The sequence below is a fragment of the Manacus candei genome, unplaced genomic scaffold (genome assembly GCF_025592945.1).
Source record: "Manacus candei isolate 608988 ecotype Guabito, Panama unplaced genomic scaffold, ASM2559294v1 h1tg000020l, whole genome shotgun sequence".
In the NCBI taxonomy this organism is placed as follows: Eukaryota; Metazoa; Chordata; class Aves; order Passeriformes; family Pipridae; genus Manacus; species Manacus candei.
In genome coordinates this window covers 1714925-1835743 of record NW_026138068.1, presented here as the reverse complement: position 1 = coordinate 1835743, position 120819 = coordinate 1714925, and the positions used below count along the sequence as shown (strand labels likewise).

At 51.6% G+C, this 120819-nt stretch overlaps 8 protein-coding genes across 24 annotated transcripts; 3 read left to right on the top strand and 5 right to left on the bottom strand.

Annotated features, from left to right (window-relative positions):
• Positions 1-3627: 3627 nt before the first annotated feature.
• On the bottom strand, positions 3628-12565 carry TRPV4 (transient receptor potential cation channel subfamily V member 4). Of its 4 annotated transcripts, none has more exons than XM_051785465.1 (16): positions 12490-12565; positions 9688-10143; positions 8524-8693; positions 8132-8284; positions 7740-7880; positions 7350-7648; positions 6679-6858; positions 6436-6594; positions 6231-6332; positions 5989-6062; positions 5739-5904; positions 5470-5536; positions 4926-5239; positions 4659-4786; positions 4330-4451; positions 3628-4154 (listed from the first exon to the last, which is right to left on the bottom strand). In XM_051785465.1, the coding sequence occupies exons 2-16, from the start codon at positions 10062-10064 to the stop codon at positions 4012-4014; spliced, it is 2595 nt and encodes an 864-aa protein (XP_051641425.1). In that variant the 5' UTR covers positions 10065-10143; positions 12490-12565; the 3' UTR covers positions 3628-4011. The 4 variants fall into 4 exon arrangements, with proteins under 4 accessions (XP_051641425.1, XP_051641423.1, XP_051641424.1 ...); XM_051785463.1 differs by lacking the exon at positions 12490-12565 and adding an exon at positions 10904-12462; XM_051785464.1 differs by lacking the exon at positions 12490-12565 and adding an exon at positions 10904-12462 and having other exon boundaries at positions 6240-6332.
• A 645-nt stretch (positions 12566-13210) lies between these two features.
• GLTP (glycolipid transfer protein) lies at positions 13211-16208 on the bottom strand. 2 transcript variants are annotated; one of them, XM_051785468.1, is made up of 6 exons: positions 16023-16208; positions 15270-15331; positions 14882-15015; positions 14147-14297; positions 13784-13998; positions 13211-13640 (listed from the first exon to the last, which is right to left on the bottom strand). In XM_051785468.1, exons 1-5 carry the CDS (start codon positions 16123-16125, stop codon positions 13816-13818), a joined length of 633 nt encoding a protein of 210 aa, XP_051641428.1. In that variant the 5' UTR covers positions 16126-16208; the 3' UTR covers positions 13211-13640; positions 13784-13815. The 2 variants fall into 2 exon arrangements, with proteins under 2 accessions (XP_051641428.1, XP_051641429.1); XM_051785469.1 differs by having other exon boundaries at positions 13211-13604.
• An 870-nt stretch (positions 16209-17078) lies between these two features.
• Positions 17079-22886, top strand: TCHP (trichoplein keratin filament binding). Its single transcript, XM_051785575.1, has 12 exons — positions 17079-17516; positions 17587-17764; positions 17982-18038; positions 18567-18635; positions 18979-19152; positions 19790-19902; positions 20226-20292; positions 20554-20726; positions 20945-21026; positions 21209-21394; positions 21469-21582; positions 22124-22886. The coding sequence occupies exons 1-12, from the start codon at positions 17353-17355 to the stop codon at positions 22154-22156; spliced, it is 1410 nt and encodes a 469-aa protein (XP_051641535.1). The 5' UTR covers positions 17079-17352; the 3' UTR covers positions 22157-22886.
• Positions 22887-22924: 38 nt separating this feature from the next.
• On the bottom strand, positions 22925-50255 carry GIT2 (GIT ArfGAP 2). 7 transcript variants are annotated; one of them, XM_051785562.1, is made up of 21 exons: positions 50123-50255; positions 45199-45332; positions 44561-44673; positions 43753-43858; positions 43369-43455; positions 43137-43267; positions 42566-42660; positions 41861-41906; positions 40963-41014; positions 40415-40487; positions 39990-40087; positions 39597-39708; positions 38555-38697; positions 37633-37782; positions 35345-35593; positions 33882-33971; positions 31249-31331; positions 30974-31156; positions 29313-29438; positions 26046-26109; positions 22925-25202 (listed from the first exon to the last, which is right to left on the bottom strand). In XM_051785562.1, exons 1-21 carry the CDS (start codon positions 50241-50243, stop codon positions 24990-24992), a joined length of 2469 nt encoding a protein of 822 aa, XP_051641522.1. In that variant the 5' UTR covers positions 50244-50255; the 3' UTR covers positions 22925-24989. The 7 variants fall into 7 exon arrangements, with proteins under 7 accessions (XP_051641522.1, XP_051641517.1, XP_051641516.1 ...); XM_051785557.1 differs by lacking the exon at positions 29313-29438 and having other exon boundaries at positions 22925-24675; positions 24955-25202; XM_051785556.1 differs by lacking the exon at positions 29313-29438.
• Positions 50256-50798: 543 nt separating this feature from the next.
• On the top strand, positions 50799-64035 carry ANKRD13A (ankyrin repeat domain 13A). 2 transcript variants are annotated; one of them, XM_051785566.1, is made up of 16 exons: positions 50799-50813; positions 51308-51442; positions 53582-53714; positions 53843-53967; positions 54410-54455; positions 55066-55209; positions 55604-55799; positions 56367-56433; positions 57441-57522; positions 58216-58280; positions 59220-59356; positions 59647-59804; positions 60132-60245; positions 60927-61078; positions 61292-61356; positions 62118-64035. In XM_051785566.1, the coding sequence occupies exons 2-16, from the start codon at positions 51347-51349 to the stop codon at positions 62314-62316; spliced, it is 1779 nt and encodes a 592-aa protein (XP_051641526.1). In that variant the 5' UTR covers positions 50799-50813; positions 51308-51346; the 3' UTR covers positions 62317-64035. The 2 variants fall into 2 exon arrangements, with proteins under 2 accessions (XP_051641526.1, XP_051641527.1); XM_051785567.1 differs by lacking the exon at positions 50799-50813 and adding an exon at positions 52940-52993 and having other exon boundaries at positions 50843-51442.
• Positions 64036-65248: 1213 nt separating this feature from the next.
• On the bottom strand, positions 65249-67333 carry CUNH12orf76 (chromosome unknown C12orf76 homolog). The gene is made up of 2 exons (XM_051785588.1): positions 67024-67333; positions 65249-66932 (listed from the first exon to the last, which is right to left on the bottom strand). Exons 1-2 carry the CDS (start codon positions 67331-67333, stop codon positions 66847-66849), a joined length of 396 nt encoding a protein of 131 aa, XP_051641548.1. The 3' UTR covers positions 65249-66846.
• Positions 65249-75560, bottom strand: LOC127470200 (sodium-dependent serotonin transporter-like). Its single transcript, XM_051785432.1, has 14 exons — positions 75386-75560; positions 73613-73747; positions 73284-73503; positions 72964-73102; positions 72603-72737; positions 71869-71972; positions 71455-71582; positions 71250-71362; positions 70894-71025; positions 70696-70795; positions 70391-70491; positions 69098-69265; positions 67024-68420; positions 65249-66932 (listed from the first exon to the last, which is right to left on the bottom strand). Exons 1-13 carry the CDS (start codon positions 75558-75560, stop codon positions 68340-68342), a joined length of 1731 nt encoding a protein of 576 aa, XP_051641392.1. The 3' UTR covers positions 65249-66932; positions 67024-68339.
• Positions 75561-81501: 5941 nt separating this feature from the next.
• Positions 81502-120525, top strand: SGSM1 (small G protein signaling modulator 1). 6 transcript variants are annotated; one of them, XM_051785546.1, is made up of 26 exons: positions 81502-81550; positions 81636-81679; positions 92524-92599; positions 96305-96467; positions 97262-97414; positions 97968-98035; positions 98184-98329; positions 98772-98903; positions 99462-99586; positions 101445-101512; positions 101932-102095; positions 102568-102697; positions 103985-104185; positions 105079-105217; positions 105451-105515; positions 105861-106006; positions 106542-106670; positions 107114-107296; positions 109128-109199; positions 109736-110317; positions 111051-111175; positions 112358-112440; positions 112703-112812; positions 113096-113192; positions 113583-113750; positions 114199-120525. In XM_051785546.1, the coding sequence occupies exons 1-26, from the start codon at positions 81532-81534 to the stop codon at positions 114285-114287; spliced, it is 3477 nt and encodes a 1158-aa protein (XP_051641506.1). In that variant the 5' UTR covers positions 81502-81531; the 3' UTR covers positions 114288-120525. The 6 variants fall into 6 exon arrangements, with proteins under 6 accessions (XP_051641506.1, XP_051641507.1, XP_051641508.1 ...); XM_051785547.1 differs by having other exon boundaries at positions 81518-81550; positions 101935-102095; XM_051785548.1 differs by having other exon boundaries at positions 81518-81550; positions 103985-104164.
• The last annotated feature ends 294 nt before the right edge of the window (positions 120526-120819 follow it).

The following is a 120819-nucleotide window of genomic DNA, read 5'->3' as shown; positions in this document are numbered from 1 at the left end:
CTGGTGCCCAGGTGGGATGGGGGCTCTCCAAGAGCCCTGCTCTGGCTGGGGGGCTGCTCTCCTCTAAATCAGACCACCCCTGCTCTGCCTGTCAGCAGCTTTCCAGCCCCAACAGTGAGCCAGTTGCATTAGGATAACAGTATGAAGTCCCCAATAGCTCTGGGCTGTGGATGTGTCTCCCTGGCCCCATGACCTGTGGCAGTGACATGCAGCGTGTCCTTATCCCAGCCAGAGAGGGGGCTGAGGGTGGGAAGGGCTCAGTTATCTTCCTTGCATGGCTGGGAGGGCACAGGGATGGGATGGGACGGGACGGGATGGGATGGGACGGGATGGGATGGGATGGGATGGGATGGGATGGGATGGGATGGGATGGGATGGGATGGGATGGGAGAGATTGGGGTGGAATGGGGATGAGGGTGGGTACAGATACGGGGATGGAGATTAGGATGGAGATGGGATGGGGACAGAGATGGGAATGGAACATGGACAGGGATGGGGATGGGGTGGGATGAGTATGAGACAGGGATAGGGATGGGGATGGGACAGGGATATGGATGGGGTTGGGATGGAGACAGGGACAGGGATAGGATGGGATGGGAATGGGGAAGGGGATGAGGATGGGGACAGGGATGAGGACAGGGTGGGGATGGAGATAAGAGAGGAATAAGAATGGGATGGGATGGGGACAAGGACAGGGATGGTCACACAGCCATGCACTTGGAGCTACCCCGTGGCTGTGGCTGCAGCCGGGGACGGCGGCTCCATTTGTCTTGTTTGCTCACCCGCCGTAACGGCGGCGCCGATATTTATGGCGTGGCGGGAGGGGACCGCTCCGTCACCGGCTGCGAGCGGCTGACAGCCGATCCAGGGAACAAAGAGAAATTGGGACAAAAGGAAATTTTCACAGAGGTTAATGTTACTGATGGGGGGTGCCACTGCCTGCCTGCGTGTTAAAATTAGTCCGTCTGGAGGAAGATCTTCACTCAGATCTTTGTCATTAAAAAGATGCCACATCAAAGGAATGTGAGGCTGGAGCGCGGCGGGGCTGGCGGGTCCCTCTGTGCTGGGTAGCCCCTCCCTGGGGGTCCCCCAGCGCCGAAGGGGGGGCCCTCCTGGGACCGGGGTACACGGAGCTTCACTGGGGGCTCCGGGAGAAACTTTGCTCCACCAGCGGTGCCCGTGGGAGGGGGATTCATTAGCGCTGCCTCCATCAGATTTCCCAGCTCGCCATAAATCAGGGCGAGCGGCTGCGAGCGACGGCGCGATCCATCTTGCAGGTCTCCAAGTCATTACATTTCATTAGGAGGTGCGCGGGGTTTGTATTATTTAGCAGGTTAATTCTCCCCTCAGATCACTCCTTTGGAGGAGGATTTCGGTGTGTACCGGGAGACTTCAGCTGTGGAATGCAGAATAAATGGGTCCCTCCTTTGGTGGCTCCTGCCTCCAGCCAGGACTGCTGCAGTGCCGGCCCTGGCGGGCACAGGTGAGCACATGGGGACTTAAAATGTGACAGACGCTCCTGGGAGATGGGGCAGGGACCACCGAGGTGCACCCCAGCACCCAGGGCAAAGCCACCACAACCCATCACCCTCCCATTCCTGTGGGGCGCAGCTCCCCATGAGCGCTGTGGGAACGTGCCAAGGGAAACTATGCTCTTTCTGGTCTGCATACATCTTCCTATTCAAATAATAATAATAATTGCAATAATAATAATAAAAATTTCTAAGGCAGGTGTGCATGAGGCTGATATTAAACTTAGTGGTTGCCTTTGCTGTTTGGGATCGAGGAGGAGAGACAAGCAGTATAAATTGCACGGCTGCAAAAGGACTTAAAAAATCACATCTCTCATTTTGATTGATATTAGCTTCACAAATTAAGCTTTAGATTTATCTAAAAATAAATTTGCTTCCGCGCTCCGCATTCTGGATGACAAGTGCTTTTCTCTTCCCTTTGTTGGGTTTGTCATCCCTGGCAGGGCGGGGAGGGGAGGGGTGGGAGGGGGCCAGGGCCGAGCACCCCCAGTTCACCGGCCCCCAGGGTGCCCCTGCCCACCCCAGCTGAGGGTGCAACAGCTCAGGGCTTGGTGGGGCAGGGGGTAAAAGGGCCAAACTCGAGCCCTGCAGCCCTGAAGGTGGCAGAGGTGTCCTGTGCTGGGATGTCACTGTGGTGGCCACAGTGTCCCCATCCCCACCGAGCCACTGCAGGGTGATGGTTCAGGGTGCTGGGGCACAGTGACAGCCACCCTTCCCACATCCCAAATCCTTTTAAAGCACACTCACATGCAGCCCTTCAGCTTTGTGACATCAGGATTTGCACAGGAGGGGGAAAAATTGGTTTATATCTAATTTTACCGGAAAATCCCATGTCTGGTGCTGCAGCCTGGGGCAGCTGCAGTGGTGAGCCCATCTCCAGCACGCCAGATGGCTGAGTCCTCTTCCAGGGCTCCTTCAGCCACACCACATGGCCCAGCCGGGACTGGCCACTGGACCTGTAGCCACCCAGCCAGGTGAAAGCCAAGTTTATCATTTTTACCCAAGAACTGGTCTGGAAGGGGAGCAGCTCAGCTCCTCATTTGATTATGCAGCGGGAGCTGCCACCTCCGCCTCTCCCAGGGAGTGATAATGAAACATATTCATCCCTCACCCTGGGGAAATACTTAAACCACAATATGAGAGATGTATGTAAATCACATTTAAACGGAGACGGTGCCGTTAACGCTGACAGCGACTCATCACATTTGAAGATGAAGTGTCCCCATTGCTGCTAAAGCATTTGCTGAGCGAGCCGGGCTGCCCCCAAGGCCCTGGCCACGGTCTCTGCCACCGTGTCACTCTTTCCCACTTAAATCGCTCCTTCACAGCTGCACAACGTCCAGCTGTTAAAGGAAAGTGCACCCCCCGCTCCACGCGGGTATTAGATGAGAAGGAAAGGAGTTACAGAGGGGTGATGGACGGGATGGGGATTCACAGGGATGGGATAGGGTAGGGATGAGATGGGGAGGGGATGGGGAGCACCGGTTTGTTCCCGGTTCCACTCCCGCCCCCCCGGATACCCAGTTCCCCCGCCTGCCCGCCGGGTGCGGGTCGGGACCAGTCCGGGCTCCCCGCGCTGCCAGCGCGGCCGGTCCCGCATCGCGCGGTGTGTGGTGCCCTCCAGTGGAGCGGCGGCCGCGCAGCCCCGGCCCCGCACCGCAACCGTGAGCTGCATCTGCACATCCCATCCGTGCGCTCCACCTGTACATCCCATCCGTGCACTCCACCTGCACATCCCACCCGTGCACTCCACCTGTACATCCCATCCGTGCACTCCACCTGCACATCCCATCCGTGCACTCCACCTGTACATCCCATCCGTGCGCTCCACCTGCACATCCCATCCGTGCACTCCACCTGCACATCCCACCCGTGCGCTCCACCTGCACATCCCATCCGTGCACTGCACCTGCACACCAAGGCCCTGCAAATCCGTGTACAGCACCTGAGCTCAGTGTGATGGGTGGCCATTCACTGCCCATGGGTCGGCACAGCACAGGCTGCAGCCGACTCCTCCATCCCTCCCCAGGACGTGCCAGCAGCGCGGCTCTCCCAGCTGGAATCACTCAATGCCAGGAGGAGGCAGGCTGGCGGGTCAGTCTTTATTACTAAATAAATAGTCATATAAGTCCTGTGCAAAAAACTGTGGCAAAACCATTGGCCTTGGTGGGCGGTGGGGGCCGTGCTTCCCACACCCAGCCCGCGTCCGAGGCTGCCGGCATGGCACAGCCAATGGCGCCAGCGTGGTGAAGGGAAGCGGTGGCACTGGAGCTCATCGGTGAGAGCCGAGACCTCCAGCATGGCCAGGGAAGGGCCAGGACCCCCCATCCAGGCTGGACACCCACCGGGACAGCAGCTGCTTGAGGGACGGAGGCTGCACGAATCCCTGAGGAGCAGACAAGCACCATCCAGCCCAGTCGCAATTCCGGAACTGCTCCGGTGGCCCGGGCAGAGTCCATGAGCTCCCAGCACCACTGTGCTAGAGCAGGGAGCTCGGGGCCTGGCCGTGCCGCCGCTCCCGCGGCTCCGCCGTGCCCATGGTCCCCAGCGGCACCACCACCTCCTCCGGCTGGCAGCTCTTGTTGAGCTCCACCACGCGCGGCACCACGGTCGACCAGCGATCTGTGGGGAGGGTGGGAATTGGCAGAGCCAGGAGCCTGTGGCTGCCCCCAAATCTACTCTCAAGGCTCATCAGAGGCTGCAAACAGCATCCCAAGGGATGCTCCCAGCCCACAGCACCACGTTCACCTCCCCACAGATCCTGAGGAATGTTCCCAGCCCATGACATGGCGCTCACCTCTCCGTAGCCGGCCCATGGTGTGGGAGAAGCCGTAGTACTGGTATGTGTCATTCTTGCCCGGATCCTCACTGATGATGCCCAGATTCTGGTTCCAGTGAGACCAGTTCACCTCATCCACCCTGCGGGGAAGGTCAGATCCAGAGGGGCTGCAGAGAGCGCCTGGGAGCCAGGGCAGCAGCTCTGGCATCCACCAGCAATTCCACCTGCCTCCAGATGAGAACAAAGGGCCCTACAAAGGAGTGAATTGTGCTGGCTCCCCAAAACACCGCTGGCCATGGTGGGAGAGGCTTGGCTGCTCCCCAGCCCCCGAGGGCACCTGCCTTTACCTGAAGCACCAGCGGCGGTCCGGCGTCCCGTCCGTGCCCTTCCCCACGGTGACCATCTCCCCTGAGCGGAAGGCTTTCCGCAGGAACACTGGGAAGGAGCGCTCGATGTCCAGGATGGTGGTGGCCCACTGCCAGGGACACCAGGGACTGCTTGAGGATGGAGGCATGGAGGTGCCTTGCCCATGGAGCTTGGGGTGCTGCAGTGTTGCAGCCCCCTGGGCACAGGCAGCCCCTGGACTCCCTCCCCAGCAGCCCCTGGGGGGGTACCTGCAGCTTCCATATGTGCTTGCTCTCCTTGGAGACTTGGCCCACAGTCTCACCCATGAGGGCGATGAGCATGTTGAGGAGGAGCACGAAGGTGAGGATGATGTAGGTGACGAGGAGGATGATGAAGACACCGGGGTACTTGGCACTCTCAAGCATCTCCAGGTCACCCATGCCGATGGTGAGCTTGAAGAGGTCCAGCAGGAAGGTGCTGAAGGTCTGGCTGTCCCGGCAGGATGGGTAGGTGGGCACTGTGCAGTTGGACTTCTCACTGCAGGACTCGCTGCTGGGACACGGGTTCAGGAGGGACACCAGGGCTGGGGGGGAGAAGGGACAGAGAAGGTGAGTCCATGGGGCAGCAGCAAGTACAGGATCCACAATGGGCCCCAACGTGGCTCTGTGCCTGCTGAGACCGTCTCCACCATGGGAAGAGGCAAAGGCTGGGTGCACAGGTGGGTGGGATGAAGCGGGAGGTCTGCAGCCCCCTGCCCAGCTGTGCTACAGGGCTTGTTCTTCCCCCAGGTCCCTGCTCCCAGTCAGGCCCTACCTGATGCGTAGCCGATCATGAAGAGTAAGTAGACCAGAAGGAAGCGGAACAGGTCTTTGAAAAGGATCTGCAAGTGATGGAGAGCAGGGTGAGGTGTGCTGGACTGTGGCACCATCATTGAACTGGGTTGCCAGGAAGGCCAGGCTGGGAGCAGGGCAGTGCTGAGCCACAGGAACCCTACAGAAAGCCTGGAGGATCCTCTTTGGGCAGCACATCTATGGGAGGAGCAGCCCTGCTGAGGAAGGAGAAGACCCCTGATCCCACCAGACCTTCTGGATCATGATGCTGTAGGTCCCTGTCAGCTTGAGCCCACGGGTGAAGTACAGGGCGTTCATCCAGCCCAGGACCAGCGCGAAGACCATGACAGCCAGGTACGCCTCGATGCCACCCAGGTACAGCCCCGCCGTGACAATCACCAGCACCGAGTAGATGAAGCTGGAGGAGAGTCGGGGTCAGACCCTGCACCCAGAAGCCCTGGGGTGTGGCAGCTCATGGTAGTCCCAGGGGTTCCCTACATACTAGAGCAGCTGGAAGGAACCATCTATGAAGAAGGAGTTCACACCTGGGCACTTCTTCATGAACAGGTCTTTGATCTGCAGGAGAGAGGGACAGGTTGGAGGGGCCAGGGGGAGCGAGTCCTGTGTGGCAGGGTCCCCGTGTCTAGGGCCACCACAGCAGGGGTAGATGCCTCAGGACACAAGCCTGTCACCCCTGGAGACCCCGAGGGCTCAGTGGCCCCACAGGAGGACCCCCTGCCTCACCACACTGACGTTTGTGCAGAAGAAGAGGATTCCAGTGAGGAGGGTGATGATCTCCCCGGCCAGGCGCAGGTAGTCGGCAGTGGTGGTGTATGGGTAGGGGGGCTATGGGGAGAGGACAGAGCTGAGCTGCTGCCCCATTCCCAGTAGACCTCCCTGCCAGGCAGTGCTGGCCCGTGGGGCTGTGCCACGGCACCCTGGGACTCACAGGGCCTTCCATGGGGCGGTAGTAGGCGACGAGGGTGAAGATGATCATGGCACTGAGGTAGGAGACCACGCTGATGTAGAAGGAGACAGCCCCAAACTTGCGCCACTTGTCGCGCAGCAGCTCATTGATGGGCTCCACAGCCAACATCTCGTGGCGGTTCTGGTGGGAAGTGGATGCTGTCAGAGGGTATCTGCTCCCCCAGTGTCCCCCAGACCCCTCCCAGTCCCCCCAGTCCCTGCACACCTCAATCTTGCTGTTATAGACAAGGATCTCCAGCACAGACACCTCCTCCCCACAGGTGTCCAGCGAGGAGAGGTCATAGAGGGAGGAGTAGACGGGGCCGTACGCCCAGTCCTTGAACTTCCGTGAGAGGTGCCGGGCGTCCTCGTCCGTGATCTCCCGCCGGATGATGTGCTGGAAGATCTGCCAGTGGGAGAGGACTGCTCGCACACAGACCTGGCCCTGACCCGCTTGGGGTACCCTGCTTTCCTCCCACCCCATCCCAGGCACATCACCCAATCCACCCCTTGCACCGTGGTGGGCCCAGGGGGCTCCCAGGGTGCTCCTGGGGGGCTCCCAAGGTGCTGCAGAGGTGCAGGGACACTGCCACAGTGGGAAGTTCCCCAGGATGCTGCAGCTTTTGTATTTTTAATGACCCCCCCGCCCACCCCATCAGAGGCTGAGGACAGGCCACGGGAGAGGATGGACTGTGCCTAGGGCCTGGGGTTAATTAAGGAAGGGCTGGAATGCAGTGGGGCATTAATTAGCTGTGTTAATAGGCTGTGCATCCAGGTTTCCACCAGCATCTGCAAAGAAGCCGTGCTGCCAGCAGGGACATCCCCCAAGTGCGACAGGGCTCAGCCCGTGCCTTGGGCATGGCAAGAGATGTCTCCCCACGTTGGGGGTCACCGTACCCCGATCTTGCCGGTCTTGGCCGCCATCATGAGCGGGGACAGGCCGTCGTTGTTGAGCAGCGCCTCCAGATTGGTGTCGGGGAAGAGCTTGGCGCACTTGACGAGGAGCAGGTCGTACATCTTGGTGACGAACTTGGTGTTCTCGCGGGTGTTGTCGGCGATGGCCACCAGGGCGTGCAGCACCGTGTTGCCGCGGGAGTCCTGGCGCCGCAGGTCCGCCTGCTTGTGTCCGTTCTCCGTCAGGTAGTGCACGATGTGGGGCTGGTTGGTGCAGGCGGCCAGAGAGAGGGGCAGCTCGCCTGCAGGGACATCGGGGCTCCCGTCAGCCCTGCCCCGCTGCGGGGGCATCCTGAGGCACAGCAGTGACCCCTGGGCTCCCTCCCTGCTCACCGAAGTAGAAGTATCCGCCCTCATCCTTAGGCTGGAAGAAGCGGCCGCGGGCCTGGGCGTGGACGTCCGCTCCCTTCTCCACCAGCAGCTCCACGTAGTGCTTGCAGCGGCGCTCGATGGCGATGTGCAGGGCTGTCTGACCTGTGACACTGGTGACTCTCAGCTGCCACCTTGCCCCATAAGTTTCCCGGGTCCCCAGCCTTCCCAGGGTATCTGCTGCTCCAGTCCCAAATCCCCCTGGAGCCCCCCAGTCTCCCCAAGGTCCCCACTGCCCCAGTCCCCAACCTCCCCAGCATCCTCCATCCCCCAGGGTCCCTGCTGTGCTGCTCCCCGAATCACTGCAGTGTCCCCCATGCCCAGGCAGGGCCAGCAGTGGCCCCACGTTCCCCCACCTCGGTAATAGACGTCCCTGAAGGGCGAGTTGATGAACTCCCTCATGTTGCCCGTCTTCTCGGCGATGTCGAGGAGGAGGGGGATGGTGTCGTTCTTGCCCCCGCTCAGGTTGAGCAGCGCCTTGGGCAGGCAGGTCTTCCCCGTGGAGGGCTCTGCAATGGGAGGGTGCTGAGGAGGATTCGGGATCAGCCCCCCTGGCCATGGGGGTGCCCAGTCCCACACCCCTGCACTCCCTGGCCAAATCCCTGGCTTCTCCCAGGCTCTGCACGTCACAGCTTCCCGTGTCCGGGCTGTGCATCACCATTCCCACAGGAATACAGGGATCACCACTGGCATGGCACAGCCCCGGCACCACGCCCTGTCCCAGGGCAGGGAACCCCCCAGTCCTCACCTCGGAATTCCTCATCTGTGAGGCGCTTCTTGTGGGTGAGGAGGAAGGAGAGGAGCCCGTCCAGACCGGCCGGGGACCCCCGGGAAACGATGTCGAAGAGAATGGGTCTGTTGAAGACTTTGAGGACGGGGGGCGGGTTGGGAGCCGGTCCCTTTGCCGGCGCCTGCTTCCTGCGGGAGAAACCCCAGCGCTGGGAACCGGAGCCGCTGCCTCGGCTTCCCACCAGTGCAATGAGCTTAAGGGTGCTCAGCCGCTGGGCACCGGAGACGCACCGGGGACACCCCCTGGCTGGGGTCACCCACGGGGCCGGGACAGCCTCCCCACCCACAGCAGTCCAGTGCTCCCAGCATCGCCCACGGGGGTGGTGGGCGCCTCGCCGGCTCCCACCGGTGCTGCAGCGCTTTGGGCCCCCAGCTGCGCTCCCAGCAGGAACGGGCCGCGGGTTTGGTCACACTCCAGCACCACGGGCGAAGCTAAACCGGTCGGAGCAGTTGGCAGCAGCGGGATGGACTGGGGACAACCGGTCAGCTCCGGGCACCGGGAATGGGGGCAGGACGGACGGCGGCTGCCCCAGAGAGGCATCCCCAGACTGAGGGCTCACGGGGCGTCCCGGCCACCTCCACCCACTTCCACGGGAGGACACCCCGCTGTCCCTGCTGGCTGCATCCCTGGGTGGGGACTCTGGCGGGGGGCCACGGTGGCCGCCCCAGGTGCCCGGCACAGAGGGGCATTGTGCGTCCGGCTGCGGGCTGCCCCCCCCCCGCTCCGGTTTCCTGGCGCGGGCAGGGCGGAGGCCCTCCTGAAAAGCCCTTTCATGCCAGAGCCAGACGGCCGCACCGGCCAGGGGAGCGGCCGGGCGCACAGAGCCTCTTTCATGGCGCCGGTAAGGGGGAAGGGGGGCGCGCTCCCGCACTCCCGCGCTCCCGGCCCCCGGCCCCGGTGGTGAGGCTGCAGACCCTCACCACGACATGGCGCGGCATGGCACAGCCCAGCGCTGCCACTGGGACTCACTGGGAGCTGCTCCCTGTTCGTGGCATCCTTGCCCAAAGCATCCCGAAATGCCACTCGAAGGGCTATCCCCGTCCCCAGCTGCTGAGCATCCCCGTCCCCACCTGGGTGCCCCGACCCCAGCACCCCCCGCCGCACCGGGGGTCCCGTACTCACTCCGCGACCCTCCTGCGCCAGCGCTTGTTCTCGCTGGGGTGGTGGCGGTAGGTACCGTAGTCGAAGAGGGAGTCCATGGGGGCTTTCTTGGGCGCGGGGACCACGGGGGACTCGTAGATGGTGGCCTCCAGCAGCTCCATGGGCTTCGGGGCGCCTTTCCGAAAGGCCCCGTGGAATTTCATGCGGAGGTTTTGCTTTCCATCCCCGGCGCCGGGGGGTCCCCGCGCTGCCTCGGCGGGGGTCGGGGTGTCCTCGCTCTCGAACAAGTTGGCCAGCGAGGAGAGCGGGAAGGAGTCGTTCTGGAGGGAGCCGTCCTCCCCCGCGCCCTCCCCGCCATCGCCCACAACAACGCGCGGGGGGTCCTCGGGGTCTGCCATGGTCCCCGAACCGCGGGACGGGCACGAGTGACGTGCCTGGGTGGCTGTGACCCCCGGCTCCTTCAAGAGAGTAGGAGACCTGGCAACGGAAAACCAAGTGTCAGCCCCAAAAGACTGTCCCCATCCTCTCCCCGGGGCACGGAGCCCCGCGGTGGGACAGGTCCCACACCCACCCTGGCAGCCGCTGGGGCCGGCAGGACTCCCTGTAACTCAGTGTCCCGGCTGGTCCTCTCTGTCCCTGCTCTGCTCGGCACCCACCTACCCGGTTGCGGGGACCCCTCGCGTCTGTAGGGGCCCCTTCGGCTGCGGCGCTGCCGCGCTGGGCGAGGGCGAGCCCGGCCCCGCTGCGGTCAGCCGGGGTGCAGCCCAGGACAGGGCACAGAGCAGACCCTGTGCACTTCGATCTGCCGCCCAAGGAAAAAAAACATTCCTTGGGATACTCCCCACGTCAAGGGAAGTATCCAGGGAAGCGCCCAGACTCAGTGGGAGCTGCCACCGCAGCAGGGCTGGGAACGGGGCCAGGGCTGCTCGCGATGCTCCACAGCTCCCGCAGCCCTGGGGGGCTCGGTGGGACCCGGTTCTGGGCACTGGGAGGGGACAGGCGCGGCACGGGGGGGCTGCAGCCCGCGGGAGGGCCGGGACAGCGGTTGGGAGAAGAAATTACGGGTTTAGTTTGCCCAGAGGGACGTGGGGCTGAAGGAGAGCTGCACTACCAGCGCGGCCAGCGAAGTTCTGTGCTGTGCCACCGGCACGGCCGTGTCCTGCCCGCACATCCCTGCCCGCACGGACAGGTGACCGACCCCAGCGCTCCCCCAGCCCCGCTTTTCACCAAAACCCACCGGCAAATCCCAGGTGCGTTAGGGATCCGCACAGCTCCTGCCTCCGGCGAACTCAGCCCTCCCCGCGGGTCCCGGGACAGAAAAAGTAGCGGGAAACGTGTCATTTAGTGCTGGGCTGCAGCTCTGTGCAACAACCCGCAGGGACAGGCTGGGCCCTGCTAGGAGGGCAGTGCAGGCGGGGACGGGCTTGAATTCGGCAGCGGGTCCCACAGCCGCCCCGACAGCCCCGTGCTGCTCCCGTGGGCACGGGGGATGAGGGTGGCAAACGACCCCAAAACCCCGCAGCAACGGGGAGGGAGCTCAGACAGCGGCCCCTTCTTCCCACCGCCCTGGGGAACACTCAGCAGGGACAGTGCAGCCCTGGGGGACACCAAGCTGAGACGATACAGCCCTAGGGGGGGCCACGGGGTAAACCACAGTCACACGGTTTCTCCTCTTTGCTGCCTTTCCTGCCATCTCCAACTCTACAAGAAATTCCACAAGCACCTGCCAAAGTCCGCAGGTCTCACATTCCGACCCCACGCAAGCGGGGAGCCCTCGCATGGCCGGTTTGACCTGGGACAACGGAGAAGAGGGAATTGCCAAGCAACTGATCCTGCGGTCTGGGAATGGGGACGGAGCACCCGAGCCCTCCGGGCTGCGCTGCGACCCGGGAAAGCACAGCTTTAGGGAAAACCCACACACGGTCGGACTGTCACACCTGCTGTCACCGGCCGGGGCTGGAAGGTTGTGTGGGAAAAGAACGGTTCGGTGCCGGCACCGCCAGCCCGGGCACTCCCCTGGGCACGGCCGCTGCCAGGAAAGGTGCTGTCAGGGGGTTTGATTTGGCCCGTTAGTTATTTGGGCTTGGAGTTTTCAGACTTCCTCACCTCATGGAATAACTGAGTCAATGTGCAGCTCTTGTATCCAACACAAACCCCACCTGTGCTCCAACCTCTCCCCAGCTACCCACCAAGGTACCTCCCAGCCGGACCAGTATCCCCGGTGAATCCCCACTCCAGCCCACCACGGGGGCACGGACACTGTCGCCGACACCGGGATGTGAATGGACGTGCCCTGGGCGGGCGGCAGGGATGGTGTCCCATGACATTAAAGTGTCACTCAAACTGAAACCGGAAGGTCTCTGATGGGAGTGAATCACTGAAACCACAGGGGGGTCATGCTGGAAACGCTTATCCGGAGTGATCCAGACATTTCCTAAAGTCATCCACACCACTGGGGCCGTGCTCACCTGGGGGAGAGCCGGGAGCTCGGCGTGGGCAGCACGGGGGGTTTGGAGCCAGTGGGAACCCCCTCCTCAAAGCTTCCCCTGGGAACGCACCCGGCACCCCACCCTCAGAGCGTGAGCCCCCAAATTGCCTGGACACATCAGGACTCCGCGGGGCCAGGGGGCCTTGCCCAGCTCAGCCCACGACCCCCGCCTCACCTGGCGGCTCCATCCTGCCCTGGTCTCCGTGGCTGCCCCAGGGGCTGCATCCTGCCCTGTGTCCCCTCCCCGGGAGGTTTCATCCTGCCCTAGTCCCCGCGTCCCGGCCCGTCCCACCCCCGGCCGTGCCCCCCCTCTGCCCGCTCCCCCCGGTCCGTACCGCGAAGGGTCCCGCGGAGGGTCCCGTCGGCTCCGGCGCCGCCGAGTCTCCGCGGGGCCGGTCCCGGAGAGCGGCCCCTCCCCGGCTCCAGCGGCGGGGGCGGCACCGGGACCCGCCCGCGGGATCGGCCCCCGCCCGCCCCCCCCGCCCCTGCGGCACCGGGCACTGGCTCGGCCCGGAACGGTCCCCAGGGAACACCCTCTACAAAACAGCCTCTGGGAACAACCCCCCAGAACACTCTCCCTTAAATAAATTCCCCTGAAACAAGGAACAGCTCCAAAACATCCTCCCCAAAACAGCTCCCTCAAGAACAGCCCCAAGTCACCCTCCCCAAAACACCCTCGCTGACACAGTCTGCCCAGAACAGCCCCAAAACACCCTTCCAAAGCAGTGCCCCCCCAGAACAGCTACCCCAAACACCCTCCTCAAACACCTTTCTCTAAAACAGCCCCTCCAGGAACAATCCCCTGAAACAGCCCTCTGAAACACCCTCCTCAGAACAGCCCCCCAAAACACCCTCCCTGAAACAGCCCCCAAATTCTCCCACAAACAGCCCTTGCGAGGCACAGTCCCCCAAAAAACCCTTGAACCAAAACAGCTCCCTCCAGAACAGCCCCAAAACACCCTTAGCAAAACAGCCCCCCCCCAAAAACAGCCCCAAAGCACTCTCCCAAAACAAATTCCCCGGGGACAGCCCCAAATGAGCCTCCCAAGCCGTGGTACTGTCAGTTTTTATTAAGTGCTGCTCCCGCCCCGTGCAGGGGATCGGCAGCACAGAAGGTGAGGGGGCTCGTAAGGCACCGCAAACACCACCGGCACAGACCCGGCTGCCGCATCCCGGCAGAGGGAGTCGGTCCCACGCCGGCACCAGAGAAATCAGGGTCACCCGGGAAGTCATTGGCTCCTCCGCTCTGGGCATCATTCCGGATGATCCGGTGCCAATCGGCACAAGGTGCTGTCGGTGTGTGGCGGGATCCGGGCGCAGTCCCAGTGCCAGACAGGTCCAAGGTCGCATCAGCAGGACTCTGCCATCACCACACTTCATTCCCTGCCCAACCGGAGACAGGAATCCGGGAGCTGGGACTAGAAACATTTGGTTTTCCTCTTGGGAAATCCTACAGTGACACCCGCAATTGTTTTATTGCCGTGTTCTTAATAGAAAATTAATGATTATTATTTTTTGGTTAGAAAACAGGTTATCCACTGCAGATCCAGACAGGAATTGAAGTCACAGGAGAGCTGGGAGCTGCCCCGGCTGCCTCAGTGATGAAGACACAGGTAACACCCATCACACCTTATTTAATCCATGCCAGTCTCGTGCCAGCTTTAGGCTTTGTAGCTCAGCTCGGCGTTCATCTTCGTGTACATCTCATAAATTGCATCCAGGATTGGGGTGACCCTCGTGAGAAATTGATGGATTTTTTCTATGCTTTCCTCCTCCTTTACTTCTCTACCCTTCTCCAAGGCCTTCAGCAGATCGGATTTGTAGGGAAGAGCGTAGACTGAGCCCTATAAAACAGGGAGAAGGCATTAGACTCCCACACACCCAACGGAGACCATGGGTTGGGTTGTGCTGTGAGGTCTCTGGACGCTCATCAGCACATGGGAACGACCTCAGGGATGGCATTTGGATGACTGGAGAGGGGGGAGCGCTCACCGTGAAGAGCTTCTGCAGCATCCAGCCATGGTATTTCTTCAGTGCGATCTCATAAGCCTTCATGGCGTTCACTCGGATGAGGTTGGGATGCTCCTCATCCCGCTCGCCATCGGAGATGCTCTGCAGCAACACCAGCATGAATTTCAGGCCCCTGGGGGAAGAGCAGAGATGTTGGGGTGAGGAAAGGGGGTGCTGCTTCCCAGCTTCCAGCCCTGCGTGTCCAAGCACCCCAAAAATCCCAGTCTCAGCAGTGCATTCCCCCTGTAGGGCTGGTGCCTGTCTCTGTGGGTGCCTCCAGGGAAGAGAGAGAAGGGCAGGATTGAGCCCCCCAGGAAGGACAGGGACAGGATGACCCCTGGTGAAGCACATGGGGACCTGTGTAGGATGGAACGCTGTGGGGTAGCACATGGGTATTGGAGGAGGATGGAGCCCCTGGGGGAGATATGGGGAGCAGGGCAGGACGGAGCCCCCAGGTGAGGCTGGGCCCAAGGGCTGAGCTGGACAGGGCCAGGTGCAGACCCATGGGGTCCCCTGGCACTGCAGGGTCCTGGCCTGTCCAGACAATCTGAGGGCTCATACTCTGAGGTTGAGTTTCCACGTGCATTCCCAGGGGAGCTTTGAGGAGGCAGTTCCCAACAGCTCTGTTCTCCAAAATGGCCAGACCCAGCCCAAGGGAGCAGCCCAGCCTACACAGCCTCCAGCCAGTGTTCACCAGCTCCCGATGCCGTGAGTCACCTTTTCAACCACATCAGCGCCAGCGTCGCGCCTATCTTGGGCCAGGCTGAGCCGTGCAGCTCCTTCTCCACCTCCAGGATGTTCTGCAGCGTTTTGAACTTGGCAGGGTTGGAGTCATAAACAGCCCGGATTTTCTGAGGGCAGAGAAGGGGGTTGGCTCCCGGGAGCTGCCGGGCAGGGCGGCACCGGAGCGGGGAAACACGATGGCTGCTCACAGGGCTCTGGGCAGGAGCCCCGGGAGTAAACACGACACCGAATGAGCCACTGCTGAGCCCAGAAGGCTCCGTGGAAAGAAGAGCCCTTTGAAACACCTCTAGGTCCTGTCTCTCCAATCTCACAGCATCCCTGCCCAGGGGTTCTCCCTAAGCCCTCCTGAGCCCCTTCCTACCTTGATATTTCCAGTCAGGTCTGCTTTGACCGGCGAGTAGACGATGGGAGTCCCCAGGCAATCTGTAAAAATGTGGAAGGAGGACGCTTACACACTGGTGACACAGGAGACACACCAAGTCCCCTTAACCAACAGGTTTTACCTTAAGAACAGCCTGGATGCTGAGACACGAGCCAGTGGGACTGGGACAGGATCTTTGGGTTGCTGGCCTTTTGGACAGCCCTGCCACCCACTGCGGCCAAAGCAGCGACCTCCAGCCCCCCCCCGGCTCCGGGACACAGCCCTGGCAGAACGTCCTGGAACAGCCTGACAGGCTCCGGACACTGCCCGTCCCCAGCCCGGCAGCCCCATGTCCTGCCCTTCCGGGGCTGCCATGGAGCCGCCACACAATAGCCGACATTGTGGAGGGCAGCGGACACGCCGGGCCACGAGGGTGGCCACGCCGACACCCACTCAGGTCCGGACACGGGTGGGATCCATGGCTGGCATGGGAGAGCCCCTGCCGCGGGCGGTGCCTCTGGATGGGGTGTTCCAGGACGCTCCCCAACGGCGCTGCTCGGCGGGTTTGACGGGACTGTGATGCAACCTCGGCCCAGGCACAGCAGCCAAGTCCGGGCTGAGCCCCTCGGGGGGGCTGTGAACCAGGTAGGGGGGTCACGACCCAGGATTGTGGAGGGGGCACCGCGGAGCAGCTGAGCTCGCAGCAGGCCTATTCCAGCCCGTACCTCCCACCCCCGGCCAGCCCGGTCTCACCGAAGAAGGGCGGCAGGTGCGCCACGGCCTCCAGGAAGGGCAAGGTCTCGATCTGCTTGTCAGCCGGCAGCGGCTTGAACTCATGTTCCAGCAGAAGCGCCATGATCCGCCCTCTGAGCTTCCCCCTCACCACTCCCCGGCTGAGGGGGATCTGAAGCTAACGGGGGCCGACCCGGCAGCGCGCCCACACCACGCTCCGCCCCCCTCCGCTGCGGCCAATGGCCGTGCATCGCCCATACTAGCGGTGCCCGGCCATTGGCCGCAGTGGAGGGGGGCGGGACCTGCGGCGCGACGAGGAGGCCACGCCCCTAGAGCCCTCTCAGAGTCCCTCAGCCGCGGGGAGAGGGGGAACAGACGACCCCGCTCTGCCCTGCCTGCGCTCCGTGTACCAGGCGGGCCGCCCTGAATTATTTACGGGAGATGAATATTTCATAGGGAGCAGATGGAAAACAAACCTCGACGCGCGGGGGTGGTTAAACACCTCAGTGGAGGGGGTTGGGTGGGAAAATGACACCGAGCGGGGGACACGGAGAGGTGAAGGAGGGAGGCGTGGGAGCGCAGGGAGGCGCAGCCCGTGTGCAGCGCCGGGAGGCGATTTGCTGGCGACAGAGCCCCAAACCCGGTGTTTTTACCGGTTATTCTGGAAAAACAGGTCGTGGGACGATAGCGATCGGCAGTTCGAAGGGAGGGTGCGGATACAAGGCGGGTGCGGGGAGCTGCGGGTCACCGGCGGTGGCACCTGCGGGGGCTGCCGGCTGCTACCGCCGCTGTCCCCGATGCCACACAACCCCCGTGGTGGCTGGAACCCACCCCAGGATGCCCGGAGCTCATCCCGTGGTGCATTGACCCCCTCTCGGGATGCCCGGAGTCCACCCCACGGTGCCCAGCCCGTCCCAGGGTGCCCAGAGCCCCACCCGGGGTGCCCGGAGCCTGTTCCGCGGTGCCCATCCTGTCCCGGGTCACCCAGCCCGGTTGGGCGACGCGCTGGTGCCAAGGCGGGCAGAGAGAGAAACCTTTAACCCCTGGAATATTTACAGCGCCATAAACCCCGCGGGTCCGGGCGCTCCGACCCGGCACAGTGGCACCTCCCCGGAGGCCGCTTCTGCGCGTCCTGCGAGCGCTCGGGGCGCGGCGGCACCGCCGGGTCGGGTCACCGGGAGAACCCCCTCATGTCCCCGTTCTTCCACCCTCGCCTCCCTCCGTCCCCGCCTCTCTCTATCCCGAGTCCCTCCCTCCGTCCCCGCCTCCCTCCCGTTCCGCGGAGCCCGTCTCGCTGCGTCCCTCGGCGCTGCCCGTAGCGCCGGGCGCGTTGCCGAGGCAGCGGGCGGCGATGTGGCTGCTGAGGGGCCTCAGCCCGGAGCGCCGGGCGGAGCGGCGGGAGCTGGAGGAGCGGAACCGGCAGCAGTGGGAGCGCACCAGCCGCTCCTTCGCCCGCGCCGCCGTGTGCTGCTCCCGGCAGGCGCGCTGGAGCGAGCCCCGCGTTCCCCCGCGCAGGTACGGCCGGGGGGCCGGGCAGGGTCCCGGGGGGACCCCGGCGTCCCCCTGACACCCCGGTGTGCGGCAGCGCGGTGGCGGAGCGGCGGGAGCGGCTGGAGGAGCGGCGGGAGCGGCTGCGGCGGCTGCTGCGCGAGGAGCGGGAGGCGCTGTCGGCGGAGCTGCGGGAGCGGCGGCGGGGCGGGATGCGGAGCGAGGGGATGCGGAGCGAGGAGCCGCGGGACAGCCGCGAGGAGCGCGGGACGAAGGTGAGGGCGCGGCCCGACCGGGCTCGTCCCGCATCCCGGGGCTTGTCCCGCATCCCTCCCCGTGAAGGGCCGCTCCCTTGTTTTAGCTGTGCTAGCGGGACCTGCTGGGGGGCCCCAGGAGTTCCTCGCTGTTCAGCGCTTGGTGCTCTGAACCCTGGGGGGGTTTGGGATGCCGAGCCCTCCCCTGTCCTGACCTGACCCAGCTCTCTGTTCCCAGGTTGCTGAGCAGCTGCTTCAAGAGCACTGGAAGGAAAACAGCACAGAGCTCCAGGAGGTGATGTTACTTTCTATTTAGTCCGTGCTGTCTTGTACTTATTAAACCAGTTTTTAACTTGAAAGTCACTCACATATTGTTGTCACTCATATCACAGCAACTGCCCCAAGCTCTGATTAGTAAAAGGCAAAGTGAAATGGTTTAACTGTGTAAGAAGCCCTTTCAAAGCCAGTATTTTTAAAAAAGTCTGTTCACTCAGGACAGATTTTCATCCTCCACAAGTATCTCAGGTGCTTTTTACAGCAGTCCCTGCCATGCTGTGGTACTTCCTTATTCTTTATTCCACCCACCTGCTGCTCCAGCCCTGGTGTCACTGTCACACTGGCGTTTCCCATGTGAGACTGACCCTCAGCTTGGGACGTGGTGGGCACTGTGGACACCCAGACGAGCCCACCTCTGCAGAGGCACATCCTGCTGGGACTTCAGGGCTGTGGCTGGGCCAGATGGTGCTCCAGAGAGTCTGGAAGATCCCAGGGGACAGGAGAACCTCTGGCACTGATGGCCATGTCATGTCTGTTGTGTCTCCAGGCGGAGTCGCAGCTGCACAAGAAGCACGTGATAGAGGCCTGGGGTGATCAGCTAACAAATAAAAACAAGGTATGGAGGGGCAGCCCTGGTGTTTCTGTCACTGGGAGGACTCTGGTGGAGTGTGACACTTGTGCCTTTTGCCCTGGCTGGCAGACATCTTGTCTTCCCATATGGACTTGGCTCAGAGGTGGGAGGAGAACAGGAGTTGCTGTTTGTTTGTTTTCTTTCGGTCTTGAATCAAATAACAACCAAGGGCAGGGAGCTCATTCCCACAGCAGTAGGGAATTCTACAGGAAGGGCACTATTACCAAACCATCCAGCTTGCAGGAGGCTGATTTGTGGATCTGAGCCAGAGGGTGTTTGTTTGCATTAGCCTAACCTGAAATGCTGTGTTTTCTTTTGGCTGGGAAAGGAAGAGGTGACTGAACTTGAAGAGAAGAAACGTTATGAAAACAAGTACGAAATGGCACGAAGGGAAGAGCTGGCAAGGGTGAGACAAGAGGAAGAGAAGCATCAGCTGGAAAAGAAGAATCAAGCAGAGATGTTGCTGCAGCAGATAGAAGAACTGAAATTGCAGGAGGCAGAGGTAATCTTAAGTTTCTCCTCATTTGAGGAGAAACGTCACTTGGAAATACTGCTTCACTTGGAAATACAGCAAGCTGACCTCTTCCCTCTGGGTTTGCACTGGATGAAATGTGGGATGAAGATAGCTGTGACAGTTTCTGTTGGTATTGCAGACCTCTGCCTTGAATGCTGCCATATGGCTGAACCCTTGTAGCTTGTTTGCTCCTCTTGAAGGGTTCAGGGAAGTCCCTGGAAGCCTTCAAGGCCAGGTTGGACAGGGCTTGGAGCAACCTGGCATAGTGGGAGGTGTCCCTGCCCATGACAGGGTTGGAACTGGATCATATTTAAGGTCCTTTCCAACCCAAACCAGTCTGGGATTCTGTGAAGTGCAAGTGCTGTTTTGTGCTGCATCAGATGAGAAAAGCATTGTAGGAACTTCTAAGTGTGGCAGGTCCAGATCAAAGGCTTTGCCAGCAGGAGCTCCTCAGTGTCTCTGTGCTCTGAGCCATGAATTAAGTGAATGTGGAATACGACTGCAGGGGGATTTTCCATGCCTGCAGAGGAGCAGCATGGGGTAAAAACTCTGGTTCAAACAGGCTTTCTGGGATGTTGCAGCTCTCTGATGTACTCTGTCTTGGTGGTTGTTTTTTCCTTTTTAGACAAAAAAGCTGAAAAAAGAAAAAGAGAATTTATTAAAGCAGCAGTGGGAGCTGGAGAACTTGGAAGAAGAGAGGAAACGAATGGAAGAGCACCGAAGGCAGAAAGAGCTTGGGTATGACACCAAGTGGAGCTTGTTTTGGATAGAATCTGTTCCTGAGTCCACAGCAGCACTTGAGGCTTGAGGAGATATTCCAGCTAGCAGTAGTAGGATGTACATATTTGGATTTTGATGGACTCACCCACAACAGCCAAGGAGCAGATGCACTGGTGCCCTTTCTTCTTTTGGTTTGTTGCAGCAGGTTCTTCTGCTGCCTCTAAGTCATGTTGTTACAGATGTACCTCCTTGAGTGCTGGTGTACAGTAACAAGGGGCTTATAGAGTCAGTTTGAATGTTTGATTTTTTTTTAAAATTTTGCCATTTTTTTCCTCCTTCAGTCGCTTTTTGAGGCATCAGTGTGGTGCCCAGTTAAAGAGACGAGCGCAGCAGATACAGGAGGAGCTGGTAAGAGATTGATTCATACTTTACTGTGTGGTGAAAAGCCTTGCTCTGTGTGTTTTGTTTGTGTCTGCCTCTGATGCCTCCAGCATAATTAGTCAGGAGGCCCCTTCCAGCTTGTGCACAGGGCTGGGGCACAAAGCTCATGGGGAAGCAGCAGATGGAGCATCTTGCTGAGCACACCCTCGCCACTGTCACCAGGAGAGGAGCCCTGCACACAGGCTGGAAGCCTGTTGGACAGTTGTTAATCTTGTGGTTTATCTCCAGGAGACAGACAGGCAAATCTTATCAGCCCTCCTCGAGAGAGAAAATGAGAATCATCTCCGGCAGTTGGGGTGTCGGGAACAGGGGGTGGCAGACGTGGCCTGGATGAAACGTGTCATCGAGGAACAGCTCCAGTTGGAAAAGGAGAGGGAGGCAGAGCTAGAGACTCTTTTTACGTGAGTCTGCCCACCTCGGAACATCCTCTGAACACTGTGTGTGCTGAATGTTCCTGGTCAGAGGGTCTCAGAGGCACAGGCTGGTGGACACGCCACCTGCCTGGGAACAAACATGAAGAGAAACCTAAATGCTCCTCTAAAGCACGAGGTAGCTCCTCTGTGCCTGTGGAGCACACAGGGATTTTAACCTCAGAGATAACTCCTCCTCTCTCCTTCAGGGAAGAAGCTAAAAAAGTGTGGGAGATGATGAAAGAAGAATGGGAAAGGGAGAAGGTGGCCAGAGATCGCCTGATGAATGAGGTGATGACCCTTCTTGATGAGGTTTCTCCCTTGTCACGAAGAAATTGTTGTTCCAGTTGTAACCCTACACCCTCCAGAGGGTCACAGCCTTCTGTACCCAGGGCAGAATTTTTCTCCTTGTCTTATGTGTTTTCTGGGAACTGCTTAACCACGTTCTCCCTCCATCCTCTGCCTTCCCACAGGTCTTTGCAGGCAGACAGTGCCAGATCCAAGAGAAAATCAAGTTAAACAGACGTGCACAGGAAGAGACCCTGAAGTATCGAGAGCAGCTGATCAGAGAACTTGAAGAGGCAAAGGAACTCAGTCGGAGGGAGAAGGAGCAGGAGGAGGAACTGAAGACAGCCCACAGGCAGGAGCTGGAGGCACAGGTAGGCCAAGGTTCCCACAGACACACAGGAATGGTGAAGGTGCCAAATCTCATCCCCAATTTCTCCGTGCCCAGGGGACAGAGCGCCGCTGGCAAGAGGAGGAAGAGCAGTGGAGGGAGGAGGAAAAAGAGGAGAGATGGGCCCGGCAGCGCCACAAGGAGCTTGTGCAGCAGGAGGGCGAGCGCAGGGTACGGTCACCCAGGGGTCACCCCGACAACACAGGGGTCCCCCTGGCACAGGGGTCACCCCAACACACAGGCCACCCTGACACATGAGCCCATCACGGAGGGTGATGGCATTAGGCAACACAATTCTCATTGTGTCTGATCCCCACAGTGCTAGAGCAGATCACTGGGCTGTCCCGTCCTCTTAACAGAGCTCTGTAGTTTTCTCTTAGGAATTGCTTTTCTTTTTTGCTGATATTGATACTTTAGTCCCCAATTTTTAAAGAATGTTTGAGGCAGATGCACTGCTAGTGCCTCAGATGTTATTCAGTGCCGACAATACTTTATGGGCTGCATTAAGGCAGTTGGGACAGCGCATCTCCACTGCTCCATGTCTTTGGTGTCTGTCCTGCTTTGCCTGGCTCTAAAAACAAAGCTGAATTTGAGTAACCCTACCTAACCCCTCCTACCCAGCAGATTACCTCCTTTGCATGTTGAATAGTGTGTGTGTGGATTAATTTTAAAGCCCATAAACCAGTTCTGGTCTTTGTTCTGACCCTGTTAGGTCTACAGTTACCCAAAGGCACCATGGACCTGAGGAACGAGCACTAAATGCAGCTCCAGACTACAGAAAGAGAACTTTGAAGACTCAAGGAACTCCTGAAACAATGGTGGCTCTGGGACAGGCTACAGTAGATTTGTGAAAATATTTAGCTGTGGCCCAGCTGAACAAGAGCAAATTTCTACTGCCTTCAAGAATGTGGGGGTGTGAGCACCCTCAGAGAACTGGAGTTGTGCTGATATGTTTTAGTAAGAGCTGGGCTGTGGCAACACAGCAAATAACGGGGCCCTGTGGATCTCAGCCATGAAAGAATACAAGGAATGGGAGCTGCAAACCAGGATGTGCTCTGTCAGGCTCCTACCTCTGTGAATCAGGATTTGCCTGAGTGCCCAGCTGGCTTTTGGGAGATAATTCATTATGCACTTTGCACATCAGTCAGATAATGTGTGCTGTGGCACCAGTTCTTAATTTGTCCAATTCCTCTCCAGAAGGTGCTGAAGACTTCATTAAATGTTGTTTTTCACTTCTGTAATAAAGAATGAATGAAACCTGAACAAGGATTTGTTTCTTTTCATGAGCAAACTACTGAAACAATAGGAGGGGAGACTGAGTTGATTATTGCACTTGATTGCTGTTATCATTGGCAACTGCACCTTGAAATCAGTCCTGTCAAAGCACAAGGAGCTGATAAAGGGCTGTGACAAAGATGGAAGGCACCCCAGCACTTTACTCAACTAGAGAAACCTTTTCCAAGATATTTCCAGAAGCAGCAGTCAAATAAGCCCAAATTATTTCACACACCGAAAGGGTTTTAGCATTTTATAGTAATACTGTAAACAAAAGATTAGGTCAAAATATTGTACAGACAGAATGACACTGATAAATACAAGGATTTAAAAAAGGCAAAAAAGCTTTTCCTTTCCTCTGCAGCATTTTGTAAAGGAAGAGCAAGTTTGTTTACAGGGGAACAAGAGGAGATCTAGTAATAAAAGAAAAAAAACCACCTTTGTTGTTTCAGGTGCTATAAACTTTGTGACTGCAGTGCTGTGTGATGGGAGGGTTAATGAACTTGCTGCTCGTGGGTTCCCCCTGCTGGGTTTGAACCCCTCTGATTTCAGCATAGCTGGAGCAAGGGCTGGCAGTTACCAAAGTGTCCCTTGGGTTTGGATCAAAGGCAGGTTTAAATAAGAGATAAATAACACCATAACTCAGTGCCACCCTGCTTTGGAAAGCAGGTAAGATATGTTAAAGAACAGCACACAGAAGTGTCCTGAGACACTGAAAAAGACCAGCTGCTGCCTTTCAGTGATTCCAATTTAAGTTCCTAGAAGATTCTCACTATTTAATTGCCAGGAGCATGATTTTGAAGGAGGTTTCAAAAAGGTCTTTTGCAGTTCTAATCTCAGCCTGCCTGTGTTCCCATCAGGCTACAGATGCTTCTGGGAGCCAGAAGGGCAGAAAGGAAATAAAACCCCACAGTGAAGAACATTAATTTACTGAGTTGTCATCTCCTCTCTCCATTCCTTCCTCCCTCAGACTCTGGAAGCCAGTTACAGCATCAGGAATCCAGCAGTGTTATGGCACTTGTGTTTGGATATCCATGCAAACACACCATAATTTAAAAAGGAACCAACCCCTGCTGCAGCTCCTGGGCAGTAACAACACAAATGGGACACAGGCAGAGCAAAAATTAGTGATTTCCTCTCCCACCTGAAATTCAGATTCCCAAAATGTCTCATTTTTAAAATTATGGACTGACACAATTTTGTGAACTGTTAGGAATGAAGAAACCTGGAGCACACGAGGCTACTGGGGACCCACCCACCCTTGGGCTAGACAGCCTGGCAGGGGTTACTCAGTAAGTTGTCAAATTTTGAAGGATTTGCATAAAAAACTTCGGAGATATAAGAAATATTTTCACATTTGGATATGTTGAGGTACAGAGGTTATATACCATGGCAGACACAGCTGCTTTTGCACTGGCACTCTTCTAACTTCCTTTTTTTGTTAATTAGCACAGAAACCTTAAGTGAAATTGGATGTGGAGTTACTGAGCAAGGCTGCTGCAAACAAGACGGTGCCTTGAAGATGACAGGAAAATTCTGTAGGAAACTTAAGAAAGAATTACTAACTCAGAAACAAAGGATAATATTTTAACCACTAATGCCCTAAAAGTAACATCAAACATATATATTAATGGCATAGTGACAACTAAAAGAAATAACTATTAAGTTTCAAATTCCTTCCAAAACAGATAAAGTGACAAAGACCTTGTAGAGTTACACGTAACAAGCTTGGATGCCCACAACTACTATTGGTTTAGCAGACTAAAAACATATTGCACAACAGTTGATATGGGAAGAGAGAATATTCGGCTTGTACCCCGTTACCAGGATGACAAACCTCCTTCCTGCTGGTTGGCAGTGAGGGTCCCGGAGCCTTCGGAGCCTCATCCAGAGGGATCCTGGCAGGTGAGGCTCCAGGATGGACGGAGCGAGGCAGACACTGCCCTCCCATCCGTGCAGGTGGTTCCAGAGGAGTCCCACAAGCAGGATCTGAAAGCAGAATGTGGCCCCAAGGAAACATCTACAAGAGCTCGAGACAGCACTGGGACGTGGTATTGGCTCGACAGCTATTTGCAACATGCTATTATCCATAACTACACTGGCAACACAGGCACAAAATAAGGCAGTGGGTTAAATTAATCATAAGATTGTTAGAAAACATGCAAAAATAATACTGAGTTTAAAAAAAAAAAAAAAAAGTTTCTTGCCCCTTTAAGTTTTTCCTCGTAAAAATTCGAATAGTCCCACACCTAGGTGTCGAAATCCAACCTTTTAAAAAACAAGCCTAAGAAGCCCCGAGTGACTCAGTTGTTGTTCTCTTTGGTTGTGATGGTGACGAGCTGCTTGGCAGCCTTGGCGATGTCGTAGGCGCACTGGATGACCTGCTGTGTGACCAGCTGGATGTCCGTGCTGGGGCTGCTCTCCACGGGAAGGGCCTTCCTGCACTCCGACTGCAGCCGGTAGGCACTGGAGGTCAGCAGGCGCAAGGACGTCCTCACCAGCTCCGACTTGGGCTTCTGGGGAGGGAAAGCAGAAGCTGAACTAGGCAGAACAACAAACCCTTTTCAGCAGCTGGGAGTGCTCACAAGGGCTCTTTGATGGGGGACATCTGCTGCCAGGCCCTGTCCTTCTGCACAGGCCTCTCCGCGCGGCAGGAGACGCGATTTCTCCTCTCTCATCTCAGGGAGATTTCAAGCCCCTGCCAGGCAGTGCACAGGGAATGCTGCTTCACTCTCCCGTAGGAAGTTACTCATACACATTTTCTGGTGCCTGTTTCCTGCTCCCAGCCCATGTCCTGGCTGGCAGGAGGGGATGGCGTGTCCAGGACGATCAGTGCAGACGGGTACAACAGCCTTAGATCTTTGCTGGCAGTTTTAGAAAGGTAGGTAAGTTTAGGTAGTAAGGTAAGTTTAGAAAGGTAAGTAAGTTCACAAGAACTCAGTCATGGAGATGTCTCTCCCTAAACATGCTGTGAACAAACAGATCACTCTGGTGGATGGGTAACAGATCTAAACATGCCTGCAAGTAAGAAATCCAGGCACCAGCACTCAGATGGAAAAGGGGGTGATGAGTCTAGTGAAATTCCCATATAACCACACAATGCCTCAAGCTAGACCCAAGTAGCCTCCAGTTTTGGAGGAACTACGTGCAATTCTTAAAAATTTTAAGTTCAAGAGTACAATTAGAGGCCTGGATTCACACTTTAGCCCTTCCCAGTTGCCATGTTAATAAATGCAGAGGTGCAACGTGTAAAACACCTCATAATTTCTCCCTTCCTCTGGCTTTTGGTTTTTATTATGAAGGGAAATCTACACATGGGGAATGAGGCCAAAACCACTCTGATGCTGGCAGGTACTTACTTTTGGGAACAGAGCTGCCATTTCTGTTACTGCCACATGTATTCTCTCGGAGCACGGTATATAGCTGCAAAAAGATGCACTGGGTTATTCATTATGCAGAGACTCTCCTTCCTCTTCCAGTTCACTAGTCAGTGGCTATTACTTTAAAAACAACTATGTAACTCCAGAAAAAGCAAGAACTTAACAAACAGTGGAAAATTACTTCTTAAATTTTCATCGTTCTTCAGAGTGGGTTTGAGGCAATAACTCTTCACACCTGTTATACCAACTGTTGTCAGGAAAGTCTCCATTTGTATGTAATTATGGAAATGTGTCTGAATATTACAGAATCACAGACTGGTTTGGGTTGGAAAGGACCTGAAAGCCCATCCAGTCCCACCCCCTGTCATGGGCAGGGACATCTTCCACTAGATCACATTGCTCCAAGCCCTGTCCAACCTGACCTTGAACACTTCCAGGGATGGGGCAGCCACAGCTTCTCTGGGCAACCTGTGCCAGGGTCTCACCACCCTCACAGGGAAGAATTTCCTCTGTATATCTCACCTAAATTTCCCCTCTGTCAGTCTGAACCCATTCCCCCTTGTCCTGTCACTGCAGTTCCTGACGAACAGTCCCTCTCCAGTTCTCCTGGAGCCCCTTCAGACACTGGAAGGTGCTCTGAGATCTCCACACAACCCTCCCTTCTCCAGGCTGAACAGCCCCAACTCTACCAGCCTGTCTCCATAGGGAAGGTGCTCCAGTCCTCTTACCCACCTCATGGCCTCCTCTGGACTTGCTGCAACAGTTCATTAACTGCACATTAATTCATACTCACATTTCTTAAACCCACCCCCCTGCCCAACAGTTTAGATACTGGAATTCATCTCCAAAGTGTACAGAGAGTAGCTCAGCTCACTGTTTGGTGGATTACTGCTGTGTGCAGGACACTGTGCCCAACCAAACCGATCATGTCAGTCAGGCAGTCAGTGAGATTCTGCAGCTTGCAAATATTTAAACAAAATCTGGTGATACAGTGGTGCTTTGGGGGAAAAAAAAGGCAAATTTTTTTGCAGTCTTGACAAAAAAGCAGATAGAAAAAATAAAAATCACTTTGTATGTGTGACCTGAGTAAGTTTATTTCCACTCCTGTTTTCATGACCAGGTGAAGCCAGGAATGCAGTACCATGCAGGTATTTTCCCTTTCTCATTTTCCAAATGGAAAGGCCAGACCCCTACTGAGATGGGCTGTGCCCAACTTCCCATATGGAATTCCAACCTGACTTTTTGGGTGAAGTTTAACTAAAGGTAAAACATCACATGAAGGCAATTTCAGAACACCAAGATGCCTTCTTAGATTAACTAATACACAGTAAACAAACAACACACAATTCTCACACAGCAGTTTGCACACACATGCATCCCCAAACTACCAACTGCTTTCACCACATGTAAGTTTAAGGCTAAATATTTTGTAATTCTGGTGACTTAGCTCATAAAGCAAAGACAGGTTCCATTAGTCCTCACAGATTTTCCTTCTGATTTATACACCAAATGAAATTTGGTCTGTTCAAAATAGATCTTAAAACTATTTACCATAAACTGCTGTGAAACTTATGGTAAATAGTGAAGTGTTAGTGTGCTCTGTCACAAGTCTAATTTCAAAAGACTCGTTTTTATGCTTCAAAGACTCAGTTTTAGCATAAGACAGTTCACATGATTCAGTCTTAAACATGAGAATCTCAAAAATCACTACGTAAGAGCATTCAAGAAAACTATTCAGCATTTGTAGGTTATGGTAGGTCAGTGCCCTTTCAAGCAAAAAGAGCCCCAAAACCCACTCCCCAGTTGTTATTTATTCAGTCATCTTGCAACACCAAAGGTGCAAAAATCAGTCACTTGCAAATGCACTGAGAGAGAAGCAACACACTGGGGTCATTTCGGCAATGCAGGAAAATTGCTGTAAAAGGAGTATTTCCATGTGTCTGAAATCACATGAGTTCTTCCAAACTAAAAGCGGAGAGAGGTCTTTCAAGTTCACCATCATTCCCATTCTGCTGCTGAGTTAATGATTAATCTGCTCCCTGACCAGCCACATTGACCAGCACCCCACCTCATGAAAGGGAAATTTGCTGATTAAACCTTTTGCTAACAAGGCAGAGAAAGCCCTCAGAGTAACCTGAATGAAAGACCCAGGTTAATGATGTGTTTTATAGTATGTTCTCTAGGTCAGCTGCAGTGTCCTGGAGAAATGGCTTTAGTTTATCACCTAAACACTCACTGTGAGCTCATGAAATACTCTGACACGTGTGTTGGGTTTACACACATTGCAGTGAGACATCAGGAAGATATTCAAGTAGTGACAGCTTGGAAAAAGAATCCATCATTACCAGTAACTTGTGTTCATCTCCTCCTCTAATCCTGACATTTGTCAGCTGGGGTTTGAACCTGAGAAGTTCTTCTAAAGAGCGTCTCACTTAAACTTCACCTTTATTTGAGGCACTTATAAACAGCATTTTGGTCGGGTTGGAAGATCCTATATAAACACATTTTTTCACTGATTTGAGATACAAATGATCTCATCTGACCCCCAGATGCACAAACACTCAGCTATCAGGTGTGAATGTTCCGTGGTGGGGATGTGAAACTCCTGCTTCTTTTGCAATGGTGCACAGAAGCACCAACCACATGTTGTGCTGTTAGTTCATAAAATCACAGAACCGTTTGGGTTGGAAGGGAACATAAAACCTCAAAGATTTATTCCTAAAGGAAGAAATTGTTCCCTGTGACAGTGGTGAGGGACTGGCACAGGTTGCCCAGAGAAGCTGTGGCTGCCCCATCCCTGGAAGTGTCCAAGGCCAGGTTGGAGGGGGCTTGGAGAAACCTGGGATAGTGGAAGGTGTCCTTGCCCATGGCAGGGGCTGGAATGTGATGGTCTCTAGGTCCCTCCCAACCCCAAGCATTCTGTGATTCTATAGTTCTATGATCATCCAGTTCCAGCCAAGTTGTTGTAATTTAATTTACCTCAAAGGACAACAAACAGAACAGAGACAGGAGAATCATTTATACCAGAGCCAGCTCCAGTTCAGGCTGTGATTCTGTTCCCCACCAAATCAACACTGGGAGCTGCCACTGCAGGTGCTGTCCCAGGTCTGCAGGTCCCTGATCACCCAGAGCATTTCATGCATCGCCCTCCATGACCCCTGTGCAGACGGAGTGGGAGAGAAAGAGGCAGCAGAGAGAAAGAGAAAGGACACTGTGCCTGGGAGGCAGGGACAGAGGCCAGAGTACCAAGAGGCAGGGCTGGGCTGCTGCATGGTCAGAGGCTGCAGGGGAGCTCTCTCAGCCCAGGGGAGCCGTGTGCCGGAGCAGCCGAGGCTGTGTCTGAGCTGGAGTGTGCCCGCACGCTCCAAGGGTCTGCTCAGAGCATGGGAAAAGGGGTGGGAGAGAGCGAGGAAAGAAAGGAAGAATGTGTTTCATTAGTAGATGATATTCTTGCATCATTTTTTTACTCTCCAATTATCTACACAGCACATGATTTTTCCCTACAGTGTTCCCACCACCAGCTTGGAGGATGTATTATTACATCCCCAGTAACTCATTTTGGTAAGGAAGCATTCCCCTGTGTTAAGGACGCCAGGGAATAGTAAAATAAAGATCAGCAGCTTCATAGTTCAGTGTTTTGCAAGATGACACTCATCTAAGTACAGGCAAACACCCCACTCCACACGTGGTACAAGAAAACAAAAATAAACGTAACAGGTTGTTTAAACATCTGATCAGTTTAACAGTGAAAGCCAGGTGTGTTCTACTGTTTCTTTCAATGATTTTTTAAAAATTCAAATACTGTAAACTGTGATATACACATAAACTAAACTCGTTTAAAGCTTCTCTTACTGTTGCTTCTCTGTGAGAAACAAGTAATAAGGGATTGCAGTGGAAAAGGTTCTGGCCAAGGGCACTGAGCTCAGCACAAGCACATTAGAACTCACCATTCAGCGTCAGGGGGAGAGTCCACCCTGGCCCTTCTAAAAATAGAAAAGTACAAGGAGGAAAAAACACAGAACCAAAGTGGCCCCATTGTTGTGCACTTCTCTGAGCGAGGCAGGAAGTGAGGGCTCAATCCAAACCACTGCTGCTCCTCACAGAGGGCACAGGGGCTGGAGCAGAGCAGGACCCGCCCGCCTGCAGGGTCTGACTTCCTGGAGACCAAAGTGTTCCAGCCCTAAAATGCATTAACACCTGGGAATATGTAATTCTTATTTACAGCCTTCTAGAAGAGCTATGTGGGAGCACCACCTGATGATCAGCAAGGGCAGTATCACTTTTACTCACTCATATCTATGCTGGATATTAATTGTTCAGGTGGACCAGAAGTTCCCTGAGGGAGCTGAAGCTGCTGCAAGCTGACGTGCTGAGTCAGTGCCCCGCTTACTCAGCTGTGCCTAAACCCAACAGTTCAAAATACTTTTTGTTGGTACATTATCTGTACTAACACCTCAGAAGAAAGGCAATTTCTCCCTCCTTTGTAATTTTCTCCTAAAACAAGCCCTGGTGTAACTATCAAATTTGTGTGAGGTGTCCTTACCTACGGACACGGAAGTGTGAAGATCCCAGAGAAACTTGCAGCAAGTTCTTTGTAACACATTTGATTTTTATCTAAACCAACACTTGTTTTGCAGCAGAACTGCACAAGTTAAGGGCAGCAGCCAGGGCAGGGCAGGACAACCAGAACTGCAGCCAGAATCCACTCACAAGGGGGCTGTCACTGGTTTCCACTCACCCTGTGGTGCAGGGACTAGGACACCAGGAAACACCAGACCTACACATTTTATAGGTGTGAAATGGAGCGGCTGTACTTTTCACCTTCCTGTGTACTACAGGTGAAAACACCAGAAGAATTTTCCTTGTTTCTCACCAACTGCAGAGCTCTTCCAGCACTCACCCCTTACCTGTCATGCTTGTTCTCCTGTGCCGCTCGTAGCAGCTCCTGAATGTTCTTGGTGATCTGCTCAGTCTTCCGAATCACATCTTCTGTACTGGGCAAACTGGAGCTGGGGGCTGGGTCTGTGTCCTCAGGGATGGATCCCTCCCCCTGCCAGACAATGCTCCTCTGCCGGCCCTTCCTGCCCGACCTGCAGGGGAACGAGGCAGGGGTCAGCCTGGGGACACGCCTGGCTGGGGGCACACATGGAGCTGGGTGTCAGCCCAGTGTCACAGCACCTACCCTGGCTCCTCCAGCTCCACAGGGGTGGTGGGGTTGTCGTAGTCACTCTCGGACACGCTGCTCTGCTTCTCCAGCTTCGAGGCCTGCAAGGAACACAGACTGATTTCAGCCTGTGCAGGGAAGAGCAGCCCTGGGCTGTGCCCAGTGCTGTTCCCATGTATGTGGGCTTGCTCTGAGCACAACAGCTCCTGCACCAGCTGCTGTCCCCAGAGCCTGCTGTGCCCCCTCACCCCATGCCAGGCTCCTGCTGCAGCTTGTACCTGAGGCCCTGGGCACTGCCAGCACAGCACAGCCCCACCAGCCTGAGCGCCAGGCACCCAGCGAGGCAGGACAGACAGACAGACACAGCTCCTTCCCCTGCCACTGAAACTGCCCTGAGGGCACACAGGGAGAATCCCATCAGGAGGAGAGGCCGAATGGAGAGGGCAGGACCATGAAACAGGAGCTTGAACAGTGAGCATGAGCCCACTGGAGAGGGGCAGAACCCCAGGGAGAAAGAGGCCAGACCAAGAGCAGGAGGCCCACGGCAGAGCAGAGCCCACGTGGGAGGCTGAACACAGAGTGGAAATCAAACCCGGCGTGGGAGGGTGAAACAAGAACTGAAGCCCCACACAGGGCGTGAGGCTGAACCAAGTGAAGGAGGCCATGACAGAGGAGAGGCCAAATCAAGCACCGGGGTCTGACACCAGAGCAGAGGCTGTCCCTGGGAAGCCCACTGCAAAATGGAAGACCAAAATGAGGGTTAAGATGTGGCAATGGGAAAGTCAAAATAAAGACAGGAGACAGATGATGGCTGGAGGACAAACTGTGGGTGGAAAATCAAAGGGCACAGAATGGAGGAGACTTGGAGCCCATTACAGTTTGGAGGCTGACACAAGAACAGATAAGGCCCATTGCAGACTAAAGCCCAAAATGGTGTGGGGAGCCAAAATGTGAGGAGTTGAGGCCACTGAAGGCTTGATACTGATACAAGGCTGGGAGGTCAAATAAGTGAGAGATGTGGCCCAGAGCAGAGCACAGGATGCAACAAGGGTCAGAGGCCCAACCATCAGAACAGATGGCCATGGAAGAACGGTGTCAAAAGGGGAGCAGGGCAAATTCCAAAGTAGAAGTTGAAATGAGGGAAGGAGGGATGCAGGGAAGCAGAGACTGGACACTGGACAGAGCACTGTAGGCCCATTGCAAAGTGGGAGGCTGATCCCAGAGAGAAGGTGGAATGAAGAATGGAATACCAAAATGAGCTTGGAGGCCAAATCTGCAGCCAGGCCCCAGGATCACCACACATCCACCTACTGTAGTCTTTTAAAAACTGCACAGCCCATCAGAAGTTCCCACTACAGCTTGTCCATTTGCAAACATGTCACACCAGTGTCACTCTGCACAGAGATCAGCAGCTCAGGGTCCTCCACAGACCCTGCTGAACAACTAGCCTTGGGGCTCTCCAGAAACCCTGAAGTCATGAGGAGGGAATCTCAAGTGTTAGACTGCAAGGGACACCTCCAACCTGCATCCCTGATCCATACACTTAGGAATCTGCTTACAAAATAATACTTCTACCTCAAGAACAGAGCAAAAATGTGACTAGGAACTGGTTTTCATTGGCTGAGATCCAGTAGGTTTGTTAAACACTCATCCAATGTTAAACCCAGCAATTCTCACTGAAGTACCTGGAGTATGGACCCTTTAAAGTTACTCTGCACAGAAGGAAAAAACCCAGCATTTTTTGAACACTCCTTAGAGAACAGTTGGTAAAGCTCAACTGTAAAAGTGACACGTTTTGAAGATAAGAAACTATCACATGTAGGGTCTAACCTTTCCCCTCTCCCAGATGTAGAGACATCAATACAAATAGTGCAAAGCTCTACTATATGCTCAGAAAAACAAACCACAACAATGAATCACAAAGAATAGGATACTATGGAATCACTAATATAGAATCAGCATAGAATAAAAACAAAACAAACCCTCTGTAAGCTTCTAGTGCCACACAGCACTGCTATCATCTGGAGCCAAATCCAGATTTCCTTTTGACCAAGTAGGATATTTGATTGAAATTTTTATCATCCATCCCTACTTGCAAATCTAATATTTTCTGCTCTGATATGTTCAAACACTGTACAGCCAAAATAAAATGGGGAGAAGAAGAAATTAAAAAGGAGGTTCTGTGTCCTGGCAGGGAGAGGTCAGAGTATGGCCATTCAACATCTAAACCCCCAAACTTGTTATCCATAAGACAAACAGTCAGTCAGGCCCATCTGGATTGGTGCAAAGTGCAGCCCCCAGGAAAAGCAGCTTTGAAGCCAGGCCTCATGCAGTGCTTTTAGTCAGCAGGGAGAGTTGTACATTGGCTTAGAAATATCAGTGAGCGCCTGGAAAATCACTGTCCAAGCAGCAACCAACTTGTCTTCTGGTGTTGTGCAGCTGAACAAGTGATCTGAGAACTGTGTGTGGTGTTAAATGCCAGAGATTGTGAAGTTAGAGAGAGGCAAGTGCCCACAGTGTGTGGCAGAAGGAATGAAGGGATGAGTTCTGCTCCATGCAGAAGGCCAGGCAGCGAGAGAGGGGGAAGAGAGAGGCATCTGGCTCTGGGGAGATGTCACCTCCTCCAGGGGAAAGGTGGGAAGGTACTTAACCCTTCGTGTGCTCTCATCCCTTGACCAGGAAAGCGTGGAGGGGAAGGAAGGTAGAGATGAAGAGGAGGTCACAAACGCACTCCTCCCGATCTAAAAATGGGAAAGAGAAAAACACTCGGGAAAAACCACAAACAAAACACAAATAAACTCTTAACTTAAATAAAGGAACATTCTTAAAATCATGGAGATGACAAAGCAAGAATGATTTTGAGAGTTCGGCTCAGCCTGAGTGGACTTAATTCTTTCAAAATACAATTGATGTCACCCTAATATTGACACTCCAGAGGTGCCAAATTCCACAGAGAACAAAATATATTCACCACAATGCCAAATTAACTAACTCCACATAACAAATCAATGTTCGAACCAAGTGACCAAAGGACCTATACAGGGCACTGTCATGTTTTGCTAACACTATCACACATGAATGAATTTTGACATTTCTTGCTGCCAGAACTGCCTTTGTATCAACATGCCAATATAATTCAAAATGATCTAAATGTCATAGTTTAAATTAATTAACTGGAGGCGGGGAAAAACCCAGCAGACAAATTTCTGCACTGATTCCCTGGTGCATTCAATTGTCTTTTTGGAATGTGCATGGAACGTTTGCCCTCCCTCATGCCATAACTTCAAAATATATTTTAAAGGTCTTAATCATTCAACTGGAAAGAAATACAAGACAGTGCTAACAACAGGGAAAGATGCTGTAACAAATCCACAAATTTTAAATATGTGTCAAAAAAATACTGTCCGGGGTTTCTGCCCATGGGGAAACCTAAAAAGATAACAACAAAAAATTAACTGTACTAGTTAATTCAATGCAGTCATTAATTAAATGCACTGGTGTGTGCTGGGTCACTTATGCAAAGTGTGAACACCTCAGTACAAAATTTTTTTAGTAACAGGGAACTCCCTCTCCACTATTTGCACATCACACAGGAAAATACTAAACCAGAAGAATCTGACTGACAGATCTAAACCATCTCCAGCCTCCAGCTGCAAACTCAGAGAAAGAAACTGGTGGTCTGAGGAAAACTCAGCTTAAATTTTACTTTTTCAAGGTGGTTCTGAAGTTCCACAAATTGGCACCTGTCTGTATATCTGAACAAATCCATGAATTTTACCTGCCTTCTTCGAATACTACTTTCCCTCCTTCTTCATTTTCAAATAGTCGCATTTTGATATTTGGCATATATATTGTGGTTAAAAAAAACAGCTGAGCAGAAGCCAAAAGTTCCAGTTTACATGTTCCAGAACTGCTATAGCTTCTACTTTTCAAACCATCAGGCTCCTGCAGACATGTTAATACAGCAAACATGAACAATTCTCACAGTTCTTATTCCCTCTGGTTTTTTCCTCTCTGAGGCAGAGCTGAGCAGCGTCGGTGAACGAGCAGAGCTGGAAGAGCCAGGAAAGCTGAACATGAGAAGAAATGCAGAAGCAGCAGCAGTTTTACTCACGTGTGGAGGGAAGGGCTGCAGCCTTGGGCTGTTTTCCTCTGGGTAGGTGACCTCCCCCATGGGCAGGTAGGGCTTCTGCCCCGAGCCAGTCTCGTACATGGACATGGGCCTGCTGCCCCGGGCCGACGGGCGCCGCTTTAAGGAGGAATTGGTGGTGGGGTCTGGGTACTCAGAACCACTTTGGACCTGATAGATATTGGTTGTGGCCTGTCTTCTGAGGTTGGTATTTTCACTCTGTAGCGTTTGAAGCTGAAAGAAATGTTTAGCAGTGTTTGTTTCCTAACAGCAAGTGCCAAGAGCAAACTGCCCATGCAATACACGCTTGTCAGCTTTAATACCAAATCCAGTTACTGGTGGCTGGGGGTTCATTTCTTTTTCAAAATCTACTTGACTTGCTTGGTATAAGCACAGAAACATCTGTGTTCCAGATGTGGAAATATTTAGGTGCTGATTTCCAGCACTGCAAGCTAATTTAGATCTTAACTCTGGGTGCTGTAGTTCAAAACACATGATCCATTCTTTCCGTACTGGCACAGGAATTGTGGGATATAATGAGGTTGTGAGGGAAAGGATTGACAATACAACAGTTTTCCAAGCAAAGTGATCCATTTCAGCAGCCAATACAAGAATTTAGCAGACTTTAACATAAGGCCCATGAAATGTGACAATGCCAGAACTGCAGCACAGACACCAGAGGCAGCACAAAGGAACTCGAGCTTGCTTTGCAAAGCAAGGAGAAAATTTAGCTTATGAAAATTAAGCATCAGCTACTGCTTTCTAAGAAGCCAGGAAGAAAGCATTTTAAAGCTTTTGATTATTACTTGACTGATAGTAAAAATGCACCAATTCTGTTTTATTTGGTGGAGTTACTTGGAGTAAGTTTGCTATATTAACACATCAGAAAGAAAAGATTCAGTAAAGAACACTGCAGCACAGCAATGATTTCCCTCCTTCTACACCACATAAATATACTAAAGCCTCATTAATTTATAGGCTCTGAAGACTTTTTTTTTACCCTAAATACACTATATCTGTTTAAAGAAACTCAGTATAAGTGGAAAGTTAATTCAGTTGATGCAAGAGAAATGCTCAACCAGTACAAGCTGTTAAAAGACCAAGGAAACACCGTGAGATCCCCCAGTATTCACCATCCCAGCAGATCTGAACGCAACAGAAGAGAATGTTGGCCCTTAACAAACAAGGATATTCCAACCTGCTGAATTAGCTTGGCCTCAGGTACAAAGAGCTGAACAGTCTCACCACCCTCCAAAGCATCAACATCTGCCCAGAACAGCAGGTTCACCTGCACAAGTACAGCCTGAAAAACTTTCTCTACATGTCACTCTTGCAGGATTTTAATTATTTGGAAAATAGGATTTTAAACACTAATTAAAGGGATTAATCTGAGGAAGCACCCAGTCCTTTCTAGCTACCATGGCAGGCAGCAGACTGAACTCAGTACAGATATAAATTCTCCTTAACCCCACAAAAGCCTCTATTTGCAAAGCACACAACAAATTCTTGATTTGTTTATATAAGGAATTAGAGGCCTGGCTTCCAAACTCAGATTTTTTAGCTTTTAATTCAGGATTTTAGCATAAATGCTCAGTTTTCTCTTTGTATCAGACCATCTAGACATAGTAACTTGTGCTGTAAATGAGACACCTCTACTTTACCTTTGTCCAGACAAACCCACAGTGCAGGTTTAAGGCAGGAATTGAGTTTATCACTATGTCCTATAGGTGCTATTTCCCATGGATTCAAATACAGGCAAACAAATAAATCTTGGCCTCCTGGTATACAAGAACTTTATACTGTATTGTCACATTGCAGACTATTCTGTACAGCCAAACTAGGTTGGATTTTAATTTCTCTTCATTCCAGTTAGGCTTAATAACAGGAAAAACCCGCCAACATATTTACTGGGAAAGTCAGAAGTACATTATATAGATGGCACTTACTTCCTCGTTGTTTAAAGACAATAAAAACACACAACACTTGCAAAAACTGTCTTGTTACTTGGAAAACTTATGTCAAAGTTTTGACATAAGTCAAATCATCATCATGATTTGTTGGGTCAGATCAGCATCAGCTCCAGAAAAAACAACATTCAAAGCATGTGTTGCACATAAATATTTATAGTGTCATATCTGACCCCAGAGCAGCTCTTTAAAATGAGTTTTCTCACTATCCCAATATTGGGTTATTGCATCCTCAGCTCCAGCAGTTTTATTCTAATAACTTCAGACACCCCAAGAGCTGAGGGGTTACAGAGTTGTGCCTGTTACCTTTTTCTGCATGATCCTCAGCTCATCACTCAGGTTGATGTTCACTTTCATTAACTGCTGAATCTTCACCTCAGAAGCCACCAAAGCATTTTTAACTTGCATATATTCCTGGGCTGTCACTGGTCCATCTGACAAGTCTGAATCCAGGCTCTAGGAACAGGAACAGAAAAATACTTAAACCATTGAGAAAGAAGGAAACAAAACAATGACATTTCTACAGCTTTTCATGTATTTACTTCAAAAGAATCACAGTTCAATTTAAGTTAAATTAATAAGATCCATTAATTAGCATCATTTTAGCCCACTATAAAAGAAATCTGCTGTCAATCAACTCTTAGCTTCTCTAAAAACATTTGTTTCAGCATTTCAGTGACAAAATACTGTTTTCATAAGGATTTTTTAAAATATGCAATGAAGAATTGGAAAGTCATAAAAGATAGACTGCTAAACATCCAGTGTGCATATCATCAGGGGAAAATGAAGTAGAATTAATAGACCTACTGCCCCTTTTTCAACCACTCTGCATTATTTTCAGGAATGGTTTAAACCAGGTGTTCACATTGGTCTGCTGTAAATATTTCTTCAGTAGGAAGCAGTACCTTCATGAAATATCATGGAATCACTAATTGAGGATGTTTTGGTACATGCAATTATTTCATCTGTGCAATTAGGTCTCTATCTTATCTCCAGATATACACATTACTTTTCTAGAGATGCATTTTTTTTTACAGTAAAAATTCCTCAAGTCACAACACTTAATCTTATTAGAAAATTCATAGAGTGAGGCATGATTACAAAATCAATTTGAAAATTAATTTTAAAATCCATTTTCTGATCATTTATGCAAGTTAAATCCCTTCACAAGGGGAAGGATTCCCTTTATGAATAACATTCAGGGTGTGTATCACTACTTCAAGCCTACCTTCTGTCTGTTTGATTTAGCTGCATTTGTTTCCAGATCTGTGTCCTCATCTGAAGCAACACTGTCATAATCAGGCTGGTCGTTATCCTGACTCTCACTGCTGTGCTGATTGCTGATTGATTTGAGTATCAGTTCCACATTTTCTGCAGATCAACACATTAAAAAACATACAAGGGAGCTTGGAGAAGAAATGGAAGTGCACACTTTTAAAACATTAATTTAGATCCACCTAGCAGGTATGAATTACCATTGTCCAAAACTAGTTTGATGGTTTTGCCTTTTCATTTCTTCTAAGTGTTTAGTCAAGTTAAAATAAGTGATGAGAATCACACTTTAACAGCTCAATGAAATTCACACATATTAAAAAAACCCAACAGACTACCCTGGACAAATGGATGCCAGCATTCAAATGAAAAATACAGGGAAAAATTAAAAGTTAGAAAAGATTTTTTTTGTGTTTTCTCTCCAGAGGGAGAACTAGTGCTCCAATGTTATTTCATGCCATCATGGCTAGAACTGTGGCTCTGCCTTGTTGTTAACACAACTATTTGTGATCTTTGCTATCTGTCATGCTCAAGAAATACAGAAAATAAACATTTTTGTTAGGTGAATTAGCAATAAGATCTAAATTACAGCCACATCCTGCATGTAGGGAGCAGCCAGAAATTCCAACATCTAAACCCCTGCCATTATCCCAGATGCCAGTCAAGTGTCACTCTTGCACTGTTCAGGAGTATTCCAGAAAATATTATCAGATTATTATAAAAATCACAACCATCCCAAAAGAATGTTCCCAAATTGCACATATCCCCCTTGATTCTTGTTACAAATACCAAGTTTAACAGACTAATCTTCCGTATTTGGGCATTATTTTGGTGGCCTACTGCCTGTTGTCAGTAGCCTGATATCCACGAGTTAGTTTCCATTTATAAAAACAATCCCTCTCTCTCTCCATTGACACAGCACTGCTGAAAGGGTTCTGGGAATGACTGAACTACTGAGGAACTGCCTTCAGAGGAGCTGACAACAGAAGCTCACTCACCTTTGGAACCAGTGAGAGGATTCCCCTGTTGTCTTCGTTTGGCATCACTTAAAATATCTATGACCAGTGTAGCAAACTCATGGGCATTAAATCGAGCCAGTTTCTGTCTTCCCTAAATTACAGAATAATGCAGGGAAAATAAAAGTACATCCTGTGTTAGATGAACAGCAGAGTTCCCAGAAAAACTAAGACTATACACTCAGAGTGAGTCGACTATTCAATTACATTTATTGCAAAAAGTGTGACTTAAAAGGGAAATGTAAATTATTTTAACCTCTTTCCAAGTAGATGTAACTCTTCTACAGTAATGAAATATAGTAAAGCAAGATTCCTTAGGCCTATTAAATTACCTGGCCTATTAGACTATTTTTCAGCATTAAGAAGATTTCATACCTGATTCCTGGTTGAGGAATATTCAGGATTTACGGGAAGAAAAGGGACCACCGTGGTCTCTGTCACAAGTGTGCTGTGATTCTGAGTTGCAAGCCAAACTGCTCCAGAGGGAAAAAAACAAAAACAGGGAATAACCTTCCTGTACTATTCGACAGTGTTTCTTGTCAAAGAATAAAAGACAATTTCAAACACAAACACAATCAATTCAAAGGAAGGCTTTTTCCCCAGAGGGTTCCCTACTCTGTGAAAAACACAGCATTTTTTGAATTAACATCCCCTTCACACAATGCAAGACAAAGAAACTCCCATCAGCAGTAATTACTGAATACAGAAGCATTTCAACAGAACATGTGGCTGGATTAGCATCTTTTTTGTAATGTAACAATTCGGATTTATCTTATTTCATTCCAGAAAACCTCACTCACCTGCATCTGTTTCCCTCCTGTCAACTTCATCATACACATCCATGGCAAGTTCTTCAAATAAGTGGTTGCTTAGCTGAGGGTGGAAGAGAATAATTACAGCTTGAAAATAAATTAAACCCAATAAGATCTCTGTAACAGAGAAAATGTAAGAGCACAACTCTGCTCTCTTTTCTTCAGCCTACATAATTTATAGAAATGCTCCTTTCTCAGCCTGCCCAGTGAGGTAAATCCATGGAGCAGACTTGGATGATCACCCAGTTTCTGGTTACAAAGACAACAATTCTGTTCTACACTTCTTTACTGGTTAATGGATTTTTCTCTCCTATCTGACCACAAAAAGACCTCGTGTGTTTGGGTGAAGCAGAGCCACTGTGGGAATGAGGTACCAAACACCACTGCAGATTTGGGATTAACTGAACAGCAAAGGCCCACAAAATATTTTTGTTTCCAGCTGTTCCTGCAGTGGGTGATTCAAGAGATCCTTGTGTTAGGAAGCCTGAAAGATGAAGTGAGGAGTTTGCCATGTCTAGAAAAGGAGTTTTACTTACAGACTGAAGCTTCTTCTTGGCTGCTTTTGCCAGTTCTGATACATCCAGACTGCTATGAAAACAAGATGTGATCATTACATCTACAGCATGTCATGGCTTAAACACAAATTATACATTCCAATAACTCAGGGATTAAAATGTCACTTCTATTTGAAACCCCTTAATATTTTAGTATTTTTAGTATCACTTTTAACACACTGATGTTACTAATACAATATCACAATTAGCGTATTCAGAAGCTTTCAAACACAACAATCTTAAATTTAAAAATAAAAATAATCCCAAAATTCCTTTGGAATATGGATACCCACAATTTTTTACCCATATAATTTTAATTTTATTAAAGCTCTTCATAGAAATTTTGCAAGCAGTAGGTTGGACAGTAGTTTACTTACAGCCGTCTTATTTCCAATTGCACAGCAAGAAAAGAGAAACAGGGACTTGTAATTAATACTTGATATGTTTGGTACAAATATTATTTCATTGATTCACAACCAAAACTTAAAAACACTCAGATGATCAAAAGTATAAGATATTTTCAGAGCAAAACACAGCTTTCTTGTAAGTATTATTTTAAAAAATCAGGAAACCACCTCAATTGTTCCTTAAATTATTACACAATCTGTTTCTTAGGAATTCCCATGTGTGTTTCCTTAATAGAATTGTCTCACCTTCCCCCTGCATTTTAACAAACACAGCAAACTTCCATAATTTTCTGATTTTGTTTATATGAAAATATTCTTTCTAGAAAAAAAAGCTTCCAAGATTAATAAAGGCACACATAAAAAGTTGGAATGGCAACAGGCTTAAAAGGTGTTTCAGAAAGAAAATTAAATGTAATCATTAGGGTTTTTTTTATTTTGATGTTTTCAAACATTCCATGGAATCAGCAACTTACCTGTCTGCCATCTGAGGTATAACAAAGTGCTGCCCGTTTTTGTGCTCTAGAGTTGAAAACAAATTGCATTTTAATAGGTTGGTACTGGTCTATAATTTTCAAGAATATAAGGAAAAGGCAAACACAGAATAATTTATTTTGCATGCAATTACTCAATTTCCAATTACACAGAGTTAGCAAGTCTTAAAAGAAGACTCCTACCACAATTTCCTGGTATTATCAAAGATTCCATTTAAAGCTTATTAACTGTATTAAAATCATATTAAAAAAGAATATTAAGTTCTAAAATAGGTGACTTTATGGTAGCTAATGGCTAAAAACTTGTAAGTGTGCTTGTGTTCAGAAGGAACCTACTTAATTAACACTCCCCTGCTTTTGCATTTCAATTGCAAGAAACAGCTTGGAAGAGTTTCTACAGCTTATATATAGAACATGCATATGTGGCAAAAGAGAAAGGAGCTTAATTTTTAATCTAGGTATATTTAAAACCCTACAGTTTTATCTGAATTTTAAATGCATCATCACTAATCTTGCATCTTATACTTTCTTTGGTTCTCCCTGTATAATTTATACAGAATATAAATACTAGAATATCTGAAATGGATATAAAAAGTGCATTAACACTGACACAAACATCACATACCACAGTCTGAACTGTCCTGTAACTAAACAGACAGACCTCAGAGTGCAGTTTCTTGTGCTTACCTGGTTTCCTGCCACAGAGATAAAAAGCCAACCTGTCTGTGAGCTCGTACTGGATCTCCACCAGCCGCTCTGCCAGCTCGTGGTGCCCCCCTTGTCTGGGTCACACACAGAGGGGACATCAGTCAGTCATTGAGACACACAGAATTAAAAATGGTCACAGAAATTGATTTAGAACAACCCAGCACAGACCCACAACCTGGTTCCACCCTGTGCGCCCCAACCCATCTGTGCAGTTCAGCCCTTTCCCACAGCAATTCCTGAGTTACTCCACACCCCTGGAGCCTACTCAGCTGGCTGAGCTTGCAGACACTCTTCTCCTCAGATCCCTTTTCTGAGAGCTGCTAGCCTGGCACAGCACAGCCTGTGTCATTGGGATCACAACTGTCTCAAGCACCCAGAACACGAGCTATGAAATGATGAAAATGCCTATTTATACTCTTTATGCATCCACTCTTTCTAGAAAAAGTATAATTAGCATTTAACATTCAGATTATTTTCAGGACAGAAATGTATCTAAGCAGGTTCCTCACATGATTTATGAACATCAGGTAATGTATGTCAGAGCTTCTACCTTGCATAGTCAACTGGAGTTTTCCCATTGGAATCTTGTGTGCCAGGATCAGCACCATAAACCGTTAACAGTTCTGCCTGTAGAGTCTGTCCCGCCTTAGCGGCAACATGGAGAGGGGTGTTTCCTTTCTCCTACAAGGGATGAAGGAAAATATCTACTTAATCAACAGGCCTGAGCAGAAGATCGAGCTATAATTGATTGTTTAACAAAACAATGAAAAAAGTGTTCCTACAGGATGAAAGAAGTTGGCTTGAGCTCCTAAGGAAAGCAGCCGCAAACAGGTCTCCAGGTTCCCTGTCCTCACACTGGAATGGAGTTGCTGGAAAAGAAGCAGGATTATATTTAATACAACAGCAACAACTGTGAATCACCATTTGCTTTTCAGCAATCCTTTCAGAAAGTGGTGTGCAAGAGTTCTTCTCCAATTAACCTAAATTAATGCCTCTCAACCATCACTTCCAGTATCCATACATATTACCAAAAAAAAGTGGCTTCAGGGTGAAGCTAAACTCTGTTTATTTATGTAACAGTGCAGAAAAACTGCAGTAGCTGAATCAAAAGCAGCTAACTGAAGTGAGTCAGGTTTGCTGTGCTGTCCCTGCAGGTGCCCCCTCACCTTGCTGAGGTCTTTGGCAGTGACACTGTCGTCCTCCCGGCACGGCAGGCGATGCACAAATGCTAACATCTGATACTTAGCTCTAATGAACTCGGCTTTGTTGGGACTGCAAACAGAAATCCAGGCAACAGAAAGGAAAGGAAAGAAATATTAGTGCTTTCACAGTGATATAGATGCTCTAGAAAAAAAGGAAAATTCACAAGCGAAGATGGAATCAGATCTTTGCCAGTGGCAAAGTCAGACGTGGAAAAATATTTTCATTAAAAAACAACCCAGTGCTGATTGTCTGACTATGCAGAGCAAACTTCTGTTACTAATATCAAACTATCTGCAGACCACAGCATGTGGTGTGTATTTCTTAAAAGAAATTATGCCGACTACAGATCTATATTTACTATATGCAGTTATTTACATTTTAAAATGAAGCACCATAATCAGTGACAGAAATCTCCCAATTTTTGCTTAATTCATCAGCCAAACTCAGTTTTCTTGGCAGCATTCAGATAACTGAAGCACGTGGCATGAGAATTAAGTCTTTTGATTCAAAGGCTATTCACTATTTAAAGTGAGAAGTCAGGAGACAACAGTTCAGGGAATTCAAGCAATGAATTTTTGCAATAAATTTTTAAAAATTAATCCTTGAAAAGTAAAGAAAAAATAATAATGGGTGCACCAATAACTAATTTAGTCTTGTTCTCCTCCAGCAACAAAACACACACAGGTTCCCATGGATTCCTTGCTGCTCTGTCACTGCTGAATAAAATAATTACAGTTCTATAAAATAATAATTCTGCCATTTCCCACTTACTGCACTTTGTCCTGCGGGCTGGCCTTGCGCCGTCCACTCATGACAGAGGCAGGGTCCAGCAGAGAGTGTTCCCAGATGGAATTAGCACCATTGTTGTACAGCGTTTCAACCATCTGAAACCCAGGATACACACACAGGCATTGACACTGTGCTGCTGGCTGCACTAATCAAATATCTGTAATTATTTCCAAGCAGACATCAAGCCAACAGATCCCCATTCTGTGTGCCAGCATCCAGAACCTACTGGGATATCAGAACTGGGCACGTGCTGAGGAGGTTATGATGTGGAATGTAGTAAGAAGCTCCTTAAAATTCCCTTCTCTTCCCAACAGCAGTTCTACTGAAAAGAAAATCTTGCTATACATTGAAAATTTAGGCTGATGCAGATCTGTTGCAGAAGTGTGAAAGAAAACTGAGGTGACCTTCCAAAGCAAAGGTATCAGATCAAAAAGGCAGAGACAATTCTGATTTCAGCGGTCTGGTATTAGTGGTCCATCATAGAAAACAAGAGAAACGAGAGGAGACTAACTTAGAAAATGAAAGATTAAGAGGACCAGCCCCTCTCAAACAACAGTTTAATGATATAAAAAAATTTAATACATCCAGTTTTAACCAAGGAAGACAGCTTTCCTTCCTACCTGCAGCAGTGTTGGAGGCCACGGCGTGTGTTTGAGGTGCCTCACTTGGGAGATGTGGCGGCCCAGGCTCCGGTGGACACTGCAGCACTCGTCACAGATCAGAATCCCCCTGTTTATGGATGCCCAGCAAGGATCTGGAAAAGAACCCATTAATTACAACACAGGAGGCAACATGACCTTATATTTCAAACACAGACTCCAAAACAAGGAGCTCTGCCTTCTTCCCTGCTTAGCCACTCTGTGAGCCTGTAAACCCTACAGCCAGGAGTTCTGGGTGCTGGGAAAATGGGAAACACCAGCCCTTGCTCTCCTGGGGGATGTGGGATTCCCAGGATAGCAAGGAGACCCACTGTGGAAACTTGGGGAAAACCCCACTGCTTGCAGTTCTTCCTATGAAAATAGTTTCCTTTCCAAGCATAACAGGACACCGAATTTATCACCGCCTTGAAGTGCTTTACTTGGTATTTCATGGAGTCCCACATTCCTAACAACAGCACCTACCTATTCTTTGGAAGAACTCCAGTTGGTTTATTTTTGGGAAAAAACTCCAAACCTGCCACAAAAATCTTTATTGTTTTTTTTATTAAAAACACCCAGTCCATACACACAAAGTGGGAACAGCAGTCAGGCTTTTTCCCTGACTACTCAGTCTTCACTTCTATATTATTGCAATGTTCTTTCAACTTCTACTTTAAATAATAAAAACACTCAAGACTGTCATAATTAAAAAAAAAAAAAGTACATACATGTCAAGTCAAAGGCTCAGTAATATCCAAAAATGTCAAGCAAAATAACTTTATCTCTCATTAGATCCAAACTGAATCATCTTACAAGCAACACAGAAAGACAACTGATGGGAGGTGAAGTAGTAAATAATATATATGAGCAATTATGGAGCTTCAAACATCAGAAAGCATAAAATCGAGTAGGAATGGTACATCAGGTTGAAACAATAAATGCCCAACAGGACACCAAACAGGTCCCTCGGCTGCTCAGAGCTCAGCCTCCAGAAGAAACTCCAATTTCTGTCAGTGACACGTGAAACTCAACGTGCCAGAACCCTGCAGGAACTGAGCAGCCAGACAGAGCTCTTGACCTAGCACATCGCAGGAGAACAAAAAAGGAAATCAAGGAATTCTCTTTTATTTTGGAAAGATCTTAATTTCAAATGCAGAGATGAGTCTCAGGCCGAGTACAACGTGAGTCTGGTATCTGATGAGAGGCCTTCTGAGTGCTGTCAGAACACATCTGAGCAATGGTGCATCAGGGAAAAGGCTTCTCTGACCCATGCAACAAACTGGCTGAATCCTTGAACATGAGATCTGATCACAGCTGTGGTTTCTGAGCAGAGCTGATGTTGTCTGTGCTGAAGGCAATGCAGGCAAACCTGTTTGGACCCTGGGCCACAAGGGATGGGAGTCTATTCACCCACGATAACCATCACAGCCCAGAGTCCAATTAAAGAAGATGTTTTAAGGGAAACCCTAACTTAATTTAAAAAAACAAATTAATAACATGCATACAACCTCCTTGTTAAATCATTCCATTACTTTAACAGCTTTCACTTCCAAGAAGGAAAAAAATGGCAAGGAAGTGAGAGGTATCTGTTGTAACCCAAGGACACAAACTGAGGCAGCCTTCCAGATTAATGAGCCTGGTCCCTTCTCGTTAGAGCCCAGCTCATCACACACAGATCACATCCTTCGGGATCCTTCCCTTTCCTGTTCCTGTCACTGCTCCCAGGCTGCTCCTGAGCATCACTCACTGCACAACCAACAGTCAGCATTAGGGGTTTTCTTTACATCCACCCCAATACCCAAATCAACTGGCTCCAAACAACAGCAGCTCACCCCGATAAAATCAGCCACTGTTTATTTGGTCATTTCGTAGCAGAAAAAGGGGTTTAAAAACTCTGCTGAAGAATAAAAGCCAAGGCTTTGCTTGTAATTTCAGCTTGCACATTGTACCTAAGAGAAATCGCATCGCTGAAAGGGTTTGTGTTTAGGTAAAGTCCCTCAAAAAAGGGCACTGCTGGAAATGGGGACGGTGGGATGCAAATAAATGCAGTAAAAGGAAAACAAAAGGAAAGACAACAGATGGATTCAGCAGGGAAACTGAGCAGCTGAGCACACTGGGCCAAGAGAAGGCTCTTTGCTCCTGCAAAGGTTCCAGGAGCCCAAAGGACACAGAGCAGGATGGATTTGATGCCGTGCACAGGGGAGAGCACTGATCAAAAAGCAGGGGGAAGTGAAGCACTGCAGCCTGTTTTCTGCATCTGTGGCCCCTCACGTCAATCCATACCTGGCTTAGCACCATTTACTTGTTCCAAAGAACAGATGGGGATGGGAAAGGGAGAAGGAATGTGGTATTAGGGAGGCTGAAGAAGCAGAAAGTGCTCTCAGTTTATGGTAAAATGGATATTTTGGGTTTAAATTTAACAGAATGAAGCATCTGTGCTGGAAATTATTTGAGTCATTTTTAAGAGAGATCCAGTTATGGACTTGATCAGGATATGCTTAAGCCAGTACCAAAATACACAGAATCCTAGAATCATTTAGGTTGGAAAAGACCTCCCAGACCATCGAGTCTGTGACTGATCCCCACCTTGTCCCCCAGCCCAGAGCACTGAGTGCCATGTCCAGTCGTTCCTTGGACACCTCCAGGGATGGGGACTCCACCACTTCCCTGGGCAGCCCCTTCTAATGCCTGACCACCCCTTCCATGAAGAAATTCCTCCTGATGTCCAACCTGAACCTCTGCTAGCACAGCTTGAGGCCGTTTCCTCTCATTCTGTCCCTTGTTCCCTGGGAGCAGAGCCCGACCCCCCCTGGCTCCACCCTCCTGTCAGGGAGATGCAGAGAGCCAGAAGGTCCCCTCTGAGCCTCCTTTTCTCCAGGTTGAGCCCCCCCAGCTCCCTTAGCCACTCCTGGCGTTCCAGACCGTTCCCCAGCTCTGTTCCCTTCCAGCCCCTCAATGCCTCTCCTGCCGTGAGGGGCCAGAACCAGACACAGCACTCGCGGTGCCTCAGCAGTGCCCAGCACAGAGAGACAATCCCTGCCCTGGTCCTGTTGCCCACACTGGTTTTGATACAGAAGACAAGAGGGGAGAGGCTGCAGAGCCAGGGCCAAGCACTTTCAGGAACCTGCAGGGTGATTCAAAACAGGAAGCGTGAGATGACAAGCCCAGCCGTGGGTCTGAGAGTGAACTCCTGCCTGGGATAGGAAGTGCACCAGAAGGGCTCCGGTAAGATCAGCTCGTGTAACAGAAGCCTCTCCACATTCTGCCACAGAAACAAAGGGAGTATTGAGGAAGTCCCAGGGGAAGCACTCATTAATGCAGGTGTCAGGCACACCCGACCTGGTGCAGCCCCCAGGCTGTCCTGACACAGCCAACCCCCCGACAAACCCCTCTGCTTTAGGGAAAGGAAGAGTTTGATTTATTTTATTTAAGAAAGGATTAAATTAAGGTTTCTTTACATCTATGGATCAGACAGCAGATTTGTAATAAATAAATAAATACCAGACAATGCTGTAATGTCACGACACAATAAAGGGATGGGTTACAGGATTATCCCAACAGTGATTCTGATACCCTGACCAGCTTAAGGAAGACAAACAATCCCAGAGCTTTATCTGAGTCAAAACACCCTGATGTTTAAAAGCATAGATAGGCTCCCTTGTGTGATAGGGACAAGTACTTGCGTGAGAGATGTCAGATCTATTTACTGCAAAAACAGAATTCTGTGAAGATACAAGTAGAGTCACAGAATCCCAGACTAGTTTGGGCTGGAAGGGACCTGAAAGCTCATCCAGTCCCACACCCTGCCATGGGCAGGGACACCTTCCACTATCCTAGGTTGCTCCAGGCCTCCTCCAACCTGGCCTTGGACCCTTCCAGGGATAGGGCAGCCACAGCTTCTCCGGGCAACCTGTGCCACAGCCTCATCCCACTCACAAGGGAGAATTTCTTCTGTAAGAAGACTGGGAAATTTTTACTATTCTTTTTTTTTTAAACATAAGTCACATTTAATACAAGATGTTCTTCCCTCTCCCACATCTGTTCTTCTGGCTGTTCAAACGTTACCTATATTATAGTGTTTTAATTAATTTCAGTACATACATAATTAATTAATTATATTGGAAGAACCAGCTCAGAACACAAACAGCAAAAACTACAGAGAAGGAAAGACAACCTGATAAAAAACAAAAAAATCAACCAGGACAGTTTTAGATGTAAGAGCAGCAGAACTACAGATGGTCAGGAGATGGAACTGCCTTTCTAAAGACAAGATCTGTCTCCATAAGCTCCAAACCAATCTGCAGTGAGAGACGTGTCAACACACAGCAGACGCTGCTCTGAGCCTGTCCGACCCGCGTCTGTCAGAGCCCTCGGCACCACTTTCCTTGGCAGTCTGGGACACCAACACCCAGCCCCGGCCGTGGGACAAGGCTCAGCTTAACCCCCCCTGACCCTGGAACACGGGAAGGGCGGAATGTCCCCAAACCCTGCCCGGCTCCCACCTCTCCAGCTCCCCAGGACAGCCCGTCCCTCCCAGCGACACACTCCCAACCTGTCAGCCGTGTCTGCGAGGGGTACTTCGCTCAGCCCTCATCCCTGCCGAGCCGGGGAGCCCCAGATCTCCCCCTGCCCAGCCGGGTAACCACAGGACGTTCCCGGGGCTCTGCCCCTTCAGCCCCCCGGGCGCTCCAACACGGAATTTATCCCACCCCTGGAGCGCCCAGGGCCAGGCAGGACGGGGCTGGGAACGACCTGCTCCGAGGAAAGTGTCCCAGCCCGTGGCAGGGAGTGGGACGGAATTAGCTCGGAGGTCCCTTCCCACCCATCCCATCGCGGCCCCTCACGGGGGCGGTGACACCCCCGGCGCTCGGAGGGGCGGTGCCGCCGGGCCCGGCGCGGTGCTCACCCTGCGCGCTGCAGTCGGCGCACACCTCGCTGCTCCTCAGGCGCTTCGCCATCGCGGCCCCGCCGGGAGCGGGAGCGGGGCCGGTAACGGGCCCCGCCAGCCCCGCGCCGGCACCGCGCATGCGCACCGCCTCACCCGGCGCCGCGCCGCAGGCGCACGGCGCCCCGCGCCGCCATCTTTACTCCTGGCATCCCGCAGTGTCAGCCCCTGGCAGGGACCTGCTCCAGATCGAGCGCTGTTTCAGCGCGGCAGCGCCGAGCGCTCCCGCCACGTCCTCTCGGCGGGAGGATGGGAGAGACGGCGCTCTGCGAGCCTGGAGGGAGAGGCCGCTCTCCGGCAAGCCCTGCCCTCACCCGCCATGGCGGGCGGGCGAAACCAACGCCGGGGAGAGGCGGGGGTAGGTCTTCCAGCGCGGAGCGCCGCGTCTGCCCCAACGCCGCGCTGCCCGTCCACCCCCCTCCCGCGTGGGGAGCGGTGGGACAGCTGCGGGCGGGACGTTCCATCCACCCGCCCGTGGAGGGGGGGGGGGAGCAGCAGCTTCCGCTTTCTGTACGTTCGCCGGTAGCGACGAAGTGAGGGGGACTGCGGGGACCCCCCCCCTTCTCCCCCGCGCCGGCCGCGCTGTGGTTTCGTCCCGGCCTCCCTGGAGGGACGGGGGGGCGGCTGAGGGGGGAGAGCGGGGGGATCCCGGGTGAGGGGTGCGGGGCACCGGGGCAGGGGAGAGCCCGGGAGCGGGGAGTGTGAGGGTGCTCAGGGGGAGCAGAGACCCCCCCCAAGAGTTCGGGCTGGGGCGGTGTCTCCCCAGGGAAGACCCTCAGGCTGCAGGGGGGTGCTCAAGAGCAGGGGACCCCCGAGTTTGCAGGGCAGCGGGGACCCCAGGAGCGGGGGAGACCCTGGGGAGCGGGGGGCTGTGAGGAGGCGCTCAGGGGCAGGAGAGATCTTCAGGAATTCGGGCCCGGGGGTTGCCCAGGAGCAGGGGACCCCTAAGAGTGTGGGGATCAGCAGGATCACCGGGAGCAGGGGAGCCCCCCAGGCGTGCCGAGAGTGGGGTCTGGGGGGGTTTCCCAGGAGCAGGGCGTCCCCAGGGGTGGGGTTTTGCATGGGGTGAAGGGTTGACAGGGGCCGGGAGAGAGGAGGAGCTGCAGGGGTTTGGGGCTTGAGTAACTCGGGGTCTCCCGAATCCAGTGAGGGCCCCCGGCTCCCCCTGCCCACGTGTGAGCCGGGATGAGCTCCCCTGGCAGGGCCGACAGCGCCTTCCCCCTGCACGTCCTGGTCTGGAATAACGACTACAGGCGGCTGGAGCAGGAGCTGCAGGACAAGGTAAGGGCGGCCCGGGCACGGGGGGGTGCCCAGGGGGGGCCAGTGGTCCCAAAGAGCTCCTGCACAGTGCAGGGCTCGGTGCTCCCCACCCACTGCCGTGCCAGGGAGAAGCACCTTGGTGGTGCTGCCGGGTGTGTTGAGGGATCCCTGCACTGCTCTGCCTGTCTATTTGTGGTGTGGAATCGATGTAAGAAGGCTCAGGAATATACTTGACTTTAGATAGTAAACATTGGCTTTGCATCTGTGAAACTCTGCTTGGAGCATTCCAGTGCAGCTGCAGAGAAGCTCTTTAGAAGGAATTAGGAGTCTCTGAAACAGCTCAAGAAGAGCAGCTGTGATGGACATTAGTTTATTTATTAAAATAATAAATGCTGCTTATCCCAATGGGAAGTCAACCTTCAGCAAAGGTGCCGCTGCCAAAGATCAAACCAGCCCCTGGCTTGCTGAGCACCAGCAGTTCTCATAGATTTGTTTTTGTCCAAGACTGGTGGCAGAGTTTTTATACTGGCTGGAATGTTTTCAGCATCTCTGGTAAAAAAAAAAAAAAAATGGATCATTGTTCCATGCTGGAGAGTAGAAAACACAAAGCTGTCCCCTCTCTGGGACATAATGACGTAAGGAAACGGCCTGAAAAGCTGCAGCAGAGCTGGAGCAGCAAAAGTCCTCCTGCTGTGGGAAAGCTCTGACAGGGACTAGCGTGGGGTGCAGTTAATGAGCAGAGTTTGTTAATTAATTCTACCTGACACCACAAGTACATGAGCCCCAGACCAGCTGTGCCACCTCCTGGCTGTCCACCTGCAGCACTAACGTCCACCTGAGTTACTAATGCCTGCTTGGAGCATGTTCCTGCCCTGCATTGGGAGGATCTTTGGAATGCAGTCACTTTTTATCTAATCTTATGCCTTAACAAACTCTTTAACCTCACCTGAACGTCGCTCCTGTGTGGTTATTTCTGTTCACCAGCGTTCTCACCTGGGAGGGTTTGCCATTAAACACAGCAGCTCCCAGCTGGGGAGTGCTGCTTCTCCCTTCGTTCCCTGAGGAAGCCAGCAGCGTGTGGAGATGGGACGTGTCTGTCTCTTACATCCTTTATCTGCTTTTAAACACCTTTTTTTTTTTAAGTGTTCCAAAGATATGTTTCCTCCCGCTTCCTTGGGATAAACTTCCTGCTGCCAGAGGGGCGTGTGAGGGGATTGGAGCCACTCACCAGCTGCAAACGGGGGTCGGGCCTGTGGGGACCAGGAACAGCAGCAAAGACAGTGGGGTGGGCACCCTTAGGGCCCTTTCCCTGTTGGTGCTGCAGGTGTTGGAGCTGTAAGAGGTGGGAAAACAAATTAATTAACGTTCCACCACAGAAGTGAAGATGTTTTAAACTGAAGCTTTCCCCACTCTGTGTGTGATACTCATACTCTGACTTACTGCTGTCAGATAACCCTGTTAACGTGCATAATAACCTTCTTTTCTCATTCTGCTATTGACTTTCCCCTTTTCCTTTAGTTATAGATGCTCTTCTGTTTCAAATCTCTAAGCTAATAGTGAAAAATGTGTAAGGTATGAGTATGTTGTGCTTGCACGTTTTGGATGTTTGTGCCTATGTAGTTAATTTTTTGTTCTAGTGACTTGTAGAGAATGCCCTCACTCCTCATTGTGCTGTGTGTGCTTTGTGAAACACCATCTGCTTCTGTCCTCTCCTAGAGTGCTGTCCAAAATCCGTGTCGTATGCCCTGTTGCTTTTTTTTTTTTCCTCCCTTTTCCCCCATTTTGTTGTACAGTTTAAGCCCTCTGTGGGGTCTCAGGCTGTTGGCTGTCTGTGGGGTGATGGACACGGACTAGAACTCCCATCTCCTCCTGGAAACAACCCTTCTGGAGGGAGACAGGGGGGGAAATAATGACAGAAAAAGAAATGAGAAGCATCAACGAGAACACATGTCCCACAGTGATGTTTTTGTGCCCTTTATAGGCCCTGCTCTGCTTCTCGTCTTATTTCCGTGGGGAAGCGAGGTGGCCCTGCAGAAGGGCAGTGCAGGAGTGTTTGGGAACGGGTGCGTGGGAATGCCAGGGAATATTGACTCCTGGATTAGCACTGTGTCTGTGTAAGCCCTGATGAGCTGCATTACTCCTCTCTGGGACACCCAACAGGATGTTGACCAGCGGGATCCGCGGGGCCGGACCTTGTTGCACTTGGCTGTTTCCCTGGGTTACTTAGAGTCTGCCCGAGTCCTCCTGCAGCACAAGGCAGATGTGACCAAGGAGAACGCACAGGGATGGACAGGTGAGGCCAGCCTGGGCAGCAGGAGCCCGAGGTGATACTTCTCAGCAGCACATGCTGTATTTTTTGCTGTTATGCGGATCTTGGTCAGAAAGCGAAGTGAAACGAGGCAGTGTCTGTGTTTCTTTCAGTTTTGCACGAGGCTGTCAGCACAGGGGATCCAGAGATGGTCCAGATGGTCCTGCAGCATCGAGACTACCAGCAGGCCTTCATGACCCTTGGAGGAGTTCCTGAGTTACTCCAGAAAATTAATGAGGTAATTATTTCATGTAAACCTCTCACTCCAGACTGAATTCACCGCTAATCTCGTTCAAGTAGTTCAGTGAACTCCAGTCAGCTGGGTAACTGTGTTTTGTTCCAACCTGTGTATTCCATAGTGCTGAGGGAGATGGAGGCTTTTCCTTGACTTTACTTTGAAATCCTTAGTTATGAGGATTAAGGATTGCAACAGTGGAGGCTGAATCTGGAAGGTGTTGCTGCCTTTCTAGTATAATAAGGAAGAACAGCCCCCCAGAAAGCAGCAGGAGCAGCCAGTGGCTTTTGTGTTTGCCAGTTTCAATTTCAGTTTTAGCATTCACTTAGCATTTCTCCACTTCTGCTCTTTTTTTGTTTTCCTTTATCTAAAATGCTCACGAGAAACACTGCACTGAATGTCAAACTATTTCATGAAGTATTCATCAAGTGTTTTCCTTTTCCAGACTCCTGACTTTTATGTGGAAATGAAATGGGAGTTCACTAGCTGGGGTAAGAATAATCCTGCTCCTCATTACCTCTTACAAGCTGCAGAAATGAGCTACAAATGTCCCACGAAATACACAGGGAAATATCTGCTCCTCAGAATCCTCCTCTTTTCTCTCTCAAAATAACCTCTTGTATTTTTGTTGCACAATTATTCTTTGTTTCCTGTTTATTGGGTTGGTTGTTTTTTGGTTGAGAGTTTAGCTGTTGCAGTTGCTGAAGACTTTCCTTGGGGTTTGTTTACCTGTCCCTGGCCATCCATGACTAAGTGATAACATCTCATCTATGGGTGCACAAGGCACTTGTACCTTGGGAGGTACCTGCTTTTCTCTTCAAGGAATGAACACTGAGCCTCACAGATGATTAGATATCCCAAATATCAAACTATTAGACTGCTAGAGATGGGGTTTATGTCACTTCACATCTTCTAGTCTCAACAGGTGTTTGCTTGAGTTAGGTGGGTTTTGTCCCTGACCTGGTTGTTCCTGATCTTGCCCCCTCTGGAAAATTGATCCCAGGGCTGAGCAATCCTGTGTCAGGGATGTGGCTGCTGCTGGAGTCCTCTGTGCTGCACCTCTTGACTGTTTGTTTCCTTCTGTCTCCTGATTCCCTGCAGTGCCCCTGCTCTCCAGGGTGTGCCCGAGCGACGTGTGCCGGATCTGGAAGAGCGGGGCCAAGCTGCGCGTGGACATGACCTTGCTGGGCTTCGAGAACATGACGTGGGAGAGGGGCAGGAGGAGTGTCATCTTCAAGGGAGGGGGTAAATACTTCAGCCTCTCCAATCCCCAGGCACTGTGTGAGCACAATGAAGAATCTGATTTTGCACAAAAAGACCTCTTGAAGCTGAGTTTTGTAAGAGATTTATACGTATATTCACGAGAGTCTCACAGAGATACTGGTTTGTCATGGCTTGATTTCTTTCAGTAAATACGAGGTAAAAATTTGGTGATAGGGCTAAAATTTGACTTCAGTATTTTACTCAGGTTCCCCTCCAAATAAAAAATAATTTTAGCTCCAGCTCCAGTTTGATCCCAGCTGAGTGCAAATACAGTGAGGTGGCACCCACCCGGGTTTGATACACAACATATCCCCAGCTTTTCATTCTGGAACACTCCTGATGAGGTTTTTAACTTGAAACGTGGTGTTTCCAACAGATACAGGGGGCTGGGCAGAGGTCATCGTGATCAACCATGACGAGAAGTATGTTATGACAGAGAAGTTTGAGATTTCCCAGCACATGAAGCGTTTGATTTTGGGATCGATGACACCAAACAGAAAAGGTGTGGAAAGACGCCTCACATCTCCAATTATTAGCACGTGCCTTGATACCAAAAACATTGCTTTTGAGAGGTAAGGTATAAAGTTCCTCTTAACAAATTAAAATTTTGAGATTATGGATGGTCATAATAGAAAAAAAAGCTTTAAAAACAAACTCAAAAGCTTTTGGAATTAATTTTTTTATGGCTAGATTTGAAATCACTTTAAACTTCACATCCTGTTACATAAAGAAATTTGATTTGGTGAACCTGCCACTGTTGCTTGGCAGAAAGTTCCCAGTAATCATTTGCAGAAAGCTTCCAGTTTATCTTAGTAACAAGATAAAATCATTAAGGTTGGAAAATACCTCTAGGATCATTAACTCAATGTTAATGGCTCATTACAAATTTGCATTTCACCCAAATCCATGTGCCGAAACCAATGGACAAGAACTTGCATTTTGTGGCTAATAAGTCCAATCTCTCATGAATGCTTTAAATAAATATGTATAGCATGTCTTCCTTGATTACTACACGTTTATCCAGTTGTCTGGGGTTAATAATCTGTCAAATGTTGTTTAAAATCAATTTTAGAAGAACAGGCTGGGGATTGTATAGAAATGCAGCTGTTTAGACACTGATAGTGTTCACTTCTTGTCAGAACCACATCTGGATTCTGGGTCTGGAAGACAGAAAAAGCAGAAGGTGTCAGTGGTTATGAAGCCAAGGTAAAGCCTGTTCTGTTCTTCCAAGAGGTCTTACAGCAATCTGAAGTGGGGTTGTGTTTTGCCTGTATTTCCTGAATATGTCAGGTCTAAAAATTCCCATTGAGAGATGTATTGTGTTGCCAGCAGAACTGGGCAGGGGTGAGGAACTTCCAGGCTGCCAGGCTTGTGGGAGGCGTTGGAGCCTGTGTACAGGAATGTCAGCAGGGTATAGAGGAGAGGGGGGATTGAAGAGGGGAGAAGAGGGACAGAAGATCCAGCAGAGCTGCCAGCACTCCTTCCTTCCAAAAACTGACACTTAACTCATTCTTGAACATTGTCTTTGTTTCACTGTGTAAAACATGAGGAACCTCTTGAAGTGCCCTGAGCACTCTCTAATAACAGCACTGCAAGGCACCAGCAGCCTCCTGATGCCATGAGTTGCATCATGACTTCATGAATTAGCCCCTGCCCCTGAGTCACAGCTGTTTAGAATGGTTCCATCTGACACTGGTTTTGTCCTTGATTTCACCTCAGTGAAGTATTTCTGCAAATAGCTTTAGCAGCCTTACTGTGGTAGGAATTTGAGTTCAGAATCACAAAATTTAATTTTCCTGATTCACGAGTCTGTGTTTACTCCAGGTTTGGGAATTTGTGCAATGAATTACATTTTGTAATTTCACTTAGCAGAAGAATAAATGCTGAGTAGCTTTTACATTTGTGTGAAGGCTTTTCCTGATAAGAGTGCAGGACTGTTCAGTTGGACAGGGGGTTCATTGGTGTTCCTGCAGAACTAAACTCACTAAATATCATTTGGGAGGTCTTATAAGTGATCTAAGTGATCTCTGTTTGGAAAAAGCATCTGACTTTCTTTCTCCATTCCCTCTTAAAATCTCTTCTTTCCGGCAAGCTTGGAAATGCCTAGTTTTGAGGTTTGTTTAGTCAGTTTTGTGCACAGGGTGTTTTACTGCAGAAAACTCACTTGTTTAACCTGTGATGCTGCTTGGTTTTTGTCCCTGTGTTTTTTCAAGGTCTACATGGCAAACAATGTGAACGTGGTCACACGAATCCGCACGGAACATTTAACAGAGGAGGAGAAGAGGAGATATAAAGGTATTTTTCCCATAGGTCAACTGGAAACAAGTAGAACCTTTTGGCTCTCCAATACCTTCTCTGTGTGACTGCAGAACTGAGCAGACAGACAAGGGAAATTCTTTTCTTGATGACTTTGCTTTACTTTCCCGTGTTATATGTCTGAGAGAGCTCAATACTCAACCCCTAACCTACAAATGAAGCTGTATTTATCCCAGCTCTATTTAGAGGAAAGCAAAGCCCTTCAAACCTGCTGAAAGTTTATTGACAGTTTTAAAAGGCTGCACTTTTCTGCTCTGGAATGTATTCCTGCCTGTACTTTGCATTGGCAGCAGTTACAAAATTCACAGAGGCCTTGTTTGCTTGGAGTTTTTGTTTCATTTTGGTCCACTAATTTCTTCTGGTATTTAAATTAGAGTACAGGGTAACCAGCCAGTAACTGTATGGAAGTTCTCCTACCCTGGGGCCACTGTGAGACATTGGGAATCATACAGGTGTCTGCTAATCATAGAAACCACTAAAAAAATCTTTGCCTCTATTCTGTGTATTGTACCTATTTCATACTGACAGCTCTAGGTCCTGGGCTTGCCTGGCAAAACTCACAGGAAACAGGAACAACTTATTTGGGTTGGAGGCCTGGCTGTTAGCCTGGCCTGTATGCACATTTTGCTGCTAATTAATAGTAATAAGTGTGGTTTTTTTCCCTCTTGTTAGCTGAAGCTGACAGGAACCTCCTGGACTCATTCCTGGGGACAGTGGAGCATGAATATGGTGCTCAGGTGAGTGTCTGATGTCAGCACAGGTCACTGCAGCACAGAGATCCGTCCCAGTAGGAACTCCAGGTGTGTGGAATCACCTCTTGTTTCCTTAGTTTGGCAGCAATTTTGATTATGAGGTTTAAATTTCCCCTACGGATGTTTTTGTTCGGTTTAAGCGCTCAAATGTTCTGGATGAATAGCAGGTACCTCCTTCTTGGAGGAAAACCACGTAACCCCTGCTGCTCTGAAATGTCTGGATAATGATTCCAAACTGAAAGGGGAAATTTAGGCAAGATATATTGAAAAAAATATTCCCTATTAGGGTAGTGAGGCCCTGGCACAGGTTGCCCAGAGAAGCTGTGGCTGCCCCATCCCTGGAATTGTCCAAGGCCAGATGGGACAGGGCTTGGGGCAACCTGGTTAAGTGGAAGGTGTCCCTGCCCATGGCAGGGGATGGAATGGGTTGAGCTTTAAGGTCCCTTCCAAACCAAACCATCCCATGATTCTCTGTGGCTTTAGAAACTCCCCTGCATCTGTACATACTAAAGAACAGCAGATAATGGATTTGCTGTCTCTGTGTCAGGGTTGCACACTTACATGGATCTAGAGACTTTAGTTTCAAACACCCCATCAGAGTTTTGCCTTTAGTACAGGATTTGGGGTCTGGAAATGCTGTGGCTCCTGTGTGTGTTTCTGGTTGGTTTCCAGCTTCAAAATATTTAAGTAGATTCTTCCTGTTTCTAAAATACTTGGAGATTTTTACCCTCAGTAGAAACTAGTCTATTAACAGCTTATATTTATGGCTGGTGTCACTGGTGTAGAATATATAAATGTATAAAACAGAATGTATAAAATAAGGAGAGTTACTTCACAAGAGGTAACTTGGAAGTTTCCTGTAGTAGCCACTGTCTGTTTCTTTTATACTTTTTGAGTTGGTTTTTTTCCACTCTTTCCTTCCAGAGTACGACCAAGACAACAGAGTGTGCTGCAACTAACAATCCCACTGCTATTACTCTGGAGGAATACTTTGACCCAGACTTTGATTTGAAAGGCAGAGACATAGGAAGACCAAAGGAAGTCACCATTCGAACACAGAAGTGAGAAATACCATTTTAACTGTTTCTGGTTTGTCTTTTCCCAGTTATCTGGTCTCTGGAAACCACGTTTACAAATATCCAGTGTGGTTTTTCCCAGCTTTCACAATTAATCATAAGATCTTTAAGTGTTCAGCTGTAATCTATTTTTACTTCCACTGAGTCAAAGAAAACATTTGGACTAGTGCTGTAACTTGTTAGTAATCTCCTGTTACTGCCCAACTGCCTGTTTTGCTTTGCATATGTTCCTAAACTGTGAATTTAGGATGTTTTTATGCTACTTTCTCTCTCAGATTTAAAGCAACCTTGTGGATGAGTGAGAAGTTCCCCTTGTCCCTCACGGAACAAGTCACCCCAATCATCGACCTGATGGCCAGAACTAGTGCTCATTTTGCCAGACTTAGGGATTTCATCACTCTGGACTTTCCACCCGGATTTCCTGTCAAAATTGGTAATATTTAGCAATTTTTACTGTAGCATCTTCGTAAATTCTGAATGACCAGTACAGAAATATAATTTCAAAGACAGTGTCATTTCAGTGACAGTGAGCTGTTGCCAGCCCTTTCCTCTTAACTTTGATGCCTTAAATTTGCCAATCTTATTATTAAATATGAGATTTAGAGAGAGATTGAGAAGAACTAAGGGCAGCTTCTTGATGAAGTGAGTTACTGTGTGCTTTGTCATTACAAGAATATATCCCATGAACATGTAAGGGTCTGATGTAGGTGTGGAAGTGAGTGAGAGTTCTCTTTTTGGCAGAAATCTTGTTCTCTTACAGAAATTCCCCTGTTTCACGTGCTGAATGCCCGAATTACATTTGCAAATGTCAACAGCTGCAGGACAGCTGAGAAAAGCTCCTCACAGATGGCTGGAGGTGCACAGTGTGAAGCAGGTAAGGAGTGGAAAGGGGCAGTGATCTCACCTTTTACATCTCTGTCAGTGGAATGTACTGAGGGGAGAGATGAGGAACGGCAGGGAATAAAACATTGACAGGTGAGGGGGAGCTGCACTGTGTTAGTGTGTGACACTGATCCTGCTGACCCATCCTGCCCCTTCCATGCCTGCCAAACCCCGCTCCAGAAAGCTCTCCTGAGTATTTTGAGCTGTGAATTCTGGTGCAAGTTATTGCTGTGGGAAGTGGAACTCAAAATTGCTGTAAGTGACTTCAGAAAGAATTGGATTACATTTGAGTAAGATGTTCATAGCTGCGTATATCCAGTGATCCTCTGTCCTGTGAACTGCTGCAGGTCCATTCATGAGGAATAACTTCAGAAGAACCACTGCAGAATTTATCTTTTGCAGCTCCCCCCACCCCCATCTGGTTTTGTCAGAGTTCAGGCACCTCAGTGCTCTGCTGCACCCTGGGTTTATTAGGTGTATCACTTCACATCATCCAAAAAAAGGACTGCACTGTTTTGGTTTGCCACAGGCTTTCAAAACCTCTTGGTGTATTTAGCTAAGTGGTTTATCTGGATTTTTGCACTTAAGTGTGCATAAACATCAGAATTCTTTATGTCACAACTTGTAGAAATAATACTTCTGCCATGTTTGCAACTGTGTTTGGCTTCTGTAGGTGCTGGTTTTGAGGTGGACCAGTCGGTGTTTGAGATCCCAGAGTCCTACCACGTCCAGGATGACGGCAGGAACATACACGTGCCGGATGAAGAGTATGAGATCATGCAGTTTGCCATCCAGCAGAGTTTGTTGGAATCTGGAGGAAGTAAAGTAAGTGTGCTGGAATCTGGGCAGTGACAGGTTTGGCGAGGATGGTGCAGATATAGCTGAAGGAAACCAGTGTGGGACTTGTTTTTCCAAGACCTTAGAAGATGAAAATCATGTATTTCAAAGAAGAAATAAGAGTGATTTAAGGGTGGCTTTCAGTGAGTTGCTCTGCAGATCTGGTAACTGCTGTGGAATTGTGTCTTTCCCCGTCTGTAGGAATTGGGGGCAGATTCCAATGGAGCAGTTGCATATTCCCAGGACTTCGATATACAGTATCAGAGGTAACTAACTTTTTTCACATCAAGCCAAGCAGTGACAGAGTGAAAAAACCCTCCTCAGTAGCATGAAGCAGTATGGCAGGTTTTTTTATGTGGGTAGCAGATGCACAGAACCTGAGGTCTCTTATTGTGCTTCTTCCAGCTTTTACTTTTCCAGGAAGTAATGACTCCAAACTGGGCCTCCCTGGTTTCTGTAGTGTAGCTCTTCCCAGCTGTGGGACTGGTGTGGGCACACAACAGTTTCTTTACCCAACAAACAAACGCAGTCCTTCTGTTCTGCTCTGAATTTGATCGCTCTGGGTTGAATGTTTGACTGTTAGATGCTGCAATCCTCAGGGCAGCTCTTCTTTCTTTTCAGAATCTTCATGTAATCCTTAAAAACTCAACACGTGTTTCATGGACACATGAGAATATGCTCTAGTGTCTGTCAGGTTTTGCTGCAGACTTTGTGCACACCAGGAACTGAATCTTCTGGGTTCTTTTGTACATGGGAAGTCATGCTGCCTTTAAACCAGGCGAGGATGCTTTTAGAGGCCCATTGAAAATACAACTGTTTGTATCTATGAAGGCTTCAAAGAGCAGGTTTGACACTGGGAATTTGACAGATGTGAGAACAGCTGCTCTCTTATCCTCAAGCTGTTTTCTGTCTTCTGGGAGAGATTTTCAGCTTTGTGGGTCTAAAACAGTTGCCGGGAAGGATCAGTGCAGGAAATGTCACATTGGCTCTGTCTCTTTTACTTATCAGAGTTGTTCTTCTCCATCAGGGCACTGCAGGAGAGCCTTATGACAAGCTCGGGGAGCTCCCACTGCAGCAGCCCCAGTGAACCTTCCAGCTTTGAGAAAGACTTGCAGCTTGCCATGGAATTGTCTGTCCGGGAGCAGGAGGAGCAGGAGAAGCAGCGTCAGGAAAAGGAAGATGCAGAGCTTCAGCAAGTGCTACAGCTTTCTCTTGTGGAAAAATAACTCCTCAGTGACCTCCTGAAGTAAGGATGACCAAATCTGTGTAAAACTGAAGGTTTTTGGGGCTGTCAGTCTAAAGACCACTCCTGGATTGCTTAAGGAAACATTTCACCTGCCTTTTAAGTTGGCATCAGCAGCTACAAAAAGCTGACTTATTTTCATTTGAGGGAATTTCAGATCACAGGACTCTGCATTTGGCTCCTCAACGGTGCAGTCTTAGCTTTGAAGGAAATGCTTTTATCTAAACTTATTTATTGAAGAGCAGATGGAAGTTTTGCTTTAGCATCAGGATATAGGATTGCAGTAAAGCTTGAAAACCTGATTTTTGGGGAATTCAGGAGGGAAACTTCATTGCTTACCAAAGAAATACTCATCTGCTTCATTATTTCTCAGTAATTCAAAGCCATTGCCTGTTTCTTCCAGCTGTTACAGAGAGCATCTCCCTGCCTACACACACACACACACGGTAGTTCTTCATGCTGACAGATGTTTTCTGTTAGTTTTGTATATATATGTGGTTCTCTCTCCTCTAGTTACTGGGATTTGGGCACATGCTCCTGCTTAAGAGGAATAATTTTATACTTGAACAGCTCCAGATTAAAACTAGTGCTTTCTGAAAAAGGACAAAACAAATAGCCAGTAAAGTTTTAGATCCTCAAATGGGACCATCTGCCCAGTAAAGCAGCAGTTCCTGCAGTGATTCCAAACCAGCTCGTTCCCATGGTCAGAGGGCAGCAAGAAAATATGGGATAGATACAGGTGCTTCTTTGGGATCACTTGGTGTGTGCCTGAGTGTGGGTGCTAAATGCAACCAGGAAAAGAATCCAGGTGAGATTTTATTGTATCCTTATGGGAAGAGAAGTTTTAATTCTGTCAGCTGGAAGGGAAACGTGTGTTGCTTTTTAAAACCCCAGCGCTCATCCTTCATGTGAATACATCTATTTTTTTATCTGAATGTTTTTATTGATTTTAAACCAAGCCACTAGGCCTACGCTCCTAAGACTGGTCTCGTAACGATTCCCAGGTCAGTTTTAACCAGCTTTCCTCAGGTTTTTGGCCATACAGGATGTTTGTAGCTCTTTTATCTGCACTTCTGTCAGTGTTTACAGTACTCACACTGTGACTCTCAAGTGCACTCCACAAGTACACGATGAACAGCCACAGGAAAGCCTTACAGTTGTTAAATGTGAGCAATATTCCTCTGCTCTGGCTGGCAGGAGTGGAGGAACCTATGGTACCCCTGCTCTGAGCTTGCTCCTAACCCTGCTCCTGTTCCTCAGGCTAAACAGGGCAGTTCTGGGTGACCAGCTATTAATTAACCAGTATAAAATCACTATAAAATGGACTTGATCATAACCAGTGGGATAGTTGGTAACTTGGAACCCTATTTTAAACCAATAATCCGTTGTTTTACATAGGAAATTATTAAAATTCCTTCAGTGTGCACTAGGACTGGCCTCTCCACACTGGTGGTGTCCTCTGGTACAGCTTCATTCCCTAAAAACAGCTTCCTGGGTGCTGCAGGAGCGGGGACTGTCCTGCACAGGAGCAGTGGGCTGGGTTGGAATTGCACCTTTCTTTGAAAAGGGGATTACTGTGACTCTCACAGTTGGGGAAAAAGGGAATAATCCTTGTGTTGAGCTCCTGACAAGGTTGGAGGTAGGAGATGAAACCCTGGGTGTTTCCTCCAGTGGGAATAAAGAGTGCTGTTGCCTTTACACACCCAGCTGTCTGGCAGTGCCTGTCTTCTGTTAAGCATTTCACAGGCTACAGGAGGGGTAAAAATAATCATTTTTCAAGCTGACTTGTTCTGGGTTTGTATTTAAACTAAAGAACATTGAGCACTTTCAGTTGAAGTTTTGTTATGCTACTGCTTCTTAGTCCGGGACTGTAAAATAAATGGGATTTGCTTTTGGGTTTTTTGCTTTCTATCACATTTGTATCATTCCAGCTAAACTAGAATGCCCTGCTTCCCTCACCCAGGTGCTGCTTTTCTTAAAGCTTGACTTTCAACCCATACAGTGTAAGATGGATCCTCTGTGTGTGTTGGAAATAAAACCAAAAGTACAGCACATGTTACACCACACACAAGGATTTTTTCAAATGTGGTATCTGGAGTCTGTTTTAATAAGTATTTTGTGGCATTTTTGTACATTAAAGTGACATTATCATCTATGAAATTCTCAAAGGTAGTTCTGGTTTAGTCTGAATCAGGCACACAATCCCCAGAATCACTCTTGAGACATTTTCAGCCAAGTTTTGAGTCTTCCTGTCTTGAAAAAGGGGATCAGGTCAACACAGATCTAAGGCAGTGAAAGGCAGGGGGTTAAGCTTATTAATTTTTGTTTGCATCTTCTTGTGAGTAACAGAGATGAGGAGAGGGTTCAGATATGTTTAATACTGATGCCACTATTGCTGTGTAACAGCTGATTATAACTTCTCTTTCTGAGGAAGCTGGAGGCTGACGTAGCAAAGAGGAGCTCAGAGCTACAAACACTTAGAGCTTGTTCTAAAACTATAACCAGCTTTAAAAGTTCTTTAATCTCATGCTGCTTGTTTCTGAAAGCAGGACTGAGAATGTGCTTTTTCTGTACTTTTGACTTGTTGTTTCAAGGCTCTTTACAACAGTAATTCCTGATTTTCTTTATTTGGAAACCCTTCTTACACTGCTTTGGCTGAGCTTTGGTTTGTGACTGGACTGCTGGTAACTGCACGAGGCTTGCAGGATGAGCTTTCACTGCACTGTTAACAGCTCCTTGCTAACAAACATCCATGGAAACCTTTCCCCAGCACTGCCCTCCCATTCCCTCACTGCTGAAAGCAGGGTAGGAACTGTGAGGTGACCAGAGGTGAGAATAGGGGCAGCCTCCTCCCTCTGTACAGTACAGGCCAGTTAATAACAAACAGCACATCCATGAATAAATAAGAGTCTAGATTGTTTACTGAGCTCTTTATTTGTACAAAGAGGCATGGCAGGGAGTGAAGAATGAAAGCAAACAGGAATGCTGCTCCAGGGAACACGGAGTGTGGCTGGGAGCTTCACCATCCACCCCCATGAGCAGCACAGACTGCAGGCCAGGCTTTACAGCAGATGAAAGACTGAGAAAAATCAAGGATACAGGAATCAGTGAGCAAAAAAAGGAGCAGAAAGCAATAGAACAGTGCTGCCTTGCTTCCTCACTCTCGTTTCATTTGGATTAAGAACTCATTCTGTTCTAGGGGAGCTTCCTACTGTCATTTCACCAACTGAGCAGCAGCAAAGAAATTCCCCCCGTTCAATGCCAGTGGTTGGTGTCCTTCAAATGGAAGGGAAAACACCTCAGATGCAGCACAAGGGGTTAGACAAAAGCTCAACACAAATGTTCTGGAAGTTACATTTTAAGACACTAAATAAATTACTAACAAAACCACCTCTATGTTAAATACCAAAGTAATAATTAGTAAAATCCAGTTACTACTCGTAGCAGTGCAAAACAAAATAGCAGCATTCGTATGAGTGGGATTCAGTGTAAACACTTGGATTTGTTACTGAAAATGCATAAATGGGTCTGGCTGGAGCTCAAACACTTCCAGAGAGCCTGAGCCTGGCAGGTCCCAGCAGCTGCCTGGCTTGCAGACCTTTGAAGGCTCCTGTTTCCAGGAGGACAGTGATCAGCACATGCTGGAAACCCTCACCTGTACTCCAGTTCCAAACTGGTTCAGCAGGGCTGGTTTGGTATGAGGCTGTTTGGGGCTATTTAGCCAAGAGTTAAAGCAAATAACGTTGGGAATGACAAGCCTAGCCCTGAACAGCTACACCAGGATCGGGTGTTTCTGCTCAGAGGCAAGAACATGCCAGACCCCCTCCACCCCCCCACTGCTGTGGTGAGTCACTGAGCCTTTGCCTTTGGGCCATTTTTGATCGGTTTGGGTTGGGAGGGACCAGAAAGCTCATCCTGTTCCAACCCCCTGCCACGGACAGGGACACCTCCCACTCGACCAAGTTGCTCCAAGCCCTGTCCAACCCCCGAGACTCAGCGTTCAAACAAGGAACTGAAATAATGGGAAAACAAATGTGGCTGTGGTGTGATCGAGAGTGTGGACCTGCTCCTCGGACGATGTTCTTGTGCTGATCCAGGCCCCGCACGCCCACATGCACCAGGGATGCACATCCTGCAGGATCATCCTCGCTGAAACGCTGCAATTTGGGAGTAAGGGGCGTTGCTCCAGACCCTCCTCACAGCCAGCCGGGTTTGCTGCGAACACGCTGCCGGGAGCTCCAGGAGCCCGTTCGCTGAGGGCTGGGGTGTGATTTCCAGCCCCTGGACAGGCCCTCGCCGAAAGCAACGTCACGATGGAGCCACACGATGCAGCGCGGGACGAGACGGGCGAAAAGCCACCCCCGCATGGTCAGGGCATCGCCGGCGGCGGCGGGACAGCGGGTACCACATGGGAGAACCGGACGGGAGCAGAGCAGGGGTGGGACGGTGGGTACCAGACGGGAGAACAGGTGGGATGCAGCATTCCCTCGATGCCCCGGCAGGTCCCGCTCCGCTACCGCCGCCGCACGGGCCGGTACACGCAGATGGCCATGAGGATGATGGTGAGCAGGAGGGCGCTGAGGATGCTGCCCAGCAGCACTGCGGCGGGAAAAGAAACAGCGTTAATTAAACACCGACAACTGACTCCCGAGCCCCGGACGGGCTGTGCCCGGTGCCCCCCGCTCCTCACCCAGGTTCTGGTGCTGCAGCACCGCGTAGGGCCGGCTGCGCTCCGCCGGGCCCGGGGACAGCGCCCAGCCCCGCGCCGCCGACAGCCCCATCGCGACAGCCGCGACACAGCACGGCCCGAGCGGACCCAGCCCCGCCGCCCCCGGGCTTTGTGCGCCAGGCCCGGCCCTGCCCCTTCCTGCCGCCCGCCCCGCCCCGGCTCCGGCCTTCCGGGGACCGGCCGAGGGATCGGGAGCGGGGTCGGGACCGGGAATGGGATCGGCTGCGCCCCGCGTGTCCGCCCCGGCGCGTCCCTGAACCCCCGAGTGCATCTCCCCCAACCCCGTGTGTCCCCCCAGCTCCGTGTCCCTCCAAGCCCCGTGTGCCCCTCCAGCCTCCGCCGCGGGGAAAGTGAGTTTTGGAAGTGTTTAACTGGCCCCAGGGCGCTGAGGAACGTCGAGGCTGCACCGGGAACGATAGGACGCGACTGGGAAGCCGCGGCAGGTGGCTGGTTCACACCAGTCCAGGGCTGCTTTGCCTCGACCTGGAATTTGGTTTTAAAACGAGATATGTAAAGGTCTTTCGCTTTTCAAATGCCGGAGGCTGCCAATTCTCCGGATGCCCCCCGCTCAGCCGGGATGGGATGTCAGGAGGCACCGACCTGCCTGGCTGAGGTAGCAGCTGCCGAGACCCACCCCAGGAACCCATCCCGGGGCCAGGCAGTTCCTCCGCTGGGCCTTGGACCATTGTAGCAGAACAAGGTGTTGGTGTGTCAGGACAGCGGCAGCCCCCGTGTCCCCCAGCCCAGCCCTGAGCTCGGCGCTTCATGAACACAGAAAGGTGGGCTCCGGCTCCTCTCCCTCTGAGCATCGAGATCAGCTTTATTTTCCGTGTCACAGGACAGCTACAGACATGCACTGCTCCCACCCACGGGTCTGCACAGGCAGGCCATGGACATCTCCAGTGAGGAAATTCCTCCTCTGTCTGTGCTGGAAATCAGGGTTCTCCTCCAACCCGGGGAGTTTGGCCCCTTGGCCTCCAGCCCACAGGACACAGCGGTGGGTTCCATTCTCCCTGCAGTGAATCAGAGGATTCCCGGTGGTGGGTCCTGTCCTCCCTGCTGTGGATCACAGGTTTCCCTGACAGAAGTGAGAACAGGCTCCAGTCTGCCAGGACGTGCCAGCGGTGTCACTTCCACTGGGATGCTCAGGCACACCACGGAGCTGCTGCTGCTGGCACCGGGGCAGACAAAGAGGGGCAGTTTGTGGTGAGGAAGGCAGTGGCAGCTGCTCTCCTGCTGCCCCAGCAGTCCCTGTGTCCCCCGGCCACGCTGGTGCTCTACAGGATGGGTGCCAAGCCCACCACCTCTGCCCGGGGGGCTCGCGTGGTCTTCTCCGGCCGGATGCAGATGGCGAGGCGCTGAGGGAGAGAGCAGGAGAGGGAAAACCCAGTGGGTTTCTGTGGGGGGAAGCGGCAGGCCCGTTGAGCCCCTAGGAGTTGAACCCCTAGAAGAGTACAGTATGCTGGATGGCGTAAGACCGTTCCCGTGAGAAGCAGAGAAGCTAATTAACCATTCCCATGAACAGTATGGCCTTGAGAAGCAGGGAGTTAATTGGCAAGTTGATAAGTAGGTTTAGGGAGGATAGAGATGTGCAAGGACAAAAATGTTGGCTATGTTCATGATGCAGGTGCATGATAATGGTATTTTGTAGAAATTATATTATTTACAAAAAAGTGTGTGAAAAAATGTGGGCTAGCTTTCCTAATAAAGGATGCTGCTGTGCTGAGGCTGCAGACAGCACTTGTCTCAACTTCTTGTGCAGTGTGTGTATGTGTGTGTGCTTTTCTATATCGACCAAACCTAACAACTACAACAACTACACCGTGACAGGTTTCCTTCCTGCCACAAAGCCACGCTCCTCTGAGCACTTCCCAGGCAGCTCTCCCAGTGGGATTTAATTGCCATATGAACAAAGGTGCTGAGGACACAACCACCTGCCCAGCTCCCTGACCCTGGTCTCGGGCTGACCTGAGCAGGGGGCTCTGCCCACCCCAGCCCACCCAGGAGCCATGAGATTGCCCATCCTGCTCCTGACCTGCTTGAGAGACCCCGGTGTCCAGACGAGCTTGTACACCATGTAGAAGGGGATGCAGATGAAGGACGATGCTCCGATGAGGTGTCCCACTGAGGTGCTCCACTCAGGGTACTGGTAGTCAAAGAGGGTCAGGGGTGGCTGGTCCAGGAGGGAGCTGATGACTATGAACTGTAACGAGCGGAGCAGAGCTGTGAGGGACCTCAAATCCTGTGAGCAGGTTGGGCCCCTCACCCCAAGACAGACACTGAGGGGCTGGAGCATATCGAGAGAAGGGAATGGAGCTGGGGAGGGGGCTGGAGCACAAGTCTGATGAGGAGCAGCTGAGGGAGCTGGAGGGGCTCAACCTGGAGAAAAGGAGGCTCAGGGGGGACCTTTTCCCTCTCTACAACACCCTGACAGGAGGGTGGAGCCAGGTGGGGGTCGTGCTCTTCTCCAAGGTAAAGAGTGACAGGACAACAGGAAATGGCCTCAAGTTGTGCCAGGGGAGGTTTAGGACATTAGGGAAAATTTCCTCACTGAAAGGGTTGTCCAGTCCCGGCACAACTGCCCAGGGCAGTGGTGGAGTCCCCATCCCTGGAGGGATTTAGAAGCCATGTGGATGTGGCACTTGGGGACATGGGTTAGTGGTGGCCTTGGCAGTGCTGGGGAATGGTTGAACTTGATGATCTTAGAGGGCTTTCCCAACCCAATTGATTCCATGATCTCCCCAGCACTGATGGCAGCTCATCCCATGGGTTATCAGGTTAAGGGGGTGGAACAAGATGATCTTTAAGGTCCCTTCCAACCCAAACCAGCCTGTGATTCCATGATTCTATTAACACCATCCGTGTCCCACTGCTCCCCCTGCTCTCCCAGCCACGACAGGCCAGCGTGGACGTGTCAGTGCCATCTCCCAGGCTCCCCCCCTCGCTGGGTGAGGGCTGGGGGTCTTTGTCTAACGACCCCCCATGAGACAGTGGCCTGTGAAGGCTGAGTGTCCCCGTGCTGAAACAAGACCGTTTGCTGTCTGCTTTGATGATAATACTCCTCTCTTAATAACCAGGGCAGAGTGCTTAGAGTCATAATTAATCCTCACAAGGCCTCTTCTCCTGCAGATCCAGTGAGATTAGACCCCTCTGCCTCTTGCCAACAGCAGCCTTTGAAGTGCCGGGGGAGCTGGCATTTCAAAGGGGATGGATCCAGCCCTGTGCATGGAGATGGACCTGAGGCCGGCCCTGCCAGGGATGCCGTGGACCAGGAGGATGAAATGAGGCTGCACTTGACCTGTCTGTAGTTCTGGCCATGGATACTCACTGCTAGCAAGGCAGGGCTGACAGCAACCCAGCACAGCTTCCAGAACAGCCCTGGGGTGAAGCCCAGCATGGCTTTGACATCGTGGGAGAACCTCTGTATCCCTGCCAGAGGAGAGAGCTGTCACAGCCCCACTGGGCACATGGGTACAGGGACACTGGCAGCCACATGGACACATCATCCATCCCCTTTCCAGGAGTCACACACAAGCTTCTGCCCCTCAGTCCCTGGATTTACTCACCTGTGTAGGGTTGCACACCTGTGTAGGTGCCCACGGGATGTTTTCCGTGACAGAGGCAGTTTCTTACCGTAAAACCAGGACACAGCTATGGTTTCCAGGAGCACCACTGCCAGGATGGAGCAGCCAGCACCGAACTCCTCCAGCAGCTTCACCACGTAGGCTCCCCCCTGGAGTAGCATGAGGAGGGAGGGTGGCTGCAGACCCCATGGGGGCGAAGGAGTGGGAGTGTGGGGGTCAGGGATGGGGCTGTTTCAGTGGTACTCACATAGGTGAGGGTGCTCAGGGAGCCCAGGAAAGAGACTGTGATGAGGCCGAGGACAAAGAGCTCCCGTCGGCCGGCCAGGAGCTGGGGGTACTCATCCATCACGGCCGTGATCACGGCCTCCAGGCCCCCAAACTGCAAAGGAAATGCTGGCATGGGGTGGGGAAATGGGATGTGGGGACAGTCCTGCTCTCCAAGAAAATCCACTCCCTCCATGGCAGAGTGGGGATGTCCCATCTCATCCCATCCCATCCCATCCCATCCCATCCCATCCCATCCCATCCCATCCCATCCCATCCCATCCCTCATCACCCTGCTGGGGACATGGCTGGGTTGTCCCTTTCCACAGAGGCACCTACTGTGCTGTCCAGCCCCAGTGTGATCACCATCAGGAAGAAGATGATGGCGAAGAAGGTGGATCCCACCATGTTGGCAATTGCTTCAGGGTAGGTGATGAAAAGGAGGCTCGGCCCTAGGAGGGGACACTGGCTTGGTTGGCTGTCCCCTGGCACAGCCTGGGGTGTGGCAGCACCTTGGGGAAGGTGCTGCTGGAGGGATGAGAACCTTTATCTCTGGCTACATCCTCCACCTCCACGTCCCTCATCTCAGCCATGTAGCCCAGCACTGTGAAGATGACAAAGCCTGAGAGGAAGCTGGTGAGGCAGTTCACTGCACTGGTGATGAGAGCATCCCTGGAAGGCAGAAAGTAGGGAGATCCCCCCCTCCAGATCAACCCTCACCCCGGTTGAGCTGCTATGGCCACCTTCCCACACCCCCCCCCCCGACCCCGGTTCCCTCTTCTGGTCCCTCACACCAAAATCATCAGTGAAATGGGGAAAGATGCTCAGCCAGCAGCCACGGGGACCAGGAGCTGTTGGGATGTGGCCACGGGGACCAGGAGCTCTCAGGATGTACCTCTGCTGCAGCTATGCCTGTGCAGCCCCTGTGCCCACCGGGGCCCGTGGCTGCAGAACTCACCGGTAGCAGTTGTTGTGGAAAGGGTTGTAACTGGCCAGGGCAAGGAGTACTCCAAATCCAGGACCCAAGGAGAAGAAAATCTGTGCAGCAGCATCAACCCAAACCTGGTGGGAGAAGCAACAGGAGAATGGGCAGGGCAGGGGGTCCTTGGGGCTGGGATAGGGCTGGGAGGTGCCCCCTGGTACCCACGGCATGGACACCCCATGGCACGGGGATGGGGGCTGTGTTGGCACATGTGTCCAAACTTCATCTCCTGCCTGCCCCACCACCCCAGGGAATGTCACCAGGTGGAGGGAGCTGGTATCCACCCTGGGGTCCTGCAGCAGCAGAATTAAGCAGTGTCACCTGTACTTGCCCGTGTCTGGAGGGGGATGGAGTTGAGGGGAGCCCCAAACCCCCATACCCACTCCTGCCGGCAGGTTCGGTGTTGGCAGCACGGCCCTCATTACCTTTAATGAGAATTCTCAAGTGCTGTCTGGTAATTACCCACAGGAAGCCCATTGTCAGGCTGGGGCGAGAGCACGGCACAAACAAAACCCGGCGAAAATGAAATGGGTGATTCAATTACGGATTTACATTTCCAAGAACCCGTCCGGGGCACCTTGTTTCTGTGGGAACAAGGCCCCCATCCCCTGTGGCGGGGCCAGACCCGTGGGCAGGGGTGGGTGGGTGTCCCAGGGAGGGTGTCTGTGTCCTGCCATCCCTGGGGCAGTGCGTCCCCCCCGTGCACTCACCGCGGTGCTCAGGAGTTTGCCCCAGTCCGGGCGCAGGTAGAAGACGACCCCCCTCCAGGCGCCGGGCAGGGTGGCCCCCCGGATCAGTAGGATGAGGAGAACGACGTAGGGCAGGGTGGCCGTCACCCACACCACCTGGGGGGACAGAGCCGTCAGCCCGCGGCACCACCGAGCACCCAACCCCCCTGTGTCAGGCACAGCTCACTCGGGGTGCCCTGAGGGGCAGGGGCTGGCGGGGAGGGAGGTGATATTTTCTCTTCCTGCAGTCAGGTGAGTTGCAAAACCCCCACCTGGTGATGGGTCCCTCTTGCCCAGGGCTCTGGCATGTCCGTGTCAGGGCTGCTGCTGGAGCCCTCCTTACCTTCCCAGAGGTTTTCACCCCTTTCCACAGGCTGAAGTAGACAATGGCGAAGATGAGGAAGAGGCAGAGGAGCAGCTGCCAGTGGATCCCCCCCATGTCGTACAGACCCCTGGATTTATGGATCTCCAGGACCTTCCTCCTGCAGGCAGGGATCCCCACGGCCGGGGAGCAGGATCAACCCCGGGCAGGCAGTCCTGAGCTCCCCAAGAGCATTCCCACCTGACAGCCTGCTCCCAGGCACCTGCTTCCAAGCAGCAGACCCAAGTGCCTCCACAGGGCCATGCCCAGCTTTAACACACCATCCACATCCGTGGACTTACGTGTAAAACTCCTCAGCAGGGGACCTGGAGAAGTTGGTCCAGGTGACGTTGCTCCTGCCGAAGTAGTTGGTGCAGTCAGGGGTGTTCCAGGGGTTGTCGCAGCTCGCCCAGGGCAGGGTGCCCGAGAAGGACGAGTAGAAGTAGTAGAGAGCCCAGGCAATGATGGTGTTGTAGTAGAAGGAGACGTAGAGGCCGATGATGCAGATGGCAAATCCGACGCCTGGGAAAAGCCAAGAGCAGGCTCAGCCCCTGGGACACGTCTGTGGGGAGCGGCACTGCCGGCATGGCCCTGCACCCCAGCACGTGGGGCCTGGGCTGGGGGCTCTCACCTTTAAAGATGGGGCAGATGCGCTTCCAGATGGGGATGGCTCCTGTCCTGTGGAACTGCCCCAGGGCCAGCTCCATGTAGAAGAGGGGCACCCCTCCAAAGACAGCCATCAGCGTGTAGGGGATGAGGAAGGCTCCTGTGGGGAGGGAGCAGAGCAGGGTCACCACCAGGCTGCGAGGGGAGGACCACGGTATTGTCACCTTCCTCCCTCACGGTGCTGCCCCAGTGCAGCACGTCGGGTTTGAATGTGTTTGTGAGATGCTTTGGAAATGATCTGGGGCTCAGAGATGAGAGACCCTGCTTGGAGTCCCAGCTTCTTGGGCTTCCCAGGACTCCCCCGCTGGCCAGGATGGTACAAAGAGCCACACAAACCATTGGGGTGCAGGGGAAGGGACTCCAAGCACCCCTCAGGTCTAGAAGTATTTTGGAGAAAATCCCACTGAATATGCACAGCCACCCCAAGACGCATAATTAAGCTGTAATCTGCATTATTTATAACAATCTCATTTTTACCAGGGCTACACTCATACCCCATGGAGGTTTTGGAAGTGGAGCTGCTTTCCGAGTTCTGCTGGGACTAGTTAATTTAACCCCCACGGCTCCTCTCTCTGAGAGCCCTCTGTGTGCATGTGATGTGGCACCCCCAGCACCCTCAGCATCCTCAGTATCCCCAGCACCCTCCTGTATTCCCCCAGGCTGGACTGGCCCAGCAGGGCAATGTTTTCTCCAGTGTTTCCCTTCCAGGCAGGTCCTGGGCTGTGGGTGAGCCCAGCACTGGCCATCCTGGTGCTCCTGTTCTACAGGGACTGTGGCTGTACTCCCCCAGAGCTGCTGCCTGAACTCCTCACCCTCCTGTGTGTGGGGTGGGTGGAAATCCCCCACCCGATCCACAGCCACACAGAGGGGCTCAGCTTTGGTCCCAATCCCACAGGAGTAACTCACAAATAACTGTGCTTCAGTGTGGGCACCTGGGATCCACAGTTTTGCCTTGAGTGTGGAACTAATTATCTCTTTCTAATTTTCCCAAGCAGTAGAGGATGTTCCCTGAAAGCTGACTTTGGCAATTAAATCCGCTGCGCTTTCCCAAACAGCACAAAATTCTCATCCCTCCTTTTTGATTTCCATGTGAGAGAGGTTTCTACCCTGCTCCATTTAAAGCAATTTATTTAGTTGTCATTTACTGAAAGATTTTTCCTGCACAAAGCTTTTGTATCTTCATTTTTCATTGATCCTTCACAGGCTGAACCCCCCGGAGCCAGGGCTGCTCATGGGGTCCAGCATTGCTGGCCAAGATCCATGGCAGGAGGGTGGAATCCTCATAAGGATGATTTTAAACCAAGCCACCCCAAAGGGCAGCTTCCCAGAGTCCCATGATCATAAAGTGTATGAACCTCCCACCCCAAATTTAGAGATCTTAATCCTTTATCGTGGTTTGCATCGGGCTAGTTTTCCCTTTGTGATCCTAGAGCTGCTAACACACCTCTAGCCCCATGGGGAAAGGAGGGAAAGACACAAGGGAAGGAGGGAAGGACCCCAGGGAAGGAGGATGCAGGGAATGGAGGAGGATTTTGAATGAAGAAAGACGCAAACAGAACAGAGAGAGATGTCAGGAGAAGTTGGGTCGGTCTCTAAACCGCCCTGTCCAGAGCAGAGCAGCTGGAGACAAAGAAAGAAAAGAAACAGGGAGTTTTTCAGGGTGGGAAAGATGGAAAAATGACAAAAAAGATGTCTTTTCTTCAAAAGAAGACTTAAATAACCCCAGTGGTGTCCTTACCCCCTCCGTTCTGGTAGCAGATGTAAGGGAACCGCCAGACGTTGCCCAGATCGACGGCAAATCCGATGACCGAGAGGAGGAAATCCATCTTTTTGCTCCACTTGTCCCTGGGGTGGGTTTGAGGGTTCAGGGGCGCAAGGCTGGCAAGGGGACCTGGGCAGGGCTGCTCTGCCATCCTGCTGCCCTGGCAAATCCTGCAGGATTCAGGCTGAGCAACTTGGGGCCGGGGAGGATTTTTCTGTTGCTGATGACAGATCCGAGGAGGGGAGGGTCAGGCTGACTGCGCTTCCCCACCTCCCGCTGGAAACCCACGGCACGGAGAGCAGCCGGCAGGGAAAGCAGAGCTCTGATCAAAGGCAGGAGGGGAGAGCAGCCCCGAGCAGCGACCAGCCTGACCCCGCAGGGACCACCAGCTTCACCCTGTGGGGACCCGCCTGACCCCGTGGGGATCAACCTGACCTCGTGGGGACCAGCCGGACCCCACAGGACCAGCCTGACCCCACAGGGACCAGCCTCACCCTGCAGGTCCCATCCCCTCAGTACCTGCTGGGTGTATTTGGGGGCTGGGCTGGTGAAACAGGACCCTGTTTCCTCCTTCTTCCTGAAAAATCCTTATTTCTCTGTCCCTGGTGTTTTGCTGTTATCACTCTGCAAATGATGACACCAGACCCACTGGAGGAGGTGACCACTCATTCTTGCAGGGAAAGATCAGGAATTCTGGAATGGTTTGGGTTGGAAGGGATGTATAAAGGTCACCTTATCCATCTGGGCTCACTGGGTCTCTCTAGGGTGTGAATTGTTGGGAATAAGCCACATGAAATTGAAATAACTTTCACAGCTGAGCTGTGACCAGGAGGGAATGGCAGTGTCCCCAGAGCCACCGCTCTGCCCTGTCTCAGTTTAACAGCAGATTTTACTGCAGTGATACATGCTTGAGCACGGGGTCACCGGGTGCTCCCAGGGCTCTGAGGGGCTCCAGCCCTGACTGTCCCAGCCTTTCTCATCTGTAATTAAAAGAAACTCCAGGGAAGACCATGAGAGCCGGAGCTGGAGCTGCGGCTTCAGGGCCAGGGTGAGCGGGTTGCTGTGACGACGTGACGCAGCTGCCTGGTGTCTGCCCGGTGTCTGCCCGGCACAGGAAGCCTCTGGACACTGTTAATCCCTCAGGCACACACATGGAGACCCGTTAGAAACCTCCAGTTAAAAACACATTTATTTTTTTGGTGTGTCTGGCCCCGGCTGTTTGGGGTGTCATAGAATGGAATCGCAGAATCATGGAGTCACTGAGGTTGGAAAAGCCCTCTAAGACCATCAAGTCCAACTGTTCCCCCAGCACTGCCAAGGCCATAACTCACCCATGTCCCTAAGTGCCACATCTGCACACCCTTGGTTGTGGAGGAGGAGCAGGGGGCATGGCTCTGCCAGGGGACATCATCCACCAGCTTCTTGCCTGCACATGACCCTGAGAGCCCTGGGAAGGGGATTTTTTCTCCAAATGAGCCACCCCACCTCACTGTGTGCCCCTGAGTGTCCCCTGACCCCGTGTGGGGAGCAAGAACTGGAATGCCCAGCCCAGGGCTGCCCCCTCCCAGTGGGCAGGGATGGGTGTAGGTTCTGGTCCCATCAATCCCCACACTGGGTGGGCTGCACTCTACAGGCTTCTCCCTCTGTGCTGGGAAGCCCAAAATTATTGTTCCTTTAACATGAAATTATTGTTCCTTGAACACCTCTCCTTTCAAATACAAGTTTTCTGCTTGTGGGTTTATGAGGAGCAATGAGACTTTACCCCAAGTGAAGGGGTTGGGTGGGAGGGTGTCAGGGTGGTCTCTGCTCTGAGGGGAGAGTGAGTGGAGGTTGGGGGCGTCCCCCCACAGCCAGACAGAGCCCCTCCACCATCAGCCCCCCTCTATGAGCCCCAGTGCAGCTCTCCCTGAGCCAAGCCCCAGCACACAGGTGAGGGACAGTTAATCTCCTGCGGTTTATACAGGATTTGTGTCACTCCTGGGACTTTGCAGAGCTGTGGATTCCAGTCCCAGTCCTTCAGCGCGGGTGTGGAGATGAAAGCCAAGGCTGTGCTCAGCAGTGGGGGCTGCGGGGGCTGCCAGAGGGGCTGCCCTTGTCCCAGGCTTTGGGATGAAGGTGAGAAATCCCTGCTGCTGGTGTGATCTGCCTGTGGAGCGTGCCAGGGGAGCAGGGTTTAACACCCTGACCAAAGATCAGCTCAAGCATAAATGACAGAACAGAGGCAGCTGGTGCCATAGCAGCTGTAAAAAATAATAGATAATAGATAATAGATAATAGCATTTTCTCTTTGCTGACCCTTCTTTTCTCTGGGTGGTTTACATGGAATGGCTCTGTGTAACAAAGGGGGAGACCCTCCTGTGCCCTGGTCCTGCCTCTGCTCAGGAAGGCTCTGCAGATGGACTCAGTCACTGCCAGGTCTGATCGAAGGAGCTGGCTGAGGGGTCTGAGGGGACCTGTGGGGGTCTGTGGGGGTCTGCAGGGGTCTGTGTGGAGCAAGGACACCCTCAGCACAGGGTGCTGGGCTGAGACCGGTTTCCTGGTGTGAATCTGGCATCGTTTAAAGCTGAGCTACTTTGTCTCCTGAAGAGCCCCTTGTTTTCCCCACATTAATCTGTTAAATCACATGGGATGCGCTTTGTCCTCCCATCTTGGGCAGAGCTGGGAGTGCAGGAACAGTGTGAGCCTGGCACAGCGGGAGCTGTTCCCACAGCAGCTCCAAGCTGGAGCTGTGCAGTGCTTTGCCAGCACAGGGATGTGCCCGTTGCTGTCTGAAAGCTCCCTGTGCTGAGGCACTGCCCGGTATCTGTTTCCCAGGCACCACTGCTGCTCCACTCCAGCCCAGGGATGTGCTGCACCATCGGTTCAATACCTCCATCCCTGACAGATCCCCCAGGTCCTCGCTGGTGAATGAGCCATGAATGCTCCCAGTGCTCCCATCCTGCTCCCCCAGCTCCCACCCTCTCCTGGGGCTCCCGACCCCCCGCCCGTGCCGCCGTCCCTCCGCAGCGGGTCAGGGCCACGCTGTCAAAGCAATGAGGGCAGAGCTTTGAAATCTCCGTTTGGTTTTAGAAGCTGCAAGGTGGAAAGAGCAGTGCAGGTTCTCAGGTTCTCAGGGCTGCTGGAGGCGGGAGGAGGGCGGGGGAGAGGTGTCTTGGGGAGATCATGGAATGGTTTGGGTTGGAAGGGACCTTAAAGCTCATCTTGTTCCACCCCCTGCCATGGGCAGGGACACCTTCCACTTAACCAGGTTGCTCCAAGCCCCGTCCAACCTGGCCTTGAACACTTCCAGGGATGGGGCAGCCACAGCTTCTCTGGGCAACCTGTTCCAGGGCCTCACCCCCCTCACAGGGAAGAATTTCTTCCAATAGCTTGCTGTCTCAACACAGACACACTCCGTTTATTTCTGCTTTTTCCTGTTATTTTCCTTACTCAAAGCGCAAGTGACCTTAGATTGAAAACAGTTTAAATCCAGCTCAAATCAGATTTAAATTTGAATATCCACTGCAGCAGAAGTTGTTTCAAAACACCACAATGACTTGATTAGCAGATTGCTTTTATCCCACCTGCTCATCTGTGCAGGGAAATGCAGAGGAGCAAATTGTGGTCTTAAAACAACTATCTTGTTTAAGCTGCAGAGGCAGTAGTGGGAAGTTTAATTTAATTAGCATGATAATCAGAGATGTAACTTAATCACATTAAGTATAGATCAACGTGCTCTCATTTAAGCTCTCCAGGCTCCAGAAAATAGGGGCCAATCGTCTCCCACCTGTCTTTAATCCAGGGAGAAGAAGAATGTTCCAAGAGAAAGGAATCAGCAAGGCTTGGGGGGAGTTTGTCCTTGTGCTTCTTTCAGCTGATTTTTCCCCAAAGGAAGGTAATAAATTAGCAGTTTATTACCCCTGTGTAGCAGGGTTGCTCCTGGATGGCAGGTTTAGGTCAGATGGTCTCATCCTGGGCTGGAGAAGCTTCATAGAGACTGGAGCTGTGCCAGGCTGTACCTGACATGGTGCTGTGCCCAGCTTCTCAGGAACCTGGCACCTTCTCTGTGCCAGCATCTGCAGGTACGCAGAGCCACAGCTCTGCTCTGCCCCAGGGAAAATTTGGGGCCAGGGGAGCAAGTGAGCTGCCTCTACCCTGGTAATTACTCTCACTGCTATCTCATGGTGCTCCCACACGGTGTTTGATGAGGCCAGGACATGTCATCATGGGTATTTATTAGTGTGTATTAATTGCCTGTCCAGGCTGTAGGGCCTGTGGTCACCAGTACATGACAGGTAGAGCTACAAGCACATCTGGAGCCCCTGGTCAGGGCCAGCTCCTGACTGGGCTGTGGATCTCAGGTCAGACCAGGAAAGCCTTGGGCTCCTGTGTCTTTGGTCCTTCTCCTCCCACACCCCTTTTAGGGGAAGGGGACCCCATCCACAGGGTTGTCCATGGACAGACCCCTGGCAAAGGCTGCTGGGCAGAGGAGATGTGCTGGTGCAGCTCGTGAGAGCGGCACTGGACTTGCTGCCCTGGGGGTCCACAGCCAGTGTCCATAAGGAGCAGAGCTGCAGCCATAGGGACAAACCAGGCACACAGTCCCCAGCATGGCACAGCAGTCCTGTGTCACTTGCAGGGAGCCCAACCTTAGGCCAGGGTGAATCCCTGGGCTGGGATCAGAATCCTGAGGGTCAAGTCAACGCTCAGTGACTGCAGAGGGGAGCTGTGACCCCCACCAGCAGCACCCAGAGCTGTCCAGGCCAGATTCCCATGGATCCTAGAATCTTTCTGGGATCTATCTGGATCAGGGATCACATACTCCCAATCAAGCTGTGCCTGTTGCTGCAACTTTGTAACATTTGTTAAGAGGAAATAAACAGCGAAAAGCAAACAGAGGACACGGAAATAGATTTTCCACTACAAGGGATTTGGCCCAGGTCTCCTCCTGGCCCCTGTAAGGTACAGAAGGGAGTGAATTCAGATTAAGCCTGAGCCTGGAGCTCCCTCCTGTTCTCCTGCCAGTCCAGGTACTGGAGGGGAACCATTGGGTGCATCATTCCTGCTGCCTCCAGAGCCACCAAGCACCAGCATGGAGCGAAAGGCTCCGAGGCAGAGGGTGCAGCTCAGCTCTGGGAGCAGCAGAGGAGATCACGGGGGGCTGGCAGAGGTGGGAGCACGTCCCTGCTGTCCGTGCCAGGATTAGTCCCAATGGCAGGGATGGCCAGTGGGGCTGTGCCAGTGGCCCTGTGCCCACATGCAGCACGACCGGGCACTGCTGCCCTTGCAATAATGTGTTTTGTAGTTATTGGAAACCGGACTGCAGAGGAGCCGGGATGCTGTTTCTATGGAAATGTCCTGGAACACCAAATGAGGAAAGAGAAAAACAGAAGATGCGTTAATGGACCTGCGGGAGGGCCACTTTCTGAGGGGCTGTGATTTTGAGAGGAGGAAAAGGGGGTCTCATGACTTGGTCTCCCCTGGTCCCTGGAGTGTGCCTGGATGGTGTGGGGCTGTGAGCACGTGGGTGCTTCCCCCTTCGTGGGACTCTCAGAGCCCTGAACCCCTATCCAAGGATGGACACTGCCCCAGCAACCTCGTGTGCAGGGACACCCCGAGGGCTCTCCCTGTCCCGTGTCACCCACTGCCGTCCCCGGGCACCTCAGGGCCCCTCGGCCTCTGGTGACCTGGGGCCTGGCTGGGGGGAAAGGGGTCCAGCTGAGGGGTGCCTGGGGGCGGTGGTGTCCCCTGGGAGCTGGAGGATGGCTGGGACCCCAGTGAGGGGCCGGTCCCGGCTGAGCCGCTGCTGGCCGTGCCGGGGGTGCTGGTGCCCGGCGATGCCGGGGTCAGTGCCTGGTGTCGGGGGTGCTGCGGGTGCCCGGGGATCGGTGCTGGGGCTGCCGGGGGTACTCGGCTGCCGGGAGTCCCGGGGGTGACGGGGGTGCCTGGGGTGCCCAGGAGTGCCGGGGCTCGGGGCTGGTGTCGGCTGTGCCGGGGGTGCCGGTGCCGGTGGCCGGTGCTCGGTTCCCGGTGCCGGGCGCGGATTGGCGGCGGCGGCGGCCCCTCCCCGGCGGGGCGGTCGGTCGGGCGGCCCGTCCCCGTGTGCCCGGCAGTCTGCGGGCGCTGCAGAGCCGAGCAGGGCCATGGCGGCGGCCCCGGCGGGTGAGGATGGGAACGGGGGGACCGGGGATGGGGCCGGCGGGGCCGGGCTGCACTAACGGGCCTCTCTCTCCTCTTCTCCCCGCAGAGGCGGAGACCCGGCAGCGCCTGCTGCGCACCGTCAAGAAGGAGGTGGGTGCGGGACCCCCGGAGCAGCCCCCGACCCCCGGCCCGGTGCCCCGCGGGGACCTTCCCGGGGGGAGCCCCGGGCCCGCCCGCCCGCGGCATCCCGGGCTCCCGCTGCTGCTGCCGCGGGTTAAACAGCACCCCCCCCCAAAAAAAAAAAAACAGCCCCGACCGGGGCCGAGAGCCCACCCCGGGGCCATCAGCCCACCCGGGCGCGGCTGCGGGTCTCGGCGGGCGGAGGAGCATCCCTGCAGCGCCAGTGCCCGGCATCCCAGCGCCCCGCATCCTGGGAAAATCGCCTCTGCCTGGGCGCAGAGCACACCACAACTTGGGATTTTCCGCAGGGAAAAAGGGGCGAGTCCCGGTGCTGCATCCTTCCCTCGGGAGCGGAGATGGGACGAGCCCTCCCGGCAGCGCGGTGCTCCTTGGCAGGGCGGGGGGCGGCGGGTGCTGGGGGCCCTGGCCGGGAAAAAGGGGGGTGGACACATGTGTGCCCAGTGCAGGGTGATGGCATTTCGCATCTCGCTCTGCTCCCTCTTCTCAGGCATCTTTAACTCTATTAGTTTAGACCGTGTTTTATGCTGGGCTGCCTCGAGCTCCTCCGCCAGCGCAGAGCTCCGTGTTTATTGCCTGTGGCGTTACACCGAGAGCCCACAGCACATCGAGGAGCCGAGTCCTGCCCTGTGCTGGAGCGTTGGGTCACCGGGAGCGGTTGTCACCTCCTGCCCGTGGTCTGTCCCTGCAGGTTCATCCCCCCAGAATATTGGAGAGGGGATGAGTTCTGTTTCTGGTCTTATGAGCATATCGATATGTACCTTAGGGGCTCCGGGAAGTGGAAGACACTGCTCGGGGTCATGTGAACCAGACCTGTGGGTGGTGGGTCTGGGGAGGGTGACAGTGCTGTTCATCCGGACCATTTCCCACCTTTAATCCTCTGCCGGGTGCGGTGCTAAGGAATACTACTGGTTGCCTGGGCAACTGCTATTAAACCAGGAAAAGGGTATGACATTTATTTAGCGTGGTGGATGGAGCTGCCATCTCATTATTACTGTCTGTGGCTGCTCCTGAGCGCAGAGACACGACAGCCTGAGCGTCGGCTGCCTCTGGGGGTGGGAGGTGAGGGCTGTGCTCCCAGCTGGGAGCTTCTACCAGAGCCCACTGTGCCTCTGTGGGCTCTCACTGCCCGTGAGCATCTCCTGTGCTGGCCTTCAATGCCTGGCTTCACTCCCTGCCAGGGCTGTGTGCTGGGAGAAGGTGCAGCTTGTGCCTCAGGGAGCAGAGCTGGGCTTGTGACATATCCTTCCCACTGGCATTTGGGGAGGTAAACGTGGGTTTGGTGAATGTTAGTAAAGCCTGAAGGAGGGAGGAGTGCGTGGGGAAAGCCTTTCTGCCCTGGTGCTGTGGTGGGGGTGTTTGACACACTCTGGGATCTCTCCAGCAGCCCGTTAGTGCTGATGGAGAGCATGGACTTCTTCCTTGTGGTCCCATGACTCTGGACTCCACCTTGGGATGTTGGTGGGGATGTGGGTTCTCTGCCTACACAGGTTGCCTACATGGCTGCCCTTCCTTTGCGGTTTCTGCCTGCCTGGTGCCCACAGCCACACAGGTGGGGGAATTCCACGGGGAACCCACACTCTGTGCTCTCCACCTGGGCTTTGTTCTGGTAGGAATTACAAAACCTGGGGAAACATGATCCTGTAGATTATGTAATTAATTATTTAGCAGCATTCCTGAAACTGGGAGCAGGTGGGACATTCTTGTGTCTGTTGCTCCCTACTCATTAGGCCTGTTTTGCTCATGCTTTTGGTTTTTCTTCCTCTCCTAAACTGACCCCAGGTTAAGTCAGGAGCTTGTGCAGACTCCAGGGAGCAGTAGAAAGGGCCAACTGCAGAAACCTCCTCTTTTGTTTTGTTTTTTTCCCACTCCCAGAATTTTTACCTTCCACAAACCTGTGTACTGTCATGTCACTAGACCATGTCTGGTTTTGCTTCAGCCATGGCTCTGTGTGAGCTGCTGGGGCCCTCAGTGCAGGTGAGCTCTGCTGAGACAGGGGACAGCCAGGGATCATCCTTGGGGAGCTGTGCCACATCTGTCATCCCAGTGCCATAACTGAGTGAGTAAAACACTGGGAAGGCAAGGTCTGATCCGAGCAGGGAGATCAACAGTAAACTGACATTACCCAGAGCACTGTGTGAGCCAGCAGCCCTCGCTATTGGGCTGTTGCCATGGTTAATGCATTTTATTTTGAAGCAGTCCTGCGCTGCAGTGGTTGTACATGTTGAGATGAGTTGTGTTATCTGTCACCGTCTCCTTCCTCTCCCCCTCCCCATATGGTCACAATAAATCAAACTAAGCCCAGAAGCTGCAGAATTGACTATTTGTCAGCAGGCTGCAAGGGAGGGAGAGAAGTCTGACTTTGTAAGGAATCCTGTTTCCTGTTGTGCAGGATAAGAAGCATAACCAATATTCTCTGATTTATTTTTTTTTTTTAGAGCTTTTATCAAGTGGAATGAGGCTTCTTTACAAACCCAGAGCCTGAAATACCCAGGCTTGAAGGAGTGTGGGTTTTTGACTACAAATATTCTCCTTGAGCCTGTGCTCCTCCCCTTCTTTTACAAGTTTCGTTTTTAAAAGAGGAGGTCTATTTTTAACCACCTCCAGGTAATTGCACTGCACAGAGGGGTGGGTGGGGAAGCAGGTGTTACCAGTGCAATACACCTGGACTGTGTGTGCCTGGAAAATGAGTTGAGTGAAAAGCTGAATGGAATATGAAAGTAAACAGTCATCTTGGTTATTCTTCTGCAAAAACTTAGTTTATATTTAACTTGCCACTCAGCAAGCAGCTTTAGTTCTTTACTCGTCAGTAACCGCTGAGCTTGGATTGAACATTTTGCTGCCTGTTCTTAGAATTCTTTTAAAAATTTGGTTTGACCACAGCCTGCTTGTCTTCTATCAGATATATTGTTTGTTTTTAATAGCTTGAATGGTTGTCACTGTGTAGCTGTTGACTAATTCCTTCATCATGTGTCATGGGGACAACAGTGAGTCTCTTCCTCCCACCCTTTAAACGAAGCCCCCACTTCGCAGCCACGTTGTCTGGTTTGTGGCTAAATAACACAAATCACTGGTAAGAGCAATATTTTTGCATCATGGGTTTGTTTTTCTATGTGCCCGTGGTTCCAAAATATCAGATTGCGGGCGTCAGTGCCAGCTATTTCCTTCTGGATTGGTAGAAAATTGTAAATTAATTTAATGTTACTAGGATTTGAAAAATTAATGTTGAGAGCTTTAAATGCTCTCAAAGCCAGTTCATAAAAAAAAAAAAAGAAAAAGGCTTTTGTGTGGCTGTCGAAAGTGCTCAGGCAAGATGAAGATGAGGATGAAATGAGGATGATGAGCTGCAGGTTGGTAATGAAAGCTGCTGTTTGCAGAAGGACCTTCTGATGTCTCTTAAGCTCCCAGGGCAGCCCTTTTCAGCTGTTCCTGTGCTAGGAGTAAACAGATATCCTTTATGCAGCATTTCTGGATTGCCTGCATTGATCTGCTCTGAAGAGCAGCACTGATCACTGGGGACCATTTCCTCTCCTTTTAAAGATAAAAGTAAAGGGGTGCACAAGGGCTCTCATGCTCCAGAAACCCCTGGCTAGATCCTTCATCCCCAGAGCAGGTTTTGTGCTGCTTTTCCCCTTCTTCACATCTCCCTTCAGTCCATGTGCCTCAGTCCTCCTTTCTCCCCACCCAACCTCCCCTCTCTGCTGCCAAAATATCATCCCCTTCCCTCCTGATGTCCTGGCCGTTGCCATGGAAATACCTGGGTTTGCACAGATTCAGGACTTCAGAGCAATTTGGAGCTGAAAGTTGCACTTGATTTTGGTGCAAATAGTGTCAGTCTTTGCTATGTTTAATTGAATCCAGAAAGCTTGTCAGGGTGACATCATCTGGGAAAACAGGAGCCTTGGGATGAGAGCAGAACAGGGCAAAGCTTCGAGGTCAGGTGCTGGAAACACAGAAATGACTAAAGTTTTCCTTAAATGTTTCCTTAAATGTCTGTATTGAGCATTTACAGCAACCAGTGCCAGCAGTGCCAACAGATGGCTTGGAAATGTGTGTTTGACAAGCACAACAGGAATAGAACCAGCTATAACGTGATCTTAGTGAGCTTAAATTAGTGTTGTAAGCACAGATTTTTGGCCAAAAGTTGATGCCCTATGAAGAAAGTCTGGTGCAAAGCACTATCAGGAAATACACATCTCTGGGATCATTCCTGTGTCCCCCAGGGTGCATTCTTATCTTATGGATCCTTCCATTAATATTTTTTAAATTTACTTTCCAGCCAACTGCCCAGGTATTCAGGGTTCTTCTCCCCCTTCCCCTCCAAGGAGCCTCATCCCGGTCCCCAGCTGTGAGCACACGTTGTGCCTGGGGAAGGTCTGGCCTGGAAATCCCACGTGTGTCACGTGGAGGATCCCTCAGCTGCAGAAAGTGCCATGTTTTATTCAGCAAGCAGCGATAAATAATTAAATAAGACTTTTAGAAAAGCCAAAGGTCTCCGTGGGTAGGACTGTGATCGATGTTTCTGTGGCAGCAAGAACAGGGAGCTGCCAAATGGCTTTAAAGGCAAGTGCCTGGTGCCCTCAGAGCTGTCCCCAAGCTGTCCCCCTGTGCTGGGGGGACATCAGAATGTCTGGTGAGAGCCCTTAGATCTCTGGGTATAAATAGTGCATGTGCTCTGCAGCTGGGGGTGTTTTAACTGATCAGAGCCCAATTAATTTGGTTTATTTTAGTGGTCAGCCAGTAAAGCCTTGGAGAAGTGGCAGAGTGTGGCTGCAACTCATGATGGTGCTGAGCAGTGTGTCTGGCACCTGCCTTTGGGTAATCGGGATGTTTGTTGCTGGATAGATAAGAAACATGGTAACGCATCAGAAACATGGAATCTTTCAACACTGTTTGACAATGTGAATTTCATAAACAAGTCTTCTAAAAAAAGATATTGTAGCAACAAGACAGGCAACAGGGAGACCTTTCATTTTCAAAGGAGGAGATAAATCTGACTGATGACAGGTTTTGGTCCGAGAAGTTCTGCTTTAGCTGAAAAGGTGGCTTTTAGCTCCAGCATGGGTGGTGAGATCCAGTGTCTTGGGATTTCCATCCACCGTTCCCAGCACACAGAGACTTCTGTGGGCACTGGGGTGGGCAGTCCAGAAGGACTTGGGGTCTGGGGGTAATGTCTTTGTGTCCTGGAGCTGAGCAGAGATTCTGCACTTGCTGTGCCTTGGACACTGAACCACCTTTGGCACATCCAACCAAACCAGGCTTGTGTTCCTGCTGGGAGGTGTTCACCTGTGCTGCAGGGGAGTTGTGTTTGTCATGTACAGCCGTGCCTGGGGTTGTCTTAATATGGCATCTAAGTGATCCTTCAGCATTTTAAAACACCTGAGAAGTGGCAATGCTGCAGTGCTACAGGGACACACCTTGTGCAGAGTAGGGAGCTGCTTCCTGTGGAGCTTAACCAGAGCCTGTTCCTGGAAAGGGACCTTGGTTCAGAGAAGCAATTACAGAAATGCTCAGATTACAGCAAGGGCTGCCCACGTGGACTTGTTGCACCAAAACTGACGTGGAAAATGGGGTTTTAAGTGTGAGAATTAACTTCCAAACACATAATTAAAGCAGCACTTACACTGTGATGAGAACGAGAAAACTCCAGCTCAGAAAAGAATTTGAAAAGCAAATGTATGAAAGCAAACCAAGTTTAAAGCCTGAATCATCCATGGGTTGGGGTTTTTTTGTTGTTGTGGGGGTTTTTTATTTGCTTGGGGGTTTTTTTTGTCTGTTTTGTTTGAGGGCCTGTCGGTTGAATCTGAGGTGGATTGAAGAGGAATATTGAGCCTGGCAGTGCTGGCTTAATGGGCTTGATGATATTGGAGGTCTTTTCCAACCTAAACAATCCCATGATTCTATGATTCTGAGGGGATACAGCCAGTGCAGCTTCCTGGCTCTGGTCTTGCATCCTCTCATCCCACTCAAGTCCTTGACACCCCATGCAGAGGTGGCTGTTCAGAGGGAGCAGAAAACATCTTCATCTCCACTCTGTTTTTTACTGTAAATCCTTTGTTTTCAGGATGTGAGTTACTTGGACATTCAGCAGAAGGTCTTACCATGTTTGCCCAAAACAGATTGACAGCAGTTCCTATAAAAACATACTTCTCTGAAGATGAACTCAATCACTGGAACATTTATTTTACTGTAGCTTTTACTTACATGAAGGGAAGTCCCACTCCGAGGGCTGAAATCAGACCTGGATCTGCTCTCCCATTGCTTTTGCTGCAATGTCTGGATGCTTTGCCACTTTTTTTGCTCTGCCAGACATTTTTTGGTGCTGGATCTGGTGACCAGGCCTGTGCCTGGGAGTGTCACCGTGGCTGTACCTTAGAGCTTGCTGTTCTCAGCCTTTGGCAACGTGACCGAGCTTCACCTTGGAGCAGGACTGGGAAAAGGATCACACTGGGAACTCTGTTTGCATCTGGCTTGCTGTAAACAATTTCACAGAGTTATGAGCATGGCCAAATATAGGGGAGGTGCTGTGCTCCCATAGAAATGACTTGATAAACCAGCAAAAGGCTTTGCAAGAGGCATGGCAGGAAAACAGTGACTGCAAACATCCCTGAATAAAAGGATGGCAGGAAAATAGTGACTGCAAACATCCCTGAATAATCTATACAGTACAGGTTGTATGGGAAAAAAATCCAGCCAGGTAAAACAGTTGTGAGTCAATATTGCCTTAGACTAATTAAACCCAGAGTTCTTGGCTTGCTCCTGGTCCCTGCACCTCGGTGGTGGTTGTAGCTGTGGTAATATTTGACTTGTTCCAGCAGTATAAATGACAGCAGGGCTGGGTGACAGGAAAACTGGACTTGGATGGAGTGTATCCCTGGGAATTTCATAGCAGAGAGGTCTAAGCCTTCATCCCTCACTGGGGTCTGGGGTTGATGGATAGGTGAGGGCTTGGTTTCCTTTTTAAGGGTGAAAAAAGCAGTCAGTGAAATTAAATTCTAATAGCAGAGTTTGGGCTGGGATGGAGCTGCCCAGGGTGAGGGGAACCACAGGAGGGGCTGAGGGATCAGAAGCCTCCCTGGAGGAATGGGGTGCAAGCTCAAATCCCTGGTCTGAAGGAGGTGCACCAGGATTTCTGGTGCCCCTAAGGAATGCCATAACCTGGGCTCCACTCAGTGCCTGTGGTTCTTGGATCTGGCTTTGGAAATGGAACACAGAGGAGAGAAAGTGGTTTTTGTTGTAGTTCAAACATTCATGTAAAGCACAGCAGGATCAGCTCTCCTGTTCAGGAGTCAGTGATTCAGACTGTAGTGGTTCAGGTAGTGTTGAGACTGGCCTGTCTTTGGTTGTGGCTTTGGATTATAAATTATTAATTAATGCTGTTGAGTTTGTGTGGACACCCTGTTGTGGGGTGGCCCTGTCACCCTGCTCTGTTGTCTTGTCCTGTGCTCACAGCTGGAGCCAGGAGGATTGTTTGTACTGTTGTGGAATACTTGATGAGATTCCTCTCGAGTTTACCTACAACTAAATTATTAGTTGCTGTTTTAATTTCCTTTCTCATAAAAGAAGAGCAAACATCTCATTTCCCTAGGCTGGCATGAGATCCAGAGTGGGCAGCTTCATCTGTTGGGATTGTTCTGGCTACAATCGGAGAATTAGCATTAAAATGCTGGAATGCAGCACATTTAGAGGCTGTTCAAGTCTTCTCTGTGGAGGGAGCCAAGTGTGGCTGAGCTGTTCCCCATCCCCTCAGTGTCACAAACTCCTGGTGGATCTGGGAGCACGTGGCAGATGGGATCAGTGGTGTTTGTGATCCCAGCTGGCTGTGGAGGGGTCGGGGTCCAGGTGGGAGAGTCCTTTGGGACCTGCAGACAACAGCATAGGAGGAGATCTGTCAGGGTTTTTTTGGTTCTCTGGCTTAGAGCTGTCCTACAGACATGTCACACATGTCTGTTTATGGGCAAATGTAAGATTTCTTTCTTAGTATGTAGAGAAAGTTAGAATCTCTTGATTCTACGCCCTGGAAGTGTTGATTCTGTTCCCTGGAAGTGTTCAAGGCCAAGTTGGATGGGGTTCGGAGCAACCTGGTGTAGTGGAAGGTGTCCCTGTCCATGGCAGGGGGTGGGAATGGATGAACTTTAAGGTCCCTTCCAACTCAAACCATTCCATGATTCCATAATATCCCTTGTTTTCTGTTGCAAGGCCCTGTCTGTCTGTCTGGCCTCTACCTGCTGTGACTGGTATTTGTATTTATCACATGCCAGGTGAGTGCCCTTGTTGCAGTGCCCTTTCCTCTTCTAGTCCTGCAGATTTATTTTTAGTGCGATAACCTCAGTCAACACAGTGCATTTTTTTTACTTTTAATGAGTAATTTTCCACTAAACTGTGTCTCTTGGAAGGTTTTTTGTTTGTGCCTCGAGCGTGCAGGTGGTTGGAGCTGGAGTCCTGCTGTCCTGGCTGCTCCACAGGCCCTGGACAGGCAGATGGTCACTGCCCTGGGGAAGGCCCTGGGTCGGTGTCACTGCGGGTGTTGTGTCAATATATTCAAATTTTGAACAAATATTTGAATATACTGCTTTTTGGAATATTTCCTAATTTAATCTGAAGCTGGTAAAGATATAACTCTGTGCATTGGTTCTCAAGTGTATTTTGGGGGGGGGGGGGTGTTAAAATGCTGATATTACCAGTGTCGCCATGAGGGTAAATTTACTGTCTGTGCATTGTTGTTTTCTGGTGGATCAGTTGGATGTGTGAGAGGGAAGTGCTGTGTCCTGCTGACAGAAGAGGCTCCAGCCTGGCTGGGTGAGGTCCATGAGCCATCTGGACAAGGAGAGCTCAGCCAGCTGGGAGAGCCAAGTTTTGGGGAATCCCTGAGGGCCCCAAGACATGCCTTGTCAGACCTCCCTTCTAGGGCTGCCTCAAGGGGGTGATGGGTCCTGAGTTGGTTGAGGTTTCAGAAGGGGGGACTGGCATGTCTTTGAGGGACATGTGTAATGTCAGGTGGGGGAAAAGGAGCAACTCTGGTGTTCACCTGGGCCCTGGTGCTGGTGTTTCCCATCCCTAATCCACCACTGCTGCCGAGGTCAAGGGATATGTGGGGGAAAGGGATCCTTTCCTCTTGCTGGGACTTTGCTCTGTCCCTGTTTCTCTTTTACAGTGTTCCTTCTGTTGAAGTTTAGAACTAAATGCTGGAGCTGGGAAGCTGAGTGAGGAATGCAGCTGCCCCTTCCCTGGTGCTCAGCATGGGGCACTGGGATGAGGGGAAAACTGCACGTGGGGCGTGAGGAAGGAGCACCAGGAGGTACCCTGATCAGGGATAGCTGCAGTTTTGAGACACAATAAAGCTTTTTTGGGTCCCTGGAAGCAGAGTTTGCTGCCCTGGGATGTTCCTGCAGCTGGAGTCACTGCTCTGAGCGCAGTCAGGATGTGGGTGCTGCAGGAGCTGGATCATGCTCTGCCAAGGGGGATTTCCCAGTGCTCTGAGCCATCTCCGGTCCTGAGGTCCACATCTCAGTGACATTCCTTGCTGTGACTTCCTGACTCACTGTCAGCTCATCTGAGCTGCTGGGATCCATGGAAGTCTCAGTGCTCACGATCGGGTTCCATTAGTCACCCGGTAGGGAGCAGGGTTGGGAGCTCACCTGATGGCTCTGACACACAGAGGAGCTTTGGCTTCAGAGAGGACTCTTTCTTTAATCCATACCCGTAAAGGATTTCCTTTATTGAGCTGTTAGCTGTGCAAAATTGACCTTGATTATATCTTGCAAAGGAGTTTAATTCCCCAAATGATGCTATTAAAGGTCTCTCATACACCCAAGGTTTGCTTGGCCAAGTCCTGACCTGCTGTTTTTCCCTCCTCCCTGTGCCTTCAGAGGGAACACCTTGCTAAGCAGAACTTCCCTTGTGCCCACAGCGCTGGGAACCCTCTCCCCTGTGGTTTCTGAAACCAAGGAGTGAAAAGCAAGATGTTGTAGAGGCACTGGAAGAGGAGATCTGGGCATGCTGGCAGCTCTATGTTAAACAGGAAAACTGGTTGGGAACTGAACATTTAAAGAGAAAAGATTCAGCTGGACTTTTGCTGATTTCAGCTGGACTTTTGCTGATTTCAGCTGGATTAGGGAGGGTGCAGCTGGGGATGGAAGTCACCACCTCTGCACTCTGCTTACCTGGCAGGTCTGACCTCCTATCTTCTCTCTGCAAAAATTACCCTCCTAATTTATGTGGGTTCCTATTTATTTTCATCCCCTAATCGTGCCCCTGATGTGCACTAGTGCCAGCTTCCTTTTGATCAGCTGCACTGCAGTGAGAATCAGTGAGGGCAGAGCTGCTGGCATTGCCGTGCAAATGGCATTCCTGGGCACAGCTGGTGCCAGGTGACCCCTGAATTAGGCATTGATGGATAGTTACAGTCATTTGGGACAGCTGTGTCACATGAAATTTGTCACATAAAAGGAAGGAACGGAACAATACTGTAAGAGCATTAAATATGAGATCTGCTTACCCTTTATTAGAAGACTTTTATCTAAACGATGCTCAATTCTTGCAGTTAATTCTCTGCTCATCGTTTTCCTACTTTGAAGTTTCTCAGAAATGAAACAACCCTTTTTTTATACCTGACTTTTTGAAACAGCTGGTGATGCTCAGTAGGCAGAGCTGCACTGATCCTCCATGAGAGCCTCTGTACCACTGGAAAAATCAGGGAGCAGGGGAGGTTTCTGAGTGCCCACCCCACCACAGGTCTCCTCGCGCTGGTCCATGGCTGAAATTCCATGTTTTCTCCATCTGCCTCTGTGCCACAGGTGAAGCAGATCATGGAGGAGGCAGTGACGAGGAAGTTTGTGCACGAGGACAGCAGCCACATCATCTCCTTCTGCGGTGAGTCCCCGACAGCAGGATGCTGACCTGGGCTGGGGCTGGAGCACCCTCTTGGTGCTGGGCTTTCCCTGCTGTGCCATGTGCCATTCCTGGGAACATGCTCCAGCTCCGGGGTTGGAGGGGATTGGTGCCAGTGGGTGAGTTGTTCTGGCAGCAGTCAGAGTCCCTGAGGCCTTTGCCCTGTGCCTAAAATATATTGAGATGTGTCAAAGAAGGATGGATGCTGGCAGTGTGTGCAGCCACTTAGGAAGTACTAGAAATAATATTTTATTTTTAAATTTCCTTGAGAATTGATTCAACTGAAAGTCTGTCAAGTCCAAATATTTCCTTGCTATGATGGAATAGGAATTTATGGGAAGGAGTCTGCAGTCTGCCAGAGTGCAGGAGCAGAGGGGCCAGAGGCTGACAGAGAATTTTAGATGGAGTCTGTGGAAGATCTGCTCTGATACTGGGCTGGTTTGGGGCTTGTTTTCTGGCAGCTGTGTTTTTACTAGCCTGCTTTCGTACCTGTTTTTGTCCTACTGGTATAAAAATTTTGTAAATGTAGAAGTGTTTCAGAATGGATCCATCAAAACATTGGCAAGGAGGTTTCTAAAAGTCTCCCTGAAGAGCTGTTGGGTTTGGGCTGTGAGATGTGCTGGAGGCCTGTGAGCAAGGACTGGGGAGCTGGAGAGGAGGAGTATTTGTACCTCAAAGGTAGTGGGGAGCAGGATAGAGCAACCTTGTTCCAGGTGGAATGCCTCACAGGTTTGGTCATCGGAGAGACTTTACAATCAGGATGTCAAAATGAGGTTGTTTCTATTCTTTTTTGGCCCTCCTGTGCCACTCTGTCAACCCCTCAAAGTGGAGAATGTGTGACTGGGACAGTCAGTGCCCAGGAAAAGCAGCTTCAGGTGTCCAGTCTGCCACATGCCAGCGTTTGTAGAAGTGGGGACCTGGCTGGTAGACTGGGGCTGTCTGATGAATTTCAAACTAATTTGAAACTAATTAGCATACTGTGAGCAGGGCAGGTACTTCAGGCTATTGGGTGAGTGAGGCTGGAGCATGGAACAGGAGCTCTACTTGACACCATGAGCCCTGGATTTCTGGGAAGTGGGAGAGGCTGTGCCTGTTTGGAGCCTGTCTGGTGGCTGTGCCCGTCTCCCAGCAGGGCTGTTGGCTGAGGTACAGCCACTGTGCCCACGTGCTGGGGCTGAGGGGCTGCTGCTGAGCAGGGGCTGCAGGCAGGGAGAGCAGGGAGCCTCACTCCTCCCTGTACAAAGAGCTGAAGGGCAGCTTGTTAATTTGGAGGCTGGGAAGAAAATGCCAGACGTGATGAGAAGCAGCTTTTGAAGAGGTTGCTCCAAGAAGGCTCGTGCAGCACTGTCACCATTGAACAGAATTGGAGCACCCACAGACTAAAAAGAATGAGAAGGGGGTGCTGAGGTCTCCTTTTTTGCCTTGGAGAGCAGAGGGGCTTCTGCCTTTTCCTAGAATAAATGAATGATTTGGGTTGGAAGGGACATTAAAGCTCATCCCATTCCACCCCCTGCCATGGGCAGGGACACCTTCCACTAGCCCAGGTTGTTCCAAGCCCTGTCCTACCTGGCCTTGGACGCTTCCAGGAATCAGGCAGCCACAGCTTCTCTGGGCAACCTGTGCCAGGGCCTCACCACCCTCACAGGGAAGAATTTCTTCCTAATATCTCACCTAAATTTCCTCTTTCAGTTTGAACATATTGTGCCTTGTCCTGTCACTCCAGTTCCTGATGCACAGTCCCTCTCCATCTCCCTTGTACCCCCTTCAGATCCTGGAAGGTGCTGTGAGGTCTCCACACAATCTTTTCTTCTTCAGACTGAACAACCCCAAGCTCTCCCAGCCTGACTCCACAGGGGAGGTGCTCCAGTCCCCTTCTCAACTTTGTGTCTCTCCTCTGGATTTGCTCCAACAGCCTTTCTCCTTTCCTGTGGAGCCCCCACATCAAAGACAGGAGCCGGTTCCCGGCCCTTTGTGCGGCATCGAAAGAGCAGAGCAGACTCCCAGGTGTGACTCATTCCCTGCTGTTCTGTGCAGCACGAGGGGATTATTTATAGGCTCCTGCGACATGGAGCTGAGGCATCCAGGCACGAAGGGCTCGTTGGTCCCTTTTGGCTCCTTAATGCTGCCCTTTCCTGGCTGCTGGTGTCTCCTCTCCTGCTCTGGCTGCAGTTCCTCTCTCATTTGAATGGTACGTGCACCTTCCTCAGTGTTGTGGCTCTCCAGGAGCCTGGTGAGCTTATAAATAACCTCTTTCCCTGCCAAGCAGAGCGTGCTGCAAGCCTGGCTCTGGCTGCCAGAGCTGCCCTTTTCCCTGGAGAGGGCTGCCTTCCTCACAGAGCCCTCCCCACCCTCTGCGTGGCCAGTGTACTGCAAATCCCTTCGGGTGGAACCAGTGGTGTGGCAGGAAAGGGCAGCAGCCCCCGGCCACCCCATCCTCCTGCGAGGGGGGGTTTGGAGCAGACAAACACGAGTTGGCATCTGTCAGTCCAGGCTGCCCAGGCTGATGGAGAGCTGGGAGCAGGGCTGGGGGCTGGTGTTAGCCAAGGGTTTGGTGTCCACATCAATGCTGAGTCTGCTCAACCAGAGGGGTTTGAATCACACCAGTGCTCTGGGGAACTCAGAAATACCTTTAGATGTCTTTTGCCAGGAATCAAAGCTCCCACTTGACCTGGGCGTAGCTGCACAAAGCTTCTGCATCACATGGCTCTGCTGCAGGTTTTATCCTGAGGGATGGGGAGAATCTCTTCGCAGTGCGTTTGGTGGTGACAGAAGTTATGGACTGAGCTCAAAAACTTGTGTTTTTAGGTTTAAAAAACCTACCATTATCTCTGGATTTAGCATGGGCAAGGTGCTCTTAGGGTGTGTGCTCCAACCTCAAAGCCCCTGGGAGAGCACAGGGAGAGTTGTGGGTCCGTGTGATTTTCCAGTGCTTTGATCAGACTGTTTAATCAGTCTGTGTTTGGCACTAGACATCCATCCAGAGCCCTCCCAAGGGGTTTGGGAAGCAGGTTGCCAACGGAATCTGTGCGTGTACACGTATTTCTGTGGAGTCATTGCAAGCTGCTGGTGTTGCCTGGAGTTTATCCCCAGGTTCTCTATTCCTTTTGGTTTTTCAGGAAAAATGTTTACGTGAACACTGAGATTTTTGGGGAAAAAATTACCCCATTTCCTGTGCTGCTTTAGAAATTCTCAGTGTGCCTGAACTTTCTCCTTACTTGGACCATCCCAGCACAGGGAATGAAATAGTCTGGTTCCAACCATGCCCTCAGACTGGACTGAAGGGAAAACTTCAGGGAGTTGTTTGGTTTCTCCACAATCCACAAGAAACCCGAGAGGAAAGTGTCAGTCTGTGTGTGCACAGCATAGCAATTACCTGATGAGGTGTGTCTTCCTCAAGGCCAGGAGGGAATGTCTCTGCTTTCAAATATATTGTCGGAGAAGCTTTAGGAGGTTGTGGCTGTCCCATCCCTGGAAGTGTTCAAGTCCAGGTTGGATGGGGCTTGGTGCAACCTGGACTAGTGGGAGGTGATGCAAAGTCCCTCTCTGGCTTTCTTGAAGCCCCTTCAGATCCTGGAAGATGCTGTGAGGTCTCCACACAACTTTCTCTTCTCTGGGTTGAACAGCCCTAGCTCTCCCAGCCTGCGTCCATGGGGAAGGTGCTCTAGTGAGGTCTGTGCTCTGTTGCAGCTGCCGTGGAATCCTGTGTCCTGCACGGCCTGAAGCGGAGGGCAGCCGGATTCCTGCGCAGCAACAAGATCGCAGCGCTGTTCATGAAGGTGGGGAAGAGCTTCCCCCTGGCAGAGGAGCTCTGCAAGAAGGTGCAAGACCTGGAGCAGCTCATTGAGAATGCGTAAGGCACTGGCATTGCTGTCAGTCCTCTGGTCACTTGTGTTTCGGGATGAGGGTGTAGTTTGGGTATGGTTGGGGATTGCAAGTCCAACTTGAGCCTCAGCAAGGGTATTGCTCCTTCAGTGGAGCAGTGTCTTGCCCTGGGATTTTTCTGTCTTGAATGAACTGGTTGCTTTCCTAGGAGACTGAGGTGTGCCTGTGGTTTAAGCAGGGGTGGGCAAGTCCTTATCCCTCTGCCCCTTCTCTTGTGCCTCAGGGACAGCTGAGTGTGTTGCTCCTGAGCTGTCACAGTTTATGGGCCAGTTCACTAAGTCAACTGGAACCACATTTGCTCTGCCTCAGTGTGCAGGGCTTGAACCTGCAGTAACTCAACTGCTGTTTGAGAGCGGCTCACTCATCCTTGGACAGGAACCAGGGAGATGGATGGAGCAGCTACCTGGGGCAGGAATGTTATGCTGTCCTAAGATAAGCTGCTCTGCCTGTGAACTGCTGTCCTCAGACACATGTGTGAGCTGGAGGCCTCTGCTGAGGGAGAGGCTCATTTTGGGATGTCTTTACTGTGGGAAACTGATTTAGTAAGTCTGGTTCCAAATGCAGGTGTGGCCTTCTGGAGCAGGGGGTGGGATAGATGCAGGGAGCATCTCCACAGCCCTGTCCCAGGCAGTTCCCTGGGCATCCCCCAGCATCACCAAAACCCTGACCTTGTGCCCCATGAGGTGTGGGAGTGCCCTGGGCTCCTGCAGAGCTCGAGGATGAGCCAGTGATGATGTTGTCTCTTGTCTTGCACCTCTAAAGGCGAAACCAAGTCCAGGGCATCCCAGAGAACGTGCGCAAGGTGCCGAAGCTGCCCAACCTGTCTCCTCAGGCCATCAAGCACCTCTGGATCCGCACAGCCCTCTTCGAAAAGGTCTTGGATAAAATCGTGCACTACTTGGTAGAGAACAGCAGGTGAGTGCAGGCACAGACCACCCGTTCACCTGTCCCAGATCACTGCCAGCATCTGTCCCTTTGATGGCACTGGGGGTGTTGCTGTCTGAGTTGTGTCCAAGTGGACCAGAGAAGTCCCTGGATGGGACAGGCCAGTTGTGTCACTCCGTGCCCATCATGGGGACTCTGATGGACACCCTGCTGCTGGTGGCCACTGGGCACTCCCTAAAATAAAGATAGGCCACACTTGCCCTGCTGGTGGTTGGGCTGTCAGAGACTGTGCTGTCCTTATCCCCTGGGATCTCTATGCTGAGGTGACCTGTCCTGGGGAAGATCTCCAATCTTGGGCAGGTTTTGTCAGGAGATGGTGATGTTTGCAATGTGCTGCAGGAGGTGTCTGTTCCACAGGGATTTCACAGCTAGAGAAACAGCCTGTTAAGGGCTTTTTGCCCTTTTCCCACCAAAGGGTGATATAGAAAGAGAAGGGCATACCAATGATTTAAAACCACTGTCTATAACTTTACAGTCCCATTTTGCAGCACTCCAGCTTTCTGCCGTCTTTTATTTCTTCTAGTAAGTACTATGAGAAGGAGGCTCTCCTGATGGATCCTGTGGATGGGCCAATTCTTGCATCTTTACTGGGTAACACTTTCCTCTTACCCTGCTTGCTTTCTAACCCTGTCTGTGATCTGGGTGTGAAATGCAGTTGTTTTCTCTGTGGATCCGGGGGGTGACCGCGGCCATCGGAACACCGATGGCTCCCTTATGTTTGGGCTGTTCCTCTCTGCAGTGGGGCCCTGTGCACTGGAGTACACGAAGATGAAAACCGCTGACCACTTCTGGACAGACCCCTCGGCGGACGAGCTGGTTCAGCGGCACCGGATCCACAGCTCCCACTGCCGGCAGGACTCGCCCACCAAGCGCCCGGCACTCTGCGTGAGTGTGGGGGGGACAGCCCCTCGCTGGGCTCCTCCCAGAGCCACAGCCACGGCTCTGCACTCCCTGCGTTTGAAAAGGGCTTTGGGGCCCTCTGATGAGGGAAGTCTTTGAGCCAGAAGTGCTGGGAGCACGGTCCATGGAGACTGGCAGGGCACGGGGGCATCGTGGGGTCTGTGCCCCTTGGGAGCATCGTGCACGAACGATAAGCAAGGGCAGCTGGAGTCTGCAGTGTTTATTGCAAATAAAGCACACTCCTGGGGCTTTTCTAAGTACAGAAATTATCTTGGCCAGAGCCAGGAATCCTCTTAGAGGACGCTGAGGGAAAGAGTTCTGGTAGTGATCTAAGTGTGTAAGTGAGAAGGAAATGAGCTTCAAGAGGGCTTTTGGAAAGCCAGAGGTGTGTGTGCTCACCTCACATTTGTGGATGGCTCTCTTCCAGATTCAGAAAAGACATTCCAGTGGCAGCATGGATGACCGGCCCTCGCTGTCTGCCAGGGACTATGTGGAGTCACTGCACCAGAATTCCCGTGCCACGCTCCTCTACGGCAAGAACAATGTCCTGGTGCAGCCGGTGAGTTCCTGCTGGGGCATCTGGGCTTGAAAATGCTGCTCTGCCCCTCAGCAGCTCATTCTACCCCAAATTGCTCTTCGATGGCGGAAAGCACAGGCTCATTTTTGATCTGGGAAGGCAGGGAATGGATTGTGTTTGTGGAGGTCCTGGTGATACGGATCCTCCCAATGGAATGGGAGAGATCTGGTCTGGGTAGAAGCAGGCTCCTCTCCCTGCCCACTCTTTACCATAAAACTGCTCCTCCTGTCCTGTCCTACTTCTTGTAGTCAAATAAATGAAGTGCAAACTGCTTTTAGGTGGAGCTGTTAAGTTTTCCTTGCTGGGCAGCTGCTCTCAGCCCTATCCCAAGCTTGGGAGGTACCCTGGCGTTCTACCAGGAGGGTTTTCAGGGCCACAATGGGTTTCTCACTGCAGGTGGGTGAGTGGGCTCAGGGCAGCAGGCAGGGCTGTGTGAGGGGCCAGAACTGGTTCCAAGGCTCAGCCTCGGGCAGCCTGGGGTGGTGCTTCATGTGCCTGGCATTTTCCAGCTCACTCTGTCCCTGTGTTTCTCCCCTCAAGCGAGATGACATGGAGGCAATCCCAGGATATCTGTCCCTTCACCAGACCGCCGACATCATGGCACTGAAGTGGACCCCGAACCAACTGATGAATGGCTCTGTGGGGGACCTGGACTATGAGAAGAGGTGACTGGAGCAGAGGGGGTGCAAATGTTCCCCAGGGTCAGAATTTGTATCTGGTGTCCAAACCAGCAGTGTTTTCCTGGTGAATGCAAAGCAAAACCATCCTCCTCGAGTCTGTAATGGGAAGGGATGGGGAAGAAGGCCTGGGGAGGGTGAAGGGAGGTGGAGTGAGATGCTGAGCTACTGCCCATCTCTGCTGGGAAGTGCTCAGTGAGGGAGCTGGGGCTTGTTCCAACACACACAAAGTAGTTTTCCTTTATTGCCCTCGGGGATTTTTCAGGGGAATGCCCTCAATGGTCTCAGGTTTATCCTGGTTATTGTAATCTGGGAAGATGAGGAGCTCATAAACAGGGAAGAGAATCTGCAGAGAGAGAATGTGAGCAGTTCCCAGAGGATCAGACCTTGGTGACAGTGTGTGCCATTTTCTGGTGATCTTACGTGCAGGTATTCAGAGTCCCTTGGATTTATTGGAGTCCCTGGAGCTTGTTCCTCCAGAGGCCCTGAGGTCTGCTTAGTTTGCTTGGCAGGCTGTGTGACCAGGCCCTTTTCCCTGGCATTGCCTGATGGGCTGCTGGTGTTTCCCCGACAGCTGCAATCCTTTCACAGGCTGGATCATGCCAGGTCCCAATTTGCCTTAGAAACAAAATCCCTTCCCAGCAGCTCCAGTAAAATGGGAGTGTTTAGAACACTGATGCTTTGACCTGGAGATCTTCTTCAGCAAAACTTGGTCTCAGCTTTGTTCATTCTCAATTGTAGTTTTTTTGGGTTTTGTTTACCTCTGTTCTTTTCATCTTCCCTTTCCTATTGGCCCCTGGGCCATTCAGTTGTGCCTGGTACCCTCCCCCTAAAATGCTATTTTCATCTCTACACTCCTTTTCTGAGTTCTTGACTTGGGCATCAGCCTAAGTTCTAAAACTTCCCAGTGTCAAGACGTGACCAAGGAAGACAGGAGGCAGATGGCACAGTAAGTATGACTGTACAGGGAGTGACTCTTGCACCCCTTCTGTCCTTCACTGCATTCACAAGCCATTTTTAATGTTACTTAAGTGCTATTTTTGTGAAGTGGCAGATGACGCTGCTCCGGATCTGGAAGTTTGCTTTGTTGCACAGAAGTAGGATGTGATGGAGTGCTGACACTCTCAGAGAGCAGTGCTGGGCTCTCCACAGGAATGAAACCCTGGAGACATCCCCTTCCCTGGCTTCCTCCTGGCCCTCCCTGCCCCTCTGCCCTGTCTGGTGGCCACCAGCAATCCAGCATGTTCTAGATTTTCTCAGAGCCCTCGAGGTGCCTTTGCTGAGGCAGTTCTTGAACAGAAGCAGCTGAGAGCAAATCTATTGTCAGCTCTGAAAGAAACCCCACCAGTTGTGAGGGTTTATTTCCCCTCCCTGGGGGCAAGAGCTCAGCAGAGCAGCAGCCCAGGCTTGGACAGCACTGCATGTTCCCTTGGGGCTCTAGGGCTGCTCCTGATGGATTCTTGGGGTTCTCCCAGCACTGTAGCAGGGTGGGGAGTCCTTGGGGTGCCCAGAGGGAGTGCTCAGCTCTGCAGGGCTCCGTGTCACTCCCTGCAATTGCAAGGATTCATGGGCAGATTGTCTATGTTTGGGAATGGTGTGAGGGTACAGAAACCACCTGGGGCAGGTGGGACTGGACTTGCCCTGGCTGAGCTGAGGTGGCAGGGACAGTTACTGGTTCTGGAGGGATGTTGTCACTCTCCAGGCTGGTGTCACTGCTCTGGGACCTCCTCCTTTCCGTGACTTCCCCTGTCACCAGGGTATCTGGAGGCAGGATCTGGAGCTGATGTGGGCAGAAGCAGAACCTCTTACATCCCTAAGGCTCATGGCTTCCCTGTCTCTGTTCCAGTGTGTACTGGGACTATGCCATGACCATTCGCCTGGAGGAGATCGTTTATCTGCACTGTCACCAGCAAGGTAAGGCCAGAGCAGGGGCTCCTGGAGGCTGTGGCACCCTGACACCCTGATTCCTTACCTCTGGGGAGTGCCCACAGCTTGGATTTGGCTCCAGGACAGATGTCCAGAGCTCTGGGTGGTCACTATGATGTAAATGCTTCCAGGAAAACCTTTCCACCACCTCCTGGCTGTAGTGCTTGGCTGGGAGTGCTCCTTGCAGAGCAGGACACTCTGGTTTCCAAGGTGTGATCCCAGCAAACCTTCTCCAGGGCCCCAGACTTGTTTGTATTCTTCTCCAAGTCCATTACAAGGAAGAAAGTCTTTTTTTTTTCCATGCTAGAAAGACAATTCCCTGAGCTTTCCTGCCCTCTACCTTTTGGACTGGTGCTGTTTCCCTCGCTGATGTCTCTTCTCCTCCCTGCTGTCACTGTTGCCAATAGTAGACAGCGGTGGGACGGTGGTCCTGGTGAGCCAGGATGGGATCCAGAGGCCGCCGCTGCGGTTCCCCCGAGGAGGGCACTTGCTGCAGTTCCTGTCCTGCCTGGAGAACGGCCTCCTGCCCCATGGGCAGCTGGACCCACCCCTCTGGTCACAGAGGGGAAAGGTGGGTGCTCTGAAACTGGGCTGTTTCCTGGGGTTCCTGCTGGTGTTCCTGTGTGGAGTGTCCGAAGTGGAGCTGCTGGGGAGAACCCTCTGCCTGGCACTAGTGGCTTCTGTGTTTTAAGTAATCCCCTTCCCAAAATTAATAAGGAAGGTGGGGTTAAAAATATGGTGGTTTGTTTTAGCTCAAGGCCTTGACCAGCTAAACAGACCCATTGGAAAAACTCAGGGGGCTGGTGTGGGAGGACTTCCTATGGGGCAGGGAGGGTTTGGTTCTCATGGGTTGTACATACCCTGTGCTCAACAGGGTTATAGATCCACCCTGTAATGGGAGGCTTAATCCAAAGGCTGCTCCAGCCCAGGGAATGTGCAAAGTCTTCCAGGCTGGAAAGGCATGTGCTGTGATGGGGCAGGAGCTCAGGAAGTGAGTGGTCGAGTGTGGGGCAGCTTGTGAAGGGCTGGTTTTGTTCCCCCAGGGCAAAGTGTTTCCCAAGCTGAGGAAGCGAAGCCCCCAGGGCTCCTCCGAGTCCGCGTCCGACAAGGAGGATGACGAAGCCACAGATTATGTGTTCAGGATAATCTACCCCGGGACACAGGCTGAGTTTGGTGAGTGCAGGGCAGAGTTTTGGGGGGTTCTCATGGGGTGTATGAGCTGCTGGGACACGGCACTGATGGGCACGTGGCAAACCAGGAGGTGATTCCAGAGGAAGAGCTTTGGTTGTGTCAGTGCTGCCTGTTCAATGTCATCATTCCTTCCTGGGAGGATGGACAGGCCCTGGCACAGGTTGCCCAGAGAAGCCGTGGCTGTCCCATTCCTGGAGGTGTTCAAGACCAGGTTGGACGAGGCTTAGAGCAACCTGGGATAGTGGAAGGTGTCCCTGCCCATGGCAGGGGTTGGAATGAGATGAGCTTTAAGGTCCCTCCCAACCCAAACCATTCCAGGATTCTATCTATGGATTTTTGTTTCAGCCTTCTGCTTGCTGTTGAGTCCTTTGTTTCTGCAGCTGCACAACAGCCACAACAGCTTTAATGGGCAGTAAAAAAACCTCTTACACATAACATGAGTAGGAATATTCACTTTGGTCACTCGGGGGTCACTTTCCACCATCACAAGCCCCCAGGGCTGATTCTTCTCTTGCTGTCCCGGGCCAGCTCAGCCAGTGCTGCATTAAATCCAGTGATGTTCCTTCAGTGTGACTTCTGCAGCACAAAGGGGAGGTCACAGCACCCTTCTGCCATGTGTCTTCAGTTCCTGACTCATAGGGCAAGGGAGGGGATGCTGCTGGATGCACCAAACCAGAAATGTCTCTTAATGTCTGGTGGTGAATGATTTGAACTTGGCTGAGATATCTTTACATTCATCCTCACTCTTCTGTGAGATACCATAAACCTTTTTCTGACATCTGGAGACATCATAGGTGACTTTATAAGGGGGAAAACCCACCAGTTTTAGATAGAAGACTTGTGGAGATTTTTTTAAAAAGCTGTGAAATGTGATCAAAACCTTGTTCCTATATTTTTGAGGCTGTAAGGGGGAAATCACATCCCCTGTGACTCCTCCATAACATCAGTTAAGGTTATACTTGGTTCTCCCTGCCTTTAGCTGACTAACACAATTCAGTGAGTCAGATAAAAATCTGATTGAAGCTAAAACAGCAGATAGAGATGCTCCTTTCTGTGGCTGTCTTTTGATCTACCCCTTAAAATTCCATGCTGGGGGCCACATTTGCTGTGAAATGAATTGCTGCCATCTCCTCAGCTGGCGTCATCACAGCCTGTGCCGTTCCTGTGGACCTTCCCAGAGGGGGGTGGAACTGCATCATTCTCTCTTGTCTGCAGATTCTTCCTTTCTGCCCTTTCATTTGTGCCCTTGTCCTCTCTCTGTGTCTCTAGTTGCCATTAATGGTACTTTTCACCCATTCCGTGCACCTGTGATCTCTGTGAGTGCTGGGAGAGGGAAGATGACGAGGACTCCAACTGCAAGCAGTATGGTGGTGATCCCTAAACGGTGTCTGAGTCTCCTCATCACGTCCCGACCTCCCTGTGCTGCTCTGGGGACCTGCCAGCACCAGTGTAATGGAGCTGTTGTGGTTGGTTGTGTCTGGCATTCAGCTCACCTGTGTTGTCACTTGACAGGTCCTGCAGAGGTGTCCCTGTCCCTGCTGACCATCACTGACCCATCAGCTCAGTGGGAGGGGAAAGGAAGGGGCTTTTATAGAAATATTTCAACATTTTTTCTTGCCGGTACCAGCTGTTCAATACCACAAGCAGGGAGAGTCAGTGAGACCAAGGGTGCGAGGAAACCCTCTCATGGCCAGAAGATGGAATTTCTACCATGATTTAATTTCCAAGGAGGAGTAAATAGGGTTATTCTCCATCTCCTGGCCAGTGTGTGGACGGTACCTGAGCAGGCTTTTGCAGTAGCACTTCAAGTTTAAGCAGGATTTAGCAAGTGACAATATGCAGAGCTCCTGCTGTCCCTCTCAACCTCTTCATCCATGTCTTCATCTCCTGTCTTGTGATTTTGGTGCTCCCTTCTTTCCCTGAGTCTTGGATGGGATCCTAGTGTTTGAGAGGTGGGGGCTTTTCCCTGCCAGTGATCGGCTCTTCCTGGGACAGCAGTTGACTTCAATCCTGTTTTTTCTCATCTGTTTCAGTCTGTTGCAGCCCCTTCTCTGGAGTCTCTGCGATGGGTGTTGGGTTTCTGCCTTGGTCAGCACAAAGCAGTTTAAGACCAGCTTTCTGAATGAGCTTGTTAATTAGCAGATGGTTCTCTCATCAATGCTCTTTGTTCCCTTTCCTTTCTCCTGAGCTCACCAGTGCCGGTGCTGTGATTCCCTGCAGTGGGTTCTGCCTGGTCACTGGAGCCTCCTTGGGAAGAGTGGGATGCTGCCTTTGCTAATCAAAGCTCTCTGTTGACCCCCTGTGTGTCCCAGGCTCCAGGGGCAGTGCCAGGCGGTCCCTGATGCTCCTCTCCACTCCCACAGTGCCCCAGGACCTGATGGACGGGCCAGGGGCTGTCCTGCCCCCCATGTGGCAGCCCAGCACCCGCAAGTCCTCCTGCTCCTCCTGCTCCCAGAGCGGCTCCTCGGATGGAGGCCCAGCCAATGGCTGCAGCCACGAGAGGTACGAGGAGCTGCTGCTCCTGTGGGACACGTGGGCACGGCAAAGCCAGGGCATCTGGGACATCTCAGCTGCTCTGTGGCCATATCCTGGCAGCAGGAATTGCTGCTCTGAGGCTGAGCAGGGTCCTGTGCTGCATCTCTGCAGGCACAGCTGGATCAGTCAGATCAAAGCCAGGCTGAGGGGATGCACGGGAACATTTCCTCTCCTCACATCCCCTGTGTTTTTGTTGGCAGAGCTCCACTGAAGCTCCTGTGTGACAACATGAAGTACCAAATCCTCTCCCGGGCCTTCTATGGCTGTGAGTACCTGTCACATTCCTACTGCCATGGGATGTGTGATGGGTGAGGGATAAGGCTCTGGGCCCCAGGCTGGGAGTGGTGCTGAGCCAGCTGCCAGTGGCCAGGGGTATTGGGACCAGTCTGTGCACGTGCTCAGGATGGGGAGCAAACACATGGACTCTGATCCTTGGACTTGAGCCCAGCGAGCAGCAGCACTGGTGGTCCTGTCCCAGTAGACTCCCTGCTTTGGGATGTGGCTTCAGAGGATCTCCCTCAAAGAACAGACTCATTAGAACTTTCTCCTGCTCTTCACCCTCATGGCTCCCTGAGGTCCAAGGATGAATGTTTGGTTTTCTCTGCTGCAGGGCTGGCCTATTGCAGACACCTGTCCACGGTGAGGACCCACCTGTCTGCGCTGGTGAACCACAATATCGTGTCCTCTGACGTCCCCTGCAGTGCCAACTCGGGGCTGACTGTGGACATCTGGCAGAGATACCTGCAGGACAGCACGGTAGAGCCAGGGCTCTGGGGACACACCAGCTCTGGTGCGCTCGGGGTGTCCCGGGTGGTTGTAGCACGATGAGGCCAAGCACATTGAGAAGTTCCTCTAGGAGGGAAGTCAGCCAGCCTGTCCTAGGCTGCACAGGGCTCCTAATCCTTGGCACGTGGGAGCTGGGGAATGAATACTGCTCACCTAGACTTGCTTCTGTTCAGAACCCACCTGGGCAGTGTCTGTCACCTGATTACTGTGGCCTTGAGGGGGGATCTGCTGTGCTGCCAGGCTCAGAGGCACAACAGTGACCCTCAGTGACCTTGATGGGCCAGTTTCTGGTGTGATGAGCCAAAATGTCCACCCACAGCAGCCTCTGGCTCTACCTGAGCCCAGGCAGGGATCTGAGGGATCATCTGCAGTGGATGGGCAGTGGGTTTGGGGGTAATTGGGATCTGGGCAGTGTTCCAGGTACTGAAAGGTGGCACAACTGGGCCTTACACCCAATGGGCCATGTCCTGGCTGTGTCTGTGCACTGACCGAGCTCTTCCCACAGAGTTACGAGGACCAGGAGTTGCTGCGGCTGATCTACTATGGCGGGATCCAGCACGAGATCAGGAAGGCCGTCTGGCCCTTCCTGCTGGGCCATTACCAATTTGGGATGACGGAGGCAGAGAGAAAGGAGGTTGGTGTGGGTGTGCTGCCGGCTCAGCAGTGTGGCATTGATGTGCCATGGGTACTGCACAGCTTGAAGGGTCTGTTTGCAGAACCCACTGGGCATCGTGTCCACTCTGGACTGGGCTGTAGGTAGGAGCAGGAGAAAGACTTGGATCAGCAGGAATTGACAGGACCAAGCTTGATGCTGCCCTGTGCAGCTGCTGGTTCCTCATGTTCAGTGCCCTGCACACCTCTGGAAGGCAGGGAGGAGATGGATGGGCATTTCCCATCCTAATTTTGGCCAAGTTTTGTGGGTCAGGCACTGTGCAGCGGATGGGTGACTATATCCCATCCAGCCCTAGTAAACACGAGTGTTCGCTCCTCTGTGCAAGGCTTGGGGGTTCAGAAGGGACTGGGTTTGGGCTCTCCAGGGACAGCCATTCCAAGCCCCTGTGTCCCCCCATGCTGCAGGCTGACGAGCAGACCCGTGCCTGCTACGAGCACACGATGGCAGAGTGGCTGGGCTGCGAGGCCATCGTCCGGCAGCGCGAGAAGGAGTCACACGCGGCCGCGCTGGCCAAGTGCTCCTCGGGGGCCAGCCTGGACTCCCACATCCAGAGGATGATGCACAGGGACTCGACCATCAGCAATGAGGTGAGGCTGTGGGGGCTCGGGGGGGCTGTGTCCACCCAGGCTCCCTGCTGGAGAGGGCAGGGACTCCTGGCAAAGGGCAGTGGGGCAGCAGGACCCTGTAACTCATTTGTGGGGCCAAATGGTGTCTCACAGGACACTCTCACCAGTCCTGTGAGATATTCCTTGTGGGTATTCTGGAGAATGAGGTATTCAGTACCTGATGCACTCCTGGTGCACATCAGGTTTAGCTCCATTTAAGACTGTTGAAGTAAGGGCAGGGAAGACCATGCTGCTGGCACTGAGGGGCTGTGAAACAGGGCAGTGGGCTTACTGGCTCCCTTTTCCATCAGCTGCTCAGCACAGAGGAACCTCAGTATACCCTTGGTACACAGTACCATCATGGGACAGAGCTGGGAACACCCAGCTCTGTGGGACTGGCTTTTAAGAGTTAGATCCACAGCCCAAACCAAAGGGTGTGGAGGGAAAAGCCTGTTAAAGGAAAGGCAGTCCTGGGAACAGCGGCCAGGGAGTGTTTCTGTGAGAGTTTTGTCCTTGGAGGAGCAGAGCCCAGCACGGCAGAGCACGTGGTGCTGGGTTGTGTGACCTCAGGCTGCCACACTGGGGGTGAGGGGAGGCCCAAATGAACAGGACCTGGGAGCTGAGCACTGGAGACTTGATCTGGTTCCCGCTGGGAAGTTTGTGTGGGTGCTTTGGAAAAGAGATGAGCTCAGCTCCAATCCTGCAGGCTACGTGTATGTACAGAGAGGGAGAGAGGTAGGGAAGGCAGGTCTGAACCAGGAGCTGTTTGGAACTGAATGATGCAGCTCCTAGAGGGGCTGAGCAGAGCTGGGCTACACTGTTGGCATGGCTGTAACTCCAGGAATCATTCCCCTCCCCTCAGCATCTCCGCCGTGGTTCTTCGGTTCTTCTGGGAACAGGCACAGGGAGGGGAGCTGGCACAGTTAACACAGGCAAATGTTCACCCTTTTTCCATCTGAACCTGAAATTTCCTGTTTTAAGTGCTCCCATGGTAATGGAGGAAAGCTGTCGCCCTTCCTCTCTCCATCAGAGCCCTGCCCAGCAAACACCCACAATACAAGGGTGGAGACAACTCCTGCTGGTCTGAATGTGCTGTATTTTCTTAAAATCCTTTTGTTTGTGTGTGATGTCATTCCATGCTCTGCACATCTGCTCAGATAACGGGGAGGACTCACACTGATCAAGCACTGGCGGCTCAGGGAATCCACAAGGCTGAGCATGGAGCTGGTGCTTGCAGAGCCCAGTCCTTCCCTCTGTGCTTCAGCTGGAAGCCAGAACAGGGTACTCGTGACTTTGAGAGGAGCTGCCTCCACTAAGTCTGGCTTAAAACATCAATATTTGTCCTTTAAGAAAAGGAAAAGAGCATGAATATGCTTGGAGGGGCTGTTTTATAGCCTGTGACTTCATCGTTTATGTAAACTGAGCTGGGCTGAGCCGCATTGCTGCCAAATTAGGACAGAGATTTGTGGAAATTTGCACTCCAGGGAGGCAGCGTGACCTCTCTGCAGGCCAGAGGAAAGCGACTCCTTCCAGACCCAACACGCAGCTCTTGACAACTGCACTGGCCTGGGACTTTGGCTTTTGTCACCTTCCCCAGCAGTCGGTGATGGTGGCTGAGGCAGAGCACTGCTCTGGATGACACACACAGCAGAGTCGATGTGACGGGAACGTCCTTCATGGGTCAGATAGGAGAATTTACTGGATGCATTTTCTGCTTGTTCTTCACCTGCAGAAATGCCACCTCTGCTTGAGCTCCCCCACCCAGACCCTGTGCTCTCTGCCTTCTCACTGCCCTTTTCCCTCTCCCTTGCAGTCCTCCCAGAGCTGCAGCTCCGGCCGACAGAACCACGCCCGGCTGCAGAGTGACTCCAGCTCCAGCACCCAGGTGAGCTGCAGCACCTTGTCCCCTCCTTTTCTTGTCCTCACAGTTCTGCCCTGGCTTGGTCTGACCCCTCAGCCATAACCATGGGGATCTCTGGCAAACAAAACCAGTGTTGGTGGAGGTAAATGAGTCCCCAGCCTGCTTTGGAGCCACTAAGGTCAGAACTGTGCTCCGCTTGTGGTGTTGAATATTCACCTGCCTGCTCTGCCCCATGGCTGTCACACTTGAAGGCCTGTGGCTGCTCCCTCTGTTACTGCCCAGGTGTTTAACACCTGTTTAAATCACTTTCTGCCCAGTGTATAATGCCAAGCAAAGCATAGCCCTTCAGAGCAGGGATTTGTGGGTTTGGAGTTGTGCAAATGACCAAATGCTGGCTCAAATCCAAGGAGAGGAAGCTAAAGGGTAATTTTCCTCTCCCTCCACTGTTGGGAACATGGGCTCTATGAGTACACAGCTTTTGGGAATATGGGCACTATGTCCCCAGCAGTTTGCTGAATTCCCATTATGCTCCCCTGTGTGTCTCTGCTCACACTTTGCAGGTATTTGAATCTGTGGATGAAGTGGAACAGACTGAAGTAGATGCTCAGCTGGAAGATGGCAAACAAAGCAAGGTCCCCAATGGGACAGTTCCCAATGGCACTTGTTCCCCTGATTCTGGCCACCCCTCTTCCCAAAACTTCTCCATCACATCAGGGTTCTCAGAGCGCAGCTTCAGCAACGAGGACAGTGCCCTGGAAACCAATAAATCCTCGTCCAGCTCCCAGGGAAAGGTTGGTGGGTCCGATGTGCCAGCCTCAGTGGACACGGATGGTGTCCAGCAGGAGAAGCTGCAGGGCCAAGACAGCCTGGAAGGTGAATTTCCCAGCGTTGGAAGTGTGGACTTCGTTCCCATGGGTGAGGGCCCGGCGGGGGCCCTGAGTGACACCGTGGCCCTGACTGTGGTGGAGAGCTGGGCAGACAGTGAGGCTGAGAAGCAGAGCTTGGTGGAGAGTGAGGACAACCTCTCTGAGGAGCCAGAAATGGAGAGTCTGTACCCACAGCTGGATTCCCTGGCTGTGGCTGTGACTGATCTGACCAACAGTGAGACATCTGCGCTCTCCTCCACAGGTGTCACCTACTCTGTAAGTATGGACCTGTTCAGGGTGGGTTTCTTCCTGGCTGCCTCGCTATTTCACAGAACCACAGAATCCCAGAGTAGTTGGGGTGGGAACAGACCTCTGGAGATCATCCAGTCCAACCCCCCTACCAAGGCAGGGTCACCTGGAGCAGGTGACACAGGAATGTGTCCAGGTGGGTTAGGAATGTCTCCAGAGAGGGAGATTCCATGCCCTTCCTGGACAGCTGTTCGAGGACTCTGCCACCCTCCATGGGAAGAAGTTCTTCCTCATGTTGAGGTGGAACTTTTTTGGTTTAGTTTACGGCCATTGCTCCTTGTCCTGTCACTGGACAGCACTGAACAGAGTCTGGCACCATCCTCTGACACCCTGTGGAGATATTTGTATGGATTGATGGGATCCCCCCTCAGTCTTCTCTTCTCCAGACTAACCAGGCCCAGCTCCCCAGTCTCTCCTCATCAGAGAGATGCACCAGACCCCTGTGGTCTTCACTGGACCCTCTCCAGTAGCTCCTTGTCCTTCCTCAGCTATGAAGATCAGAACTGAACACAACACTCCAGATGTAGCCTCACAGGGCCAAGTGGAGGGGCAGGACTTACCTGCATTTGCCCTGTGCTGGTCCCACAGTTGGGTGTAGAGGGGCTCCCACTTCCCACCCAAACTCTGCCCTGTCACTCCATTGCCCTTGCAATCCTCTTTTTATTTGAGAGCAAATCAACTTTGCTCTTGTTTTGGGCAGCCAGAGCTGCTGGACATGTACACAGTGAACCTGCACCGCATCGAGAAGGACGTGCAGCGCTGTGACCGCAACTACTGGTACTTCACCCCGGCCAACCTGGAGAAGCTCCGCAATGTCATGTGCAGGTGGGAGCTGGGGGGGTCAAGGGGCTTCCTGGAATTCACCTTGACGCTGGAGCCCTGAACTTTGCTCTGGCTACTGAGTTTTACTTCCTTGACTTCTGCTCCCAAATCCCCTCATCATCCCAGCACTGGGGCTGCTGCTCCAAGAACACAGAGGTTCCCAGACCAAGGTGTCCCATGCTTAGAGGTGTCCAGCTGTCCCTTGACTGTCATGTGCTGGGTTTTTGGCCAAGGTAGAGGCTGCCTGAGCTGCCTGCACCCACTGCACTGGATTTAGCCTACCTGCTCTCTGGAATATACCTGGAAAAGGCTTTAACAAGCTCACAGAGCCATAGTGCCAATGAGGAAGTACCTGAAGTGCTGTAATGGTTATTGCCTACCCAAAACCCCAGGAGAGAGCCAGACATGGGTCCTTTTTTGAGTGTCTTTGCTGAGTCCCTGTGACTCAGAGCTGGCTGAGTGACACTCACCAACTCAGACCCGCTCCAGCTCAGCCGCTGCTTCTTGGGCAGCAAAGGAATAAAATATTATTACTCATCCTGCAAACATGAGGAGAAGCTGCTGTTCCATCAGCGCTGTCACTTCATCTGACAGCCAAAGCTGGAGATCTCTGCTGAGATTAGAACTTCAGTACAGCAGATTTTGGAAAAACAGTGGTCAGGCTGGAAAAGATCGTTCCCTTGTGCCAGCAGCAGATCCGAGCCCTTTCTGAACGCATTTTGACTTGCTACCAAATAAGGGAAGATATCCCTGCAGGGCTGGCTGCTTCCTGGGACACTGGGAATGGGAAGGCAAGGCAGGCAGTATTATGCACAGAGAATCAAGAGGATGATTTGAGGGGGAAGGATGAGAATGAGAAATAAATTAACAAATTCCATCAGTCTCTGTCCTTTAACCAATGACCCTACTGTGCTGCACTTTCCAGTTTTGCTTTTCCCTGCACTGATTTTTCCATGCAATGGCCATGGCACAGCCCTGAATGGACACCCTGGGACATAGCCATGGCAGGGTGTCAATACAGGACTGTGCCATGCATGCCTGACTTGGAATTTAATAATTTACAACACAAAGATAACAGAATAAACAGGTGAGATTTCCCCCCTCATCCCAGGAAGGGAGGCAGGTCACGGGCAAAGGAGGTATCAGGCAGTGGCACTTGGTCACCTCTCCTGCTCTCTCACACAGCTACATCTGGCAGCACATTGAGATTGGCTACGTGCAGGGGATGTGTGACTTGCTGGCCCCTCTCCTGGTCATCCTGGATGATGGTGAGTGGCTCTGCTTTCCCTCTCCCTTTGTGGGATCATGTGGGGGAATCTGCCAGGCTTGTGGTGGCTCTTTGCATAGAGGGTCCCATGCTTAGAGGTGGGGAGCACGATCCCCTTTGTCCTTGGTGCTGTCTGGCTCCCAGGAGCCCAACCTGGGGACAGGGTGGACTTTTTGGAGGGATGTTCCTGCTGCAGGTGGCTGTGGGAGCAGGTGCAGCAGAGCCTGTGCAGCCCAGCAGTGGTGTCTCTCCTCCCTGCACAGAGGCTCTGGCTTTCAGCTGTTTCACCGAGCTGATGAAGAGGATGAATCAGAATTTCCCCCATGGAGGAGCCATGGACACCCACTTTGCCAACATGAGGTCACTGATCCAGGTAAGGGGTCCTGGCATGTGGACAGTGGCTTCTCACACCCGAGGGGGAAAGCTGGTGGTGGGATGGGGGTCTTGGAAGGGCTGAGAGGGGTTTCAGTGGTGGGAAGCAAGAGGGGAGAGCAGGGGCTCTAAAGACAGCCTGGAGTAATGTGTGCCAGGAAAGGGAGGGATGAGTTGGTGGAGCTGGTGCAGTAGGAAAGCAATGGGAGCAGAGGGAAGCAGGCAGAAGGATGGCTGCGGCCTCCTGTGCGCACTGCTGAGTTTCCTTTTGCTTTTCTTGACAGATTCTGGACTCTGAGCTCTTTGAGTTGATGCACCAGAATGGGGATTACACTCATTTCTACTTCTGCTACCGATGGTTTCTCCTGGACTTCAAGAGAGGTGTGTGCTGAGACCACCCAGGCTGGGGGTGGGCAGGGTCTGCCAGGCTTCCAGGCTTCTCAGCACACTCTGCAACTTAGTAGTTTAAACTTAATTCTAAATGCCTTTTCACTTTTCCCTGGCTTGTATGGGGCTGACTGTTCCGTCTAGATGCAGAACCTGTTTTTCCAGAGCTGAGCCTCACCAGGAGTGTGTCCTGAGGCCTGTGCCACCTGCTGCAGGCCAGAATGTGTCTCCGTACAGGTGACTGACTTATTGCTTCCAGCTGGAACAGGTTCTTGTGGAAAGAAGCCTCCCAGCGTGTCTCCCCAGCGCTGCTGTGAGCTCTGTGAGTCGGGATGGTGTGAAGCCATGGCTGGTGTGGTAAGTGCTGGGCTGTTCTGTTCTCAGAGCTGGTGTACGACGACGTGTTCGCCGTCTGGGAGACCATCTGGGCCGCCGCACACGTCTCCTCTGCTCACTACGTGCTCTTCATAGCCCTGGCCCTGGTGGAAATGTACCGGGACATCATCCTGGAGAACAACATGGATTTCACAGACATCATCAAGTTTTTCAACGGTACAGCTTGTGTTCTGTCAGGCTGAATCTGTGGCAGCTGCTCAGATGTGTGCGGCACGTGGCTGGGTGTAGGCAGTCGTGTCTGGGCTCTGCTGTAAATGTTTAACACACACAGAGCAGTGTGTGGTTGTGGAACGCGGTGGTAGAGCCCTTGTGCCCCTAAACAGTTGGGTTCTGAGGGGTCTGGTGGTGCTGGGGGAATCCCCATGCCATCCTCAGCCCTGGCCCACCTGGACATGTTGAAGGGAGCTGAGAATGTAGGTTATGCTTCCTGCTGGCTACCACCGTCCTGAGGAGCTCTCCAGAGCCAAGTGTCTCTGTGATGGATGGTGTTGGGAATGTGGGCAGGAGCTCACAGCTTTAGCTCTCACCTGGGGCTCAGATGAGGAGCTGTGGGGCTGGGCCTGCTCAACTCTGACCTCTCTGGGTTCCTCTGTCTGTGTTCCAGAAATGGCCGAGCGACACAACACCAAGCAGATCCTGAAGCTGGCTCGGGACCTTGTCTATAAAGTGCAGACTCTGATTGAGAACAAATGAAGGACACAGGGCAGACGAGGGATCCAAAGAGCCGGGACTCCCCTCCGATGCTTCCTCCTTTCTCCTCTTTCTCCAAGTGCCACACCTGTGGAACTCAGGCAGTGGGACACGTGCTGCTGGCTGAGCTGGGAGTACCCTCGGCTCCCCAAGTGCTGTGCCAGGGGCCCCAGCTCAGACCTTCTGCAGTGACTCAACCAAAGATCCGTCTAGGTGTGTGTTACCCGTCGGGAGCAGGACCAGGCAGTCACTTCCTGGCCTTACTGCAGCAGAAGGGCAGCAGGTGTGTGCCCACCACAACTGCCCAGGCATTGCCAGCATCCCAGGGCAGAGCTCGGGGGTGGGGAGAGCAGAACTCCGCATCCTTTGTGGCACAGACATAAAGCTGCTTCCTGTCAGTGGGAAGGCAGCCAGTCTGTGAGCCCAGACAGCACAGGGATGCTGCCATTCCTCAGCTGCTTACCAACATGATGAGGTTCTGCCAGTAACAGGGGGGACTTTGATCACAGAAATTCCTCTTTTGATCTTGTCCCTTGATGCGTTGCATCCCCTTCAGTATTTTGTTTTCCAAGGCTCTGTTTTCTCCCTGGGATTTTACATTGTTCCGACAATACCTGAGCACACCACAGTTTCATCTCTGGATGGATTTTCAGAACAGCTCCAAACTCAGCACTGGGTTTGTTGTTTTTTCTGTAACCCTCTCTGAACACTGGGAAATCTGGTCCTGACCTCCTCTGGGAACTCCCAGCTGGAGGTTTTCTTACCTGCCTTACTTTAGCTGCTTGTGGTAGGAGTCTGGTCTCCCTGTCATTCCTTTGCAGCCCCTGTGAGGAGAGGGCTCCTCAGAAGGCAAGTCAGAGCTCCCGATTATCTTGACTTTCCCTCTGATGGTGCCTGTCTTCTCCTCTGGCCATTAAGACCGGCTGCTCAAAGCTTGACAGGGCAAACAATCCCCTTGGTGCCTGTGGGTTTTCCATGTGCTGCCAAACCCCCTAAGCCCACCAAAAGTCTCCAGTTAGGTCTTGGTGGGCTTCCCCCACATGTCTGTGAAGAGAAGAATAGCCCAAGGTCTCTGAGTGGTCTTTGCTTTGGGAAGATGCACTTGTGTGGCCACTTTTCCTGCAGTGGCTCCAGTGTTGGGGCTGGAGCCCGCTGCATGAAGTGCCTCTCAGCTGCTGTGTCCTCAGCCCTGCAGAGGGGTCGGAGTCATTTTTCAACTCAGGTAAAAACAATACAGGCAAAGGAGAGGTGTGGGTGGCTGGAGGGTCCAGCCCAGCTGGAGGAGGGGAGGCTGTGCTGTGGCCATGGGGCAGGCACTGGGTTGGAGCCCTCTCTCTCTAAGGGTACTTTCTCTCAAGTTTTGCTGCAAAAATTTGTGTTCCCCTTCTGTGCAATGTGTGATGTGTGTGTGCTCTCCTCCACTCCTCTGCAAGGGAAGGCCCTGCTCCTGCCTTGCTGCTGGAGTGCTGCCCACGGAAGGGAAAGGGCCCTTCCCTTCTCCCGTGTCTGTGCTGTTTTGTGTTGGCTTGTGGCATGTGTCAGATGTTGCTTGCAGAAAACAGATGTCAATCTGCACAAGAGAAAACTGCTGCTTCAGGGAGGTTCTGTGGAGCGTGGTGAAGTGGTTTGCTGCTTGAGCAAATGGGGTGGAAAAATGAGCACTTTCTGTATGCTGGGACATGGAGGTCACAGCTGGAAAAGGCAGGGAGAGTGGCACATCCTGAACCTTTGGGGGAAGAGGCTGTGGCAAGGGGGAGAGCAATGGGCAGCCCTTTGCTCCTCATAATCCCAACAGATGTGTACAGTGATCTAGGAAATTCCTTGCAGGAGTTTCCTGCAGTAAATCCCCAGAGGGTGCTGGTCTGTAGTAGCTCAGGAAACAAAGAGCTTCAGATCTGTGTGAATCTTCCATCTTTCCACCAAGCAGAGCAAAAAGCTCCTGCCCTCTCTCCATCCCAGACTGCTCCTGTTCCCTCGAGGTTCTAGGACAGAATTGTCCTGTGTAACCTGTCCAGAGGGGAAGGGAAGTGCTCTGCCCCCCTCTTCCTGAGGGACAGGAACCAACAGGTCTCCTGAACCACAGTCTGACCAAGCAACGTCTCTGACATCTTTGAAGCTTCTTTCCTTGGTTCTTAAACAAAAACAACCAAGAAATTCTGCACAATATTTGCTGTCTGTATTAACTGAGAGTGTCTTTGGGCCGCTCAATAGCAGTGTTTTTTGAATAATTTCTGAGGGGAAAAAATGTATTTATTTATTGATTGTACCTGACTGTGTGTCCTCGTGTGCTGGCGTGTGAATGTGTGCTGTTGTGCAAATGGAGATAGACATTTTCAATGTTCTTTACGATATCTTGTACATGTTTACCAGAGAATCGTGTCTATATATAATATATATACAGTATAGAGAGAAAATATGTGAATTAAGTGGGTTATTTTTTGAGGGGGGGGGGGGTGAGAAATCTTTTGCTTCTAAGAACTGTGTGGTTTCTATAGCACCTATTCCATGATGTGCCAGTCTGTTGCTGGGAGAGTTGTTGTGGTGGGGCAACAGGAAGCTCAGAGCAGAACCACCATCATGACCTCAGCTTGGCTTCATCTTAGTTCTGACTTTAAAACTGGAAAGGAAGAAAAAAAGGAGGAAAGAAGCTCTGGTGCTGAGTGTGCAGGAGCTACTCTGCTCGAGCTGTGTGGGGTCTTGTGCCTTGCCTGGGGATTTGCTGGGTGAGAACAGTTGCAGAGTTGGGGTTTGGTGTGTCGTAGGTAAATTGGATAGTCCAAAGAGGAGTCTGTCACTTAATTTAGGACTAAAAGTGTCTGACGTCCCTGTTTGGGTAGGGAGGGAGTGTCCCTGGCCCATGTAGAGCATTGGAACTGAGTCCTCACCAGCCCCTGCTGCAGGCAGAGCCCCATGTGCTGCTCCACCCCAATCCCTACAAACATCAGGAAAACCATTTGCTCACTAAATTCCTGTGAGCACTTGAGTCTGAACATGGAGGTCCAGCTTTGTGTTCCCAGGAGGTCAGAATCAGTCTGTGACAATCCCTGTGCTCTGGCCCTGTCCATGCCTGGTCCCAGCTCTGGTTTGGACATCTTTCCCAAGTCTCAGTGGGGGCAGCTGTGCTGGGCCCTCCACGGCAGGTTCTTGTGCTTGTGGAGACCCACAGCAAGGCACCCCCAGGTTTGGGGCTCTGATGGCTATAAACTCTTAAAATGGAAGCAAAAGGTTTGTTGTGCAGCTGTTTGTGGGCACTCTCTGGCCCAGCCTTTCCTGCATGGCTCTGCCCCCAAGCTAGACCACCCTGAGATAAAGCCTTGTGCTGGGGTTCCGACAGTGGGAATCGTGGCCTTGGAATCCAGCATGGATCTCTCCCAGCTGTGCAGCCATGGAGGAGAAGCCTGTCACCAGGGAGTGCTTGTCCATATACAGCAATCTTGTCTGGCTCCTTGGGGGAGAGGAATGTCTCACCCCAGCAGCTCCGTGCAGCTGAGCCCCCCCCGCAATGGCACTGTGAGCTGGGGACTATCTTTAGCCTGTTGTTGGTTCTGTGGGACCAGGGACTGGAGCTGCTGTGCCTTAAACTGACAGAGGGCAGGGTTAAATTGGATTTTAGGAAGAAATTCTTCCCAGTAAGGGTGGTGAGGCCCTGGCACAGGTTATCCAGAGAAGCTGTGGGTGCTCCATTCTTGGAAATGTTCAGGGCCAGGTTGGACGGGGCTTGGAGCAACCTGGTCTAGTGGAAGGTGTCAGGGGGTTGGAATTGAGATGGCTGTAAGATCCTTTCCAACCCAAACCGTTCCATGCTTTCTGGGTCGCTCCAGAGCTGAGCCTGAGGAAGGATGTGCTCCACAGGCTGAGCTGTTCAGCTCCCATCACACCTCACTGAGCATCTGCAGAGCTGTGGGGTTTGGGGTTTATCTCATGCTCGAGCTGCTCTGCTCAGATAATCTCGGTGTGTTTAAATCCAGTGAATGTTTGTGGCCTGGCCCCACGTCCCCCTGAGGGAGTGACTAATGGATTCTCTGCCTGCGTTTGAGCTTTCTGCTGATGCAACCTTCCAACGAGCTCCTGGTACCCATCTCTTTTGGTGTTAACTCATGCAGACCCTTTAGAAATTGTCTTTGTTCCTAAAATGTGTGATTTTTCTAGGAGTTTTTATCTTGCTATGTTGAGTCTCTGAGTTGCTTTGCTGTGAACATTTTTCATGAGGACTGAGAGGGTTTTTTTACATGACAAATTCTTGCTGCCTCCCTGTCCTGCTCTCATCCAGCCCCTGACATGGTGAACATCCCTTAGCTTATCCAAATGCACCTTGTAGTGCAACTGGAGCCAGCAGTGGAACTGCAGGTGTCAACCATTGTCACTGATGAGTGAAAAACAGGCCAAGGGAAGGGATGTTCTTGATGTGGCAGGTTGGGATCACAGATCTGCTGGGAACCCATCCATGGGTAAGCTGAGCCCATCCCAAAATCCCACCCTGGAGACATAAGCCTTGTGGCCAAGAACAATTTATGGAATGAGATTCTTCCCATTCTTTGTTCTTTATTTATTCGTTATATATTTTACCCTGCCTGCCTACTTTCCCTCTCTTTCCCAGTTTATCCTGAGTAGCTGCCTGGTCCCCTGGGAGCCACTGTGGCCAACAGGTTTCAGAACAGGGATGGGACTAGTTTTGGGATTCTCATCACCTAAGTTTGCTATTAAAAATATCTTATAGTATCTTAAATCACTGCTTTCTATGGGCACTGATCTTCAGCCAATGGGAGCCTCTGAGCCTTTGATCAGTAGGACCAAAATACTTTTCATGTCATCAAAACCTCTGTCTTATTTTTCACTCCATTTAGGATTTTCCCCGAGTACCCAGCACTTCTGGGCACGTCTTCAGCATTTTACTATTGTATGAGCACAAATTGATAGAGAAAGAGCACAATGTAGAGATGGAGTGACAACTTTCTAGCACTGTGGAAGGGTTGGAACTCTGACACTCTGTGTCAGAAATTCCTGTAAAAGTTTTCTCAGACACCCTGAAGTAGATCAAATGTTCCTCTGATCGCACTGACGGTCAGTACCCTTGTTACCTGCCCCAAATAATCCTGTTTCAGTGATTAAGGCACCTGAATTGTCGTGGTCCCCAGTGACACAATGTTTCTGTTCTCTGGTGGCTGTGTGGGCCACAATTGAGGCTGTTCTGGTGCTGTTCACATAGCTCGGTGTGTGACTTCCTTCTGAACTTCCCAGGGGATGTTCACTGTTGGAATAGCCATGGAAGTCTTCTAATGTGTCTAATTTTAGATTAGTGATACCTTAAATTCCCGTTCAGTAGTTGAATAACTTCCTTTTATAAATGGATTTTGCACATGGAGGCTGAGCAGAGCCCAGACAGAGCTGCAGGTGATGGTCCCTTCTCCATGGTGGCTCCAGAGCCATCAGTAGTAGGACATGACTAGGAGCAAGGGCACTTTGCATCAACTCTTTGATAAGGGGGAAAAGCACCACTTATCCTTTTATTTTAATCAATTTATTTTTTTAATCAATGCTAAAATTTAAACTATGCACAAGATCTGAAGTACATGGAAGTTTTAGGAATGGGTGTGGCTTTGCTGCCAAGGACGATAAAGAATTGAAAATCCTGATCCTGGATACTGAGAGAATAAAGATTTTATTGTCATGGCTATGTAAGATTGACTGAAATTCTCAGAAATTCAGTTTCTCCTTGGAGAGTAATTCCCAGGAGCCAGGGAAGGAGAATCTATTTTCCCAAACAGAATTAATGAAAACTCTTGTTGAAAATCCAACAACCTCAGACCCACGATTGTCACTTCCCTCATGCACAGAGTGTTCTGGAGAGCTGGGCAGGGTGAGTGGGTGCCACAGCCATCACAGGGGGACACACACCATCCCAGGCTCTTTGGGACAGGGAATTGCCCCTCAGTGCAGGGATTTGAATGTATCTGATGTCCTGGCATTAGACTTTTCTGTTGCCCTACACTGAATTGCTGCTTTTCTCTGTTTTGATGCCATTTTGGTCTCTGGGAGTTGCTCTATCTGAGCTTAACGAGCACTTACGGCTTTTAATCTCTTTGTAGAAGTGCTGCTAATGTTCTTAGATTATCTGAATTCCACACTGTGGTATAATATCTGTTTTATATTATTTTATTCATGCTTTTGGTTTTTTATGTAAACTGTTCCTTATTGTTGTTCAGAAAGAAAAATTAAAGCTCTATTCTCTATGGTTAATGTATTTTCCAATCAGTAAGACCCTGGTTGTTCTTTCTGGCTGCACGTCCCTGGGAAGGGAGCGAACAGGGATACCCGAAAAGGGAGCACCCAAAATGCTGCTTCTGCCAGCACTGGGGGTTGTCTGTGCTGCACCCAGAGGTGCTTGTTTTGGGGGAGCAGTGGGATGCTGAGTGCTGTTATCCTTGTTCTGAGATCCAGGTCTCTGTCTGGGGGGGTGATGCCGGATTCCACAGGGCGTGTCCTGTGTGTTGTGCCCAAGCATCTCTGTCACGGGCAGGGGGAAGGTGGGGGTTTG

What these genes read in the sequence shown, in the direction of transcription:
- TRPV4 (XM_051785463.1), bottom strand. Translation starts at nt 11,007, where the DNA reads ATGACACGTTTCCCGCTACTTTTTCTGTCCCGGGACCCGCGGGGAGGG. An exon ending in TCTGCACAAACGTCAGTGTG is followed by an intron (nt 6,063 to 6,230) that starts GTGAGGCAGGGG and finishes TCTCTCCTGCAG; the next exon opens with ATCAAAGACCTGTTCATGAA. An exon ending in CATGATCGGCTACGCATCAG is followed by an intron (nt 5,240 to 5,469) that starts GTAGGGCCTGAC and finishes TCTCCCCCCCAG; the next exon opens with CCCTGGTGTCCCTCCTGAAC.
- GLTP (XM_051785468.1), bottom strand. Translation starts at nt 16,125, where the DNA reads ATGGCGCTTCTGCTGGAACATGAGTTCAAGCCGCTGCCGGCTGACAAG. An exon ending in GCACCTGCCGCCCTTCTTCG is followed by an intron (nt 15,332 to 16,022) that starts GTGAGACCGGGC and finishes ACATTTTTACAG; the next exon opens with ATTGCCTGGGGACTCCCATC. An exon ending in TGCTGCAGAAGCTCTTCACG is followed by an intron (nt 13,999 to 14,146) that starts GTGAGCGCTCCC and finishes CCTGTTTTATAG; the next exon opens with GGCTCAGTCTACGCTCTTCC.
- TCHP (XM_051785575.1), top strand. Translation starts at nt 17,353, where the DNA reads ATGTGGCTGCTGAGGGGCCTCAGCCCGGAGCGCCGGGCGGAGCGGCGG. An exon ending in GCGAGGAGCGCGGGACGAAG is followed by an intron (nt 17,765 to 17,981) that starts GTGAGGGCGCGG and finishes CTCTGTTCCCAG; the next exon opens with GTTGCTGAGCAGCTGCTTCA. An exon ending in AGCAGGAGGGCGAGCGCAGG is followed by an intron (nt 21,583 to 22,123) that starts GTACGGTCACCC and finishes TGACCCTGTTAG; the next exon opens with GTCTACAGTTACCCAAAGGC.
- GIT2 (XM_051785562.1), bottom strand. Translation starts at nt 50,243, where the DNA reads ATGCGCGGTGCCGGCGCGGGGCTGGCGGGGCCCGTTACCGGCCCCGCT. An exon ending in AGCCCGCAGGACAAAGTGCA is followed by an intron (nt 43,859 to 44,560) that starts GTAAGTGGGAAA and finishes TTCTGTTTGCAG; the next exon opens with TCCCAACAAAGCCGAGTTCA. An exon ending in GGGATGAGAGCACACGAAGG is followed by an intron (nt 31,332 to 33,881) that starts GTTAAGTACCTT and finishes TGTTCCTTGCAG; the next exon opens with GCCTCGAAGCTGGAGAAGCA.
- ANKRD13A (XM_051785566.1), top strand. Translation starts at nt 51,347, where the DNA reads ATGAGCTCCCCTGGCAGGGCCGACAGCGCCTTCCCCCTGCACGTCCTG. An exon ending in GTCACCATTCGAACACAGAA is followed by an intron (nt 59,357 to 59,646) that starts GTGAGAAATACC and finishes TTTCTCTCTCAG; the next exon opens with ATTTAAAGCAACCTTGTGGA. An exon ending in TTCGATATACAGTATCAGAG is followed by an intron (nt 61,357 to 62,117) that starts GTAACTAACTTT and finishes CTTCTCCATCAG; the next exon opens with GGCACTGCAGGAGAGCCTTA.
- CUNH12orf76 (XM_051785588.1), bottom strand. Translation starts at nt 67,333, where the DNA reads ATGCACTCGGGGGTTCAGGGACGCGCCGGGGCGGACACGCGGGGCGCA. An exon ending in GCTGCAGCACCAGAACCTGG is followed by an intron (nt 66,933 to 67,023) that starts GTGAGGAGCGGG and finishes TTCCCGCCGCAG; the next exon opens with TGCTGCTGGGCAGCATCCTC.
- LOC127470200 (XM_051785432.1), bottom strand. Translation starts at nt 75,560, where the DNA reads ATGGCAGAGCAGCCCTGCCCAGGTCCCCTTGCCAGCCTTGCGCCCCTG. An exon ending in GGGTGAAAACCTCTGGGAAG is followed by an intron (nt 72,738 to 72,963) that starts GTAAGGAGGGCT and finishes CTGTCCCCCCAG; the next exon opens with GTGGTGTGGGTGACGGCCAC. An exon ending in GCAAACTCCTGAGCACCGCG is followed by an intron (nt 71,973 to 72,602) that starts GTGAGTGCACGG and finishes TTCTCCCACCAG; the next exon opens with GTTTGGGTTGATGCTGCTGC.
- SGSM1 (XM_051785546.1), top strand. An exon ending in CCACATCATCTCCTTCTGCG is followed by an intron (nt 92,600 to 96,304) that starts GTGAGTCCCCGA and finishes GCTCTGTTGCAG; the next exon opens with CTGCCGTGGAATCCTGTGTC. An exon ending in TAATGGAGCTGTTGTGGTTG is followed by an intron (nt 104,186 to 105,078) that starts GTTGTGTCTGGC and finishes CCACTCCCACAG; the next exon opens with TGCCCCAGGACCTGATGGAC.